Raw genomic sequence first — 144,179 nt, 5'->3', positions numbered from 1 at the left:
TACTGTAAAATGTTCATACAATGAAAATTACTATCCCATGTACCAAAAAGTTACCAATATCCTTCAGATACTGTAATAATCTCTATCTGTTCTAGACATATTTTTAGAATTTCTGGTATTAGTATTTGAGGCTATTCCAGTTAGGCTGCTGAATTATCTATTATACTCAACCATTACACTTCTGAGTTCTAATTAAATTCCTTGTAAATACCATTATTCTGGTGACAATTTTTCTGGTACTTTTTTGCAAATTGTCTATGTTGTATGTCACGGTACAGAAAACCTTTGACATTCATGAGGACTATACCCTAGATCCTTGTGAAATTCCACAACTGCAAATAATATGGCACAGAATTCCTACTCCTTTAGATGCTGCAATATATCCAACTTAACATCTCACTCGTTTTAGTTCTGGTGCAATAGGACTTCATCAATTTTTGTGGCAACCCTGAATCTTTTGAACATCTTTCCTGAGCTTGAAAAGTCTATAAATTTTTTTTTGTTACATTCCCACAAAGCAGAAGACAGAAACTCACTTTCCCAATGAAAGCAGATATCTATATCACTACCACTATCAGTAAGAAACACTCACACACAACTTGGATTATAAGAGAACATTGTGGATTTGTAAGCAAGAACTATCTAAAATTCATCCTCTGGTGAGTATAGTGGCATAGGTACCCAGCATTTTAGAGCAGTAGTGGTAGAAATTCTGACATCCATTGACCAGAATCAGCAGTGGGAGTTATGGTGTCTGTGTCCAGGGATGGTGGCACTGGGGCTTTTGCTGGAGCAATCAGTAGTGTCCTACAAGCACTGTCCCTGAATGCATAGCCTCTAAGCCTGATTCCTTGGCTCTCCCAGAGACTCTATGAACCATGCAATGTCCTATAATGGATTCCTTTTCTGTTTAAATGAACTAAAAAGGGATCTATTATTTGCAGCTTAGGATACTGACCAATATATCTGACTATGAATTATTATTCTCTGTGTTTTTAAACTTATTCTGAAATATTTAAGACATGCACAAAGGCCATTTCTTTCTTAGTCCTAGAACTTTCCCATAAACACCCATCACTAGAAGAGGCAGCTGGCATTCTTTTTTTGCAAAGATGTTCTCTTCACAAGCACAGAGATGGAGGGCAATGGATCGGTGTCGGTACTCACTCACTTCCTATGAAATCTGCTCCCACATCCCAGCTTCATGTTTGTAATACACATTAGACAAACTGCATATAACCACACACCATATGTATCAGGGATCACTAATCAATAATCTAGAATGTTATATTAAATAATCTCAATGGTCTAGACCACTTATAGGAAGCCTACAGTTACATGTATTAGTTTCTTGAAATCTGCATTTGTGTATGAGGATGAGAAGTTTGGGCTTTGCACGGCCCAGTTTCCTGTCTACACTGTTCAATCACTATTCAATCAAAAATCAACATGATTGCCAATGCTGCTCTTCAATTAAGCTATCTAGATTGTAATATTCAATAGATGTTATTCTATTTTTCAAAATAAAATTAATTATAAGTTCAGTCATTTTAAAACATAATTATAACTCAGAAGATTTCCCTTCTAAGAGAAGATACTTGTATGAAGCATTTAAACAAATCATTGGCTTCAATGGCCCCTGGATCCTGTCAGAGCAGAGAGAACACAAAAATTGGGACACGACGTGGAGGACACACACTGCTGTAGGGATAAGCAGATGCATCCCTGAGCTGAAGCAGGCTCAATCTGGCCCAAGAGAGCTGACTGTCAGAGTTTCAGGGATTTTTCAAATCACTTGTTAAACATTGCCAATTTAAAAAAATTAAACTAAAGAAACTTCCAACTAAATTCATTATATTAAAAATATAGGTCTAAATCCTCAAAAATGTATTAAAATAAAGATCATAAATACTCAAAATTCATCATTTCCTAATTATTTTACTACATTTACTGTTATCTATGCTCTTTTAAAAATGTTTCTTTTTTTCTTTTTTTATTGAAGTACAGACAATTTACAATATCTATGCTCTTGAGGTGACCTAACATGTACTGTATCTGAACTGGAGAAAATACTGTGTCATGGTATGTCACTGCCCATTACTTGCCAAGTGCATGTTCAGTTGACCCCATGCTGGAAGTATTTACACCATGGGAATTGGCAAAAGCTACCAATTGGGGCTTGATTTATTGTTTTGTTAATTGTCTAGGTTTAAGAAAGTGATGAAAATGTTAATAACAAATAATGCAAGTGAGAAAATGTTAATAATGTGGGTTAAACTTAAAAATGTGTCCTATTTGTAGTTATCACTTTGTAAATAACTAAAACAAAAACAAAAACTAAAACAAAACTAAAACCATTTCAGGAATTACTCTTCTAGTATTCAAAAATTATTAGCTAGCTCAGCAAAGAAGTCATCATACCACTGACAAACAAGTGAAGTTCTGACAGTTGTCATCACTGATTTTTGTTTTACTTGTTAACTTAAATGAAAAAGCAACTGACGTTCATGTCAGAGCTATGGTCTTTCATCAACTGCAAACACAAGTTGGCTAATATACTAGTTCAGCAAAATCAATAAAAGCAGTCTGTGAGAATCAATCAGCTATATGAAATATACAGTAAAGAGTATCTATATTTTGCTACTCGTAAATTGTGTGCTATACATCCTTCACATCGAAAAGTTTATAATAAATGTATGTACAAACATAGGCATTTTTTTTTCCTTTACCAGCACAGCACACCACTAGGTAGATAGGAAGTTATTCAGCAGGGAAAAAAGGAAGAAATTATATACCCTAATAGTACTTTAAAAAAGAAAAAAGGAAGGGAGGGAGACAGAAAGAGAGGGCAGACTTGAGACACAAATGAAAATAACAAATACAATTCATTTTTACATTATGTAACATTTTAAAGTTCTTAGCACATTTCCATATAGACTTTCTTGGTTTAAAAGCTGTCTTTAGTCCATGTCTATCCCTCTCCACCCATATATCCTCCCCAGTAAAGGGTGCTCAGCCCAGCTGTGGCTCAGGTTTCTGCTCTAACCTCCTTCTCCATTCCATTTGTCTTCTCTTATCTCCAACTTGAAGACACTATCTCTTTTGCAAATGGGAAAAAAGACCAAGGAATTTGCTGAACTGTCAGACTCTACCACTGATTTTTCCTTTCCTATCCCCATTTACCTGACCCCGCTCACCTTCTCCTCAGCCACTTGTAATCTCCTCAAAAGCAAAGTATTTATAAATATAACCATAAATAACAGCATCTGCAATTCAGAACCATGTATACATCTCTTCCCAGAATTCCCATTCCTTATGTTCCACCCCACCACCAAAGCTGCCCACCAATTCTCCCTCCCCTTCCCTCAGCCTGCCTCATGCCAGGTCCTGGACCATTCCAGAATTCCCTTTATTGGCCACTAAGATTCCTAGTACTTCTGCCTAATTCACAGACTCAGTGCAAGAAGAGAAAGCAAAAAGGAAGATCTTAGATTGAGGCTTATAGTACTTATTCACATTCTCAGCCATCTCAAAGTGTAACTGTAACCGGGTAAAGTTACTTTTTTTTTTCCCAGTTTATTCTCTCTGCACACCGTCTCACCTTCTGGTTGATCATGCTCTTCACTAAAACGACTTCCGGAGTGTTGGAGGGCAGAGACCACATCTGCCTCGTTCTCTTCCATATCCCCATCGGCCAGCACGAACTGGGGATGCAGTAATGATTTACAGATGAATTGTCACCAATTAGCCCACCATCTTCCTGATCTGACTTTGCAATGCCTCCTCCAGCAAATCTTGTCCTCATGGGTTCTATTGTTTCAGATTCTGCTAGATGATGGGCTAGCCAGACCAATTATCCAGACTGGAGTCAAAATAAGGCTCTACCCAGAATACAGCTTCATTTTAACCCAAAGGAAAAGTGGACTTCAGCTCTTTCCCTTTTATGTCACTTGACACTTTCTATTTTAATATTTATAGGTAACTATGTCTCATTTTCGACACATCAGTCAGCAAAGGACTCACTGGTACTTATTTTTCTATCTCCTACATGTTTCCTACATAAGTATACTCAAAACATTTTATCAACTGAGTAAATTATATATATGTGTGTGTGTGTGTGTGCGCGCGCGCACACATATATATGCATATCATTTATAGATATATAGATTAAAAGGCTAAAAAGGACAAAATTAATGGGGGGGGGAATAGCATTTCTAATAGAGCAACCTACTGTCCTCACATTTAAGGCTAGTCCTACCCACACTGGGCCTCCCAGGCAGGGAGGGTAGAAGGCATGGAAGAAAGGGTGCTGACTCAGTCTCCCAAATACCCAGAAAAATGGAAGCATGGTCTGCATCCTCTCTCCTTATTTCGCCCAGAACATGCTGTGGGGCTTTCACTAGCATTAAAAAAATACATATGACAGTAGAGTACGTTGCCCACAACAGAGTATCATGATTTAAACTTTTTCTTTTTAAATCTAAGGAAAAGGCTACATCAGTCTTCAGCTGGCTTCTAGACTGTTGCCTTTCTCCCCAATTTGAGCACACCTGGGGAGCAAAATAGCTGGCTTGAACAAAAGAGCTCACGAAATGCAAAAGTATTAGTGCTACTGGATCAATCTAATCATTTAGATCATTTAATCAGGGAATTAACCTAACTTTTAACATACAGACTTAGGCATAAAATAAAAGCAACTGGCATTTATTCTACATTCTTCTCACTAAGGGCAGCATTATCTGCTTAAAGTAGTGCTGACAATCATTTTCATGTAATACAGATTTGCCCACTTTTCATGGGAAACTTCCCCTGTGTTTAACCACAGCATCTACATCTGCTGACAATTAGATGCCAAAGCTGACTGCACATTCACATTTTCTATATGGCAAATATAGAGCATCTTTTACACAAAATGTAAAGTGTATTATCATCAGCGTTACCATAACAATAATCCCATGAAAAAGAGGGATGCTCTGGCAGAACTATAATTTATGGTCCTTGCCTGGGACAGAAATATAAGAGTCTTGATTTTTCATTTCCTGTATAATTACTGCCCACCCCCCAATCATATTATAGCAGATCCTTAAATATAATGTGTGTAAAGATCTCTGGTCCTGAAAGCAAATGAAATGATGGTGAGGGTGGCAGAGAGATGCAGTTATTAAAAACTGGTTAAACAAGGATCCTCCTAGCATTTCAGATTGGCTAAAGAAGCAAACAAAGGCTACTGCTGACAGACACAGATTGTATGATAAAAAACAGTAAGAGGCACTGGAATAAAATTTGCTGTAAGTCTTCCCAGGATCAGTCTGTGCTTACAAATTAAAAATCCATGACTGATTCTTTTCATGCTCTCTCCTCTCTTCACTTAGTCATAAGTCTTTCCAGGATACAGACTGGCTATGGGTGGCTGCCTAGGTGTGGTAGGATCTTATTTAAGTTTTGGTTTGCGTTGTTAGGCCAGTTTTTGTCTTGAAGTTCTGTTTGCTTTTTTTGTTTGTTTGTTTTATTTTTTAACTAGTATTATATTTCAAGAGCTGTGGTTTGTTTCTTTTGTGCAATTTTTGCCCTGGGAAAACCAACAGAGTGAAGATTATATATAGAACCAATGGGAGACTTCCTTGATCAAAATCTGTTTTTCAGATGAGTGTTTACTATTACTGTCATGTCCTATATCACCTGCTTGAGTAAAGAAAAACATATGAAATAATTAGCTTAAGGTACGTTTACGGGATGTGACACTTTGACTTGTATTTTTTATGCATCTATTTCTCTAAACACCACAGCTCACAAAGGATCAGAAAATAAAATAAGGATTTTTAACATAATGCAACCAAGAAAAATGTGAGGAGGCCAATTGCTTGCATAATGAGCTAAAAAGTATTGACCTCAGCTCTCTCGGCTGAAGTTCTCTTTATGAATAATGCTGTTGCTGACAGTTTCATGATTTGCATGTGCAGCTAGCCTCCTGCTGCTGTGATGCTGTGGGTGTGGCCTTCCACAGTGGCACCCCACCCCCCAACCTACTGTCTGAGTCGTGCCACAGAAAGATGGTTTAGGACACCAAGCCTCTAAAGCTTTTGTCTTTGGGGAGTTTTCTAAAAGAGATTTTTCTAAATTCGTAACATCCATGGTCAAATTAGGACAGCCTCCTCAAACTCAGAGTACATCTTTCTGGAAGATTTGCCAAATCAAATCATCCAAATTATAATGCTGGAGGGATGTTAGAAATCATCTAGTCTAAGCCTTTCCTTTACAGATGAGATAAGTAGGGCTCATGGAAGTTAAGTGGTTCGCTACTGATCACACAAATAGGGCAAAACTGGACAAGACTCCAGCTCTTCCTGGTTCAAAAAACCAGTTAAGCAAAAGGTTCTGTTGTAACTAGAGAATAATTTTTTAACAATCAGAGAGAGGGGAAAAAAGCATAAACCAATGAAAATGTAAATCACAATTATTTAAAAAGCAATTCAAGATACAATAGAAGATTTTCACAAGGCAGTACATAAGACATTTCCAAACTATGTAAACAGTTTTATAACATAATGTATTATTCTGGTAGTAAATGTATAAAATGTATTATAAGACCTAAGCAGTTGAATAATTTTTATGGATAGACGAGTCTGACAAAAAAGTTGAGAGGCCTTTGCTGTAGGCAATTAAATCCAGTGACATGCAGTTTAAAGACATCACAAAAACCAGGCGAGGACTGTGCCCCCCAGGGGGGGCCTTTGAAAAGAAGGTCTCTGAGAAACCTCTAGTCAATTCATCAAGCAGCATAACCAGATGGTGAATAATAAACTTATTTAGCTAGTCCATCATTATGTTTAATTTTTGGACTTTGAAAAAGAGACAGGACCAAGATCAGAGAATGGTTTGAAATATTTTATTTCTTCAATGCCAACATGCTTAATTATTTCTCCCTAATTGGAGTTCAAATTCAGGGAGTTATTTGAAGATTATTCATCATCTAAATTACATATAACTTTTTTTCCTCAGAAGTTTGTACCATTTTCAAGACATCCACATTATTCCTCTAAATTAGATGGCAGAGATGGGATCACTAAAGAGATGCATGTAATTGTAGGCAGTGACATCATAGGCTGGCAAGGGATCAAGTGAAATCAATAGAAGAGAAATTTCCTGACCTGGGCTCCTTTGAAGACTCAAACAGGAAAAACCTCACCACAGATACATTCCTGATAGCCCATTTCAAATGATTCTGGTGCTGCCTAGGGCTCCTACTATCTTGTGAGTTAGCCCTAAGACCATATGACACTGGCCACTGGGCTTTAGGGTTGAGTTTGGACCTTAACATATCAATATTAGGTCACAGGGTTGCCCCAATTAAATGGATGCCTTCCCAGACACAGGCTAGAAAGTCACCCCTAAGAGTGGGTAAGGACTATTAGTAATCAGTAAATGGAGGATAGGGCTTAATTCTGGAAATCTCCTATGACCAATATGATATAAAATACATTTAGTAATATTTACTTTCCTTGCATGTCAAAATGTCAAAAGACTCCTCTTCTGGTTGGTAAATTGCAGCTGCTCTCAGTCATTTTCATGTCCCCTCATGCATCCTTCAGTAAGTCCCCTCCCACTGGACCCTCTGTACCTAAAGGCATAGTGCCTGGTACAAGGAGACCCAGCTGCAGCTCCAGGGCATGGATGCTCAGATACTTTCAGTATTTCCTCTGGTAGAAGCAAGTTTCAGAAGCCATATAGAGACCACAAAGGAGCGAGAATTGAACAATAAAAATTTTAAGAGGGTCACACCCAGTTGAAAAGGGGAATGGGTGAAAAGAGTTGAGGAGAAAGAGGACTGAGATGGACTGTGTGGTACAGAGAGCTGCCCGGGGGCAGGTATGGGGCATCTCAGAGGGAGGTGCGAATGGAGGAGGGTAGAGTGTGTCCCCCGGTGACTACATGCTGAGGGCAAGAATCACATACGTTTCCTTCTACACACACCTCTCCTAGTCCTGAATAACCCCAATTCAAGAGCACCTATGAAATGTGTGTTTAAAAAGGTCTGACAAATGCAGAAAAGGGAAAAATTGTCTTTTTTTTTTTTTAAACTTTCACTCTTAACTTGGTCATCACCGTCTTTCCCAGAATTTCCCTTCAGGATGAATTTGCTATCAAGGTATGGAAACCACCAAATATAGAAACGAACAGTCAAGCCAGGTGTGATGGGCGGGGACCGTCCACAGCTCTCAGAAACTGGCCATCATGATCCCTTCCTACTAGTCCCTTTTGTTCTGTCTTCCTATAAGAAACTACCAACTCAGTCTCTTTTGTCACCAGAGGACATTGTAAGATTTTTTAAATTTAGATATAATGCTGGTTCTGGTCCATAATCCTTTATCTACAATACCAAAATTTTAAAAGAAAAAAAAAAGATTTCTTAACCCATGTGGCAGCAAAATCTGATTTATGGGAAAAGGGAGACCAATCTCCTATGCAGACGAATTCCAAACAAGTTACAGATACTCCACCCTCTAGGAGGGGAGCATAATTCCTCTCTTTAAGTACAGGTTGTACAGAGTGACTTCCTTCCAACAAGTGCAAAATGAAAAGGGGAGAAAAAAAGAGTAACTTTACAGTGGGGAAACCTTACAAGTACTACCACAGCCAGGTAATCAAGTCTTTGATCAATGATCAACATCAACAGAAAGAAGTCACATAGATGGTATGTACCCGTCAGATGTGATGAGAATGGCACTGCTGTGAACTTCCTCTCCAAAATCTATAACCTCAGTCTAATCATGAGAAAACCATCAGACAAATCCCAACTGAAAGGTGTTCTACAAAATATCCGACCAGTACTTAAACTGTCAAGGTAATCAAAAACAAGTCTGAGAAACTGTCACAGCCAACAAGAGCTTATGCAGTCCTGACAACTAAATGTAAAGGAGTGTCCTGGATGGAACAGAAAAGGAAATTAGGTAAAAATTAAGGAAATTTGAATAAAGTACAGATTTTAGCTCATAATAATGTTGGTTCAATATTGGTTCATTAATTGTGACAAACGTACCCTACTAAGGTAAGACGCTAACCATATAAAAAACTGGGTACCAGACATATGGGAACTCTGTACTATCTTTGCAATCTGTCTATAAATATGAACCTGTTCTAAAATTTTTAAAGCTATTTTTTTAAATGACCTGAACTGACATAAGGCTATGTATAGTCTTATCACCTGTACTCATTCAATAGGTTTTGCTATAAAAATATTAATGTATTTGATAACATGGCCCTGCCTCAAATATTCCAGGTGCAATGCAATATATGGTTTATGACCATATTTCTAAAATCCAAAATATGCTGAATTCTGAAAACATCTGGCCCCAAAGGTTTTAGATAAAAGACCATATACCTAAAATACTATCAGTGCTAATAATATAACTAGTGTGCATTTCAGGTGTATGGTGGCTTTAGCAGACATTTTCAGTTTAGCCTGAAATTCTAGCCATGATTGGTAGCTGTGATAAGAATTTATCATTTACTATGTCCCATACAGTTATGTTTATATAATAATCCAATTGGATCCTTAAGATCTGTAAGCTAGGAATTCTTATACACATTTTCGGAAAAAGAAAGTGAGCTTCAGAAAGGTCAAGTCACTTGCAAGCAGGGTGACCCAGAGTCAGATGTGAGCGACCCATCTCTGACACTTTCAGGACCCAATATGAAAGGACAAATGGAAGTTCCCCAGCCACTGCCCTGTCCTCCTTTTCTCCCACCCCACACCCACCACCCCATCCTGCAAAGGGTGGACGGCCCAGCCAGAATGCCCCAGTAGTCCCTAAGTGTGTTCACAGTTGCCTGGGCAGGAAATTCGAGACCTGAGAGTACAGGGTCTGAAGGCTCAGATGGGCACATGTTTTTGGTCCCTCAGACTTCTCTCTCCTTTAGGAGGGCTGCAGTTGTCACAGGGTCAGGGAAGACCCTCCAAAGTAGGAATCCAGAGCAGAGTCCTAGATGCCAGATCTACAGGTTTGTAAGGCTGGTGTTTAAACGCACATTTGCTTGACTCAAATGCTCAGGCTCTTTCTACCATGGCATGTTGCCAAGGACAGAATACACCTGAGGACCACAACGTCAATTTGAAAACTGACTTTTGAAACACATTGTATTCATAAATTAAAGAGTATCAGAGAGCATGCCTTAGGGTCTGATACTCACATACAATACTGGCAAGACAGACTAGTTACAAAGCACTGTAATTCAATTTTAAGAAGTTGAAATTCTTATAGATCCCTAAATTCCTCAACTTCGATTTTTAAATACATTTATTGAGAATTTTCTGTGTACTAGGCAGCCTGTTTGGAGACTAGCTCCTTTCTAAGGGGTACAGGTTCTAATGGGACAAATTTCTTCTCTCCACCAAAGGGAAAAGAGGAAAAACAAAGCACAAACTCTTTCCTCCTTACAAAATAGTATTTAAAAATGAACGTAACTGATTCCTTACACTGTCTACACTTGCTAGTTTCTCTGTAGACCATGTGTTATCGGGAAAGCAAAGAGACAAAGTTAAAAGCTCGAGACAGAAAACTGGTACCTTAGATTATGCTGTCTTTTCTCGTTATTCACGGGAAGCGTATTTCACCTCTTATTTCAGCTCCTTGAGTTGGCTCTGCACATGTACCCGCCAAATGTGTGGGCAAAGGCGGTTCTATCTCCCAACCAGAGGGCTCCTTGAAAGCAGGGGCTGTCCGCCCTTCCTCCCAAGAGCCCCCACGGGCCATGGTGCCTCGCTCCCTGCCCTGAGATGCTCCATCTCCCTGTGGAGACTGAGTGCCAGCTGGAACCCCAGAGAGGCTGGGGAAGTGCCACCTGCACAGGCACTCACTGAGGTCACTGTCTGCCTGGGATCTGAGCTTAAAATGGATGAGTCTACATTCCTGCAGAGACTTTCCCCTGGCCTTGGCAAGACCACCATTTCATCTTTGCTCTTTTTATTTCCTGAGTGAACAAACTTATGCCAGTGGAGGCAAGCCATTTTTCCAATCATCGTGTCGGTGTGAGCAGTTCTATCTGCCCCAACCAACAGAGCTGTTGACATCTTACCTCTGTTATTTCGGATGGCACACTTACAGCAAGTAGTCTTTCCGAAGACTTAGACATTAACAGAGCCCTAGAACAAGTTCAGAGGTTTTCCGTCCCTCCTGAGACTGTCAGGGAGCTCTGTGCTTCTTTCCCCAGCTGCCCTGACACTCCATAAAAGGTTGTGAGCATGCCAGGCAAGGCTGCTGGTCATGGCAATTCTCAGAAAAGGAGAAGGTTATCTGGGGCCATCAGGAGCCTGAGGGCAGAGGGCAGGAGCTTCTTCGCTCTTTACAGCCTTTAGGTTTTACCTTTGATCAAATTAGGTTTTTGGGGTGTTGCTGTTGTTTCAATGTTGATCAATTAAGCCTCAAACTTCAGTGAAGGAGGCATCTATGTTCTTTACAGTCCTGGCATTTAACCCAGTGCCCTGCACAAAGAATGGAAATACCCTTGGTTGCCGATCAAAGGGCTCCACAAAAACTTTACAAATGTTCCCTCTGCGTGGACCCTGCAGGCACCTCCTCCCCTCAACTTTCACCAAATGGCACAGCTGGCTTCTTCTCATTCATTCCTTACCGTTTTCTGAGAGGTCATCCTCAATGAGCTCCCTAAAAAGGCTCCCCACTACTACCACCCCTCCCCACTATCCTTTAAGAACACAGTTTTGTAATTCTGCATTTTATTCCTCCACTAACAAAATCCGGTTATTAAAGGAACCAGGATCAGAATGGGGCAAACTGAAAGTGATCTATCCTCTCCTACTTCTGCTCCTTCAAATCTGCTCCTTTCATATGTCCTTCCCTGTCAGTAGATGAAAATTTCTCACTGGCCCCATAGCTATCCCAGTCACAAATAGTCCCTTTTCTCAAGTGATTTTAATATCAAAACTCCAAACCTAAGTTAACCTGCAATTTCCCCTCTCTGCCAGCTCACATCTGCCTCAGGCTTGGAAGACTGTACAAGGGGGCAAACGTGACAGCTTTTTCCTCACTCCACCTCCTCCCATCTTGCCAGCTGTGGATTCAGGCCCACTGAGGTTGGGGCAGGGGATGGAGAAGAACAGGAATAGAGATCTAACTTGTCAGATATGGCTGTAATCTGGGGTTGGTGCCTCTGCACTTGGCAGACAACCGAGCTTCCCAAGCCAGTTCTTTATGGGGTTTCAGAGAGCCCCATCAGGGTAGATGTCTTACCCACAGCTGATTTACTGGACAAGGCCCTTTCTGGTTGATCCCTTAAGAATTTCTCCCTCATTCCCACTCGGCGACCCCGTTCCAGAGGTCTACCTTTTTTTTCCAGAGTCACCTTGTAACCCAGCAAGACCCTGTGGGGACTTCCAGGGCCAGACCCCTCCCCCATATCCTCTGCTGTAGCTCCTCTCCCAGGTACCCAGATAATAGTATCTCATGTATATTTTCTGAGTTTTTCAGATGCTAAAAATCACCACCAAAGGGAAGAAAATAATGACTTGATGAGAGCAATCTTCTAGTGCCTAGGGGTTGACAGTGTTGACCATCCTGTTACCCCAACATCAACCAGAGAACTGTGCACAAGCTGGACACCCTTCCTTCACCTGGCCTTTAAATATGCTTTGTTGAAACCCTTCGGGGAGTTTAGGGTTTTCTTTGGCATGAGCCATCCCATCCTCCACCTCACTTAGCCCTGCAATAAACCTTTCTCTGCTCCAAACTCCAGCATTCCAGTTTGTTTGGCCTCATGGTGCATCCGGCACACGAAACTGCATTCAGCAACAACCTCATCCCTCCATACAATTCTCCTTGTCAAGTTGCCTTCAAGATGACCCAGTCTGTTCTTTCTTTGGAGGCAATTCTTGCCCAGTCCATTCCAAAAGTGCTGGCATTCCCAGTGCAGCCACCTCTTTTCTATGGCAACCCTCGCCACCATGTCCCACCCTCTCCAACTTTGGCCTCTGCCTTGAGATGCCACAGATGTTACTCTCCAGGTTCCCAAACCCCAGGCAACACAGGACAGTGCTGTCTCTGAGTGGCTCCCTAGAAGCCTCCCAGCAATGAGGTTTGAGTGTGGGGACACGCAGCCCCTCCATACCCTGGGGTAAGGAGAACCATCCAACACAGTGACAACTCTCCTCAGAGGAACTCTATGCACCAGCACATGAACCTCCAAGAACACTAAGTCTTCCCACCAATGCCCTGGAGGTGGATGATGGGTCAGGCTGGCAGAACCAGTTCCAAGGTACCCTCTCTGCAAATCCTGCAGAGGTAGTCTAGTACCTCAATTTAGAACACCAAGGAACCTGACACCTCCTGCTTTGTTCTTTGGTGCCTCAGCCGAAACTAAAACAGAAATATCCTGTTACTCTTGTTTGTGGTCAGTCTCCCCATTAGGCTATAAACTTCAGGGGCAGGAAGGGACTTTAGTTGTTTTATTCACCCATACTTCAGCAGAGCCTAGCAGAAGGCCCTGCATAGATTTCGAGAAGTTGCTTAATAAATATTTCTTAAAATAATGAATGTATACCACAATGAAGATGATGACACAGCCACTGTTTTACTGGAGAAGGGGAAAAAATGAGGAGGAGACTTTTGTATTAATCAATAAAATGGCTGATCTTGAAATAAGGTAACTTATGATTCCTTCCCTTAAAAGGACCTCCTGAAAGACCGAAGTCTAAATCTTAGAGCTACAGTTTTCATTTTAAGCCAAAAAATGCCTGAGGCACAGACAGCAAATGCTTACACAAGAGTTAACAGATTGGATGCTGGCTGATGATGCTAATATCAATTCTTTGTCTAGACATGCAATGCCAGTTCTGCTGACACATTCTCTCAGAGCTTTTTTGCAGGATGTGAAACTGGCCTCTCTGGTTCAGTGATATTCAGAAATAAGCCTGGACCTCTGCAGTGAATACTCTTCAAAGGGACTCCAACTGTAATAGGGAAGAACAAATCTGACTCCATATTATAGATGTTCCTTTAGCTCTAACCCCATGCTCTGTTTCCTGTGTTTAGTCTTGCTGGTTCTGTCCCTTTTGTAAAAGGCTTTTGCCTAGAGCCTGAAATATACAGGATAGCCCATTCTCAAGCTCTGATCTTTAAGGATATAACACTTTCCATATTCATATAGAGATAAAAAGTTGCGTAACAGAGGATAGCATTTGTCTTGTTGGAGGTTTACAAGAACATCATGACCTGACCTACATGGACAGCTGCAAGAACAAAGTATGAGGACACCAAGAAGTCTGCAACAACCAACAAACTCCCTCCCCTTTTTATTATAAAAGGAGCCTGAATTCTGACTTGGGAAAGATGGTTCTCTAGGACATTAGTCTGCCATCACCTTAGTCTGCTGACTTTCTGAAAAAAGTCGTTATTCCTTGCCCCAACACCTTGTTTCCCAATTTATTGGCCTGTTACGTGGCAAGCAGAATGAGTCTGGACTTGGTAACACAACCCCCATGCTTTGCCCTTGATGAGTCCATCAAGCTCCCTTCCACAGGGGCAGATGGAGAAATAGGGAGGCACCACTGTATTTCAAGAAGTCTGATGCCACATTCTGTCTTTTCACTTAGCACAAGGGTGGGAGAGGAGAAAAGCTGAAAATGAAAATTCTCCCAGATTCATTCCATGGCAAACCAACCAAATGCATGGGGGTAAGGCTGGATACAAGAGCTGCTCTCAAAACAACCTAGCAAATGCTCGCCCCATGCAAAGATTTCTTATATTCTTCAGAAAGGTGCTGTGAGGAGGAGGAGAAGGTTTAGAGTTCAGCCTCAACTGTGGGAAAAATGGAAAGCGGGGCTGTGGATAGAGCCTGGCCTCACAAGTTGGTGCTTGCTCTGCACACTCAGCCTCCTTCCCCAGTTCCCTTCTGTGCAGAACTAATGACAGAGAGAGGATTCCAGAGGCCAAGGCACAGCCAAGGAAACTGTCTCTCTTAGCAATTGCCCTTAAAAATAAATCTTTAAAAGAATGAGAATTTCAGATTTGGATTGAGATTCACCTAAGGAGGAGACTTCTAACACAAATATAAGTTTCAAAAATCTGCAATCAAAATAGACCTTAGGAAACATCAACCCTGAGGGCTCCCTTTTACAAATGAAGACACTAAGGTTCTTGGGAAGTTAAGTGACATGATCAAGGTCACAGGTCTCCCTGGAACATGTATCGACCAACTGTAGTGTTTTGCTCTTTCTACATCAGACAGCCTTCTGTGTATATTCAAGCCTTTCTCTACCCATCCAGGTAGATGAATACAGCCACGCTTCTGAGATGGATCACATAACTTGATTTAGACAGTCTTCAGTTTTTACAACTGCTCAGCATCCTGCTGTTCCCGTAAATATTAAAAGACAGTGCTCCTGCCTCCAGAAATTTAACTTCAGAGTTACACAAGGTGTTTCGGCCTGAGCATATAAACTAAAGTTTAATCCTTAATCTGCCCCTGAGTCAACAGGATGCTTTGGGCTAGTCATGAAATTGTCTCAGTTTCTTCATCATTTATGCTGATCTGTCACTTATTAATTTAAAGAAGCTGTCTGTCTGGTAGCTACTAAATAATTGTGGGGAAAAAATCCTATAAAGATTCTAAGTATAAACTGAGAGCTTATAACTAAGGCATCAAAGCACATAACTTGGATGCTTTCTAATAATCATGACATACAGTATTTTAGTTTACCAAACAAAGACAGGTGACTGCTAGCAGTCAATCACGTTTCTACAGAAAACATCTCATCATCATACTGTTTGAACATTTCAGAGGCATTAATCAAGCCTGCAGAATTTAAGAGACAAAACTGAAAAGGAAATTTGCCTCAAAGCCACTGAGACTGGGTGTGTCACATGTTTCTAAGGTTTTACCTGGCAGATAAAGTCTTCCCATCAGCAGAGGAAAAACAGGACAGCTTTCCCATGACCAAAAAGTCCCTATGTGGCTGGAGTCCCGCTCACCAGTACCAATTTACGTGGAGGCACCAAAAGAAAATATTTCCAGACAAAGGTAGGCAACAACAGTAAGAAGGAAGCTGATTAAGAAATTAAACCAAACTGTGCTTTGTTTCTCACTGACAATATTGTGTGCCATATTATCTATCACTTGGCTAACAGCGGTATTTGTATAGATGGGATAAAAATCAATTCTACTTCTTTGTTTTCAAAAATGCCCACAAGATGGTTTGAAAGTCCTGATAATGCTCTGTTACCAATGCTCCAGCAGCATAAGTAATCACTTCAACAATTAACCTACAGAATTATGTGCTTGGCAAAATCAGCCAAGAAACCCAAGAAAAAGATGGTGCTCATCAGTCTTTAATAGAACAACTAAAATGGCCTGATAACAGGGATTTACCAAGTTATCTGTAATGGGGAAAAAGACTTTTTACAACAGATTTTTCTTTTGTTAATTTTTCTTTCTTTGGGGGGGGAGGGAGGAGGTAATTAGTTTTATTTATTTATTTATTTTTAGAGGAGGTACTTGGGACTGAACCCAGGATCTCGTGCATGTGTTCTAGTGCTTGAGCTACACCCTACCCTTGCTCCAACTTTTCTTTTGAGATAGTTATCTCATTAAGCACTCTGTTTAATACCATACAGGAGACTAGGAATAAAATCATAAATTACTCAGAGAAGAGAATAAATATTTTATAGGAGTAACAATAATGTCTGAATAATTCTAAGTGGAAGTATACATATGGTTTTGAGGGCTCGTGGATTCCTTCCACTTCCAGCTCTGCCTAATCACAGAATATGGGACATTAATAAAGTTAGTTGGGTTCTGTAGCAGAGAGAGTTAGGGTGTGCTAAGTATCCATGTGCTCCCTAACAACTCCTGGATTCTTATGCATTTAGGTTGAGGTCATGTGACTAGTTCTGACCAATGGACTCTAAGAGAAGGTAACCTGTGTCACTTCCAGGCTGAGGCAGTTAAGAGCCAAAGTGCACAAATTGACTTATTTACAAAAAGAAACAAACTCAGACATAGAAAACAAACTTTTGGTTAGCAGTGGGGAGAGGGGTGGTGGGTTGGAGGGATAAACGGATTTGGGGGATTTGCTGATACTGTTATATACAAAATAGATACACAACAAGGTTCTACTGTATAGCACAGGGAACTATAGTCAATATCTTGTAATAACCAATAATGAAAAAGAATATGAAAAGAAATATAGGTATATGTGTAACTGAAACACAATGCTGTATACCAGAAATTAACACAACAGTGTAAACTGACTATACTTCAGTATAAAAATTCTTTTAAATTAAAAAAGAGCCAGTGTTCCTTGTTCATCTCTCTTCCCTCTTCCTCTGCCTTAGCAACACTGAGGGCTACATGTTTCAGATGCTATAGTGCCATACAGAGGAAAGCTACTGACTCACTTTGGACTTTACATAAGTAAGAATAAGCCTTTGTCATGTTAAGCTAATGAGATTTCAGGGGTCGATGCTGCAGTACTAGGATTAATTACCATGCCGAACATAAAGGCCCTATGGTTGTTTATGGCAGCCTGAAACTTAAATTTATACTACTGGTTTTTTAAAATACCAGGAAGAATAAAGAACATATTTTCTTCTTTCTAATTTTTTAAAAAATTTTCTCAATTTTTCTGGTCCTGCAGTCTGAGATAGTGGTTCTCAAAGTGTGGTTCCTAAGACCAGGAGCATCAGCATTATCTGGGAGTTTGATAGAAATGCATATTCCCAGACCTCACCCCAGGCTGCTTAATCAGAAACTTTGGTGGTGGGGTCCAGCAATCTGTGTTTTAACATGCCCTCGTAGAAATTCTAAACACTCAAGTTTGAGAACGAATGGTCTAAGGTAACTTTTCTTTAACCCAACTGAATGTGATTATGAGCAGCTAATTTCCATTTACATTACATGCATTCAGGAGATACCTAACGCTGAAATTCCTTGTCTTTTTTATGCCCCTCTGTTTTTTCCAAACATTGGTTGTTACACATAGACTAACTATAGTCGATTAAAGTTAACTGCAATGTCTTTGTCACTTCCCCTACTGAGAAGTGAAGTCGATTTGTTCACCCCCTTGAATGTAAGTTGGGCTTATGACTGCTTTGACCAATAGAATATAGGGGACATGAAGCTATGCCAATTTCAGGTCTAGCCTTTAAGAGGACTGGCACCCTCCATGTCCTGCTTCTTGAAATCCACCTACTATGCTACACACAAGCCTAAGCAAGGAGAAGCTCAGGAGGTCTCAGGGAGAATCAAGGCCCCCATTGACAGTCCGAGCTGAGCTGGTAGCCAGCATCACGACTATCTAAGTATGCCATCTTGGGGGCTCTGGCCCAGTTGAGATCCAAAGTAGCTGCAGCCCCAGATGACTTCATGTGAAGTAGAAGCACTCAGCTGAACCCAGTCAGCCCAGAGAATCAGGAGATACAATAAAAGGGTTGTGTTAAGCCACCAAGTTTAGGGGAAGAGAAAAGTTAGGAAGCAAAAAAGAATCAAAACATTCTCTGAAATAATGCCATTTGCAGCAACATGGATGGACCTAGAGATTATCATACTGAGTGAAGTAAGTCTGAAAGAGAAAGACAAACATCATAAGCTATCACTTACATGTGCAATCTAAAAAATAAAAAAAAAATGATACAAATTCTATTTACAAACCAAAAACAGACTCATGACATAGAAAATAAACTATGATTACCAAAGGGGAAAGGGTGTGGAGGGATAAATTAGGGGCTGGGGATTAACAGACACATGTTACTATATATAACATAGATAAACAACAAGGACTTACTGTATAGCACAGGGAACTACATTCAATTTCTTGCAATAACATATAATGGAAAAGAATCTGAAAAGAAAGAAAAAAATGTATGTATGTGTATGTGTAACTGAATCACTTTGCTGTACACCTGAAACCAACAATGTAAATCAACTACACTTCAATAAAAGCTTTTTAAATAATTTTTTTTAAAAAAAGAATCAAAACATTCTCTTTTATTGTCTTTGGCTCAAACAGATTCCTATGGTTCCTAATAACACCCTTTTCCTAATATTTCCCTCTCCTCTCCTTCAGCTTCCCTACAATAATAATCTTAAGTAGCTTTTCCATCCTCAACTCTGAAAGCTTGCAGTAATTCCTCTACTGACTATCCCATAGGTTTCAAGCTGAGATCTAAGTCTTTTATCTCCTATATCTGTAACTGTTAAGGAGAAAGAAAAAAAACTGGAAGCAGGAAATTTAGTCTCATCAGAGGATTTCAATAAAGTTTAAGTAAGGAGTCAGACTTTGTAACCTAAATACAAATTTTCTTTCCACATTCACCCTCAAATGTAGTAGCCAAACAAGAATAGAACCTGGTTATCAAAAACCTTAAAGCTGCAAAAGTATTATCCTAGTTTTGTATTTCTTATTGAAAAAGAGACATTTGCAAAATGAAAGAAAACTAAAATTAAGTGGTCATATCTATTAACTGATGGCTAAAGACAGCTTCGGCTGACTGACTTTCATGGATACTTAACAGAATTTAGAAATCAATTATTTAAACCTGAGAATCAAAAGCTAAACATTCAAAGTATAAGTACACGCCCAGTAGTTATAAATAGCAAAGGACTCATCTTGCAAACATTTAACACCCCCAAAATGATACTGGGCAATAAGCTGTTAGATGGTGAGGAGTATATCTTTAACACTCTATCCTCAGGATCCAACAAAGTGTTTGGTATATAGGAAGTGTTCAGTATGACACTGGACACATGAATGAATGGAAAGTCATGGTGAAGGAAGAAAAAGAGACTAAAATGAACATGAAGGAGTAGTAAGCAAGATTTCAAATAAAAATCCCTCCTGGAACAGGCCACTGAATTTTTCAAAGGTACCTTCTCGACTAGAGTTCTAATACATAAGCATCTGGGATATAAACCTTGGTCAGCACACGTACAGAGCAGCAGCTGAACAGGCCCTGCAGCTTTGAGCTCCCCAAGGCAAGTCAGGCCTGGGCAGAGAAGAAACAAGACTTTCAACACCTTAAAAGGACTTGAAGAAACGGAAGATCTCACACGCCTTCCAGGCTAGTCCTTCACATTTTTAAGAAAAGGTAATCGGTAGTCATGTCATGATTTATAAGAGGGGTCACCTGGATTTAAGAGAGAGTCAATTCCATATGTACAGAAACCTCTCTCTACCCAGAACTTTTAATATACAAAAACTCTTGATGATAAAACTTTCAAACATTAAGATTTCCACTAAAAGGGACAAATTTTTACTTAGGACAAAAGTTATATGCTAACAGTCACAGATAATGTTTGCTGGCCATTAAGACACCTAATTATGTTTTATTGTTTTAATTTCTTTTCACTATTTTCTGTAAGTATAACATTTAAGTCATTGTTCTTTTTTTTTTTTTACTATAATCTTTCAGAGGCCATTCTTTTAGGTACATGTATATAAATAAGCAGCTCCCTAAATGGTTGATCACCTAATTATTTTGTAATACTTTCTGAAATACAAATGAGTATAATAAATCTACCAATAGGTAAAAATTAAACAATAATACTTCAACAAGTTAACATCAGAATCTGTTTCCCCACATCATTCATATCAGGGCCCTACAAACACTTTTGGTTTTATGTATTTGCCTAGTTTTACAATACATAAAATCATAGAGTCAAATTTTGAAGCTGTAAGGAAACTTGTTTTTCTAGCCAGTTCAAATTTTCATTTCACATATAGAAAAGTCTGAGGTTTATTGAGTTGAAGTAACTTAACCTTGTTAGAGTAAGTGGTTACCAAAGCAGTACTGTGGATGGATAGATTCATCCCTTCAATAATCATGCATTGAGTAGGCAGCTGGGGACCAGGCATTCTCCCCTACACAAGGGGATACAAGGATGAAGAAGTCGTGTCCCACACTCAAGGCACTCTCTTTAGGAACAGGCCTTCAGTGAAACTGAAAGATGTAATTCTCGTCACCACTTCTGTGAAAAAGTTAAGTGGTATCACCAACAAGAGAGCAAATTCAACTGGGTCAAGGATTAGATTGGGGAGATTGCTTAGAGGTTTCTCATAGAAGATTTTAGCCAGATATTAAAAGTACATACCCGTGAGACAATATCTCCAACACAGCGGAGCTTAAGTTAACCCATCTAGCCCATTTCATAGGTCAGACAAGAAGTAAAGAGTGTTTGTGCAGAGTTACTGCTTATATAAGAAAGATCATGCATATGGTTGAGTCATGTGGGGATGAAAATTGAGTCACTCTGTTATTACGTCCTCTCATACATATTGTCTATGTACCCATCCTATTATTTCTTATCATATTCATTGAATTATATTATTTGCTTTTACAGTAATTTATCTTTAAGTCATCATCATATCTTTATGTTGGAGGTGGGGAAAGAAAATCATCACGTTCCTTATTGAAACTCAGATATTGTCATGTTGACCCATATTCCCAAGATTCTCACAAGGAAGTCAGCAGCATCAGAGTATTAACTTCAGGGTTTGTACTTAATCCACTGAATCATACAGTCACCTGTAAACGAGTCTCCTTTTGGATACCTGAATGGATAAGATTAGGTAATAACACAATAACTAGCAAGCAGCAAGAGCCAATTAGTACGTGCCTCAGGAAGGTGTTCTGGACGTGCTTCATTTTGAAAGAGGAATGAGAGGTTGCCAAATCTCACACAAGTCATGTTTGTTCCTGTACTTGAGCTGAATAATACAAAATTTTCTTGATTAAATTTTTAAATATTTTCCCAGATGCAACTCTACCACATCTCTTTCCACATCGATGTATTGAAGAACATACACTTGAAAGCCTGCTTTGGGCTTCAGAAGAAAATAAATTCAATGACAAGTAAGAGCTGGAAGTGCCAACCTAGTATAATTCAGCAGTCAGAGGTTTCAAAGTCTGATAAGAACCTCAAATTCCCACGCTCTGCTCAGACAAAAATACTATCTCTGCTTAATCTGGCCTTTATGTTATATCTGTAAAACCTAGAGTAAAGTGATCTGGCAATTTTATGCTCAATTTAGTCAGTGTAAACAAAAAAAGTGTGCAATTCAAGTTTCAAAACAGAATAAGATATAGCCAATTGGGGTGCTCTCACTGACCAAATTAACTAGATTATTGCAAAATCAATCCCTTTGTTCATTGTGGGTATTCCCCTAAGCATGGGAATTTATGAGATGTACTTGTAGCCACAAGAGATTGCAAACATTTAATTTAATTGCTCAAATGGTCAAAATTTGAATGTATACCCCCAAAAAAATTCAGCTTGCAAACTGGCCTGATGTCCATGTCAAACACTCTTTGTACTCAGCCTCCTAGCACGAGTGCACATGGACCTCTGGACCCTGTCACCATATGGCCAACACCACCTGCCTTTGTCATAGGGCTTTAGGAGAACAGGGCTCATCTAACACAAGCCACCATCTCCATAAATAACTCAAACTCATCTTCACAAACTGTAGGGCTTCTCAGAAGCATACAGAACAAAATCAATGATTGCAATTTTGCATAGGATTTTCAATAGCAAAACTATACTTAGCAATAGAAATACAGGCTTTACCAAGATCAAACATTTTAAAGAATATCTGGTTAGGTGAACTGGAATGTGATATGGGTAGTTCCTGCTGCTTCTTCAGGTAAAAATCAATTATGCCTTACTGACATGGGAATGAGTAAAGAGCACTACTCTTCCCTATTCTGCATTGATCAAATCACCTTTCTGGAGGAAATCTGAGCTTTCTGCTGGTGGCCACACAAAGACTCCCTATTGTAAGAATGTCTATGCTGCTTATCATTTGTGTGGAGAGCGGATCTAACTAGAGAATCCCAACCATTTTTATGCAGTAATGGAGGTTCAGTTGCTAGATCTCCAACATTCTCAAGAGTAGCCAGAAATTCAAACTTTAGTTTCCAATTTCTCTTATTTGTTTTAACATCAAGAGACCAAATAAAACAGGCCTATATACTTAGTTTGGCCCATTGACCACTGGTTTAAGATGCCTTATATACACAGAGATTTTCATTCACTTTATCATGAATGCACTGAATATACATTTATCTGACCAATTCTTATATATTTATGATTACCCCTATATTAGCTTAATTCTACACAATTCTCTTGAGTAAACTGGCTACAGTCTTGTGTTAACTAACTAGGTTCCAACTATGAATAGGTTAACATTTCTGACACCAAAGAAACACTGTCTAATGGTAGAGAAAAATCAGGATATAATTGGGGTGTGTGTAATAGGGAAGTGTACTCAGCATAAACAAGGGGTGAATGTTGGGGGTCAATGATGGCAGATGAGGTTGGGAAGACCAACTAGAAAAGGCCTTATACATCACGATGTGAATTCCAGTAGCTACCACTTACTGAACACATCAAGAGCACCAAACCCTGTGCTTGCCTTGTGCGTACATCACCACCAATTTAATTCTCACACCAATCATGAGAAAAAGATTATTATTATCTCTATTTTATAGATGAGGAAACTGAAGCTTAGAAATGTTAAGTAAACTATCCAAGAGCATGACTGTGTATGGCAGTCAGAATCTGGGCTCACAACATCTGTCTGACTCCAAAACCTGTGTTTTCATCCACTATGATATTGCTAAGGAATTTGGATTTCAGCCTATAAGTAATGGAAAACAAATGAAGAATCTTATTTCTGTCCTGTTCTTATAACATTCTGTGAGCTAAATAATGGAAAGTATGATTATTGTTTTAATATCTGGAGAAATCAAGCAAGGTTAAGAAATTTAAAGCAAGGGAAATAATGGGCTCCTAACACCCAAACAGCTCAATTTCTAGCCCAGGACTCATGCTGGTTTTACATGGTTGGCAAATGTTACTTTCCAAACACTTGGTATGCTTTCAACAATCATACTTCTTCAAATTCAGAAATTCCACGAGCACGTCCCAGTTAAATCCTCTTCCCAGCAGAACCTTAGCTATTTCTAGCCAAGTCATTCCTTATTTGTGATGAAATTTGTGAGGAATACAAAATAAGTACTATGACACTGAAAGACAGAAGTCACCAACTTCCTCTCCTTCCACCCCCACCGTCCACCCAACTGTGTATGCAGGTACTACAAATTCCATTTGAATGTCAGCAATGAAATACTAGTATACTAAGGGGTTTTTTTTGTATATTAGTAACTCATTAATAACATTCTTTGCATTGACTTAAAATTGCTGTAAAGCATGTAAGCAATCAACTTCCCAGGTTATAGCCACATTTTCTGCATGTCTGTTTGTTTATACACGTCTGAAGATTTGTCTCCATCAAGTTGCTCTTCAAAAATTTAACACCACTTCTATTGTCCAAGTGAAGGCTAATAATTAGAAGATCACTTATTTATAACAGTGATAAAACATAGCTGAACCTACAATTTGACCAAAAAATTTCTCTGCTCACAGAAAACAGTTGCACAGATGAAACACTCTGGTCACTTTTGTTCCATAGAAATGTCTCACAGGTGGATAATATAATCTTAATGTTTTCCAGAATGAAAAACATGTTAACTTTCTCCATAAAAGATAAAGAGAACAGCAATCACTTACTGAGCACTTACAAATATAACAAAGATCCTTGAGAAAGGATAATACACCAACTTTTTTGGAGGAGGAATTAAGGCTTGGAGAGGTAAAAGAATTTTTCAAAGATCAAACAACTGGTTAGAGAAAATCTAGGAATTGAACCCAGAAAAAAAAATCTGATTCCTAAGCCCAAACAACTTGTAAGTGGAAATCTAGCAGTTGAACCCAGAAAAATCTGATTCCTAAGCAGACATGCCTAAACACTAAGAAGTTTTAGACAATAGAGGAAGAAATAAAGAAAGAATGGAAGTGATACAAAGAAGCCCAAAGTTTATCTGAGAGCTTATATATCACAATCTCAGGAAACAAGTGTAAAATGTATATATGACAAAAGACAGAGCAAAATATAAAGACAAATTATAGAATGGAGATAATATATGCAAAATCTGTAGCAAACAGCAAACTAGGGATAGAAAGGAACTTCCTCAAATTAATAAAGAACATCTATAAAAGACCTACAACCATTATACTTACTGAGAAGAAGCTGGTTGATTTCTCCCTTAGATCCACAGCAAGGATGCCTCCTCTCACTACTCCTAGTGCAGTAAGAAAAAAAAAGAGACCATCAAAAACAAACAAACAAGTTTAGAAATAAAAACTGTGTGTATTTGCACATACACGAGAGAAAACCAGAAATTCTGTTAGAAGTAATAATACCAAGTGGTTACAGTAGTTGTAAAATTGAAGAATTATGGGCAGTTTTGTTTGCTTTGTTTTCTACCTCAGCTTTAATAAAGTTATTTTTTCATAATTAAAGATAAAAATTACAACATTATGTTGAAATATAGACAATGCTTTTGATGTGATCTTAACTAAAATATGCATGTTTTATACAATTTTAAGGTTGTAAAAATACAAAAAATAAATAAAAGATATTGTAAATAACTTAAAACTCTGAAAGCAAGGATAATTTAATTCACTTTAATCTTGTTTGAAGTCATCTATTAAAACAGAAATTACCATTGATGAACACATAATTTTCAGACTTTAAGATTTTGTCATAAATAAAAATTTAATAACAATTAAAAAAAAGCTGTGTATTTGCAGGTAACATGATTTGACTATGTAGAAAGTCCAAAGAAATCAACAGCAGCAACAACAAAAAGCTCCTGGAACTAATCAGCAAGCATGGCAAGGTCACAGGATTATCAGGTTAATACACAAAAAATCCATTTCTTTCCTATGAAGCAGTAGTGGATAGGTGGAATTTGAGATTTAAAAAACAATATATTTTATAATAGCACCAAGATATAAAATAAAAGACTTATGTAAATGTAAAAAATCTATACATGGAAAACTACAAAACTCTGATGAAGGAAATTTTTTTAAATCTAAGTAAATGGAGAAATACTCTGTTCATATATTGAAACACTCAGTATTGTTAAGATGTCAATTCTTCCCAACTTGTCTATGACTTTAATGCAATCCCTAACACCAAGCAAGCTATTTCACAGATACTGAAAAACTGATTCCGATGGACTTAGAGATTATCATACTAAGTGAAGTAAGTCAGAGAAAGACAAATATATAATATCACTTATATGTAGAATCTAAAAAAAAACGATACAAATGAACTTATTTACAAAACAGAAGTAATCTCACAGACAGAAAATTTACAGTTACCGAAGGGGAAGGAGGAGGAGAGAGAAATTAGGAGTTTGGGATTAATATCTATAAAGTAGATAACCAACAAAGGCCTACTGTATAGAACAGAGAATTATATTCAATATCTTGTAATAACCTATAATCGAAAATAATCTAAAAAAAAAGAACAGATTTATGTATACATAAATAACTGATAAAAAAGTACACAAGAAAAAGCAAAAGACCTAGAATTGCCAACACAATACTAAATAAAAAGAACAAAGTTATTTGGGACCCAAACTACCCAATCTCGAGCTTTAATACAAAGCTACAGTAATCAAGATAGTGTGGTACTGGCAAAATAATAGACAATGGACAGAATAGAGGGTGAAGAAATACACCCACACAAATAACAAATATAATCATCAAATCTCTGATGAAGGAGCAAAGACAATTTAATTTTAAAAGGATATTCTTTCCGACAAATGATGCAGTATCAGGTTCATACGTTAAAAAAAAAAAAAATTAAAAACACCTGAGTTGCCGGCCTTACGGCTTTCACAATAGTTAACTTAAAATAGCTCACAGACCTAAATGTAAATTTCAAAACTATAAAACTTCTAGAAGAAGACATAGGAAAATATCTGTGTTTAATGATGAATTTTATTACTGACACTAAAACTACAACTCATAAAGGAAGAAATGGATAAAATTTAAAACTCTGCTCTGCAAAGATAGTTAAGAGAATGAAAAGACAAGCTACAGACTGGGAGAAAATATTTGCAAAATACACAACTAATAAAGGACTTATATCCCAAATATACAAAGAACCCTTAAAAACCAACAATAGGGAAACAAACAGCCCAACTAAAATATGGGCAAAAGATGTGACCAGACGTCTTACCAAAGATAGCAAACAAATAAATGAAAAGACGCTCAACATAATTTGTCATTAGGGAATTGCAAATTAAAACAGAAATGAGATACTTCCACATACCTACTAGAACGGTTAAAATGCCAAACAAACAAACAAACAAACAAACAACAACCGCGCTAAGCAATCCGCGGCAGCTCGAAAAATGGCGGAATCAGGACCCGGAGCCCTGCTGCCTTCACCACACTTCCCAGAAGAAGCCAGATCTCGCAGGATCTCAGGCTTTCCTACCTCGGCTCCGAGAGTTCCGCGATGAGAAACACCTGCGTGCTGCCCACTCTCCACCTTAACGCTTGGCAACCCACTGATCCTTTTACTGTTTCCATAATTTTGTCTTCTCTAGAATGTATCGTTGGAATAATATAGTGTGCAACATTTTCAGATAGCTTTTTTCAGTTACTAATAAGCATTTACGTTTCCCTGCTTGTCTCCTCACAGCTCTGTAGCTCATTTCTTTTTTCGCTGAATAACATTCCATTGCCTGGATGTACCCTACATAGGATCTTTTTACATACTGACATCTCAGGTGCTTCCCATGTTTGGACAGTTATAAATAAATCTGCTGTATACATTAAAAAAAAAAAAATCCCCCGACTGGAAATATGAATTGCTGATTAGGATACAAAGGAACAGGAACTCTCATTCTTGCTGGTGATTACAGCTACTCTAGAAAACACTTTGGCAACTTCTTATAAGGCTAAACCTAGTTTTATCATATGATCCAATAATTGCTCTCCTAGGTATTTTTTAAAAAATATTTTTACTGAAGTATAGTCAGTTTACAATGTTGTGTCAATTTCTGGTGTACAGAGCAACTCTCCTAGCTATTTACCTAAGTGAAAACCTACATCCACACAAAAACCTGCACATGAATGTTTGTAACAGTTGTATCCATAATTGCCAAAAACTGGAAGCAACCAAGAATTTCCCAATAAGTGAATGGATCAGTAAAATATGATATATTGGAAATGTATTCAGTGATTTTAAAAGATATAATCTAGACAACTATGAAAAGACATGTGTTAATCTTAAATATATATTGCTAAGTAAAAAATCAGTATGAAAAGGCTACATACTCTGTGATTCCAATTGTAACACATTCCAGAAAATGCAAAACCAGTGAAATGGTAAAAAGATCAGTGGTTATGGAGGGAGAGAAAGAGTTGAATAAGTGAGGCACCAGGGACATTTAGGGGCATTGAAACTATTCTGCATGTCATTGTAATGTGGATAAATGACACTACAAATTTGCCAAAATCCATAGCCTTGCATATCACAAAGAGTGAACTTTAATGCATACAAATTTTAAAAACATGATTTAGGAGGTCAGGTAATCTCAGGAAGGAATGCAGAATGTGATAAAACCTCCTAACTATATTACAAATGTCTGAAACAGCCTCACAAAAGGAACAGAGGCAGAAGGTGCTGACCTAAAAAATGGAAATGAGTAGAATCTATAAGACTAAAGACAAAAAAAAAAAAAAATCTGAACTCTTGCTTATAAAAGTTGTCTCCCCACCGGGTGTAAGTATAGGTTAACAATTCTGATCCCATTATACACAATGGTACCATTAAGAAAATGAATGGTCATTGCAAGGAGCCAGGTTTCTCACTGCTGGAGTTGGAGGTTACAAATAAAATCCAGAAGGAGACTAGAATGATCCCTGTGGTAATGGATTAGAGTTGGAGACGTCATTATGAACTTATGTTAATGTAATATAGATACAGATAGTTACATAAAGAGAATGTATTCATTTATACAGAGATAAACACATACATTTCCTTGTCCTGTCAGCTGAATCCATAGCAACAGCTTACATGGGCCAGATGTGATTTTTCTAATATCGTTGTCTAGTAAAAGGTACCAAGGTCCCTTGAAAAAGTGGCTGATTCTAGGATGGGGACAGGAAATATACAAGATGAGCCTGGAGCATCTTGTAGAACCAGTAAGGAAGTGCTCTTGCTAAAAACACAAACAAAAAACGATGGAGTGTGAATAAATAAATAAGTGGGGGAAATATATCTTGCAAAAGAATTATAAATACCTTACATACTGCACCCTCAGAAGACATGCAGCATGACTCCCCACTCCTTACGTGTTTGGGCTGCATGTAGTTACTTCTTTCTGGGGTGCAGTTAGTACAGAAAGGGAGGTGGCCAGAGAAGAGTAACTTGATGATGAAGAAACACAACAAACACAACCTCAGCCAGGTGATTAAGATGATCACCTCCGATGATAACTCATGTTGGTGGAATGTACCCTGGATGTGATGCAACATCAGTGTCACTCTACCTCTGTGCTCCTCCTCCCAACTATCCACAACCCGAGTCTATTCATGAGAAAAACAGTCAAATCCCAACTGAGGGGCAGGCTACACACACCTGAACAGCACTTCTTAAAAGTGACAAGATTATCAAAAGCTAGGAAATTCTGACAAGCTTTCACAGTAAAGAGGAGTCTAAAGACACCTGGTGATTAAATGTCATGGATATCCTGGAAGATATCCTAGAACAGAAAAAGGACATTAGGGAAAATGACTAAAGATACTTGAATAAAGTATGAGCTTTAGTTAATAACAATGTATTATATGTGTTTATTAATTACACCAAACGTGCCAAACTAATGTTAAGATGTTAATAATAGGGGAAACTAGGGGCAGGGAGGGTGAGGGTAATACAGCAACTCTCTGGACTATCTTCATAATTGTTCTGAAATCTGAAACAGTTCTAAAATTAAAAGTTTATTTTTAAAAAGTTACAAATACAAGATTACTAGTTCTAAAATATAAAGAACTACAAATTGAAAAGAAGAAAACAAATAACTCAAAATAAGAATGGGCAAAGGCTATGCACAGGATACTCACAGAAGAGGAAATCCAAATGGCCATAAAACTTAAACAAACAAACCAAAAAAAGACATTGACCTTATCAGTGGACAAAGCGAAATAGGAAATAAAACATGATACTGTTTTTTAACCATCAATTTTTGGCCTATGTTTAAAAGAGTAAAAATATCTGGTGTTCAGAAAAATGGACACTCTTCTACGTTGCTGATGGAAGCATGAAATGCTACAACATTTTGCAAAGTAATGTGGCAATGTCTATTGCAATAAGAAACACATATACGACTTGATTTACCAATTGTACTTTGGGGAATCTATCCCACAGCAATAAAAGCACCAAAACGAAAAGATACATGCATAACAGTTATCATTGTTACACTGTAATGCTGTTACACGGTATTTTTAGTGGTGAAAAATTAGAAACAACCTTAATGTCCATTAATAGGGTAATGGTTATAAATTATAGTATACCCACATTGTAGGATATTATGCAGCTATAAAAAGAATATAATGCATATCTATTAACCTGAGAGATGCTAATTATTTAATGTAATTTTAAGTGGTAAAAGAAAACTACAGATAGTATGTATGATGTGAAAGTATTTTAAAAACCTTCTGAATGTTCCTTTATATTTAAATATTTTTGGAAGACTACACAGCTGGCTGTTAACATCAGTTACCACAAAAAAGTGGATGGAGCTTTAGATTTAATCTGTTACTCCTCATATACAAATAGTCTAAATTAAATTAAAGTAAATTAACATAAAATAAAACTTCAGGTATGATTGTCATATGTTAAATTTCACTGAGGAACGTTCAGGAAAAAATGAATGCCAGAACTATACCAACAACTCACATGATCACTGTCTGGAAGCAACACTGTAACACAGTAATATGAGAAGATATTCTCCATGGGCCCACAGTAACCTACTTTCTGCAACAAGAGAAAAAGCACCAAGTTGTTTATTTTTATCAGTGACCTACATGAGAGAAATGAGCCCAGTAAGTCTATATTTGCCTCCATGGGGAACACAATTGTTAACTTCCTAGAAATTGGAAAAGGGTTCAAATTAGCTGTGACAATTCAGAGAAACAGCATTTCTGAAAATAAAATGAAGTCCAGTGTATGTAAGTACAAAATCATATACAAGAAAATCAAAAATAACAAATTCAACTCAGGTGACATCAACAATCATGAGTGATATCTGAAATCTGAAGTCCAGTCAGTAGGAGTCACAGGGTATAAAAATAAACACAAACCCAACTGGGTAAATCTAGAAAAATCCAGAAAAGAGAAAAGCTAGCAGAATATTTGAAAATGGCTCCATCTCTTCTATACACAACACAGTTAAAACGTCATTCAGCAACACAGATGAAAGGTGACATCTGAAGCAACTCAATCTAACTATTAAGCATTTGGCTGTAGTTATAATGGTACACTGTTTGACACAAAGTAGTGTTAATGAATGTATTTTGAAGGAAGGGGGAGAGGAAAGGAGAGAAGAATAGAGGAAGGCAATTAATTAGAAATAAAGTAAATAAAGAGACTAATGAAAGTCTCCAATAGAAAAATAACTAAGCTTAAATTTGAAGATTATGAACATAAAAAGAACTTACAGAGTTTTGTAGACTAAAAGAACAAACAGAAGTAAAACTACAGTTTTATAGCCAACCTGGTTAGCAACCAATCTTGCAAATAGAAGAAAAAGATGTCCCAGTCATAGTAAACCTCCAAAATGTGAATTTTATGAGCAAGCTTGAAGCACCCACTGGATTTATATTAAGTTTTCTAGACAAATGGACCAAAGACAACAGCCACAAGGAATAGGGTAAAGAGGAGTCTACATACCAAATAAAAACATCAGTGCACTTCAGATTAGAGCATCCAAAATATTAAGAAGTTGGCAGGTAAGAGTCAGGCCCCAGAGGCAGCAAAATTATAGTGCTTCCTTTCGTAACCATGCCTGTACATCTTAACCCCAAAGGATCTCACAAATTAACAAAATTTTTAAAAAGCCTTACTTACACTCAAGGCATTTACTGCAGCAAAAAGAAGAGAGGGTAGAAAAGAACAAACTATGACCATTAAAAGAGAAATTAAGAGATTTATAAATATGTCCTCTCTGGTTCAAAGGACACTTTTGATTTCGTGCCTTAAAACACTCGAGAAAAAACATATATTCCCCTAGAGGGGGGAAGGTATAGCTCAGTGGTAGAGTATATGCCTAGCATGCACAAGGTCCTGGATTAAATCCCCAGTACCTCTATCAAAAAAATTTAAAAATAAGTAAACCTAAATTACCTCCCTCTGCCAAAAAAAAAATTATATATATATAATTTTATATATATATATATACAAAATATTTTTAAAATTTTGTCCTACAAATTTTAAGTGAGATAATTTTGAGAGAAAATGATGTGAGGAAGAGGCAGAATAATGCAAAAAGTGCTAGAACAGGAGTCAGGAACCTTGGGTCTTGGCTCTGCCTCTGATTCACTGAGGGGCCCTAGAGTTTTCTATGAGAATCTCTGTAACATGAGAGACAAGACGTACTCCACTCCAATGCTTCATGTAACTGAAACGTCTTCTGTTTTGCTTTAAGGGGAAACTTACTCGTGCTTATAGTTCTGAGGTTAAGACAGTTCCCCATATTTTGCTTCTGAAAATAAGGCTATAGTCAAATTTTAGCCAATAATGTTTTTATTACAAATTCTTATAATATTTTAAATTCTCACCTGGAACTCCAATGGTCCAGACCAGCAGTTTAAAAAACTTGTTTTGGAATAATGAAACCATTGGTCAACAGGCTTGTTTCAAAGACTGATATACAAAATAGAAAATGAAAGCTGCTTTGTTGAAGAGGGCTCAAGGGATGTAGGAGGGGCAGGGTAGAGTTCTGCTTACTCTACATCATCACTGTGCCTTTCCAGGGGCCCCTGAGGACTGCCACTGAAACCTAAGAAAGTCAGTGTAATGTGACAGCTTATCACAAAGGAGCAGTGTGTGCATACGTATTTGGAAACAAAGGTTGGAGGACACAACTCTGTTTAAACTGTTGCAAAACCTCTGTTTCTACAGTGAGGGGACTAATATCATTTGGCCTTCAGTTGGTGTGAATTAATCACAAACATGAATGCAAACTTCAGCACTGAAAGGTCCCTACAGTTCACTGTTATAAAATAGGTTTCCAGGTGATCCAAAATATCCTAATATAAATTATTTTTAGAATACTATCAAAATGAAAATACAAACATAAAATCCAAAACTGTATTAGAGAGATGCTAACTAGTAAAAGGAAAACATGGAAGTATAAAACTCACTGGTAAAGGTAAATATACAGTTAAATTTAAAATATTCTAATATTGTAATGGTTGTGGTAATATAATTTTGGTATAAAGATGAAAAGACAAAAGTATTAAAAATAGCTATAACTACAATACATTGTTAGTGGATATCCTAACAAAGATGTAAATTATGACATCAAAAACATAAAATGAGGGGGTAAAATGTTGAGTTTTGGAGTGCACTTGAAATTAAGTTGTTGTTAGCTCAAAATAGACTGCTATTAATATAAGTTTTTTTATGTAAGCCTCATGGTAACCACAAAGCAAAAACCTATAGTAGATACATAAAAGATAAAGAAAAAGGAATCAAAGTATACCACTACAAAAATCATCAAATCACAAAGGAAGAGAACAAGAGAGAAAGAAAGAGATGAAGGAATTACAAAACAAACAGAAAACAATGATCAAAGTGGGAATAGTAAGTAGTAAATTCATACCTATAAATAGTTACTTTAAATGTAAATGGACTAAATTATCCAATTAAAAAAAATATAATGGCTGAATGGATAAAAACACAAGGCTTGCTGTCTCAAAGAGACTCAATTCAGCTTCCCACTTTAAAGTGGAAGAATTGAAAAGAATATATTTTATGCAAATGGAAGGCAAAAGAAAGCAGGGTAGCTATACTTATATCAACAAAATACACTTTAAGCCAAAAACAGTAATGAGAGACAAAAAAGGCCATTATGTAATGATAAAGGAATCAATTCATCAAAAGAAAAAAATTTGTGTACATTTATGCACCCAACATATGGGCACCTAAATATATAAAACAAATATTAACAGATCAGAAAGGAGAAACAGACAGCAATACAATAAGAGTAGGGTACTTCCATACCCCACTTCAACATTGGAGAGTTCATCCAGACAGAAAATCAATAAGGAAACATTAGATTTAAACTATGTATTAGACCAGATAGTTCTAACATACATCTACAGAACATTCCATCCAACAATAGCAGAAAACATATTCTTCTCAAGTACACATGAAACTCTACTAGGATAGATCATATGTTAGGCCTTAATAAATTTAATTTATTTTTTAAATTAATTTAGTTAAGCCTTAATAAACAAGTTTTAATAAATTTAAATGATTGAAATCATATGAAGCATCTTTTCTGACCACGTTGGTATGAAACTAGGAATCAGTCACAAGAAGAAAACTAGAAAATTCACCATTATGTGGAGATTAAACAACATGCTACTGAATAATCAGTGAGTCAAGGAGGAAATCAAAGGAGAGATTTTTTTAAATCTTGGAAAAAATGAAAATGCAAACCCAACATAACAAAAGTCATGTGATACTTAAGTTTTGTTTTTGTTTTTGTTTTTTAAGATGAACAAAATAGGCACTCTTTAGCTAGACTTACTGAGGGGAAGAAAAGAAGATGCAATAAGTAAAATCAGAAATAGAAAGAGGAACTATTAAAAGTGGTACCACAGAAATACAAAAGGCTCGTAAGAGACCATTATGAACAATTATATGTCAACAAGTTGGACAACCTAGAAGAAATGCATAAATTCCTAGAAACATACAACTTAACAAGACTGAATTATGAAGAAATAGAACATCTGAACAAAGCAATTACTATTCAAGAGACTGAATCAATAATGGAAAACCTCCCAACAAAGAAAAGTCCAGGACCAAGTGGCTTCACTAATGAATTTTACCAGACATTTAAAGAACTACCAATCCTTCTCAAACTCTTCTGAAAAAGAGAAGAGAAACATATTTTACAAGGCTAGCATTACCCAGATACAAGGCAGACAAGGACAATACAAGAAAGAAGATTACAGACCAATATCCCTGATGAACACAGATGCAAAACTCCTCAACAAAATATTAGCAAACCTAATTCAATGATACATTAAAAGGATCATACTCCATGATCAATTAGTATTTATTGCAGGGATGCAAGGATAGTTCAACATCCAAATTCAATCAATGTGATACACCGCATTAAGAAAATGAAGGCTGAAAATCACATGATCATATCAATAGATGCAGAAAAAGCATCTAATAAAATTAAACAACCTTTCACGATAAAATCTCTCAACAAACTGGGTATAGAAGAAATGTACCTCAACATAACAAAGCCCATATATGACAAGCCGACAACTAACATCATACTCTGTAGTGAAAAGCTAAAAGCTTTTCCTCTAAGATCAGGAAAAAAACAAGAATGCCTACATTCACTACTTTTATTCAAAATAGTACTGAAAGTCCTAACCAGAGGAATTGGCAATAAAAATATCTAAAAAGCATCCAAATCAGAAGGAAAGACATAAAATTGTCTCTATTTGCACATAGCATGATATTATATATGGAAAACCCTAAAGACTCCACCCTAAAATGTTTAAAACTAATAAATAAATTCAGTGTAAGTGTAAAATACAAAATCAACATACAAAAATCAGTTGCATTTCTATATATTAACAAACTATCCAAAAGAGAAATTAAGAACATCTCATTTGCAATTGCATCAAAAGAATACCTAGAAATAAATTTAATAAAGGAAGGAGGTGAAAAACCTGTGCACTGAAAACTGTAAGACATTGATGAAAGAAATTGAAGAATACACAAATAAATGAAAAGATATTCTGTGCTCAGGAAAGAATTAATATTGTTAAAATGTTCATAATACCCAAGAAGGAAATTCTGCTATTTGTGACAACATGAGTAACATGGTGGGTATTATGCTACTTGAAATAAAATAAACAGAGAAAGACAAACACTGCATGTAGCACTAACATGTGGAATCTTAAAAAAAAAAAAAAAAAAGTCAAACTGATAGGAACAGAGAGTAAAAGTGGTTGCCAGGGCTAGGAAGTGGAGGAAAATAGGGAGAGATTGGTAAAAAGGTATAAACTGTCAGTCAGAAGATGAATAAAGTCTGAGTATCTAATGTATAACATGGTGATTATAGTAGATAACACTGTATTGTGTAATTTAAGAAAGTAGAACTTCACCAAAAAAAAAAAAAGTCAATATGTGAAGTGACAGATGTGTTCATTAACTTGATGGGGGGAATCCTTTCACAATGTACACATGTATCAAATCATCACAACGTACACTTCAGATATCTTACAATTTTATATTTCAACTATAACTCAATTTTTAAAAGGTAAAAAAAAACTACTATAATTTCAGATCCACAAGAATATGCCTTTACCCCCCTAGATGTCTTCTGACTCCTCTCTGATTAAAACTGACTTCAGGAAGGGCAATATAGTTTGAGTTTTCCTTCTCAGAAATCTCTAAGTTATATATCACATCTTTGAAAAAATCACTTTACTTTGGAGGCAAAGAATGATAACTGGCACAGACTTTAATGATAAATATGTACATCAAGAGTCCCAGTTTTAGCCAATCTGTGCCCCTACTGGGACTCAGCCATGGCTGGGTCCTTGTGACGACCAGAGGGATTGCTCCCCATCCCACCGGAGGCCTATTTGTGTCAGTCGATTTGTAGGTTTGGTGTGGGGAGCAGAAAAGACCTATATGAAAGCCGAAATATGAGATAGCGAGGCCTATGGATTCTCTGAATCATAGGACAGAGAACATCTGAATAAAGAAGTCTTTCACTCAACTAATATTTGTGGACTGCTTACTATACGATAGCAACAGGAATACAGTGAAAAAGCCAATGGTTCCTGCCTCTGGTAGAAAGAGAAATAGAACATAAACAAATCATAATCTTAACAAGTGCAGTGAGACAAATAAAGCAGTGTGGTAAATGGGGACATTTGCAGTAGGTAGAAAGAGAAGATCTCCCCAAGGAGGAATATGTGAACCAAGATGGAAGGATGAGAAAAGAAGGGGGATGAGAGGGAGAAAGATGTGTCCCGGAGGCAGCAAGAACCAGAGCCCTAACGCAGGAGAAAGATTCACACCCAAAACACAGGCAGGCAGTGCGGCTGGAGCCTGCTGGGTAGTGGGTGGTACAGGGTGAAGGGCCAGCCTCCCCCCAGCAACACAGAGGTTTGCAATCGATCCTCAAGGTTAAAGGGTACCCACTGGTGGATTTTTAACAAAGAAGTACCTAGATTTTATTTTGTTTCCATATATCTCTCTGCTGTGGAAGGAAGGAGCAATAGACAGCAAGAGTGAGAAAAGGTGGTTAGAATGGAGATTAGAATTCTCTTGCAGCTGTCCAGGAAGGAAATGATGGTGTCCTAGGACCCAGAGTGGCAGTGGAATAGGAGACAAGTAAATAGTTTCAAAGTTTATTTTGGAGCTAGAACCTCAGAATTGCTGATGGGTTGGTTGTGGGAGGTAAGGAAAAAGCAGAGTCAAGAATGAGTCCTGGAGGGGAGGGTATAGCTCAGTGGTAGAGTGTGTGACTAGCATGCACGAGGTCCTGGGTTCAACTCCCAGTACCTCCTTTAAAATAAATAAACCTGGTTACTACCCTAACCCTCCCACCAAAGGTTTTGGTATAAGTGATGGGATGTTTGGTCGGAGCTTAGATGGGGAGTCAGGGAGAAGTCGGGGCAATATTGGGAGAACAACTCAAGATGCTGACTAATGTTACCCAGACTTCAGCGGAGGACCTCTAATTCTTGAGATCTAGATATGACGTCCTTGAACCCTCAGCTCTCTGGCCTGGGAAGAATTAAATCTCCCTAAAATTTCTTTTTTTTTTTTTTTTCTCAAGGTCTTAGGATTTCATCACTATCCTGTGTTTCTGCCTCCTGTGTCCTCACCTCCTACCTCCACTCACCCTGTCAATCCTTCAATCATTTTCTTTTTCCTCCTTGCATTTTTAAAATAGATGCTTGTTTCTTTATTTGGTACATTTATTTATTGCAAAACTAATGGTGCTATATGTAACATCACAGAATTGGCATACTGATTTCAACAGAGCACAATTAATTGTAGGGGATGCCTTACAATGCCACACTCCAGGGGAAAAACAATGGCAATCAAGACAATCTATAACAATTAATACTTTTTAGAAACAGCTTCATCATTTTTGAAATTGCACACATGTTTATACTTGTAAAAGGCTTATTACATTTTCTAAATGATTTCTTGTTCTCACTAGAGTCCCTGTCACTGAAGTCACATTGTTCTTAGTACATATAATGTAGAGAAATATCTCTGATGTTATTCTAAACCTAATTATTTTCAAATGGCTCTAGAAGTGGCCCCGAGTTCTTTATTTCACGTATTCCTGTGCCAGGGATGGTCACTTGTGTATCAAGGTTTTCATATTACTGTGAATAATTTCTTCCTAGTAAAAGCCATGATTCATGACAGTTCCTGATGGAGAGCATGTCCTGTTATAATCTCTCCTTCATCTCATCTGGTGCAGCGTTGGCCAGAGGGCAGGGAACCAGGACATCCCAGCTTCTCAAAACAGAATTCTGGTGAAAAACACGTGTGCATATTGATAGCTGCCTCTCTCACCCACAAGTTCACAAAACAAATCCACTCACACGTGGCATTCTCGGAATCTTTACTACTTTCATGAGGATCTGAGGGCTCAGTAAGACCATAACCAGACAGACTCATAACCTGTTTAAAACATCTGCAAATTTTAAATAAAAGCATGGAAAACTATCTTGGAGGAGATTAAGAACAAATATGTGCTGTATAACTGGTCAAGATTACATTTTTTTTACTTTTATCAAAAAAAGATTTATTGTACATCTGTAAGAGACCCGAAACTCTAGGCACTAATGACAGAGAAGAGTGTAAACGGACACAATCCCCTACTGTCAGGAGGCTCAAGGGTCTCAGGGTTTTTGTTTTATCTTTTCAGCTGCAAGCGGAAGCAAATGTATCCAACTTACCCTGGGTCTCTGGTAAGCCTTTAAAAAAACGGTAAGGGAAAGTCTAATAGAAGCACTATCAGTGGTTCTAATTATTTCACAACTTTCAAGCCAACTCTAATATTAAATGAGATAAAACATTAAAGGTCCCCAGGCATTACCCAGGGCAATGTAGGCACTGGGGGATTATCAGTCAGTCTGCCCTTTCCTTTGTTTGGTGTACATTTAAATAAAGTTGTACTATCCTTCTAAACTGGGGTTCTGCAAGGGAATTAAGCCCTAATGCCCAAAGGCATCCATTGGATGTAATGATTTCTCTCCCACGCACCCAGAAGGGTACTTACCTAAGTACCACTCTTAGGAGACTTGAAAAAGAATGACCACTCAAATCATTTTCAGTAGAATTTAGTTCTCTCATACAAACCTCAGCTAAAGTTAAGGAAGTTTGGAGGACAGTATCACTTTCACCTTCTGTTTTAAAAAGCAAGGTCAAATCGGGGGAAAGATCTAATTTGGTAAAGGCACAAACCCTAGAACAACAATAAAAAATAAACCAGAAGCCAAAAAGTCTCTCAATAACTAAGGATTCAAAGAGAAAAGTTAGTGAATGCGAATGCTCTAAAGAAAACAGAACTGTGCAGAGGCCAGGGGGTAGGAAACACCAGTTAGACTAAAATCAAATACAGTGCAGCTGAAACCCAAACAAATGCCCCCATTCAAAAAAAAAAGAGACAGACCAGAAAAGCTTAGAAAATATTACACTTCTCTGTACTCCTTAGGGCCCCAACACATTTGAAATAAACTGCTTCATGCTCACATACCTTTCAAACAACCTTCTAATCACATAAAGATAACAAGGCATGCTACAAAAACTCTCAAGGCTGAGAAGTTACCCAGATGAGAAAGGTTTATGTCAGAAGTTAATTTGTAATTCTAAAAAGGGCTTAAAATCATTTATTCTAATTGCTCAGTGTCTCTTTCCCAGAACGGAAATGATCTAACTCAAGGACGTAAAAATTCATCATGGCCTTTTGCAAAGCTGACAAAGACATGACAAAAATTAAGTTGTACAGATGCATTAAAACTTCTAAATAACGATGTAATTGCTTACCTCCCTATAGCTTAAGTGCGTGGACTAAACATGCAATAATTCATAATTCACATCTACCATTACCAGCAAAGGTATATCTATCACAAATCAACTTTAAGCAAGTGATGTAAAAATGAGATTTGTATTTAATGCACTATTGTAAATTGCACCAATTGCCAGTGTTAACACTGGCAGCATCAGATGCCAAAAAAGCTTTTAAATGCCTGGAAGGAGCATGCTTTCCAAAACTGTTAGGGCAAAGGAAATAAATAAATAAATAAATAAAAGGAACTGAGAATTGGAAAAAAAAATCACCTTCTTCTTGTCACTTAATATTAATAGCAAGAGCATAAAGGGTACTTAGAGAAAACAGATCTCTGGACTTCTTAATCAAGGGCAGAAGAAAGCAGGCTGTTCTTTCTTTCTTTCCTTTGAAATTTATCAGTACAGCCAGGAGGTGTGGCTGAGATAAATCACTCCAGCTTTCAGGCCCAGCAAGTGGCAACACTCAAGTATACTAGCTCATTTTCGGATGAATTTACAGTTCACTTTTAAAACCAACAACAATAAAAGTTGATCCCTAAGAGTATCTATCTACACACGAGCAATTATTGAATTTCACAATTTCACAAAAATCCTAATTTGCAGTAATACATCTAGTGCTCTCCTCTGACCATTCTCTACAAATTTCAAATCAGCTCAGGTAAAATTTTCTTTGAGATGGTTTCAACTAAAAATGTCTATTATGCCCTCTTTAATCTATAATTTGACATTTGATAATGATGCTAAATTATTTCAACATATTTTAAAGGCCCAGGACATGGAATTGTTCCAATGCCATTGCATGAAGATTTGGATAGCCAACATATTTATTCTCCTAGTATACACAAAGTATAAATAAATAAGCCTTCAAAATATGGAAGACCAACTCACCTTTTTCAATTAAAAATGGTAGAGACTAGGGTTCAAGCTTGGGTCCAACTGAGTTCAAAACCTGTCTTCCTAATTTACTACTTTTATGGCCCTAACCTCTCTACACTTTAGTTTCCTCACCTGTAAAAAGGAAACAAACAAACAAACAAATCTTCTGCCTAATGCTGTTGTGGAGATTAAAAGAGATGATTTACAAAGCTTTTTGCAGAGTTTGTGGCACATAGAGATGAATAAATGATAACTGCAATTACTGTGAGGAAACAAAGGATGTTTAGAATACCATAATTTGAAAACCTACAAACATGACAGGTTATGTATGCTACCTTTGTTTCAGAAAATCTTAAAGGTAGCTTACAAAGATACTTAAAATACAGACTCACTAAATCAAAATGTAAACCCCAAAAAAGAGAATAACAAAAGATGAGGTTCATTTTAAAAAGGCAAAGTCAGAAAGGATGAGCTCCATCAGTTATATACAGTATGATTTCTAGGGTAGAACAATTACTTAGGAAAATAAATCAATAATTAGTTGACACTAAAGCAGGACAGGATTTTTTTCCCAAGAGTCTTTCAAAAGAGGACAACAAATAGAAAAAACTTCTATAGTATCATTACAAAAGATAAATTTCACAGACTTTCTCAATACAGACACCACACCAAATTGCAGTGACACTTTTTTTTTATAAAATCAGAAATCCCATACTAAGCAACCAAAAGCACTTTTTGAATTTAAGAAGTTAATAATACAATAGACTTTGTGCTGGGTTTACAAAGAGATTCCCCCTAGGACTATTTCTGCACGAAGCAGAAATCTATGATAGATGGATATCACCTCATTAAAGAAGCCCACCATCCTATGTACTGATCTTTCCGAAAGGGTTTTCATGGAGAAAGGAGAAAGCAGGTACTTTTTGCCATTAAATAGTTTGAATGAATGGAGAACATCTCTGTAGTAAGAGGGGTTAAGAATCATACCAGAAATTATAGCTGTTAAGAACTCTGTAGAATTTAAGCTTTATCACTTCCCCATGCTTGTTAAACTCTGTTTTTTCTTAGGAAGTAATGTCAAAACTCTGAAAATGAAATAGGCAACAAATTAGGAAGACTGCATTCCATATCACTGCCAGTCTGAAAGGGAGGAAAGAGGAGAAGGGGAAGAGAAGGGGAAAGCCTCAGGAGTAGACTTTGAAATAGTTAGTCCTCGGGGTCTGGTAATTCCTGGCCAAAGTCACGTTGATGACAAAAAAAAATAGAGGTATCTCATAGAAAGAGAATAAAAATAATATATGACCTCTACTGAGTGCTAACTGAGCACTTTAAGTATCCCATTTCAAGCTCATAACAACTTTACAAGGGAAGTACTAAGTACTATTATTATTACTACTACCTTTGTGCCAATAAGGAAACAGATTCAAAAGTCAAATCATTTGCTAGCACTTCCACACAGCTTGCAAATGGCAGAGCCAGGATTCAAAGGTAGACAGTCTAACCCCAAAGCTCTCTTACAAAGCCCCACATCAGATGAAAATTCCACTCACACCACTGATCCAGTTTCTCACCATCTAGGTTAGGTCTGAACTTTAAAGAGCTAACTTTAGGCACCCACCTCATCACTGAGGGAAATCATTGAGTTCACTGTAAATAAGAAACTTTAATTATTCATATCTATCCATTCAATTTGACATTTATAGAGTTCTTATTCACTGGGCTAGCAACCCAGAAGTTCACTCTTTAAATATAAGGGCACTTTAGATACCATGTAAACTGTTAAGCAAAAACCTATCATCAACTTTGGAGAATACATCTGATGATTGCTTTGCTCCTAAACGCTGCAAAATCCTTCTAGTTAAATAACAGGCTCAGAATAATCTGCATAGAATCAGAGTTGTTATACACTACATCAACAAAAGAAAGGACAAAAATCACATGATCATCTCAATAGATGCAGAAAAAGTATTTGATAAAATTCAACACCCATTTATGATAAAAATTCTTACCAAAGTGGGTATAGAGGGAACATATCTCAAGCTATTTACGGCAAACCCCCAGCCAGCATAATACTCAATGGTGAACAGCTGAAAGCCTTCCCATGAAAATCTGGAACAAGACAAGGATGTCCACTCTCACCACTTCTATTCAACATAGTATTGGAAGTCCTAGCCACAGCAATCAAGCAAGAAAAATAAAAAGGATCCAAATCGTAAGAGAAGAGGTAAAATTGTCAATATATGCAGATTACATGATACTATATATAGAAAACCCTAAAAGCTCCACATAAAAACTACCAGAGCTGAGAAAAGAATTCAGCAAGGTAGCAGGATGCAAGATTAACATACAGAAATAAGTTGCATTTCTTTATACTAACAAATATCAGAAAAAGAGAGTAAAGAAACATTCCCTTTTAAAATCACATCCAAAACAATAAAATACTTAGGAATAAATCTGACCAAGAAGGTGAAAGACTTATACATGTAGGACTACAAAGCATTGATTAAGGAAATTAAAGATGACTTAAAGAAATGGAAAGATATCCCATGCTCTTGGATTGGAAGAATCAATATTGTTAAAATGGCCATCCTGCCAAGGCAATCTACAGATTTAATGTGATCCCTATCAAATTACCCAGAACATTTTTCACAGAACTAGAACAAAGAATCCTAAAATTTATACGGAATCACAAGAGACCCAGAATTGCCAAAGTTATACTGAATAAAAAGAACAAAGCTGGAGGAATAATACTCCCAGACTTCAGACAACACTACAGAGCTACAGTAATCAAAACAACATGGTGTTGGCACAAAAACAGACATATGGATCAATGGAACAGAAGAGAGAGCCCAGAAATAAACCCATAGACCTACAGTCAATTAATCTTCAACAAAGGAGGCAAGAATATACAATGAAGAAAAGATAGTGTCTTCAGCAAGTGGTATTGGGAAAACTGGAGAGCAGCATGTAAATCAATGAAATTAGAACATTTCCTCACACCATACACAAAAATAAACTCAAAATGGCTTAAAGACTTAAATATAAGACAAACACAATAAACCTCCTAGAATAAAACATAGGCAAAACATTCACTGACAGAAATCTTAGCAATATTCTCCTAGTGCAGTCTACCCAGGCAATAGAAATAAAAGCAAAAATAAACAGATTGGGACCTTATTAAATTTACAAGCTTTTGCAAAGCAAAGGAAACCATAAGCAAAACAAAACAACAACCTACAGAATGGGAAAAAATATTTACAAATGATGCAACTGATGAAGGTTTAATTTCCAGAATATATAAACAGCTCATTCAACTTAATAACAAAAAATCAAACAACCCAATCCAAAAATGGGCAGAAGACCTAAACAAGCAATTCTCCAATGAAGACATACAAATGGCCAATAGGCACATGAAAAAATGCTTGATGTCGCTAATTATCAGGGAAATGCAAATCAAAACTATAATGGGTATCACCTCACACCAGTCAGAAAGGCCATCATTCAAAAGTCCACAAATGGGGGGAGGGTATAGCTCAAGTGGTAGAGCATATGCATGAGGTCCTGAGTTCAATCCCCAGTACCTCCTCTAAAAATAAAGAAATAAACCTAAGTATCTAACCCCTACCAAAAAAAAAAAAAAAAATTCCAAAAGTCCACAAATGATAAATGCTGGAGAGGATGTGGAGAAAAGGGAACCCTCCTATGCTGCTGGTGGGAATGTAGTTTGGTGCAGCCATTATGGAAAACAGTATGGAGATGCCTCAAAAAACTGAAAACAGACTTACCATATAATCCAGCAATCCGACTCCTGGGCAAATATCCAGAGGGAACTAATTCCAAAAGCTACATACACCCCAATGTTCATAGCAGCACTATATACAATAGCCAAGACATGGAAACAATCCAAATGTCCATCAACAGATAACTGGATAAAGAAGCTATAGTATATTTAAACAATGGAATACTATTCAGCCATAAAAAAGAATAAAATAATGCCACTTGCAGCAACATGTATGGACCTGGAGATTTTCATCCTAAGTGAAGTGGGCCAGAAAGAGAAAGAAAAATGTCATGTGATGTCACTTATATGTGGAATCTGAAGGAAAAAAATAAACGACCCAAATGAACTACTTATTATTTATAACTTAGATGATTGATTTCTTAAGTATGTTTAAGCACATTTGAATGGATTACTGCATTCTGTTCTTATTTTGTGGTTGGCTTTATTCTTTTGATAACTACATAAATTTAAAAAGCTAAAGCTCTAAACTATTCTTAGAAACAATGATCAGTACATATATGTAAACAAAAAAAAATGTTCAGTATACTGTATATATGTATTTACATGCAATACATTGTATATGTGCAGTCAAATTGTAACAATTCCACCTAATAAAACTGAAAAATAAAAAAATTAAAGGATATTAAAAAGGAAAAAGAATAAAAAATGTTTAAAGATTTGGAATTAGATTATTTAGAGCAAAACAAAAAACTATGGTCCCCTTTAAATGCCCTAATAATAAGTTTTCAGTAGCATTAATTAGCTCTATCTTTACAAAAAAATTGTAGGAAATGGGGAAAGTTTCGTCTGAGTACACATATGGACAACTTTGATGATCAGAATGATTACATTTTGTGAGAAACTTAATACTTTTCCAGATCTAAAATTCTGAAAAATCAATCAAGCAACAAAATAAATATTGACTGTCTTATTGAAAGAACCAACTGGAAAAAATTAGTAATGGAAAGAAGAGGCAACTGAATAGAACCACAAGCCTTGGTACTCTGAAGAGAATAAAAAAGACTATGAAATAGGCAAAACAGTGGGGGGAGGGAAATTAGCAAACAATTTTAAGGAAAGACAGGGCATTTTTTAATGTTTGCAAACCTTAAATAAGATTTTTAATGTACAAGGATTCACAAAATCATCTCTCAATTTTCCCCATTGGGAAGCTAAATAAGTGCATTAGTCTAATAATTCATACAACATTTCCATTAAGTTGGATTTGTTATTAAAATTATTTTGTAATCTGTGAGTACATATCAACCTTCAGGAATCCCCAGTGAGAATCCAAACTTAGAATAAACCAACTGTCCTACTAATCCACCAAAGAAGCCACCCTCAAGCAGATAACACAGAGATGATTTTTCCCGTCATGCTGAACTTCAGTTCAGAAAATAGCTACTTAAAATAAAACCTTAAACTCATGCCAACAATGTAAAGGTGTCAGAAGCTTGATTTCTGAATTCCCCATCATTACTTCAACAGTGTCAACCCACAAGCCTTTAGGGGGGAAATTTTTTATTAGAAGTTACTAATGGATTCATGGTGTCCACCATACAGTTAGTAAAAATAAGAGAGAGACCTGGCCTAGGGGTCAGAACAAAGACTGATGAACCATCTCTTAACCTCCAGGCTTCTCTGCCTCCTGGCTTCATAGAACTGTGGTAATAATGAATATGAGTGTTTTTTATGAAATTATTCAAATTTAAGGATCTATGGTTATAATCCTAATATACGTAACCTAAAAACTTTTAAATGGTATAAGGAGAATAGGATATATCAAAGAGATAACAGATCCCACTTATATAGGTCAAAAAGTTAGATTACAGTAACAAACCATACCGTTCAGTTAATTCACATTAAGCAGGTAGAGAGCACCTACATTGTGCTAGGCTCTGAGGGTGGAAAACTTAACAAGAATGGCCACTGCATCTGAAACTTACAATAGCTCCACTGACTACAATGCAATATTTTATAAATAATGAAAATGATAGTATTGTCTGGATAGCTACTTTATTTGACCTCACAGGTACAAGAACAATTTATTGACATAAACACAAAATAAAACAAAAATGGAAAATTGATGCTGCCATCTGAATATCCATTAAAAACCCACATAACAAATTCCACTTTCATACAAAGTGTATAAACTTGACTAAAACAAAAATAAACAACACCCCCACCTCAAAAAAAAAGTAAACTCTTGCTTGGAGGTTTGGATAATGATTTTACTTCCTCAATTGATATGTGCAGACGAAGTCTGAGAGTCAACTCTATCCACATTAAGGGGGCTCCATACTAGCTTCCTTGCATAAATGTGTACAACAGAACTACCCCTGGCCCCAGGTGTTTTTAATCTGAACAGTGGCTCTCAAACAAGGTGGACTTAACCTTAACTAGATTTGCCTAATTCAAATATTGCCAAATGCCATTTGTTATTTTTATTAAAAAAAAAATTCAAAATGCTCTTGAGGTTTGGGAATTCACAATCCAAGGAAGAACTCTGGGTTCCAGAGTTGAGTTATAAAGGAAAAATGAAAGTATCTCAGCATTTCAAAATTGCTGAAACTCAGGAAGGAAAAATCCTCATCATGTTATAGGAAGTTACTAAGTAGTCTCCCAAGTTTGCAGCAAAACCTTTCCTCTACTTCTGACAAGAAAAACACAGGATAGTGTTTGTCTGAAGCTAAAAAGGGTAGTTGCTCAAAACTTACATTTTTGCCTTTGTGATTTTTTTCCCAATTAAACTGAAACTGACCAATGAGATTTTAAAAGGACCCATTATTCAACAGTATGCTATAATCATGGAAGTTCTCTTCAATCACTGAAATAGCTTAAATACTTAGAAATTATGATTAATACCATTTGAAGCCCTGCCAACCTAAAAAGACACAATTTTGCAGTAGGAAAAGAAAATTAGAATGCTTAATTGCAAAAGGAATAAAAGAAGTATTCTGACTAAATTTAGATTAGAATTATGTTTATCTTTTTGTCACAATATGAAAACCATTTGGTTTAATTGGTGTGTGCTGGGGTTGGGGGCAGGGAGGAGAGGATGGAATGATCAGACATCTTGCTTAGAAATAGTCTCTTCTTACGTCCTTTCTTTTCCTCCAAGGGCCCTGGGAGCACTGCGTTGACAGCCCGTGTCTGCCTGACCAGGCAAGCACACACACATTTTCCTATCCTGGAAATCTGTGCCTCTAAGAGAACTAATAACATGATCCCATTCCACTTACACTTCAATTGAACTTGCAAATGAAATTTGCAGACTAGGATGATCAATTGTATTTCTTGGCTTGATTCAACCTCAGAGCTTCACCTCCAAAATGCTGACTTATGTAAACTTGCTGAAACTAATCTGAGCCTTTCTTTAAGCAAGTTCTGTCCTGACCAGGTTGCCATTTTTTGTTTTGTTTTGTTTCTCATCAAAACGGATATAAGCTCCAATACTGGGTGGAGTTAGTCCCTACGATTGTTACAAACCACTTACCAACAAGAGTGAAACTGTAAAAAGATTCTATCCTGATGACTCTGTCCTCTTTAACAATTAAAGCAGCTAGGCTCAACAACAAAAACAAGTATTTACTATGTGCCTATTCTGTGCCATGCACTGTGCTACATTTAACGATACAAGTCAAATAAAACAGAATTGCTCCCCCAAGGGGCACATCATTTGTTTAACAAATTAATGTGCTAAGGACTATTCTATATGGTGGGAATACAGAAGAGAACATTAACACACCCTTTTGAAGCTTATATTCCAGGGGTCATCAATGAGCTATTTTTTAAAAAATCACACAGCATTTCAGATGGTGAGAAAGTTCTATAAAGTAAAATATTAAAATAAGCTGGGAAGTGGGTAGGAAATGCCAATGGTGGGAGAGTCTTGATAACTTAAATGAGGTGGTCAAGGAAGGTCTCACAAATTATGTGAAATGTGAACAAAAATCCAAATGAGCCAAGGGAGCTATCTGGAGAAAAGGTAATCAAGGCAGAAAGAGGAGCAAGTGAGAAATGCTCATGGATGGAGTATGCCTGGCATTAAAGGACCAGGAAGGAGGCCAGGGTTGGGGAGGCCATGGGTAGTAGGAGATGAGGTCACAAAGGCAATAGGAGGTCAGATCATGGTGGGCCCTCCTAGGCATTGTGAAGATTTTTGCCTTAACTCAGAGTGAACTGGGGGGCCACTGGAAGGTTTGGAGCAGAGGAATGACTTGATTTGACTTATAAATGTTTTAGCAGACATATATATTTATCTGCTTTGACTGGTGAGGAGGCTATTTCAGTATTCCCGGCAAGGGATGGTAAGGATGGACTAGGGCAGTAGCGGAGGAAATGGTGAGACAGGAGGTATCAGAGCTCTCTGATTATATGCAAAAGAAAACCACTCTACCAAAAAAAGAAAGAAAAGAAAAGAAAAGATTGGGGAAAGCTCATGAAATTGACAGGGAGCCTGGAGAACAAGACTTGGAAACAAAATAGAAACAAGGCCAGGAACTACCTGACCATCACAGCAACATCACTGGAATACATGAGCTTCAACTGTTTCTTTTGACTTTGCACCACTCACTCAAGATTAAAAAACCCTGGCAGCTTCAGCTTTCCAAGCTTTAGTCACATGCCCATTTCTTGGTGCATACCCAGCAATAGAGAGTAAGAACCAAGGGCCCCTCTAGTGGGGATCCAAGGAGACTTGATTTACCATCATCAGATCCTAGACTCCCAGGATGGCATTACATGGGAGAGACATAACAGTTCAAAAGGAAATCAAGATGCTATTAGGAAGGAAGAATGAACACCAGGAAGCCTAGTACAGGAAGCAATTTATGTCTGGTGGATAAAGGCAGAATTAATAAACAAAAGATGTCTCAGAATTAAAGTGATCTCATAAACTGACACATATTTTTCAGTGAAAAGGTATTGATGATATCCAACTGTCACTTTACCTCTCTCTAGATATAAATACAATTCTGGTACTCAACAGAGTGAAGACTAGTTTATTTAGCTGTCAAGTGGCCACACAAAGTTTTTGGTTTTTTACACTGTAAATGTCTAGATAAACAATTTTGGAAAATATTTAATTTTTAAGCCAAATAATACATAACACATGTATACCTTCCTGTCAGAAGAGTCGAAGGTAGTATATTTGAAACAGTATATTTGAATTTGAATTCTTCAGATAACCTTATGAACTGTTGAACATAAACAGCTGAATAAAAGTCAAAATACATCATTTTTTTTTCATTTTAAATCATTCTTTTCATTCTCTCTAGGTAATTCCTGCTCTTTGAACAGGAAATAGACATGGAAAAACATGATAAAGAGGCATTCCTTCTCTTATCATACTTTCTCATGTCTATTTCCCACTCAAAGGAAAGGAACTATGTAGAGAGAATGAAAAGAATGATTTAAAATAATATGTTTTGGGGGGAGGGTATAGCTCAGTGGTAGAGTACATGCCTAGCATGCACAAGGTCCTGGGTTCAATTCCCAGTACCTCCATCAATAAAATAAATAAATAAGTAAACCTAACTACCTCTCCCTGCAAATTAATTAATTATATATATATATATATGATGTTTATTCTGAGTATGTAAACCCCTACAGATCATATCTCCAGGGAACAAGCTGGTGATAGTGAGACTTTAGACCTCCCAAAAGAGCATGTGATGCTCCAATCTAGTCAATGTTGCCACATCAGAATGCAGATCCAGAGATCCCAGATTTTCTGATTTTTCAAAAGAAGCTGAGATTCCAGATTTTTATATGAAACCTCCAGATTTTAAATGCTGGAAACTTTAGTTTGGGTTTTTGGGGTTTGAGTTTTTATTTAATTTTAATTTTTTTTTTCAGTTTTTGAACACTACATAGGTCAAATAAAACACCTAAATGTGAGCTCTGTTCTCCATTCCTTCAAGGTGCAGTCAGACCTCAATAGAGATGACCAGGTACCCGAATCCCTTTTTCCTGTTTCCAATAATAACAACACAATCCTTTTTTTCCCTTTATGGGAACTAGATGACATCTATGGCAGACATGGATTCCCTAAGAATTCCCTTCATAATCCAGCTGCAACCAAAATGATCAATGCTTTTAGAACAATTTCAAAACGACATGTTTTGTGAAGCTATGGAAGTACCCTGACTTACTGCTCCACATATAATGTCCAGAACCACAAAGGGAGAATTGCAGAACTGCTTTAGGGTGAGACAGCCACGTTGACTGGGGCAGTTGCTGAGGAACACAGGTCATCTGGAAGAGGAACTCAGCAATGAAGCAACTGAATCTAAAAAAATATGCTGAAATGGGACTTCAGTGGGGGAAAAAAAAGCCACAATAAAAAGGAGGCCTTTCCTGGGGGGTAGGTGTAGTTCAATGGTAGAGTGTGGGCTTAGCATGCACGATGTCCTGGGTTCAATCCTCAGTACCTCCATTAAAAATAAAAAGAAAGAAAGATAGAAGGAAAGAAAGAAAAGGAGGCCCTTCCACATTCCTCATCTCCAATTTTCTTCCTTAACCCATTTCCCAGTTCTTTTAGCCCCATGGATTGGCTTCTTTAAGTCAACTGAGCACCGTGAACACCAGTCCTTGTACAAGACACCAGGAACTATGCATGTGTATATATACACTCAGACACAAATTTCCAAAAGAAATCAGTTGAGAAGAGATTTTTATAGAATGTGCTCAGAGAATTGGTTAGTCAATGGAGATTTATGTAAATATTTTTAAAGGTATTCATAAGTGACCTAATCCACACAAGCAGGCTTCCTTTTGCATTTTTTCCTCAGAACAGTGGAAGCTTTATTCACAAACTCCACATGAAAGAAATACATTCTTTCATCCAATGGTTAAGGATCTGTAGAATCATTTCCTTTCTACAATGCAAATTTGGTCCATGATTTACCCACTGACTTCAGGTGGATGATGAACCACAACCATGAGAGGGGACAATAGGGCACTGCTCTGAGAGAGTGCTTTTCATCCCCTCAAAACATTCACAAACATTAACCAATTAATTTGAGTGAAGTCAGCCTTTTTTCAAAAAACAAATGAGAAAACTGATGATATTTAAAAGCTTTCCCTACAAAGGGATTCAGTGTCTGAATCCGAATTAGAACTTGGACTTTCCTAACATTAGCAGTTCAGAGATTCAGCTCATATAAACATTTGAAAGGTCAGCTGTTCACCAAATACTTTTCCAACTACAGCAAACGTATCCTTATTAAGTTTCTTTTGCAATAGTTCCAAGGTGCTGAACACTCATCCAATGCCACCAATAATTAACAATCCAAAACAACCTAAACACAGGGAATTTTTTGTTGGCATTTTGAAACTTCAGTCTATCTTAGGAACAGAGCATGTGGGAGTGGTTATGGGCAAAAGGCAGGCTAGGAAAAAAGACTTCAGGCTGAAAAGTTTTCCTGAGATTGGTCCTTCCCTGTTTCAAACAGGTTTGCAGCAAGAAGAAAAGTGTTTGTTCTCTTCAAATGAGAACATCGTGCTTCCTGGGAACAGGCAGAAAAGGAAAAACCAAGCAACACAATATCCCTTGGCCTAATATTCAGAAAAGTCAACAAAACATGGAGTCATAAATACAGTCCTTTTTATTCTATCTACTCAACTTTAATTGAAAACTATCTGTCCACCCAAAGCTTAAAGATTTCAAAAAGTTACTTGAAATTCCCATCTACCATGAGATAGTACCCTCTCATTCTTTCTGCACACCCTACAAAAAATCACAAGCCCAATTTAAACAATCTCATTTATTGTGGGACTTGAGAATTGAACAGTTACCAGTTTGAAAAGGTTTCCCAGAGTCTCACACCCACACACTACCTTCTACTAGTTTCTACATGGTCATCTTAACCTGCCACTGTTACATAATGAGCTAGTTATGTAGCACATCAGCAAGAAAAGAGGATTCTAGGGAAAGCATTGAAAACATTTTAATCTCTATGTCAGACTCAAGATTAACTTGAAATGATGGTAAACCTAAATGTAAAAAACTATTAGACTTCTAGAGGGAAATTCTTGTGACATTGAGTTAGGAAAAGATTTTTTAAACAAGACACAAAAAGTGTAAAATAGAATGGATAAAATGAACTTAGTCAAAATTTTAAATGTTTGCTCTTCAAAAGACACAATTATGAAATGAAAATGCAAGCTGCAGATTGTGAGAAAATATTTGTAAACTATGTGTTTGACAAAAGGGTTCTATTAAGAGTATTTTTTAAAAAAATACATATACAAGTCAATAAGAAAAAGACAACCCAATTTTTAAAAAATGAACAAAAGATTTGAACAATCACAGAAGAAGATATGGAAATAGCCAATAGGCCCAGAAAAGATGCTCAGCATCACTAGTCATTAAGAAAATGCAAATTAAAACCACAGTGAGCTACCACTAAACAGCCACTAGAATAGCTCAAGTTAATAGGACTGACAATATCAAGTGTTGTCAAGGATAGAAGCAACCAGAACTCTAGTACATTGCTGGGGGAATACAAAAGTATGGCCACTTGGAAAACAGTAAGGCAGTATCTTATAAAGTCAAACATAGATTTACCATATGACCCAGCACACCCACTCCTAGGTATTGACCCAAGAGAAATAGAAGTATATTTCCATACGAAGACTTAATGCATGAATGTTGACAGCAGCATTATTCATAATAACCCCAAATTGGAAACCACCCAAATGTTCACCAACTAGTGAATGGATCAATAAATCATGGTATATCTATGACATGAAACACTACTTAACAATAAGAAAAAAAATACTGATAAAAACAACAGCACAGGATAGATGAAAGATTGTCAAAAGATTGTTAATTGTAGCTAAGTGAGTAGTTTGTGAGTTTCATTATATCACTATTTTTTCTACTTTCTTTCCTATGTTTGAAATTTTCTATAATAAAATGTTTTAAAAAAATTTTTTTTAAGTACAGATAAATCTCAAAAGCTTTATGCTAAGCAAAACTATCCAGACACAACAGACTACCAGATTGTATGATTCCATTTACATGACATTCCGGAAGCGGTAAAATATAGTGACAGAAAACAGACCAATAGTTGCCTGGACCCAGAGGTTGGAGGAGAAGATTAACTACAAAGGGACATAAGGGTACTTTCTAGAGTGATGGAATTTTTCTATATTTTGATTGTGGTGGAGGTTTTGCAGCTTTACATAATTACTGAAAGTCATCCAACTGTACACTTAAGTGAGCAAGTTTATTTTATGTAAGTTATATTTCAATAAAGCTATAAAAAGAAAACTCAACGTCAGGAAGTCTTTACTTACTATTGCTATTCTATGAAATCTTGCTCTGTGAAATAATCTGAATATTTACCATCACATTCATAATAGATTTGAGGTTTCCTTTCAGAAGGAACCCACTAACCATTTTATATCTATGATTTGTTTTACTATTGTTTCAAGTTAAGAAGCTAGGTCAGAAAACTGAGCAATGATTTGACTTGCTCCTTTGTCATCTTCCTAACACCATTTCCTGAAGAGGAAAGACCTCACCTTAAGTCAAAGTATTCACAGTGTGATGCAATTCAATAAGCGTTCACTGAGGGTCAGTTTTGAATTCTGGAACTTATCACCTTGGACAAGTTATTTAACCTCCTCGTGTTTCAATTTCTCATCTATAAAACATAGATAAGAGCAGTATCTACCTCATAGGTTTGTTCTGAGGATTAAATGAGTTAATACATTAAAAGTGCTTAGAACAATGTGTAGCAATAGACAAACACTTTGTCTTAACTATTATTATGTGCAAGGTACTAAAAGTACAAGACATAAGACAGTTTGTTATGTTGTTGTCTTGATAAGCTCACAGTTCGGTGAAAAGACAGAGAATGAACTACTAACATAATGTCAAAAAGGAACACAAAGAGAGAATGTTTAAGTACTATGAGAAGGCAGATGCGTGAGCAATTCATGTTGGAAGTAAGGGGAGTTTGTGAAGGAATGCTAAGAAGAGCAAGTTTTAGAAGAAAAAAGGTAATTCTCCAGACCAAAAGGGGGGGCAAAAAGTACAAATAGGAGTTGTGATCAAGTACTGAAGTCTGCTAAATGCTATGCACTGTGCTGTAAATTTTACACAGGCCATTTCTCTTATAAATGTTGCAATAACTCCATAAGACAGGTACTACAGTACCCATTTAACACATGAGGAAACCAAGTGGCAGAGATTATGATCACTTGCCCAAGGACACCAAACCAGTGCATGCCCTAAGCTAGAATCCAAACACAGCATTTTAGCCTATGAAACCTGCACAAAGAGCAAAGACTAAGGTGTTGAAGAACATAGTGTGTTTTGGGAAAAAGCACAGAGCTCAGTGTAACTAGAACATAGATAAAGCTAGGAAGCTGAGTGCTTGGGGGTCCTGCAACCAGTTATCGTGTCTCAGACGAGGAACTCCATTACTGTTCCCAGACAGGAAGCTCTCAATGGCCTACTGCTTCAGTAGACTTTATTTAGTAACCATAGTCTTCCTTGATACCGGTGGCAGAGATTTCTTAAAATGTGTGCCAGAACCCCTGGGAAATGTGTTAGAAAAACAGATTTTCCAGACATCACACACAAGCCTACGGAATCAGAATCTGTTTGATCTGGACCCTGAACTTACCTTTTTAACAATTTCCCCAGGTATTTCTCATGCATACCAAAGTTACAGAGCCCTAGCAACTGTAGATTTACTACTCAGAACTCAGCCTCTTAGGACTCAGCTCTCAAACTTCAATGTTCAGATGAGTCACCAGGGAATCCTTTGGACAAGGAGATACTGATTTAGTTGACTGGGGGACAAAGGACCCTGAAATTCTGCCAGTGGTTGCAGATGTCATTGGTCTGCAGACCATGGTGGAGTCCCAGGGTTGTAGAACCACCACCCAGATTTCTCTTCCCTTTCTACCATCCCTCCTGCTGGAGATGAATACAAACTCATCTCCAGACTAATTTTCCTTGCCCAGCTTTACTGCACCTTAAAACAACCGTCTGTTTATTTACCGTCTAAAAATGTTGTACCTTTGCCAAGAGGAGATGGTCAAACTGTTTTTATTTTCATATGCTAGTTACTGAAAAATAGTACTTTTATAAAAAATGTTTCTTGGATGTCAGGAATTGTTCAACGAAATTCCAGGAGGACCTAAGATGTCCAGCTGGTAGTATATAAAATAGAGAGGCTGATGATGACAAAAGGTGTGGAAAATTGACATTATCCTGTGTAATAATGCATATAGTCAGTCATGGGGTCCTATTAGCATTTTCAATATGTTCTTTTAAATAATACAATGAAACCAACAGGGCTACTGTCTCTGGAGTCATCAACAAATGACTAAGGAAGAATTTTCGTCAGAATGAATCTCCTTATTTAGAACTTAAGGAACCTGAGCTTTCTGGTCTCCTGTGCAGACATGCTCTGGAAGCCTCTCCTTGCTGGCACTGCTGCAGGGAAGGAGCTGTGTGAAGCTGCCTGCCAAGGCTGCAGCTCCCTGGCACTAGGCAATGGCAAAAGCCACTCCAGCTGAAAGGCGTCTTTTGCACTCTGGGTGAGAATGGCTGCTTCAGAAAAAGGCTTTTTCAGTTCCTAATGCTATTCTTCTATGTGCTATCATATTTTCAAAGCACAAATCCTTAATCCTTATGGAGAAGATCCTTTGTAATTTTGCAGTGCCTCTTCTAATGGGCTCTCCTAAGCCTTTCTTAATGTGTGTCCATTAACTTGGACTCATTCTTGGCTTTGCAATTCACACAGTTACTTTATCTCTGTGGTTAAAACTCTTCTGTTTGTTGTTCCCACTTAATTCAGATGAATTAAATAGGCACTTTCATAAAGGGGCTACATTACCCACTCTCTTTAAAATGGATAGGCCTGCGTGCTGAAAATTCCCAAGAGACTGTAGTCTTATTCAATTTGGTGTATTTTAGGTGATAGAAAATGTATTTTGATCTGACATCTCACATCTTTGTCCTGAATTCTTAGTTCTAAGACTGCAAAGAAGCTACCAATCAAATTACTTACACTGTTGTTAAGAAACATGCTGTCAATAGAAAGACAAATCAATACTTCGAGAACTAAAATTAAGACTCTCTTTAGTATTTAATAAGCCCCTCTAGATGGAGTCAATCATCCAGGCTCATGGGAAAAGCCAAAGAGGATTCTAGGCAAATTCAAGAAATAAATACAATTCATGACACTTCCTACTTCTCAAAAGAATTTGATATGACTTGCACAGTCCTCCTATCTCCCTTTTTCTGCTTTTCTCCTCACCCTTCACCCCAGTGTCTCACTATTCAATAACTTTTCTCAAATATCAACTGTATATCATATACTGTTAGGCTCTAGAGAAGCAAATTTAAGTAAGTCAAATACAGTCTCTGCTCTTACAAAATTTATCACCCAATGGGAAATATAGGACTAAGTAATAATGATATAGTATGTGCCATTAAAGTGGTTGCTAATCAACTCCTGCCATGATTTGATGTTTACTGTCACTCAGTAGGTTTGGATTTGCAAGGCTGGATAATTCTTCCAGGGCAGGTTTACTATACCTGCAATTTGTGTTGTTGCCAATAGGGGACAAAGTGGAGTCCAGATAATGTCATGTATTCCAGCTGGCTTTCCCCAGACAAGTTGATCAGAATATTCAGTCAATTCTTCTTTTTGTATAAAAGAAGCTTTTACTAAACCAACAATCTAAATAGAAAACTACTCATTAACATTGCTAATTGTAAACAATATAAAATATTCTTAAAACTACATAAAACAAGATTTTAAAAATGCAAATTCATACAAATAGGTTGGTGCCTTCCACCACATGACTCTTTGACTCCTGTCACTACTTGTTTAATTTAATGTGGTGTTGCTTCTCAAGCCCAAACAAAATTTCTCCCTGACTTGATTTTTAGAATTGGGAACATTTAGGCTATACTCATCTAATTGTGCTTTGAGCTACTAATCAAAATGTTACCTTCTCAATCTGCTCCCTGGGATCAGACATGGGATCCAACTGTTTAAATATCTCCTTCCTCATTACGTAGGCAGACCCCATTTTTCCCCTCCTCTAATCCCCTAGAACTATAAATTCACCAGCCCTCTCCCCTGGAGAATCCTCCTTCTTCACAGTTGCTCTCTCTCTTCTCAATCCTGGCCAGATTCATTGTGCCTCAGCTAGAGTAAAAAGAACATGAGACTGATGTTACAGGAATGCAAGAAAATTACCCAGTGGGGATCTCTTTGATCAGGAAAAACCATGACCTTGGACAAGTCCTCCAGCTAATTCACTCTGAGACTTTTTCTGAACAGCCTGTTTGTTTGAGGGGATGTTTTATATATAATGGCTTAAGATGAATATGACTTATGTATTCAAATTTTACTTTATCAGAGGATTATCTTTATTGATTGACTATTAAATGACTTTTCCTACTTCTCAAAATAATTTGAGATGACTTGCACAAAAGCCATACATATGATTAAACCAAAAGATTAAAAAACAAAAAAGAGTAAAAAGAGACAGAAAACCTGATAATATAACTCCCAGAACCAGCCCATTCTCCACCCCACTGTAATTTGAGGAAATCTAGCCTGATAGACCACTTACAACATTGAAAAGTATTTATTTGGTATTGTGTGTATCACTCTCTCTACTGTATTGTGAGTTCTTTGAGAATTAGAGATGTGTCTTAGGCAACTTTTGTATTCACAAGGTCTTGGCAAAATGCTGGATACAGGCTGGATTTTCAATAACAGTTTGTTGAATTTGCTCTAAGTTTCTACCCTATTTCTTTTAAGAGCTGTACTATTTTTAAAAATATTTTAACATGTAATTTAAGTACACTAAAATATCAGAACCATTTTAAAATGCAGTTTTATATGGTTTTCTTCCCCATGATATTAAGATGTTAGCTTAAAAAGAATTAAGATATGACTCTTCCCCAAGTGATTTGTACTTTTAAGCACTGGAAGAAACTATCCTCTCTTTTCTGTATCCTCTGTCAGTTTTGCTGCCTCCAGAATTTCCTAAAATAACCCCTACATCCACCAGACAACCTTCCAACATAGATGTGCAAAGACCATGATCTTTAAGCCATGAGCATACCTGCCCTCCCACTACTCTTGCTTCCATCACCCTTTATGCTGCTTAAACAGGGACACCACATTTGCTACTACTCAGATATCATAATAAATGAAGATCTGATTTTTTTGAGCCCAAGATTGCCAATCCCTCTTAGAGGATGACTGATCACTGTCAACAGTATTTGTGAATTTTACTACACACAATTTACAATGTCTCATAGCCTCATCAACACTTTCTAGAAGATTCTAGGTTACCAGGATACAATTATATACCTTTCATTATTCATTTTAACTTTTGAAAATGTAAAAAATATCAAGGTAAATTCTGATCCTGCTTATTATTTATTATATTTATTGTTTACTAGTTCAAATACCACTAACATCTGGATTTTGCCAAGCATGTTATAAAATGCCATAATTCCTAATTCTTGATTTTCTATTTAAACCTCAACACGTCCTAAAATATTTCTACCCTCCAAATTTTAACAAAAATATTTTGATTAAAAAACAACTACTGACTTTGTGTCCACTGTTGATGGAGAATTTCCATGACATGGATCTATATCTGTTTTATTCATTGATATCCTCCTAAGCACCTAGACCAATGCCTAGCATAAAATGGTACTAATTTAATATTTACTGAATAAATAGCAATACTCTTTCATATCTCATCATTATTTCCTTATCATCACCACTGCATAAAAATAAGGGCCGCCTACTACCAAGCCTCCCATAAAATGTTGGTAGTTTCTTGAGAAGAGCTAATTTATTTTTGTAAAATAATGCAACAAAGCACAGAAAATTCCTGGTTATGAGCAAGAGCATATAGCATCTGCATTCTGAGGTCCATCATGTTAGTGTGCTCCTGAATGGAAAATCAGGGAAAGCAGGCAGAAACCCCAAGACAATCTTTCCACTACCCTCAGCCTAGTTTGTAGCCTTTTACACTGCATTTGGTTTAAACAAGTAAATGGGAAAAGAATTTGGAAAAGGTTTAAAGTAGGGCAGAATGATGATTGAGTGATTGGAAATTAAAGCCTCTGAAATTGAAGGAACTTGGTCAACTTAGTCAGAAAAAAAGCAAAAGAACTGAAGACAATGAATTGTTATAAATGAGGCCAGTTGGGCAAGATATTTGTAGGGTCCCCGGAAACCCAGCTGACATTGCTGGGGGATGGGGAAGGATAAGCAGCCTGGAATTTATGTGCTGGGCCTCCTAATGGACAATGTCCCAAGGATGTGGTGAACTCAACTCCATATAAGCAGATAAAATTTATAATCCAGCAGGCAATGGTTTCATGACTGTAAGTCGGTAATAACATAATCTGAACACTGAAGTATTTTTTAAGTGTTTCACATGTGCTGTCTCATTTAATCCTTACAATTCCATGAGAGAGAAACTATTATTTCTCCATTTTACAGATGAAGGAACTAAGGTAAGAAAGATGAAGAAAGGGAGATGAAGAAACTAAATGGTTATGTCACTTGCCCAACCTCACACAGCTAGAAGGTGCTCAGCTAGCTTCCAACGAAGGCAGTTTAAGCCTAGAGATACACTGCTAGCCTCACATGACACTCCACTCCATGCACTGTGGGATCAGTCAGTAGGGAATCCACAGAGCAAGCCATGGGAGACAAGAGGCGAGAGCCAGGCAGCAAGTTAGGGGGCTGGGCCAAGTGGGCTAAGACTCCAGGTAGGCTGTAGACCCAGGGAAGATCTAGAAAGTAAAGTGAGGCAGAGGCCAGCATGGTTAAGGGTCACATAACTCCACTAGGACTCCACTAGAGAGGTCACACAGCACTCACATCTGGCACACCAACTACAACCTGCATGTGGTAGACCTCATGCCAGGCCCACAAGAACAAAGACTAAGGCCATTCATCTGCTTCCAGGCCTGGACAAGACTGGGCAAAGAAGAGGCTGATCCTGCAGTAGGGGGGGCCTGGGAAGATGGGCTGACCAGACACTGCTACCCCTCATGCCATCCACCAGCCCACTTCTCAGAAACTGAAGGTGACTTAAGAAGAGCCTGTGCTACCAAAATCCCAATGAAAACCTTGGTGTTGCCAAGGACTTTGTAGGAGGTCCAGCTAATTCAATCAGGGCTAATAATAGAATTAAACCAGAGCCCTCCAAAACCCTGTAAAATATTACATTTGTAGATAGGTGAGCAAATTGTTAAAGCTCAAAGAGCTTCCCCATTCACACAGGATAAATTATTTCTTTGGAAAAGCTCAGTTCCTTAGATTGAAGGCTCCTAGAATCATCTTCAAAGCTTTTTAAAACTTTTCCTGGGTCCTGTCTCAAACTTACAGGATCAGAATATCAGGTGGTAGGCCACAGGAAACTGTGGTTTTTTTAAGTGTCCTGGATAATTTTGGTGATCTGTGTGACTCATCTGCATGAATGCATGCAAAACTCTATCAACAGGAGTCCACTGATGGGAATATTTCCCAAGAGCTGCATCCTGTTGCCAGCTCTGATGAGGGTCCATGCCCCTCACCCACACAGAGCACTGGAGTGGGGTTATCACCTCGTGTATCTGATCAGGTCCTTTTGGGAACTGCTGGACCCAACCAGGAACAGCCCTTTACTCAGGTGACAGAGGCCATCTGGAGTCAGATACTTCTGCTGCAGAAGGTAATGGAGTAGGGCCTTAAACCCAGAGCCTCCAAACAAGAGGATTTGAGAATAACAAGGTCACCTGTGGGTAAGCAGGAAACAGACTACTAAGTGGTTAAGTGAAATAGAAGCAACACTGCAGTATTGCACAGAGGTGTGTTTGGTGTGTTAGCAACTGAGAATGCCTCTTCCCCACAGTTATGAGAGTTGTTCAGAGGAAATCATTAGGCCAATGGCTTGGTTCTGCTCCCATCACCTTGGACTTGTTCTATCACCTTCCTTTGTCCTCTGTGTGGAGGGCTCATTTCAAGCTCTGGTTTATTTAAATAAGAAATAATAGCTGATTTTGACTGTTGGGCTTCGTCCTAAATTGTTTACAACCAATGTCATTTAATGAACAACTCTAGGTCCCTAGGGTGACTTGAGCAGCAAAGAGATCTTTGATGATTTATTCTAAGAATCCAAAGTTAGTTTATCTTATCTTTCAGTGTATATGGAGGTTTCCTACACAGTAGATGGCAAGAAGCTATTTCCACCTCCAATTAGGGCAACTTCTGAGGACGTTTACTTGAATTATACCCTCAGAAACTGAGATAAGGTAAAGGATGAATTTACTAATAACATGGTTAGGTCTTTCCTTGTGACCTGAGTGCCACATAATCCAGTCTTCTTCCATATGAATAGCTAGAGTTTGTATAATCAATTCCACTGGCTACGTAGGGGCCAAAACAAACAGGAAGATGTCTACAGAGCTGGTCAGCTTTGTCATCATCTCCTTCTTTCTGTTATTTAAACAGTCTAAATGCTGGACAGTATAATTAATGAAAAAAGAAGTTGGACTCTCTTTAGGGGTTTCATTAAATCTGATTCTTTTCCTGAGGATATTTTTAATGGATCCATGTCAAGAAGATAGGGGCAAGGTGGGAACGATAATCTGGCCTTCTCAAGGTCTCCTCCAGTCAAGGAATGCAATGATCAAATCACAGATGGAAGAAATGCCAGCTCATTTTTCCTTGGTGCCCATATGCCTTCTCGGAATTTAAAAGAAGTGATGTTGATGATTTGCTACACGATCAAGCAGAGAACATGCCACCTTTCATGGCACTCTACTGTAGAGTAACACGTGGCCAAAAGACTAGCTGAGCCAGAAAGCCTCATGGGGGGGAAATGAGTAAAATCATAGAAAGCCACATCAAGTGTGTTTGCAAACCAGCATTTCCTTCAGCCATATGGTGACATTTTTCTCAGAATGCTGCCCCTGTCAAAATGCCTAACACAAGACACAGCCTGAACCGGCCAATTCACCCTTCCCTTGCCCAACCACCTTGGCTTTGAGCCAAAGTCCCAAAGAGCAGGTAGGCGTTACCATTCCAGGCAGCTAAATATAGTGAGAGAGATGGAACACCCATTTTTTTCCCCCAAGTCAAGCAGGACCTTGTAAGAAGCAAAACAAGAATTGGGATTTGCTGGATAATTTAAATAGCTGTAAAGATGACTTTTGTAGCATTATGAGCTCACAGGAGCTAAGAGCCAGTGGAAGGAAATATACAACCCTCTGAACTACTTGTTGTAACAGAGAAGCCCAAACAATCCATAAAGAACCAGTATCACATAACTGAAAAACAAAACACATAAACAAGTTGGCAGCTTTGGTGAGCTCGCCCATGCTCTCAACAGTAAGGGAGAAAAATCCAGGATTTAAAGTCAGATGGCTGGTTTAACACTCATCTCATTTCACCTCTCTCAGTCTTTCTCAGTCTCATTATCTGTAAAATGAGTATGATAATTATATCTACAAGTAATCACAAGATTACTGTGAGGATTAAATATTACTAATAATAAATATTTGTACTACATCATGTTTTGCTGGCATTAGGAAAACCTGCAGCACGGCCCTCTTTTAATGTATCTTCTTTTCAGTCTCTCTCAGGACGAAGGAGAAATGGCAGCAATAGAATGAGATATCTCTCGGACCAGGAAGAAAAAAAAAGCCACTCTGTTATTTAAGATCTACAGGCCTCTAGGCCCTAGATTTTTTTTTTAAGTTCATCACTCTCTTGATGAGTATAACCAAAGTCCCTCAACTGACTCCTTTAGCTATATATGTAAATTAAACCATTTCTAATGCTCCCCACAATACACAAACCTTTGAGAACTCATTGAACATAGGTGCATCAATGTGACTAAATTATTAGTCAGAGAACAAACATTCCAGGTAAGTAATGTTGTTTTCTCCCATAGATTAAACACATTCTCACCTGCAGAGACTAATGGGCTCCAGGGATCATTCCTCTATGTATTTAACCATGAGATAACGAAGTGGCAAAGTCAACAGTAATCAGAAGGCAGGTGCAAGGAACCAAGAACCTTTCTACAAATATTGTTTCTCCTTAAGGGAAATGAGACACGCCTTCAATACGACAGCTCTGTAACCTGAAACAAGAAGAAAAAGAGATGTGGAGAAAGAAAGCTTGCCAAATAGGAATAGGTTCTTTTAGTGCAATCAGCTCTATTCTAGCTTTGGCAGGAAAAGAAGTTCAGGGACACAGACAAACTTCTTTGAGATTGGTCACCCAGGTTAAAACTCTTGGACCCAACTTTTGAACAATTTCTTCTCTCCACCTACCAAATCTAACCAGTTACCCCAGCTATTATTTCTCTGGAAGTCTATATATTTTCCTCTTCTTTTCCATCCCCACTTGTCTCTGCCATCTTACCACATACTCAAGTGCCTGGTAACTAGGCATCCAGATTCTTCAAACCAAAATGCCCGAGTGACCATCTCAAACAGGTCTCTAGAGAGTTATACTTTAGCTCAAAATGCAAGGTGTGCTCTCTGTGGTCTACAAGTCTGAACTCTTCTGCCTGACTTTCTGTCCTTCATAATGTGACTCCACCCTACCAACCTGTGCTTATTTTCCAGTCAGATTGGCTTCCTCACCAGTCTCCCGTGAACACACAACACACACACCCATATGGCTTCCCTGTCCTTTCTGTGACTACACACATGCTGCTCTCTCTAGTGTAAAATGCCCTGCTTCTCCAACTGCATATCCTCACTCTACTCATTCTTCAGAGCCTGGATTTAGTTTGACATCCTCCATGAAGCCTTCTCACTCCTGTACTCCTCAATTAACATTTTCTGTGTACCTTGTAATCCAAAACATCTGTCTATTGCTTACCACTGATTTCACGTGCACTAGACTCATCTCCATTATTAGACAATAAATTAAGTCACAGAATGCTGGTCCTCATATCAAATATGGCCCCAAACACATTTTGTTTGAGCCCTCATTTTTGCTTTCTCTCATTTTAATAATTTGGTGCACCCTCATCACTGCCTATGGAATTTCCTCAGTGAAATCAGTCTTCTACCATTAACCTTCAAATTATTTAAACGAAGAATAACAATATCAGAATGTTAATCACTAAAGCCTCTAAATCTTGAATGTAGGAGAAAAGGCATTGGATAAATTAGAAAAATCACTGAACAATGATTTAAGAGATCCTATTTCTAGGCACCACCCTGCCACTAACTAGCTCTGTGATCCTGGCTAAGCCACACTGCATCTCTGCAAATGAAGGGGTTGGACTGGGTGACCTCTATGGTCTCTCCCAGCTCTTTCTTTCTATGATTCTAAAGCTGCCAACAAGGCATCAGAGCCCAGCTTGGTCAAGTCTGAAAAACAGAAGTAAAGAGTTTTCTTTCCAGGAAACAGAAAAAAATCCAGTGCCTATTCTTTATAATCACAATATTAATATTTTGGGGGAAAGTTGGTATCAAATTCTTCCCATTTACTAGGTAGTATAAATGGGAATAATTTTAGGTCAAATGTAAAAGAGACAATTGTTTGGGTTTCACTTTTTGAAAATCATAATGTATAGTTTAAACAAATTCAGTAGTAGCCTATCTTGAGTTGGGTGTCATGAGGCTATATCACGAAGCTACACGAAAACTTAAAAGAAGCCCAACTCAGGTCTGGAGAGGAAAGAGTCCTAGGATACATACTGAATGCCACAGAGTAGTAGATCTAAGAGAATTTTATACATAAAATCCTAAAAAGCAAATACTTCTCCCACTTTCCAGCCAAATGTATATTTTAAGTAACAAGAAATACTAATAAAATCAGCTATAAATCTCTGAGATCTTTTTTCTTTCCTTTTCTTTTCGTTTGGTCTTAAGAATGAGAGTTTCTTTAAGGCCAAAAAGGAGAAATAAGCTATAAGAAGCTGTAAGAAGGCACCTGTGAAAAGTAATTTAGAGAACAATACATAGAAGCAGGAGAGTTTTCCAAGGGGAGTGGAGTAGTCAAGAAGGAAATGATGTTAAAATGGGTTCTTCCAAGGATGTCAGTTAAATAAGAATGGTAAATGGTCACAAAATCAGTCCCATTGTGATTCTGCTTTGGGGATCTCATTCATTCATTCATTTGTTTGTCATTCATTTATTTATCAAGTGCTTAGGTAATGTGCTGGGCACCTGGAATATAATAAAGGGAAAGGCATAATGTCTGCCCTGTAAGAATTCATTACCAAGTGGAGAGACAACCAGGGTCTGAGTTAGCACTGCACCTGACTAAGGGCCGGCTGCATGCCAGGCACTGTGCTAAGCCCACGAGCCCTCACTCCTTCCTCTGCCATATGATGTTACAAACAGGAAGGACCAACCTTCGAGGTAGTGGGCACTCATCAGACAGTGAATCTGCCAATGCCTTGATCTTGGACTTCTCAGCCTTCAGAACTGTAAGAAATAAATTTCTGTTGTTTATAAACCACCCAGTGAATGGCATGCTGTTAGAGCAGCTGAAACAAACTAAGACACCAAGGCCACCCAGCTGGAAAGTATCAAGTCTGGCTTTCAACCCAGGTCTGTTTCCAGAGACAGCAACCTCCAGCCCAGCCCTGCACTACACACAAATGCAATGTGGTGAGCAGGAACAGAGGCAGGTACAAAGTACCGTGGTCTCTGCTACTCACAGACACACCCAGCCTCACCAAGATGTACCTGTGAACCTGCAAAGAGAACAAATTCCAAAAGCTGGAAAGGACATATGAGTGTTGGGCCTCTCACCAGAGCTCCAAAGAATGAGGTCCTCCTCTGTGGATTCAAGCACGGCCTCCAGCTTCAGCAGCATCTGGAGTTGGTGTGTGTAAAACTACTCAGGATGTGGTATACTGCAACTAGACCAAGGCCACAGGGGACCAAAGCAAAGCACACACACAGACACAGACACAGACACACACACACACATACACACACTCCATTGCCACAGCAGTTCCCCCAGAGAGTAGTTTACTCAAAAAGTACCTTCTCCTTCCCATCAAAATAGAAATGATACTTCATACATGCTTGAAAACTAAACATAAAAAAGATGAGGGGAAAAAAAAAAAAAAAACTTCTTCCTGAAAGTTAAGGCCCCAGGAGACTGGGGAAAAAAGACTCTGGGTAGCTCGGTGGCTGTTAGGTCCTCCTGGGCTGATTGAGCAGCTGGCAAATGAAGAGGACCCCAGAGGGGCCCAAGGGTCACAGCCACAAAGGACTGTAAAGCTCCTAGGGCTCTGGGGAGGATGAAGCCAGCTCAGAGGAACTGCGGCCCCACCTGCTCCAACACCAGCCTGAGGCCCTCATGGGAGACCTGTTTTGAATCCTAACACCAGTGGAGAAGATGTTTTGTTTATTTGCTTTAAGGTATCTTCTTATCTTTTTTTGGTTGTTGTTGGTTTTAACCTAGCAACACATAAAACCTCCAGTGTCCTATGAAGAGAAGAGGTGCCTTCAAAGAAGGGCAAAGGAAAGATTTTTGGGTACAGAAATGTGCTAGGAATACCTATCATCCCTTATTGATTGATTCCACCAGCATCACCTCCTTTATTCGAGGCCTTATTAAGGATGGTGTCCCAGGCATTATGCAAAGGACCTTGTCTTATTTAAGCCTCACGAGTCTGGAGGTATTACTCATCTTCTTTGGAGGAGAAAAAAAGAGGTGAGGTTCTGGACAACACTAAATAATTTACTGAGTGTCACACTAGTCAGTGGGGGCCAGAACTGATGGTCTATCTGACCCCAAGTCCTAGGGAGAGGAGCCTTTCTGTGGAAAGCAAGCAGTAAGAAGAAATCCTAAGGAGAAGATGAAAAATTAACACCTTTATTTTTTGTTCATTTAATTACCTATTTATCTGAATAGGAATTACATGTACAAGGAAAACATTTTAAGCTTTATAAAAAAGCATGCAGTGAAAAGTAAGACTCTTTCCCTTCCAGCTCTCTCTCAGCTCCCCAGTTCCTTCATCACAGTAAACTGCTGATAGTAAGTCAAGATAGGTTACACATACACAAACATACACATGTGTACAGAAGCCCCCCTTCTTTTTTTACATAAATGGCCGCATTGTCTGTCTCTTCTTAGATACCTATTATAGCTTGGAAAATTTTCCACATTGGTTCACAGAGACTTGCCTCATTCTTTCAACAACTGTTAAAAGAATCTATTGTAGGGATGTGCAATAATTTAACTAGTCCCCTATTGAATGGACATTTAGATTGCTTCCAATCTTTTGCTACTGTGAACAATGCTGGATAAATGTTCATTCACCCTTGAACACATGTGCTAGTATACTTTGGGAATGCATAGTAAGAAGCAAAATTCCTCAGTCCAGAGTATCTGCATTTTAGATCTTGGCAGACAGAATCAAATTGCCTCCAGAAAAGTGTACGCCAATTTACAGTCCTTAAAATATATACTCATGCCTGCTTCCCCCACTGTCTCCAAAACAGTGTTCCAATCTGTGTTGAAAAGACAAACACCCATATGTTCACCTGCTCCTTTAAAAGTCACATAATTCCTTCAGAGTGAATAGGGGAAACCTATTTGTTCAAGTCTGGACATTAGATTCTTGGAGTAAAGGAAGATTTTGGAGCTCCCTGAACCACAGAAAGAAGATGCTGACTAAAAACATCTGGTCCTCAATTAGATGATGTTGGCCAAGTCGGAAAATGGAATATATCCCTGAAAATAAGCAATTGGTGTGATCAATCAGCTCAATCCAGCAGGGTATTGTCAGATACACACAAGTCATCACTGGGTATCCTGGTAACTCTACCAGCCTTCCACATAACAACATCAGGGCAGGCTGTAAGCCAGGAAGAGGATGCTGGCCACAGGCAGGAATATTTAAAATCTACCCTCTGCTGCTGCTTCTTGGGGAAAAAGAACGTTGGGGAGGGACAATAGACCAGAAACAGAAGACTAAAGAGAGAGAGCCAATTATTGAATAATGTTTGCTAACTACTGAAACGAGGAAGAAATGGGATATAGTAGAAAATGAAACAGCCTATAGTTTATTTTCTAATATAAAAATTTTCTAGAATGAATAAACCCCTAACGGATTGCAACACTAATATTTCCATCCAGTGGCGCAGTCCAATCAAAACTGTAGGATCCGGGCAGGAATCCTGGGCTTCAAAGGCCAAGAGAATGTGAGCCACACACTTTCTCTTTGTCCAAACTTTGCTTACTTGAATCTGCTAAAAGTCTGGGTTTGACGTCCTTGCAGGATGCATTACAAAATGTCCCTCTTCTACTTGGCAATCACTTTGCTGAGGTGCTGACTGTCAACACCTCAGGAAAAGATCCTGCTGGCACCATGGCCTGGAGAGGACAGAGAGGAAGGGCACTGGCTTAGATAGGCATTGAGGGTGAATTGACATGAGAGGAACATGATCATTTTGTAGCTTGGCTTGGTTTTTGAGCTTTTGCAGTTATTACATGACTAAAATAACAAGTAAATGTGCACTGCTAATACCACCTGTCAAAGATACTTATTTTTTATTTTTATAGGAGGTACTGGGAATTGAACCCAGGACCTTGTGTATTAGCTAAGCCTGTACTCTACTACTTAAGCTATACCCTCCCCCCTTACCACCTGTCAAAGATTTTTAAACCAGGTGGTTGCCCAGTAGAGCTGAATATTTTAACCATTTAGGGAAGGGAAGGAGTCCTCCCAGAAAGCAACAGAATGCCTTCTAATTATGACTTTCCATTTTTCCCAATTAGCAACCAACAGCAGCATATAGTCATGGAGGCATTGTTGGGAGTTGTTTGCCTCTGTGCAGATGTATTCAGATACTTAAATGTAGGTTTCTAGGCTTGATACATATTATAAAAATTATAAGGCTGAAAAAAAATGACTTCAGATGGACTTTCTTCAATCCATCAGATCTGAAGTCGTCTCCGGGTCAACTTCACAGGCAGTTGGAGGCTGTTGGATAGAATTTCTGTTGCCCAGCCCACATCCTGTCAGCAGTACACACAAGTTAACCTGATTTGCCATTGTTAGAGCTACTCCTCTGAAATCTCTCCAAATCAGTCACTAATTCACTTTCAAGTATCATCTATCACCACTCAGATGAGTTTCACTCTGTTCTCATTGATTGAGTTTGACTGACTGATTGATTGATTCCCTTATTAGTCTGTCATCTAGACAGAGAAAAAATAATTTGGAACATTCATCTTCAAATGGCATTCCAGAGATCACTTAGCTCAATGTGGGTTTCTGTGATTATCTCTCTTCCTCCATTCCACTGAGCCCTTTCTCTATTGTGCACTTCCGGTATAAAGAAAGTTTACATGAGCAAGAATGAACAAGAATGCTGGTGAAAATTTAGAATCCTAAAAAAAATGGAAATAATTAAGTTGAAATTTAAATTTGGCCTAAGAAGACTGGTCTTCCAAGTCTTAGGTGAAATACATTAAAAAAAAAAAAAAAAGTACACACACTTTTAGCTCTTTTATGTTATATACCTTACAATGACTCTGGGAAAACGTGAGTGAAACTTCTGACAATAAAACAATCCAGTACCTAAACTGAATCTATCAAAATGTTATGCTTTAAGGCTTTCTGCCCGCCAACACTTAGAGAATACTATTAATTATAGTAGTTACATGAAAGCTAAGCATGTAACTACTGAGCCAGTTGTTCTAAGTTCCTATAATGGGAAATTCATAGGTTACCTAGAATCTGTCTGTGCCCATCAATGGCCTTTAGAGAGGCTATTTTTCCCTACATGTCCTTTAAATTAAAATTTGTGTCAAAGAGATTTTTACCAAAACAGATAATAGGAATATTTACTGAAATAAAAAGTAGACCTCAATCAAATACGTCTGCACTAAAGCTCACAAATTATATGGTTTTGGTTGATTTATTTCAAGTAGTGGTAACACTTGAGGTAAACTGAGAAATGACTTGAAGGGACCTCAAATGGGTAGGGCTAACCATCTCATAGAAAATTCCTCAGAGATCAGGGTCCTCCTAGTATTTCACCTAGACTCACACAGGTAGGTAGGAGCAGAGCCAAGACAAAACTCAGGTCTTCTAAATCCTAGTTTATCTGTGGCAAAATAATGGGGCCAAAGGAATCATTTTATAGGACTCTGGACAGTTTCCATTAACTCAAATTAGATAATTAATGTAACTTTTAATACACCTTATTTTTTAGAGCTTATTCATTCATTCATTCATTCATTTGCTCTTTGTTTTCCCATTTTGGTCTAAAAAGTGACCTGAGGTAGTTTATAGAGACACATGCCATACAACAAGGTAAAGTATTTAACCCAAGAGAAAAAAATATTTTCCAACACCTTAGGAATATTCATTTGGCACAGGAAAACACATTCCCATTATAAAAAATCCTGACAATAGTTTTACTAATTAAAAATAATCTGCTAATCAGTGAGGCTTATTTTGTGATGAGATTCTTCTTAGCCTTGCAAATTCTGAGTTCTTTCTTACCACTATATTCCTGACTCTAATTTCAGTTTCTACAGAAGATTGAAATCCAGACACATTGCTAACCCAAAGACATACTACAGATGAGTTCTAGCCAAGATACAAATGTTAAATGCATAAGTAGCCCCTATACTAAAAAGTCAGTAGCTGACCCAACACCCCTACCTGATCCAGGAGAAGCTCTGACCTTCAAGCTGCCCAGTCAATGAGTGACAGCTGCTAAAGGGGTTCCAGAAGTCTTGGAAGGACCTGGCACATTTTATATTTAGTAAAGTTCATGAAACTACAATTTTTTAAGCTTTTCTTTGGAGGGGGGTGGAAATTAGGTTTATTTATTTATTTTCAATGGTGGTACTGGGGATTGAACCCAGGACCTCGTACATATTAAGCATGTACTCTACCACTGAGCTATACGCTCCCCTGACCCATGAAACTACAATTTGTAGGAACGGTACTTTATTTATAAATTGTTATAGTTTAGGAATGTTATAGTTTATTTGTTCCTCAGTCTTTGACTTTATTTTGATGAGTTCACTTCTTAACCTTAGAAACCCAAAGAACAGAATTTATGCTGCCAAGAGATGAAACTGGTGCCATTGACAGCAATGTGAATAATATTTATAGTTTGGAGTCAGTTTTGTTTTTATTCTGAATGCATCAATTTAAAATTATAAATGCTCATTCAGTTGTCAAAGCCAAGTTCAAGTGCCACCTCTACTGAAACCCCTAGGCAGATGTATCTGAGTCTTTTTTTTTTATTCTCTATTATACTGTTCTCCACACTACATTGTATTTATGTAATTTATTTGTCTGCCTTGCTTCCCTGACTATAAATTCCTGAAAGGCAGGAGACAGAGCTATTTGTTTTTTATTGATAGATAGTAAACACCCAGTAAGTATCTAATGGAAGAACAACCACCACCATTTTAATAAAAATTCATAAAGTGTTTTAAGCTGTTTTCTTTAAATCAGATTATGGTAGGATCAGGAGATAATTCTACAAGAATCTGAGGATTTCTTCTGGTGTGAGCCTAAGCTTTGCAGTCTAGATGCAAATTCAGAGAAGAAGGCAATTGAAATAGAAGAGAAAGATTAAAAATCATATTGTCCAAGGTCTCCTCACTTCCTTATGCCCTTTGTCTTCTGCATCAGCTGCTTGAAGCAATATAGGATAGTGCATAGACATTTGTTGTTTTTGTCCACTCTGCTTTCTTTCTTCTTCCTTCTGGTACTATCATCCTTCTTTTGCTTTGGAGGAACTGCTCCAACAGATACAGTCAAGTGTGACTGCCAATTTAGATGCCCTGCCCTCTAGCCAAGGGTGGCTACCTGGCACAAGCAAGGCTGATTAGATTGCTGTCTCTGGAATATGAACAACGGACAAGTGGCTGATTGACCCTGAAGTGACCAGCCAGCAGTCCCTGCTTTCCAGACCCTCAGTGGCCATAATTCCTGGCCCTTCTAAATCTCTTGCCTTGCCTTTCCTCTTGTTTGAGATGCCCTCGCTTCCAATAAATTACTTCTCTGATTCAGTTAGCCAGAAGTGGCATATGTGATAGCAGCCAACAAATGCGAACTGACAGAAACAGTGAACTGAAGATTAAAATTCTATCTGATTTATCTAAAAGCCTAGCAAGGAATAACCTTGGATACCTTCAATCTATTTCCAGATTCAGTTGACCGCACCCACAGTCCAGGTAAGTAATCTGAGAAATCACAATTTCCCTTTCAAATATGCATTCGGTTCCTAAAGTAACCCAGTTTTCTCATTCATTTCCCAGGCCAGCCCCAACAGATCATGTCTAGTGAAGCAACCCAGTCGGCCTGAAGACTCTTGTGGTACTTCTTACCTATTTCTTGCCTAACCACCCACCCACTCTGCCACAAAAACACTGGCACTTTTTTTGTCATTACGAGATTTCAAAGTCAGCCATGTCATTAGCCCACTCCCAGTCAGTGGTTTTACCTCTGGTCACCAGTAGTCACAAATGGGGAGCCTAATTATATTACTTTTTTTCCTAACATTGTTTTTAATTGAGTTATAGTCATTTTACAATGTTGTGTCAAATTCCAGTGTAGAGCAGAATTTTTCAGTTATACATGAACATATATATATTCATTGTCACATTTTTTTCACTGCGAGCAACTATAAGAACTTGTATATATTTCCCTGTGCTATACAGTATAATCTTGTTTATCTATTCTACATTTTGAAATCCCAGTCTGTCCCTTCCCACCCCCAGCCCTATATTACTTTCTATTTAATACTTTTATAGTTCTTACTCTGTACCAGGCATTATTCAAAGTGCTTTACACATTTTATCTCATTTAATCCTTATGAAACTCCTCCTGAGATAAGAACAATAGGAAAATGAAGCATAAAGATCTTGAGTAGATTGTCCCAACTCTCAAAGCCCATAAAGAGCAAAATTAGGATTCAAATGCAGGCAGTCTGGTTCCAAGTCTGTGCTCTGAACCACCAAGCCATGGTTTGGGGATGATGGGTTTATCACGTGGCCAATTAAAGGGAAGGGCTAATCATATTTTAATCTGCAGCAGCTGACAGGGTACATTGACATGGAAATAAGATTAGCCCCACATGTCAAAAACCTAAAAACATCAAGTCAATTTAGAGTGCCCTCCAGGCCTCCTTCTTTCTTAAACACCATGGAAACAAGCCAAAACAACTCTACAGCAGTTTCCATTCACACTGAGAAAATTCTAATGCTTTGAATGGAAGGTACCTTTCTTCTTTAATTGGCCTGAAACAGACATGTTAATTCTCTAGAAAGTTTGAAATGTAAATCTAATGCTAAACTTTTACTCATTGTCCTTGTCCTTGTTGTAGTCTAGTGTTTCACTGCCTCTGGAGTGGGAGAGAAATGTTGCTACACTTGTTCAATCATTCTTGTGCCCCATGACTGACTTGCTAACCTGTGTCTCTGGTTCAGGAAAACAGATGAAATGACAAATCTACCCATGGTCATGGATGGTACACTGAGGTCAAGTGGTCAAATCACTCCCAGACATGAGGCCGCTCCTCTCTCCAGTAAGATTCTTAAGCCATTTATAAATCATGCTGTAGGTGATTTTCATCCTCTTCCCATATTTCAAATTGCAGTTAAAGTTTATTATAGTCATGATAGTCTTACTGGATGAAATGTACATTATTCCTTTCCTTGAAATTTTAAAAGTTTTCTGGAAGTGTATCTAAAGCAAGAATTTGCATATTAGGTATCTCAGTTTACCTGTGAAATCCTAACTCCAAAAACTTCTCCCATTGAGCACTACAATCTAGATTCGCTTCCATGACCATTAAACACTCTGCACTATGGAGAACATTCTTGATATAATAACACATAAACAAAGTGTTTGTATCAATTTTCTAACTTTCTTAAATCAGGGTGAAATACAAGTGAAAGTTAATAGTGGGTATCTGTAGGAAGTGGAATTATAAGTGAATTTTAACTTCTTGTACTTTTCTAATTTTACATATCATCTACAAAGAACATATATTTCTTCTATAAATAAACAGGGCAGTGTTAGCAAGAATATTAAAGTTTCTCTGTACCTTTATCGTGCTTGTAGTATCATGGTCATACGGCAATAGGTACTCTTTTCTGATGTGTAATCAATAAGAAAAATAAAATGAGCAAAACACTCTGCTTTATTTTAAAAGTAATAAAGCAAGAAAGTGTAAAAATTTACTACAATAAGTGAAAAACTAATTTTCATCAGCATTCCATAGTTAATCAGACAGTAAGGGAAAAGAATCATTTTTACCTAGGAAAGCAGTCTGGTGTCAGAGGACCTCGAGTGTGAATGACAGTCTGCCTCCGACTGCCCATGAATGGGTTATATCACTTCCCTGTGCCTCACTTAGTGTTCTCAACTGCAAAATGGAGATGACAACGCCTAGTTCATGGGCTGTGAAGGCACCTAGGATAGGCGGAGGCAGAGAACAGCCATGCAGTAAATGTTCATTTACTCATCCAGAAAGCTTGCTACAGTCCTCCTCTGGGTCAGCACTTGAAAAGCACAGGAACAAATAAAATAGAAAATACAGATGTAGTGCCTTCCCTCAAAGAGCCTATGATCCAGAGAAGCAGGTAATGAATCAAATATTTATGATGCAATAGAAAAGTATTAGAGGTCCTAGGAATCATTAATAAAATTTTTTTAAATTGAATAAACTTAAGTTCTCCCTTGGAATACCTATTTCTCTAGGTTATGGAAACTGAATCTCAGTCAAATTGGGATCCCCCTATTTCTCTGGGTCAAGTTGGGAGTGGGTGAACATCACATCCAGGTATTTACTGAAACGTCTTCCATCTGATCTTCAGGCATTGGTCCGTATCGGTCACTGCTGATTCTGTTCATGTCCCCTAACTGAAGTACTTTGGGGCCTCTCTTTAACTCTCTTGCCCCTTTACAGTACATGGGACCATTCTGTGGCTCCCATACCACACTGGGCTCCAGGAAACTCAAGAGGACCACCCTCAGCCCTTCACCACCCCCATGCCCCCCTCGGAGCACAGATGTCACCCTCTGCTCTCATGACATGCTGCTCTCTGTGGAACCTCTGCAAGCTCCCTCAGGCCTATGCACCTGGGTACCCTGTGCTGCTCTGGGTTCTTCCCACCTCGCTGGGCTCCATCCGAGAAAGGAAACATGGTACTGTTTCTTGTGCTCAGATTCTGCATAAACCTGGGGGATTTCTGTCACTCTCCTTATTTCTGTGCTGGGCTCGGGGGAAGGACCAGGCAGAGAACATCACAGGTCCTCTGTCACAGGCCCACAGCATCTACTCATCCCTTGCTCCTTCCTGTCCAGAGCACTTTCTCTCTTCTGGAACATAGGAACTTTACATGCTCAGCATGTCTTCTCCTGGTTCATCTGTGTAAATGCACCTTCTTATTCCCTGAAGGGCCCAGACTTTTGAAACTTAAAAACCAAGAAAAGACTGTGTCATCTCATCCTCCTTGATGCATCAAAGATGCCCCACCAAAGCTGGGTGTGGGGTGACAAATAAAAACTCTCGGGTAATAACTGAAAACTCTCCTTCTATCACATGACACAGAGGCTCAGACTGCTCCAAGGGAGAGAGGGCCCAACTGAACTGGGGCTCCCAGCGGAGGCTTCACAGCGAAGGCCCAGCCAGAGCTAAGTCTATGTGGGTAAGTCAGGGTTTGGCTACACACACACAGTCAGACAAGGGGGAAGGCCATTCCTCACAGAAGGAACAACATGTGCAAAGTGACACCATTACATGAGTCAAGATTTTAATTTATGTCTCACAATTGTCTAAGCCATATAAATCACATCTCATTTTGAGAATGGAACAAGCATAGACATAACTGTTTGAGCTGGAAGTTACTTTAGGAATCATCTAATCTAATCCCTGTATATAACTGACAAGGACATTGAGGCCTCAAATGATGACTTTTAATCCAATGTTCAAAAACAAATGAGACTAAAGTCAGACTTCCACTTCTACCTACAGCCGAAACTCCTACTCTCAATTTACCCTCTCAAACGTCTTTTTGGAGCCAAAAGGAAAAAAAAAAAATTATTCTCCAGTAACAGCACTGATGCTTCTAAAAGATAAGGTCCTGGCTTCTAGGAAATTACCCAATAAGGTAATTTATGGAGAACATATTATATGCTGATGAATGCTGTACTTGTATTAGCTCCCTTAATGTTCATATCTTCAAAGTATGTACTATTATTATACTAATATTTATACCAATTTTATAGATGGGGAAACTGACAAACAGAAAGGTAAGTAACGTGTCCCTAGGCAGGTGGTGGACAGTAAAACTCTAATATCCATGCTTTTAACCACTATAATACCACATTTCTCTTTATGCTGTTTTTCAGCATGCAAGTATATTAATAAATATACTTGCACAAATGCACAAATACATACATATAAGCCTTTTCATTGCAGTAGGGTTTCCTTTTTTAAAGACTAGAAATAATCTAAATACCTATTAATAAAAAGCTAATTTAATAAATGACAGCATATCCTTACCATACAGCCAGTAAAACGAATGGGAGGAAGTTATATGCGCTGATATGGACCAATCTCCAAGAAACAAGATATCATTAAGCTAAAGGTAAAAAAAAATTAGAGGAAAACCAAGGTGCGCATAGTTATTTCCTATTTGGGTTTTTAAAGGCAGGCTATATAAATAATATTTAAGTTTGATTGTAGACTGAGTGTTTCCATAGGGCGTTAGTAAGAAATTAGTAGTGATTATCTATGAGGAGAAGAAGAGAGACAAAGGAACTGGGATTGCAGGATGGGAAGAAAATTTGTTTTTCACTGCACACCTTTTTGTAATGCTTGCATTTTTACCATGTGCAAATAAGATTTATTCAAATTCTACGAACTAATTGCATTTTTTAAGTTATCAATAATGGGATTTTTTTAACCCTAAAATAACTCTTCAAGCTTAAGTTTTTAAACACTTAAATTATTATGTTTGTATTTACCTACAAAACAGCTCTTTGAAAAGACCAGCCTTCTTAACTCCTTGCCAGGATATTGATTCATTTCTGACTCACAAAAGAAAATAAAGAAATAACCAGATGTGTAACTAGCCCGATGCCAGTTGGTATGTGGGCGCTTAGGGCAAGGGACGTGGGTACAGAATGACATGAAGGGAAGGGAGAGAAGGGGAGGGGAGAAGAGACGGCACCAAGGAGGTAATTCCTAGCGCTGCTAAAATCCCTGTATTATGAAGTTCCATCTCTATCATTCATGACAGAGACTCAAGTTTCAGAATGCTTGAGTTACAAGACATGAAAATATTCTTCCAAAAGATCTCTTAAAACCACATGCCACCATCAATACCCACAAGACAAATCATGCTTAGAGGCTGGCCCTGACATAAAATGCTTCAACTACTATCTTTCCATGCTTTTCTTTTGTTTGTTTCATTTTGTTCCATATCTACTGCTTAGATTTTTTAAAGCCCGATCAAGTGTTCATGAAATGTAACTTCTGTCTTTAACACTCATCAAGTCCCCCTTAATTATGAGGATGTGTACTTTGGTAGAGGTGTTGGAGTGACCTGAGGGAGAAGAGGAGTGTCATGGACTGAATGCGTGTGTCTTCCCAAAACTCACGTGTTAAAGTTGGAACCTCCAATGCAGTCATATTTGGAAATGGAGCCTTTGGGAGGTACATAGGGTTAGATGAGGTTGTAAGAGTGGAGCTCTCTGGTAAGAGTAATGCCTGTATAAGAAGGTCTACCAGAGAGGACTCTCTCTCTCTGAGGACACAGTGATAAAGTGGAATAGTTTCCTCATGGTACAAATAGTTATTTCGGCTAAAATGTAGTGCAATGGTTTCAGACCAGTCTCACCTAAGAAAAAACTGTTCTAATGCTCCTGGCCTGAAGATCACTTTAGAACAGACAATCAAGTGTCCAGAGATCAACGTGTACTGCTCCTCAGGGAAATTATTAAACAGGAAGAAATAAGCTGTTGAACTATCATAGACAATGCATACCCAGATAAATACAACTAGCAAAAACAATAAAACAAAATCCACAAAGGAAAATGTTCATTCCACTAATAATCAAAGAAATGCAAATTAAAACAAATGATAATATCCAATATACATAACAGGCTAGAGGATGTCATATGGTCATACTGTATGAAAACTTTAGAAAGCAACATGTCATGTTGATGTACAGCAAAAACCATAAAGATGTTCATAATCTTTAACCTTGATACCATTTGGGGGAATTTAATTATGAGAAAATAATTCAATACTAATAAAATACATATCTATAAACATGAAGATCCTCAATGCAATGTTATCTATAGTATATACATCTTTATTTCTAAAATGTAATTTAATAAGTTAAAAGCTATCTAGTGGCCAATAGTAGAGATTAGCAAATTAAGATAGATAATATTAAATATTATACAATCATTTAAAACAGTAATCATTAATATGATATAAAAATTGGAAATGTTAATGTTGAGATGCAGAATGCTATGTGTAAAAAGCGTAATATAAAATAGTGTGGTTGTAAATATTATAAAATGCACAGGCCTATGGAAAGAACAATAGAAACTATTATACAAAAATATGTTTCATTGAATGGGCAAATGTGATTATGAATTAATTTTAAATATTTGTTTATATTGTTGTTGACCTTTATGAAAAATCACATAGATTTATGATTTGAGGGTTTATTATAATCTAAGTATAAGGGGGGAAATAGCCAATTTTACAAAATACAAGCTTCAATGATTGAACTTGATATTTATCACTTTCCTTTTTCTTTGTTTTAAAGAAGTCACTGAATATTCTTATGGTACAGCAAATTCTCATGACACAGCATATGCTTACAACTATAGAGACTGACTTTCTAAAACCCTGCTCTAAATTCTGTAGCTACTCATTACTCAACTTCAGCAATCCATTATGGTAAGGATGGCTCTGAAGTTGTTTTCCTCACCAAAATGTTTACTTTGATCACTGTCTTTTATTTACACACTGAGGGACTTGGGAGCCCAGGCCCAGAACCCAAGCCCTTAGTGTTATCAATACCTCTTTATCCAGAGCAAAGATTATAAATTTCAACTGTTCTACTCCTTTTTAATATTTGCCTTTGTTGCCTAGAGGAAAGGAGAGAGATGTGTGTTTTCACTTAATATTTATGACTTTTCATCATACGTTCTTTAGAGCAACATGTTTATAGCAGGGATACTGAAAAACACTTGAAATAGACTCAGTTTCAAGTAGAAAGGCAACAATCTGAAAGTTCTTTGACATTTTTCTTTACATTTTTATTCTCAGCCTTTTGCCTTGGGGTCCAAATTAGTGGTTTCCAACCCTGAAAAAGTAATCCTGGAACAGCTGGCTCTATACTGAAAACAAACCATCCTGACCTAGGGTGTGGTTGCCCAGACAGGGACAAGCTACCAAACGGACAGTAGACTTTTAGTCTAGAGCTAGGGAAGGAGCAGGGTGCCCAGACAACGTTACTTCTTGCAAGACAGGAAGGCAAGAAGCCAAATGGAGAAATAAGATGAGGTCCCAGTCCCCTTTCGCCTGTTTTCAACATAGATGCTCAAACCAAGTGGATTTAATGTGACAAACTCCCAAGGGGGAAAAATTCTTTTTAAAATTTTTGTTCACAAGGAAATGAGACAGTGTTTTATTGACCTTGAAGGGATCATTTAACCCGTGAAATAAACATGCAGGGACATACCCAGAGAATAAAGCAATCTGGCAGTAGGCTTAAAAGCAATCCTTCCATAAAACACTACTACCTCTCTGCCTCTTTTCTCCACATGGCTCAAAATCTTCCCTTTTTGCTCAGTGAAACTCAATACTTTGAAAATTCTATTTCTTCTTCTTTTCCATATTTTTTCTTTAGTTTGGGTTAAATGGGAATTACCTTTATTCTCTTGACTTGGTCAATTAGTTGGCAGCTTGTAGAAGGAGAATGCATAAAGAATTGGAAATCTGAAGAACTGTGTTCAAATTCCTATTCAGTCACCAACTATATAATTATTGACAAGCTAGATACTTCTCTAGGCCTCTATTTCCTCTTCCGTAAGGTAAGAAGGGTGAACTAAATGATTGCTAGGATACCATCAAACTCAAATTGTGCTGTTAACTAAGAGGAAAAATATAGATGGTGCCAAGAAATCCTGGAAGGAAGGTATACATCTTTAAAAGCAGATATTTTTTTTTAAGTACAGTAGAGGTAGGAAAACCTTACAGTTCATCTTCACCTGACTTGATTTCTCAGAACTCAGTTACCTCATGGAATGCACTACTCAGGGCTAAAAGACATATAGATCAAAACAAAGCTCTAAAAATAAAAGATGAACCTGTGTGAGGAAGAGGGGACTGGGAACCAGTGAAGAAATTCCTGCAGTCAGAATTTCTTACATTCTTTAATACCAAAGCAAACAAGTAAGAAGGAAAATTTTAGGCGCCCGTTTCAGTACAGCTTTTCTTTCTGGCAGACCACTTTTTAGGGATTAATCCTCATTTCTCCGGTTCTGCAGCCTGAAGGAAAAGTTATCCTAGACAAATTCATTTTCTAATTTTGCATTGGTTTATCACCATGTAGCGCCAAATTGTGATCAAGTTAGAATTAAGGGGTGTGCACACAAGCTACAATGAAAGTAAGAATAGGTGTAACCCATAAATAATTCCCAAATCCCACACTATAAATAGTTTCTCTCCCTCCTTATTCACAAAACTTTTCCTCCTATAAATGAAAGTAAGTCACTAAATTTGCTGGTGTAACCTCTGTCCTTTCTCCCCTATTTCAGAAACACGGTGCTAAAAGCTAAACTATGCCTTCTCACTAGCCATTCTGTACAGTAGTTAATTTGGTAGCAAGCAACAGAAAATATCCATATGAGTCTGCTTGGGCTGCCATAACAAAATACCACAGACTGGGTGGCTTAAACAATAGGAATTTATTTCTCACAGTCTAGGAAGTCCAAGATCAAAGTGCTGGCCAATTCAGTTCCCAGGTGAGGACCCTCTTCCTGGCCTGCAGACAGTAACCTTTTCACTGTGTCCTCATATGACATAAAGAGAGAGGAAGCGAACTCTCTGGCGTCTCTTCTTACAAAGATACTAATCTTACCATGAGTCTCACCTTTATAACTTCATTGAAACCTAATTATCTCCCAAAGGCCCCATCTCCAAACACCATCACATTGAAGGTCAGGGCATCAACATACAAAGAGAGGGGACACAATTCAGCCCATAGCACTACATAACCTACAAAAGAAATCAGTTTATTAGAGGATACTGAATGGCCCAGAGAACCAAAAAGAAACCTAGAGAACCAACAGGGTAACTTGGGGTTGCAGGGACAGTTAGGTAGCAAGAGTCAACAGTTAGTTCATTTATGGTGTTAATACTAGAAAGAATTAGTTCCAACAAAGCTTTCAATCTTTGAGTGTCTCCATGTAAGATTCAAACAACTCAAAGAAAATATGATTATCCTAGCTTGTGTCAAGAGGCAGGGTAACTTGATTAATAGTTTTAAGGGCACATAATAGAATAGAGTTTGGGGGCAGTGGGGTGGGGAACAGAGGGACTAACTCTCCAGAAAAGAGAGAAATGAATGCAAGGTAGCCAAAAAGCAACAACTATCCAGTGTTCTCTGTTAAGCAAAGACTTAGAAGAAACCAGGGTTTCAATGCTGGCTCAGCCACTCATTAACTGTCATTTAGGCAAATGTATTAGACTTTCTGAACCTCAGTTTTTACATCATTCAAATAGTAAAAGTAATATCTGTCTAATGGCAATACTGTGTTGACTAAACAAGTTACACACAGAGAACCTGATATATCCTAAGTCCTCAGTAAATGTTAGATCCCTCCCTTCTCTCTTTTCAGTATGGCAGGACAACTACTGATGCCCTATAGAAGTCTGTGCACACACAGATTACTTTTAAAATACAAAACAAAGTACAACTTGTACTATGTGGACATTTATACTGTTACAAGTGTTTTCTATATTAACTAGTTATATGATATCAAAGGGATAACAGACTTTGAGTCAGAATAACTTTTGGTAAATTCTTGGTCTAAGGTAAGAAGGTGAAGTTTTGACATTTGAGGCCTGGAGAAGAAACAGTCTCAGTGACAATACTGCTCATCAATTCTAAGAGGCAAAAATGAGCCTTCTGTTGGCTAAACACAAATGGACATCTTCCCCATTAAGATCTCTTGCCATGTGACTCACTAGGATTTTATCTGGGATCTCTGGTCTTTGAATCCTTGAAATTATATGCAAAATTGAACGTGTGCATGTGTGTGTGCATGCATGTAGGTTGAAAACCACTGCCTTAACCAAACAGAGGGCAGATAAACCCCGATGAGCCACTCCAAATAGCAACAGCTACTTTCAAAATTCTCCCTTTGAGATGGACTCACTATCCATCATTTTACATTGTGTTCCACTAACATCTACAACAAAACAAGTGCATAAAATACCAGAAAGAAAACAGCTATGCCAGAGATACTGCTTCTTTAGTCCAACATTTTACCAGTGAAACTTTTTCAATAAGTATTTTCCCTGAAACCCCTAATGTGAAGCAGATCTTCTAGACATATAGGTTCTACAGGCAGTTTACATCATCACTGATTTATAGAAAAGACTTCTCTTGTTTTGCAGAAAACCTGAAGCACTCATGAGGGTCCCCCAAGTCCCCTAGAAGACTCTTCGGACTGCTCAGATGTGGGTGAGCAGCCCTACCACAGACTCGAGTTCTCCAACCTCCGCTGCAGCTTTTCTCTAGCTGGCTCCCTTCCCCTTCCCCACAATGGCTGTCTCAAAATTCTTCACCCAAGTCCTGCCTGCTCCCTACCCCCTCACACCCTGGAGAGCATATGGATTCCTTCACCAAGAGGGTCAAGTCCAGATGATGGAATTGCTGAGACTTCTTTCCTCGAATGCTCTGATGCTCGATACCCCCACTCATTCTGAGCTCCTTCTCTATTATCTTAGTGTCTTCCCCACTTTAGGCATTCCAATTTCACCTTCATGGTTTTTGCCATATCATATTTTGGCCATATCTGGACTAGTATTACTTAATAGTTTTATTTATTAGCAATTCATTTTATTTACTTACATACATTTAAACTTTTTTCATTAGAACACTTTCATGGGAAATTTTAAATGTAAACAAAATAGAGAATAATATAAGAAGCCTGTATGTACTCATCAGCTTCAACAATTATCAATTTATAGAGGGTCACTTCTCTATTTATATCTACCCTTGCTAGCCCCCATCCCAAATATTTTGAATCAAATTCTAGTAATCGTATCACTGCATCAATAAATACTTCACTATTTGCCTCTGAAAGATAAGGAATTTCTTTAGACATCCTTTTTTTTTTTTTTCAATTAGCAGATAAGGAAAAAGTACATAGTTCAGAGAGGAAACATAGCATCCAAAGTGAGAGAAGGGACTCGAAATGAGAAAGACAGGCAAAGCAGGGGAGAGGCAGGCCAGCAAAATCTCCAAGGACTGAGGCCAGCCCTAGTGCCAGGAAAATGGTAGGTGCAGGTGAGGGCTCTGGTACAGGAAGTACTGGCATCAGCTCCACTGAAGAATGGGAAGTAATCTAGGAAAAGGAAATTGAGAAAACAGTCTGGGCCTAGGGACTGATACAGGGTGCTAGATTAGTGACCCTGCAATTGAAGAAACACCAAAGAGAACAGAGAAAGGATAAGACCAGAAAAGGAGAAGAATGTGGCAGTGGACAGAACACTGAAGCTGGGAAAGGCATAGCTGGGGACTGAGATTAAAATGAGGCACAGATTTGGGGCAGGGTTTGTTATTAGGAAGTGTATGGTAACCTAGTCTTGAAAGGGGACACTGGGAGGGTTAAGAGAAAGGAAGTTGAGGACTGGGTAGGGACAAAGGGATGAAAGCTGTTTATTGGGTAGAGGCTAAGAAGTGTAGGGTATGTTACTATTCACCCTAAATGGGTCATGATCTTGGCCTAAGTCAAAAGAACTTCTGTACACCACCAATGAATTCCTAACTGTGAGACCAAGTCACCCTCAGCCTTCACTCAACTCATTTTTATGCAGCATTTCACTGTCTTGACCACCATCTTCCTCCTTTGCAGCTTTGAGTTCCATGACACTAGTTTTCTCAGTCTTTAGATTCCCATTCTATCTCTTGAAATCCTTGAGTAGGTCTTACTCCTCTTCTTTCCACCTTCAGAGGCCATGTTCATCAGAGTTACATACTCCCTGATCAGCCTTATCTATTCCCATATCTGTATATGGGTTCCCAAATATACATCTCTATCCCTATCTGCCATCTTGAACATGGGACCCAAATTTCTAACTGCCTGTTGTATAACTATCACCACATCAATGTGCTGCAGGTATCTTAAATTTAATGTATTTTAAAATAAACTAAAAATTTTAGACCCACAAATACATTCCTCCTTCCAGCTTCCTGATCTTAGCCCCAGTATCTCTAGTCACCTATTTGCTAAATGAGAAACCATAATATCAGTTTTGAGTCCTCCCTCTTCTTCTCCACCTTGAGTAGGCATGTTTGTGGCCACAAACACCTTGCGATCATCCATTCCACATCTGAGGAATTCCTCAACCCTCAAAAGGTGAAAGGTAGAATGTCCCTTTTGCTGCCTCCCTTGAAGCCAGGGTACAAGCTTTTGACCCACTGAAAGCCAGAACTGTACAGTACCTACTTTCATGAGGTTGGAGGTGGAGGGATGCAGTTTAAAGCAAGCAGTGGTAGAGGTTCTAGCATCCAGCACCCAGCACCAATGGTCAGTCACCTATGATGTGATACACAGTGCCCAGGGGTGCCAACAGTGGACTCATCACTGCAGGAACCCCATGGTGTGATGTGAGTATGGTTTCTGGCTTCATTGTCCCTCAGCCTGGTTCTCTGGATCTCCTAGAAAACCTGTGACCTAGGAAATAGCCTCCCATGATCTTTCCCTACTTCAATTAGATACAAGTGTTCTTTTGCATGCAACTAAGGGTCCTGATATCTAAGTTGTTCTACTTTCCCAAAATTGGTTACTAAGTTTTGTCTTCTAGACTTACAGAATGTTAATCTAATGTTAAGTCCCTCCTTTCCATCCCCATTACCTTTATCTTGGTTCTGGCTTCATCAGCTGCCTAGACTCCAGGCACTCTTGCTTCAGCACACCTTGCAGTATATATACCTTTGCTCACATTCTATGGAACTCATCACTCCATCATCTGTACCTTAAAGATACCTCCATTATAGCACTAACCCCACTCCTTTGGAGTCATTTGTTTAAATCATTGTTGTAGCCCGTCAGGCTGCTATTTTTCAAAAAATACCACAGATTGGGCAGTTTATAAATAACAGAAATTTATTTCTCATAATTCTGAAAGCTAAAAGTCTGAGATCAAGGTGCCAGCATGGTTAGGTGAGGGCCCTCTTCCAGCTGCAGATGTCTCGCTATATCCTCCCACGGTCTCAGGGCGGAAAGAACTTTGTAGAGTCTGTTTAAAAGAGCACTAATTCCATTCAAAGGGCTCCATACTCACGACCTGATCACCTCCCATAAGTCCCATCTCCTAATACTATCACATTGGGCATTAGGATTTCATCATATGAATTTCCAGGCGGGGGCCATATTCAGATCACAGCAATTACTGTTTTTCCCATTTGCCCGGGAGTTAGGGCATTATGGCTTAAGGGAAAGAGCAAAAATTTTGATGTCAGGCAGCCAGTGGTTGAACCTCAACTTACTGGCAGTGGAATTCTGAGAAATTCACTTAACCTCTCAAATGCTCAGTTTTCTTGGGATAATGAGAGTGATGACTTTAGTGGAAGCAAACTTAGCAAAGAATTGAAGATAGGACTATTTCAGATTCCATTCCCCTGGATACTGTCACACAGCTTCCATTTATACCAGAACACCTGCAGAATCACCTGGGTTGCGAGCTAAGGCTGGGTTCGCGTCCTGCCTGCTCCAGGACCAGCCTAGCAATGAAAAACCTATGCCCTTCAGTCCAAGCCTCTGAGCCCAACAACTACTTGTCCTTCCTACACCCAGGAGTAGGCTCAGTAGAGCCCTCACAGTCCACTGACAGATACCATACTGTACTGGCCGAGCTTCCCCACAGAGAACCATTCCTACATGGCGGTCGGACAGTAATTGAGATAATGGGTACAGACACTTGGCATAGTACCTCATACATGGCAGACAGCACTCAAGAAATAGTAACCATTATCATTGTTCATTCTGAGAGAGATGCGTCCTCTTTGAACACCATCAGCACCTAGAACAATAAAGAGGCAAAGAAATCGTGCTTGATAAAATTTTAGAGAATATATGAACTCATGAACAATTCTGTTTTTACCAGATCTAGACTGTTTCCCCTCCCCCAGTCCTCACCTTTTTTCATTTAGCAAAATCCTACTTAGCTCTCAACACCCACCACAAAATGCATCCCTTTTACAAAGCCTTTCTTACTACCCCCCATCAGAATTGATCATTCTTTCCTCTGGGTTCCTAAAGTTCCTTGTTGACAACTGATACAGAACTCATCACAAGGCTCATGACTGGATTTACAGTCATTTACTTATTTATGTGATCATCTCTCTAATTAAACATGTATTCATTGAGGCTAAGGGCCTAGAGTACTTTCCTTTGTAGGAGTCATAGTACTCTTGGTTAATTTTATGTGTCAGCTTGGCTAAGCCATGATACCCAGATATCTGGTCAAACAATCATCTAGATGTTGCTGTGAAAGTATTTGTTAGATGAGATTAACATTTAAATCAGTATATTTTGAGAAAAGCAAATGACTTTTGATAATTTGGATGGGTCTCATCCAATCAGCTGAAGACCTTAAACAGAAAAAAGACTGACTTCCCCCAAGGAAGGGGGAAGTCAGCCTCTAGACTGTCTTCAGACCCTAGCTGCAATATCAGCTCTTCTCTGGGTCTCCAGCCCATTAGCCTACCCTGCGCATTTTGAACTTACCATTCTCCACAATCCAGTTCCTTAAAATAAATCTAGATAGATGATGGCCAGATAGATAGACAGATGGAGAGATAGACTGATCAGTTCTATGGGTGTGTGTGTGTGTGTGTGTGTGTGCAACCTTGAACAACACATGTTTGAACTGTGCAGATCCACTTATACATGGAGTTTCTCCAATAAATTCATACTACAATACTCCACTGTCTGTAGTTGGTTGGATGCAGAACCTTGGATAACTGTAAGTTATACACAGATTTTTGATTGTGCAGGGGTCTGTACCCCTACCTGTCATGTTGTTCACAGGTCAATTAGATAGACATATAGATAGATACAGATACATATCTATATATGTCTATATTATATATAGGTATCTATATATTTACCTATATATATGCTATATCATATATAGGAGAGATATATATCCTATTAATTCTGTTTCTCTAAGAACCCTGGCTAATGCAGTATCTCTCAGTATGTGTCTTCCCATGGTAGATGCTCAGTAACTGCTCCATGAATGGATGGAGCTGGAAGTGAATAGACAAACTGAATAAGAAAAGAAGAAAACTGCTGAAGAATATAAGGCAGTTGAGTAGGGGGACAAGGAGTGTGGGCAAAGTTCTCATGGGGTAGAACACCATCCTGAAGGTGAGGTCTCAGGAATCCCACCTCTAATCCAGTTTTCCTACACGAGGCCCAGGGCAGACACTGCCTGTTCAGTAATAAAAGCAGGATGTGAGGCCAGAGATTCTTTTGGCTGAATCTCTGAGAGACCAGGGTTCAGACAGGGTAACAGTGAAGAAACTCCCAAGCAGTGAGTCAGTACCCAGTAAATGCTGCTGCCTGACTAAAACAATGACACAATTCTTATCTAGGTGTACACCTCGATTCAGCAGCAGAGGCCAGCCGTGACCCTCTGTCCTTCCCAGACTGTGCTCCCCCTCTGGCTCGTCAGACCTGCTGTGATGCCTACGTCTTCCTCACATTCTCCCTGACAGCTTTATTCCCAGAGCCCCTTATCTCTCATCATCTTGCACCAGTTAGGGTGGCCTGTCAGCTGCTTTGAGTTTCCCAGCACTGCTCAGCCAAGGGCTGCATTTAAAAGCCATCTCACTCTCCAGTCTCTGCAAATACAGGAACTGTGTAAGCAGGTTTTTTAAAGGGAAAACTATAAAATGTGGACAGTAAATTACATCGCAGTTTTCCCCTCCCATTGAAAAATGGCAGGCTGCTAAGTGGTTTGGAGCTCAGTCAGTGTTTCAGATTAAAGGGAGTCGAATCTAAACCTCACATTACTTCGAGAGCATGAAAAAGAAAGAACCTGAAATAGTCCCATAACTGACAGGGGGAAAGGGGGTGACTGTCAGTCATTATTGCTATTTTTGTATTTGTAGATAGATGGAAGGTCTCTGGAGCTTTTTTTAAGCACAAGTATGCCCATTTTTAAAGCAATCCAATTTAAGAAAATCTAAACTAGCAAAACAGATGAATTAGAAAGTGGTTCTTCATATTAGAAAAGAATTCTCACTTCAAGGGCAATTAAGACAATATCTATGATTATTAATGGCTTAAAAGTTTACCACAAATGTGTTTCTAATGATTCATCAGAAAAATATTTCCCTTATTGAAGGGTCCCGGTAATTACTTAGAGACTATAAAGAGCCATATCCATATTGCATTATTTAAAACCTGTATTTACTGGAAGCCTAAATTGGGCAAAGGATTTCCTACACATACGCAAATGGCCCCTCTTGTCAGATTGAATTGCAAAAGGAAAATTAAAAGTAAATAAAGAATGTAATCTTAAGAATGAGATTACTTGAGATTCAAAATAATATCCTTATGCACCCAAAAGAATGGGAACCTGATTGTATATAGAAGCCTTGAATACATTATTTGTTCATTCCACAGATATATTTTGATTACCTAATACCTCTAAAGCAATGTGCTATCCCCTGAAGTGACCTAAAGTGAATACAAAATGAAGGTGATGTTTTCTTTCCAAGAAATTTGAAGAAATAAGCCATTCATATGAACCACTTAAGAACTAGGATCAGAAATTATAGAGTGCCACATTGGAAGTCACAGGTAGTAACTAAAAGAAGAAAGAGGAGATCACTACGGGCTGAAGGGATGAGAGATGTGAAACTTGAGCTTGCTGTCAAAGAAGAGATGAGAGGAGGAAAGGCAAGACTTTGTACCCAAGCTGGCTGAAAACAAGTCCAGGAAAGGATTTGAAAGTGGGAGGGGAAAGGGGAAAGGTGCAGAGGTATAAAAAAGAAACAGAAGTAGTTAGAGAAGCTATGATCAAACAGTAAGCTATGGGAATGAATGGAACAGTAGAGAGTCAGAGAGTTTGGAAAACAGTCCGAAATCATAAGAGGTCAAACTCCACAACAGCAAAAGGCAACCAGGCTGGCTCTTGGGCCCTGCTGTTAGGCTCACTTTCTCCACGAGACTCATACTGAAAAGGTCTGCTATAACCTGACAGTGTCCAAGTGACATTCAAACCTGTTTTAATGACAGACCTAGTCTGGGACTCATAAACAGTTTTTCTTCTTCCTTCTTCGTTCATCTGCCAGCACTAGCAGTTTTCTGTCACAAATGCTTAGCAACGTGTTATCAGGAATATGTGTTCCAGTCTGTCCTGTCCTCATTGCACTCTTCTGACGTGTTCTCTCTGCCTCTATAATACATTTTCTTAATACCACCCCTGACTCCACTGAATTTCTCTCCAATTGTTGCGAAATTTGTCCACGATCATCCCAGGGACAATATGTGCTATTTCATTACGTTGTAGTAAGGTGACAGACTTTGAAAAAGATCTGCAGGTTAACTGCCCTAGAATTACACCTTTAAGCCTCACAGCAGGGGCAGAGGTAAGAATCACCAGACACAAAGAGAACTCCCTCTCTGGTCCCAGGTCAAGGGAATGCAGCAAAGCTGAAAAGATCCAGGGCTAGAGGGTGGAGGACAATCCACTTCGTATACCAAATACGCTAGTTATATTTCTAGATCATGCTATCTTTTAGTTCCATAGTGTTTTACGTGTTAAACATTTCTTTCCCTGACTTTGTCTCATGTTCTAAATGCTTTAAAATAAAAGACATTTCAAGACTAGAAAATACTCATTTGCTTTATTGTGGTAGAACATAAATATAATTTGGAGCCCAAGTCTTATGCATACGGCTTAATGAATGTAACCAACCCTCCGGATGAAGACAGAAAGCATTTCCAGCCCCAAAAGCTCTCCTGTGCTGTTCCTCTCAACATTTTTTTTTTCCTTCATAGCATTGAAGCTTTTTTTTTTTTAATACAAGTTAAGATTAGGAACAATAACTCTCAGCTATGTTTTATCCACTGACGTTTGGGGAAGCTGATTTGATTCACTGATGTGCTTCCAAAGTTCCAAGAAATTGTGATGGAAAAGAGCAAAAAAATTATCTGTGTTCCTGGTTTACCCCAAGAAAAAGTGTACTACCCCTCTCATCAAACCCCAGCCTTTTGAAAGCACTCATTAGGGATTTTTTAAAAAATATTTTTTGAAAATATCATAACCAAGAAATACTGATAATAGGAATAAGTACCAGAAAACAATTATTAGCCTTTAAAACATTTAAGCCAAAAATATACCCCAAAACATAGCTGTTCCCAGTGTGTCAGGTCAGTGCAAAGAAGATAAAGGGAGTTAAGCAAAGGGACATCTGGCCTATTTTTTTGTGAAGTCTTTTGTAAATTTTTATGCTTTAACTTTATCTTGCTTAGCATGGAAATAAGACACCAGCATAGCTGTCACTGAGGGCAAGAATCAGAAGCGAAAAACAATTCCCAGAAAAGGGAATTTTACACCTTTCTGAGAAAGTTAGACTGGGTTATTTCAGGAAACTATTGACTTATGAGTATTTAAATAGTTAAGCAGGTGGTTTTTTCCCCCGTAGGCCACATAACACAAACCACAGACAAGAAATACCACTGGTAAAAATCAGGCAAAATGAAGAGAAGTTTCACAGATGCAATAAACTACAGACAGGTAGCAACAACTACCCCTATGGTCAGGGATCAAAACACATTCTATAATTAGTAAAGGCTGAAGTTTTTCAATGTAATCATCATCAATTTACTGAAAGTACCAAAATGAAATCCTTATGAGAGCTGCCAATCACTCAACAGCTGTTGGTAGTACTCTAATGTCAACTTTCTTGGCAACATGATATAAGCAAAGTTAGCTTTGAGCAAAGCAACTTAGATACAGGCTTGAGACCCTGGGTTTATGAGGGTCTCTAACTTTCTCCACTCCTTGACATGATCTCCATTCAGCATTCACTGTTGTCCATGGCAACAAGAGGCAAGAGAATCAAACCTGGCTTCCAACTACCACCTGGTTAATAGCATCAAGAAATACTGGAGTCAAAGCTAAAAAAACTATTGCCCTGTGCTACCATTTTCTTTCTCATTCTCATAGCCAATAGGACACACAAATCTAAGTCACTCAAAATCCTTTAACAGCTAAATCCATCCTGTTACCAAGTTAAATTACCCCCTACTCTCCATCAGAGGATAAACCACAGTGACCATTAGACTAGCTTTCCTACAGGTAAACTTATAAATGAATCATGTCCTGCTTGGAAGGCCCTTGCCCACAGTCTCACATTCTCAGTTCAGACTAAGGGTAGATTAGGAACCTCCAGCAAATATATACCATCTTCTGTTCCAAACGCCTTTATAACAGCACAGTCCAGTAGGAGTCAGAATGATGAACTTCAAATCCCAACTTTGGTGCTAACTACTTGTGTGACTTCAGCAATACAACTCACTTCTCTGTGCTTCAGTTTCTCACCTGTAACTTGGGAATGACAGGTAGCTAGCTACCTCTGAGGGTTGTTAAAAGGGTTAAATAAAATAAGGCATGTAAAGTGCCTAGTACAGCCCCCAACTAAGGAAGACCACACATCAGGATTTTATATTGCAGTATAGTTGCATGTACCATTGCATGTACTTCATATGGAGTCTCTGATCTTTGCTGACCCACTGAAATGAAAAATGGTATGACTTCAGTTGTGTTCCCTGGGAAATGGAGTCTGAGATGGATGCTTCTATGCAGGAAAGTTCTCAAGAAATGCCCTCAGAATCAAAAATTGTGTAGGACTTGGGGGAGGGTGTAGCTCAGTGGTAGACTGTGTGCTTAGCAGGCACGGGGTGCTGGGTGCAATCCCCAGTATCTCCATTAAAAAAGTGAATAAGTAATAAATCTAATTACCTCCCCCCTCCAAAAAAAAAAAAAAAACCAATTATGGAGGACTACAGGAAGTAGGAATGGGCACAGGGAGGAGGTAAACTGTACTGTGATTGCAACAAAGGACTCAGCTACCCCCACAGGGTTCTCTGGAGCTGGGATGGTCCCTCTGAGTCGTACCATTTGAGTCAAGGAACTAAGCTTAATAACTCCACACTGACCAGCCATCTAATGCAGGCTATTTCCCAGAGAGAGGCAGAACTTTGGGTGGGGTGGCTCCCTTCAGCTGAAAGTAAATTCCAGAGAGGGATTCAGCAGAGAACTATCAACATCAACAGTTCAGCAACTGAGTGCCTCGGTCCTGAAGGGAGGGATCTCAGCAATGCACGATTTCCACCACCGCCCCACACTTGTGCCACTTGTATGCACTGGCTTCACATGATATGTTCTAGGGGAAAGTCCTCCAAGATTCTGATTGGCTTCTTTTTCTGAGGAAGCTGAAAGAGGTTAGTAGGACAAACTCATTGCAGCTGGTCTCAAGGCTGTCATTGTCTCCCTCCTCGTTACCCATTCTAGAGTCTTCTTATCCTCAACTAGTACCTTCTCTGGTGTACGTAGTTTAATTTGTGGGGTGACCCAGACCTCATCCCTGAGGGGACTGAGTCCCTAGTCATCATACCTTTCTCAGGCCATGACTGATATATTTTTCCATTTACTCTTCAAATTGGGCAAAGAAATACCAAAAAAATCCCCCAGTGGATCACCTAAGTGCCAAACAGATTTTTCTATACCCTATGATGTAGCAGCAGCCTTGCTGCTTTCTCTTCAGGACTGATTACCCCTCTCAGGATGGTGACTCCTTGCCTTGACTACTGGGCCCTTGGCCTGAAGAACCTGAAGTGATTGGGTGTAAACATAGTTTAAAGTTTAACAGGACATAATACTGTCATTTGATGGAAGTGCTTCTCTTCTGGGAAACAGGATCTGTAAACCCATAGAAGCACAAATTCCCCACTGAGTGGGTCACTGAGAGAGTTAGTAAATGAGGTTGTCCCTACCTCCAACCCTAGGTCCCTGGATACATGTATCCGGCCTCTTAGACACAAGGAACTATATAATGATGGTTGATTGAGGGGCATGCTGCACTTACACTCCATCCTTAAAGGTTATCATCTCCAAGCTGGCACTTCATTTGTGCTTTCACAAGGCATTCTATCACTCTACTAGGCAGGCAGCTTCTAGGAGTGTGGTATTTGATAAGGCCAATGGATCTTATGACCATGTATCCACTTTAGCACCTTTGTTGTAGAAAGGACTCTTTGATTTGATACAATGTTATACAAATCCTGTGCCGGTGGACCAAATACTCTCTAGCTGTGGGATAGTGGTGCCAATTGATGCCCTGCAGGAAGATAAGGCAAACCCACACCTAAAACATTAATTGATTCCAGGGTGAGAAGGGTAAAGTGTAATCAAGCTATCACCAATTGCTTGCTAGTTGGTATCGTGAGGGATGACTCCATACAGGGGACTCAGCATTGGTCTCTGTTATAAATGGATTGCTTTTGTCCCCCCTGTATTCTTATGTTGGAGCCCTACCTCCCCCCACCTCCCCCACAATGTGATGATACTAGGAGGTTAGGCCTTTGGCAGGTATTAGGATTAGATGAGGTCATGAGAGTGGGGCCCTCATGAATGGGATTGGTGCCCATGTAAGATTCACAAAAGAACTTGCTTCCCTTTTCTGCTCCCTACCATGTAAGGATACAATAAGCTGGCATTCTACAACCTGAAAGAAGGCCTTCACCTGAACTTGACTATGTTGAAACCTGATCTCAGACTTCCAACCACCAACAGAAATAAATTTCTGTTGTTTATAAGTCACCCAGTCCATGGCACTTTGCAATAGCCTCCTGAACTAAGACAGTGTCTACTGCTGGAATTTGGCCATTCAGCAGCTGCAGTAGCTAGATGAATGTTGTAAAGGAGAGCTCATGCTGATGGGCCCATGCATAGCCTCTTCACTGCCACCATGGCTATCTGACTTATGTTCCCATTATGTCAGCAATGAGATGACAATGACAGACTGACTGACATGAGCTAAGTCATTTGGTCTGCTTGGTTATTTAGTGCCTCTTCCATGATAATTGCTCTCTGGTGGAGATCAGCGTGTGACATAAGGTCCTCACACTACGTGTCCACTCCCATGTGTCCACCTATATGCTTCTCTTCGGAACCATTTATCCTGTTTCTAAGCCTTCTTCCCATCCCCTGACCAACCAGATAAACCATTTTCCACAGCCTATGAGTTTATAATATTCTTACCTCAGGCTACTTTTCTTTCCACGCACAATAAATAACAAACACACCACCCAAAACTCTGCTCATTAGGGGGACTTCCTCTCCCCACTGTCTTTCAGGGCCACCTCTAAGGGGTGGTGATATAGCAGACTATTTTTGGCTTATACCCACTCATCTGTGAATGAAGCTCAGACTTTTTCTTTTCTCCTCTGCAAGCTAGTCATAAGGACCCCTTGTCCCTGCAGCCCTCTGTGTTAGCTGAAAAAGATGTACCAGTGCAACAATGGCAAATAGCATGGGCTTCATTAATGTGCAACTTTTATTTATAATTGGTGGCTGCTGAGCTCACAGACTTTAGACTTGGTGTTGTGACCCGAGTTCATGGTAGATAATTCTGGCTGCATGGACATTTAGTCTCGCATGGTCGAGGGTCCAGTAGTACCCAGGAGTTGTTTATTAAATGGTGTATAATTCTCTACATGGCATGTGCAAGGGGTTCTCAGTGTTTCCTGCTCTCAGCCTGTAGGAGATGAGTCTCATTATTTGCTGCTAAGAAGGCTCCCTGACTTTTACACTTCCTCTTTGATTGGTAATTAATCATTGCCTTTCTCTAATGCATTAATGACACTCAGCGGGAGCCATCCTATCCCATTGTCCTTATAATTAGTATGTTCACCTCTCAAAAGTCTGAAATGTTGCACCAGCCACTTCATTTCTTCCAGGATTATTCCATCCCAGTTCATCATCAGTGAAAGTGTAAACAACTGCATGGCCACTTCATGATAGGGATTATCCACCATTGCCAGCCATTTGCACTAACCTAGCTCCAAAATCCTACTTTAGAGCAGCTTCCTCAGAGCACTTCTGGTACCAAATTTCTTAAGTCTTGTTCTCTGGGAAACAGATTCTGAAGGAGATTTGAGTGCAAAATGTTTATTGAGGAAGATCCTTGGGATCCACACCTTTGAGGGAATCAAGGAGGTAGGTGTGGACAGAGAGAAAAGTTGAACTTCAGTGCAGTCACAAAAAGGGATTCTGCTGTGCTGCTGGGTATCTCTGAAACTGGGATGGCCCTTCCTCAAAGCGATGAGATTGAGTCTTAATTCCCCAGAGTGGGCAGGCTTTGTCTGTAGGCTGATCCTGGGAAAGTGGTATAATTTGTGTGAGATAAATCTTTGGCTGAGGGTAATTCCCAGAGAGGGTCTTAGCTTCTGGTCCTTAGCCTCCAACTTATCCAGTTACTAGGGGAGTTAGTGACTTGGTTCTGAAGGGGAGATCTGAGTAGTACACCATAGAGTCCTCTATGTACTATAAACTCACACTACACACTAACATTTTCTTTTAATGAGACCTAGGATAAGGTCAAGAAAAAAATCCTCCTTTTCCTAGATATCTCTAAGCAAAATGAGGTACCCCACCCTTCAAAATGCTGAAGACTATTCTTTTACTACAAAGAAAGTACACAAATGATTTCAGTCAAGGACAAGGTCAAGAATTAAGATCTCTCACCACAATGAAACCAAAATATAACATCTAACATAGATAAATGTCAGTTCAAAATATTTAATTGCACAAACATAGACCAGAGGAGACCTGATATGATAACATTTCATGTAGAGGATATCCAGGGGGCTTAGTTGTTTCCAAGCTTAATATGTGTCAAGAGTATAAAGGCAACTATCAAGAAAGCAAATGTATTTAGTCTCTATTAATAGAAATATAGTTGCTAGCAGATGTTATGGTTCTGCCATATATTCCATAATGGATAACCACATCTGGAGAGGTACTCAGTTCTCAACCTCACATTTTAAAAGACACAATTCAAAACCAGACTGAGTCCTAAGAATAGCAATCAGAGATCTGAAAATAATGCACTATGGAGAAAAGCTGAAGGGTCTGGGAGTAGTTATTCCAGAAAGAAGAGACCTCCATGAAGAGGAAGGAAGTTGACTGAATATATTGGGTCTGGGTTTTTCCAGAAAGAAGGTCTAGGATTTGTGGGTAGAAATTACAAGGAACAGATCTCAACTCAATATAATGAAAACCTTTCAAACAATTAGAGCTGTCTGACACCAGAGCCGGCACTGATGGCTCTGCCCTGGAAGTGTCCAAGCCAAGGCTCCCCTCAGGGAAGCTGAGGTCTCCCCCAAAAACATTCTTCAAAATCTTATTTTTCTAAGATCAGGGGTTAAGAGCTAAGACTATCTCAGGACAGAAAAAAGGTAAATTTCCCCAAAAGTGGCTAATTTTCCCTTTTCTCCTATGTTTGAATATATATATGTATGTAAAACTCTCCCAAGCTCAGCAATAGGGCAGGAATCCTGCTTCTTTTATTGCCGTTGCCAAGAACAGATGCATGGATAAATAATACCTGAAAGAAGAAATGGCCAACAGCTCATTAACAAACTGATACAACTCATATGTTTTTATCTCTTATCTAGATATGCCTACCCATACTGTTTCTTAAGAACTCCTCAATAAAGTGAGCCATCCGCATGAATTCAAGCAAACTGTCACCTCCTTGGGACCCAGTCCTCCCATCTGGAAATAAATACAAGAGTTGGGGATAAATAATTCTTTAATCTCTTTCAGCCCAAGTAGTCTCATAGCCCAAGGGAAGGAGGCATTGTTTTTATTAAGAATGCCTTGAAAGTCATTAGTTTTCCAGAAGCAACTTTTTCTTTTTCTTTTTTTTTTTTTCTTTTTGACTATACAAAGTAGTTGCAGAAGATCTCCTTGTTATTGAAATTTATGACATAGTAAAACACCTGGAATAAAGCAAAAGATAAAGAACTCCCAAGAAGAAAAATCTCTAAAATAATCAGAGATGTTTGTTTGGGTTTTGGTTTTTCAGTCATTTTAATCTTTTTCCTGTGAGTTCATAGAAAATTTCAAAAATCAACTGCTCTACACTAGGTATACATGACTAGGGGAAGTCAGCTGATTTTAAGAACTCTGTGCTAAAAAGAATGTCCACCTTAAAGTGATGCTTTTTTAAAAAAGAGGACATTGAGGATTTTTTTTTTTTTTTTTTTTTGGTAGAAAACATGGTAGAATACTATTAAGATTGGAACAGGACTGGGTTTTTTTTTTAAGGACAGGGATGTCATGTTACACATGTGTTTCAAAGGATTTGCATAATATTTTAAAAGTTTATCATCTTATATTTGAATCACAGCTCAATAAAAGAATTAAAATATATATTACCATAGCTGTTATTAAAATTATTTAAAATATAATCAAAATATCATTAATAACTTTTCATCTGAATCCAAAAAAGAGAAAAAATGTGCTTCCTTTCCATCTAGGAGCAGTAACATAGTTTAGCAGACTGAGGAGCTGTCTAGAAGGTGAATTTTGGATGGTAACAAAAGGCACATCCCTCCTTAAACATTCACCTTGAATCTAACACAGATCTGAAATGCTTATATTTGTCATTACTGTGGGTGCTGGTACTCTGGTCACTGCTAAAATATAGTATACTCTCTGAAAGAACAACACAATTTAGTAACATTTATTTTCAGATAATCAACAGATTAACTAGTCATCTAAAATGCTACCCACAAGCAGCTGTTAATCAGCTGCTAAAAAGTAAATGTAATCTTAATCTATATTAATAGAAGTGTAATTTCATAATGAAGAAAATAAAACCCAGGCAAGGAAAATGTCAAAATAATCTGGGAGAGGGGTGGGAGTAAAGAAGGTGAAAGAAGAAAAGGTCAGAAGGAGAGAGGGGTCCAGATGGGAGGACCTAGTGAAGAAGCAGCAAAATGAGAGAGAGTGGGAATTTGGGAGGCAGCGTGAAGATTCTGGGCCTTGGAGCTGAAAAAGAAGATGCCTGACTTGAAGGACAAATCTTAATGACTTCAAGGATGGGTCCTGTACCCCAGTTTAAATGAGGAGTTAGCTAATGTTTGTGAGGTGCTTTGCTCTTTACAAAGTACGTTCACATTGATGATAATACTTCATCCATCCATCCTACGAGATGGTACCTAGCTATTAGCCTCATTTTAAAGATGGAGAAACTAAGGCTAAGATGAAATGATTTGCCCAGATTCACAACAGGTCTTTCAACTCCAATCTCACACAGTCATCACACGCCAGATAGCAGCTTCTAGATGGTTTTTGTTTTATTTTACCGACTTTGAAGAAAAGGGACTAGTTAGAAATAAACAGTATTGAACTACACCACACTTTATACATTTCAAAATGCTTTCACATACAGTCTATTGTTTGCTTCTCAGGAAATGTTATCCCCATTTTATAGATTAAGAAAACTATGACACCGAATAACTCCAAATTCTAGGGGAAATCACTGATGTGGAACTAAAAGTCAAGTTCACCAAGTCTTGCTCTTCCTACACCACCATGCTGGGTCCCTGTCCCGGTCTTTGCAAAGCTGATCTCAGGACTGGGCCATGATTAGTGAGATTTACAGAAAAGAAGACTGGAAGGAAAAGCAAAAAAACCGCAGGACACACAGAAATCGAATAGGATCCCATAGTCAGAGTTACATTAAACTGGTTTGAAAAAAGGCCTATAAATTAAAATATTCATACAAGAACAATAATAAGTGCTTTGGAAAGGGAAAAAATAAAGTCTCTGCTAAAATCACTGTATGGTTTTCCTATAACTGTTGGCCACACCACCAAGAAATGCAATATCAATTATCAACACATGTTAAGAATAAACCATATCTTTAAAAAATGATACAGATGAACTTACTTACAAAACAGAAATAAACTTACAGACATAGAAAACAAACTTTGGTTACAAAAGAGGAAAGAGGGGAGGGATAAATTTGGACTTTGAGATTAACATATACACGCTACTATATATAAAATAGATAAACAAGGACCTCCTGTATGGCACAGGGAGCTATATTCACTACCTTATAATAACCTGTAATGGAGAAGAATCTGAAAAAGATATATATACATATACACACACACATATATATATATAACTGAATCACTTTGCTGTACACCTGAAACATTGTGTATCTGTTATACTTCAATAAAAAAGTTAAAATTAAAAAAGCAAAGAAAGAAACAAAATGAACAAAAAAAGAATAAACCCCAACAACTGCACAGATAAGAGGCATGATGATCTCCATTTGAGCTTCCAAAATAATTATTTCTACAGCTGTACTGCAGGTGGGGGAAGCCATCTTGATATCACAGACTGGAGAAATCTTTTTACTGACTATGCTCATCATACATGTGGCAGACAATTTGTAGGTATTTTACTTTTATAGGGCCCTGAGTAAATATTTCCAGAAAAACTGAATAACATTTGAATAAGATTTCATTTATTACAGCTGACATATTTCCCTTTTTGAGCTCCCTGTTTTGTGCTATTATATCTTCCGTAACAGATGAAAATGTATTTGTGAAAAGTCATAAGTGATACTAATATTTTGCTGTTACCTTTCTTTAAGACGAAGACTGCTTATGTCATGCTGCAGTTGGTTTACTGATTTTTAAAACTGCAAAATAAAGACCTGGGAAAAAATTAGCTCAGCAACTCTTGACCTCAGTTTAGTAATGCAGTCTTTGTACATCTCACATCAAGATATCTGCAATTATTCCAAACTCTATTATGGAATTTTTCCAAAAGCCTCAAAATAAAGCAAAAACAAAACCCAAAAAAGTTGCAAAACTCTTAGGAGATAAAGTGGCAAAAGACTGTCACAAAATTGAATTACTGGTAATGAATGGAAGTCTAAAAAGAAATCTGGAGGTCACTGATTTAGACCAGTGGCTCTCATCCTTGGCTGAACAGTAAATCCACTGGGAGTTTTTTTTTCCAATCGTAACATGAAGGCTACACCTCAGATGAATCTCTGGGTATAGGATCCAGGTGTATTTTTTTCAGGGTCCCCAGGAGATCTCAATATACAACCAAGGTTGGAAACAACTAGAATAGAACCATTCAAAGACTAGATCCTTAAAATGGTGCTATCTTCTATTAGGTTTGGGGGAAGGAGGAGGATGAGAAATGAAGTAAGAGCTAGCTGAATCACTTCCTCACAATATGACTAAGCCAAGTCTTCGATTCTGAATCTCGAGACTTCCTCAGGAGGCTGTCATGAAGAAAAAATTAAATGAGAGAACACGTGAAAGCATCTCGCCCACTACTTGTCACATGAAAAGCACTGAATACGTCTTCCTTTCCTCCTCTTCTATCTCCCCAAGTGTTTTAGGTAAGCACTACTTCTGACCAAATGGATTAGGGAGAAATAGATCTAAACACAGGCACAACTGTTTCCAGAGAACTTTTAGGCAAATACAACTACAATTGCTTTTTTTGCCAATAACAGAAGTATGCACAGTCTTCAGTTCACTAATGACTCCCATGCCAAAAGCTCATCTAAAAATTGGTTGTTTGAAGCAAAAATGAGATGCCATATTTTGCCAGTTGGCTAAACCAAAAGATTGATAATCATCGATAATCATCAATGTTGGCAAGAACGCGGGAAAAGAAGGCTGTGAAAATGTAAATGAGTACAACCTTTTTTTGGAGAACAATTTGGCAGTATCTGTCAAAAATTTAAACATACATACTCTCCCATCCAACTAATTTGTTTCTGGGCACCTATCCTAGAGACCTACCTGCACAAACCTACAGAAAGAGATTTTGTTTGGGGGGTTGTTTTTCTTTCACAGCACGTATGACTTTCTGAAATTATTTGTTTGCAGTCCATCTTCACACCAGAAGGTAAACTCTTGTGCGAAGAGGTTCTACAGTCTTGCTCACCAGGGGCCACGTTATTGTCATATTAGCTGCCCACAATGTCATGCTGTTGGAAACATATATCTCTTTGGTTTCTGATGCACTATCTCCATCAATCCATTCCTGGCTCTCTTTATTTTATTCATTTTAATTTAAATAATATAGAAACACTCATGAACATACCTCTAACCCAAAAAATGATATGAACAATAACTAATACCTACTTAAATGTTCTCCCCATGGCATCCTCAGTGTGCTCCTCACCCTCACCACCTCAAGGGTAACCACCATTCTGAACTTGGTGTTTATTGTTCCTTGGCTTATTTTTAAGTGTTACAAAAATGGTATTGTACTATATATAGTTTTCTGGGATTTTCTTTTTTCACTAATATTTTGTGACAGATTCATCTGGGGTGTTGTGTATATTTATACTCATTCATTGCAAGCAAATATTTCCTTGTGAGAATTACCTATACACACTTATCTATTCTCCTAGAGTTGGCATTTTTGTGTTTCCATTTTGGGGCTATTAAGAACAGTGGTACTAGGCACACTCTTCCTGACATTTTTATAGCACCAGGTTGACTTCTGGCAGGAAATCTGGCTGCCATCACTGTAACCCTTAACCCCATCACCCACAAGAATCATTGATGGGCTCCCCTCAAAGGTCAAATTTCCCTCCCCACTCCCTCCCTCAACCAGACCAGTTCAAGGGAGGGAACTCATAAAAGGGGCATGCACTCCCTTTAAAAGGCAGCTCTTGGCAGCCAACATTTAGTGGCAAAACTGGCTCCTTTCAGAATTATCCTGCTACCTCCAACCCCTGACTGGCTGATGACTTTGCCCACCTGCCAGAATTTTAAAGATATTTTTAATTGAAAAACAAATTTCTGGACACTTCGATTTCAACACTTTATTACTATCATTTCAAAAACTTAACTGCTAAGAGAATATTAGCTACTGATATTAACTCCCACAGACATTCTTGTTTAGCACTTACACTTGACATCTAATGCCACAAAATGCACAGAGGGACTCCTTAATTGGTAAACACACATGTAAACACGTGTGCACGTGCGCACACACACACACACACACAATAGCCTAAATAAAAATTCCAGTATCAATAGCTACTTACAACCTATTTTATTTCCTTACTAAGTTCTGACATAAAAGATTTAGAGCAATTTAGAAAAAGAAGAAAGAATAACCCATGTCTTGTCTTCAATTGTTTTTTGGAGGGGTTTTTTTGGTTTTTTTACTTACTTTAGAATAGTGCCCAAGTCATTTGTAATGCCTTTGTAAATACTACTTTGGTCTTATCAGTATTTTATGATCTTTTCTGTTGTTCCCATTGTACAAAGACCTCAAATTACAGAAATCATGTCTTTTTAGGTTTTTTTAAACTTTCTGCCTCTTCCCAGGAAAGAGAAAACAAGAGAGACTGTCAATTATGGACCATCTAACTAAAAATACCCTTGTAGATAACCACCAGCCCCACCTTGCACCTTTCTGTTCAGAATACAGGTGTTAAGTGCTAAGGTATGTGTTTTGCTAAAACCATGGCCTCAAATTCTTAAATACACAGTCACCAGTCCTGCTCTCCACCACAGCCTAAATCCTCTACATCCAGGAGCATTCTTTTATCTTTGCCTCCTAGTCAGCTCCTCCACACATTTAGCCCCTGCCCTTCCATCCTACCTCAGCTCCTTCTCTTTCAGTAGCCCCTTCCTCAGTTCTGCACGGTTACAACAGGGAACAATGGTGGAAGACACCTAGCCAGCCAACTACCTTAAACCCCAGGAGGACTGGAGTGCTACTCAAGGATCCCTTCTGGAGCCCACATGTGATCAACTCACTGTTCCTGGGGCCTCAGACAACTCAGTAAAATTAAGTCTACTCTCTTGCCCCATGGCCACTGCCAGTCTCTTTACAAAGACTATTGAGATCAACAGCGTGAACTTCCTCTACCTCTCACACCTCCCCTGCCCACACTTTCATCTATTTTTATCTGTACCCATCCGTGCCAGCTTTCTTCTCATTCCAGAGGAAATGACCTTCCTTTTCTAGTTTCTAACTAATTCCTTCACCTGTGCTGGCAAATTCCATGCCTCCCACACAGTTCAGAATCACCCTTATTCTTTCTCTCTCTAGCTTGGTTACTTCCATGAACACCTAAGAATTCATTTGTAAACCAACAAACAAAATTCCATCATCTCTATTTTTCTCCTTCCCCTCACTAAAAGGACAGAGGGCAGTTCCACCCCATGTTGACTTACCTCCTGTCCACTCTTCCACAGACTGCAGTGTGGATTCCAGACCTTACATTCCACTCAAGGGTCTCTCGTAAGACTGTAACACCACCCTCACACCCCATCCCCAGTTGCTAAATCCAATGCATTTTTTTCTCCATGTAAACTTTAGCCGACCTCTTTGTGACAGGTAACACTATTAAGCACTTCCTTCCTCTTGAAATTTTCTTCTCTTGACTTACAATTCCTGCTTCTCCTCTTAACATGTATAACCATTTTCCTTTTCTCACCCCCCCTTTTTTGCCTCTTGTTCTGTTGCTGTACTCTTAAAATGCTCATGCTCCTATGGTGCTAACCTTGGCCTTCTAACTCATTACTCGGAGTGTATTTTCCTTAGAAAGTTCCACCTCCTCATCTTGGAGCCCCAACTCCCAATTCTTCCATAGAGCTACAGACCCATACAGCCAGCTGTCTTCTGGGCATCCAAAGGGTAACAAGTCCCACACTGAGTTCATAATTCCCTTCATTCCCAACCTACCCACCCCAAACCACTAATTTGACCCTCTTGATTTCTCTTTCTAATGAAAAGGAATCACCATCTGCTTAATCCCACCCATGTGATCCCTGGGAATATGACAGCTCTCCCACATTCATTCAATCTGTCCCTGAGTCTTATACAATCAACCACCTTAACATCATTGCCATCTATTCCCTCCCTCTCCATTCCCATTGCTTCTGCCTAAATTCAGACTCTTTTCATCATTAAAAATGAATAAGAACTATGTTTGCTGAGAGCACTATATGCTGGGAACTTAACATACACAATAATCACAAAGAAGAATAATGTACAAAGGTACTATTACCCATACTTTTACAGATGAAAAAACTGAGACCCAGAGAAGAAAAACAGCCTCCCAAGCTCACACGGTCCAGAAGTGGCAGAGCCAGAGTCTATCCAAATTTAAGTCTTCCTAGCTCCAAAGTTCACAACTTCTCTTCCATTTTATCAACCTCCTGTGGCAATAGCTTTCTAACTGGTTTCCCTACATCTTGTCTCACATTCCAAGTCCAATCCAATCTACAATGCAGACAAAACCAGTGTTCCTTTTTTAAAAATTAGTTTTATTGTGAAAATAACACATATTCAGAAAATGTTTACAAAATAAGGGCAGCTTAAATTATTATAAAGTCATCTTTCTAAAATGCAAATCTAATTTTATTTCTGACATTTTCCTAACCTTTTCAATGTCTCTCTGCTGCCCTTCGGGTAAAATGAAACCTTAGCAAAGTGCAGAGGGTCCTCCAGGATGTCACTTCAGCCTCATCTCCTGCCAGGCCAGATATCCCACCCTCCACTCCAGCCTCACAGGCTGCATCTCCACGCTCTGGACTTTGATCTTACCTGGATCCCAACAGAGAATCTGAGGTGTGTTCCTCTCTACTCCTTGCTTTACCCCCTACATTAGATACCTCTTTTGCTTTTCAGAAATTATGTCTGACTGCTCTTTTCAGAAGATGCTGTATCTAAAGAGAAAAGGACTCTTGGCAACATTGCAGGGCCAAAGCAATGCAACTCATAAAAGGCTTCACTGTTCACATGGACCATCAGAACCAGTGAAGTTCTGACATATGTAAGACATGTCTACTCTGCCCAAAAAAAAAAGGAAGATTTGAGGCAATCATCACTTATAGTGGGTAGGAGGAAGGACTCTATTTTGACTAAAGACTACAATTCAGTAATTTCTACCCACAGCCCCTTACCACCCCAAAATTACAGTCAAACCAGTTGGTAATGTTGATTTATTATTATTGCCATTATTTTATGTGACCCATCTAGCTGCGCCAGCTAGAACCCTCAGACACATCCTTGACATTTCCCTCCCTGCCCCCTCAACCTATCACAATGTCCTATTTTGCTTCCTAAACTATCATTTGAAGCTACCCACATTGCTAGCCATCTCCAGCATTACTTTCCTCAGGCAAGCTATCCTTGTCTCTCAGCTAAAGTACTGAGATAGCCTCCTAGCTAGTTCACAGAATACAGTTTGACTTCTTCTCAGCCAGTCTTTATTTTGGAGCTAGTTAACTGCAAAACACAGATATGATCATATCACCACCCCACCTCCATCCCTGCATGATTAAGTTTTTAATGTCTTTACTTTGATAACAAAGTCAACGTTCTTCAATATTCCCATCACCTAGAACAAGATTTGGCACACAGTAGGCACTCAAAACACTTTCCTTAAATGAATGAATGAATATAGCCTTCATCTATAATCTTTTTTTCTTTAATCAAGAATTCCCATCCTCTTGACTTCTTTCTGTTCTATGTTCCCACTGATCACTTGGTTTTTCCCTCTGTTTTTCATCCTCTTCCTTTCCCCCTTCACCAAGTTAATTCCTACCTCTTACTTCAGTTCAGAATGTAACCGTCATGTCTCCAGAGCAGCCTTCCCTTACCAACCCAACTAGTCCAAAGTCCTTCTTACAGGCTTTCATTGCCTCATGAGCCTCTTTTCCACAGTGCTTGTCACATTTCCAGTTCTATATGTGGTTGAGTAATTATTTTACTGATGTCCCCTGCCCTGCTAGCCTGTAGCACTATGAAGGCAGGACTGTGTCTGTTTTCCCTAATCAACATATCCCAGGCACTTAGCACAGCGTTTGACACTCAGGAGACATTCAATAAGTAGTGAATAGATTAATAAATGCATTATAAATTAATGTACAGAGTGCACATCCCTTTTACAATTTCAATATTGAGCTGAAACCTAGAAGCTCATTTGAGAGTCAAATAGCAGAAGATAGTTCTCTTTCCACTTTTTTTTTCTTTGAAAGTCCTAATGAAGTTCAAAGTACAACTGCTGAATTGCCAGGACACAATGCTTTTAAATATTATTTCATCTGAATTGTTACAGGACAACTGTACTTTTTAAAAAGATACCTTTTCTGGGTTTTGAGAACCAAAAAATAAACATGGAGGCAAGTTTTGCAATAATTAGCCTGAATAAAATAAAATCTCTCTAACCTAAAGTAAGACCTCTCATGTTACCAATAAAGTGTAAACTTTTTTTCTAGACAAAAAATAACCTGTGCAATTTTAAATACAAAAAATAAGGTTTGATGCTTCTTGGAGTTTACTGGTGTGTATGCAGGATGACTGTTTTGAAGAAATCACTGTTATAAGCAACAATTCATGTAGTCAATATGCCTGACATTCCTAGGAAAATTAAATCATGAAGTCATACAGTTTTTAAATGATTGATGTTAATATATCTTTTTAAGGAACTAGGTTTTATTACACTTTTAGTAAGATGCTTTGTCGAAAGGAAAAGAGATCTCTTGCCACATTGCAGGCCAAAGGCAGTACCATCCATTGTAAATACTACCACCTGCTTGGAAATCAATCATCAGAAATGGAGAAGTCCTAACAGACTTAGGGCATAACTTTCTTCTCTGAAGTGGAGATGTGATGCCATCATTTTAACTTCTGGATAATTTATGGTGGTGTGGAGATGGAGTATAGAGTTGTCTTTGGTTAAAGACCATGCCAGAGTTGTTCCCACCTCTACCCGACAACTCAGGTGTAGAACTGAGTTAATACTTATGATACTCTAGCCTTATAGGTTGGTGCTAGGTCCCTCCCTTGTATTTATTTCTTTTATTCAAGATCCCCTCAACCATTTCCCTCCTATGGTAAGCACTCACTCTAATATACTTACTACATATATCATGGGGTATGTGCATGTCCTTATAAAGCACAAACACTGGCCTACAGGCCATCTATGATCTGGTGCCAACTAACCCTGACTTCATCTCCCCCGACTCTCACAATCTCACCCCACTTAGGCCACCCCAACCTCCTAGCTATTTCTTGAACTTACTATGCACACCTCAGGGCCTTTGTACCTGCTATTTCTTCTACCCAATACACTCATTGCTAACATAGCCACGTGGCTCACTCACTTCCTTCATGTCTCTGTTCAAACATTGCTTTATTTTTTAAAGGGGGGAGGGAGAAAACTTTCCCTAATCATTCTATTGAAAAGCGTAATCCCCTTTGTCACTTTCTGTCTCTGTATTTTGGATTTTCTTAGTTGCAGTTGTTGCCACCTGAGATACTTTTTGTACCTATCTTTGTTTTTTGTCTTTCTCCTTCACTGGAATGAGAGGCGATAGGGCATCCTGGTTAAAAGCCAGACCCTAGAGTTAGAGTTACTAGGCTTGCATTCTCACCCTACCACTTACTATGTGATCTTCAGCAGGTAGCCTGGTGCCTCCATTTCCTTCATTCAAAATGCGGACGATGATAGTGTCCACTGCATATGGTTACAATCTGATCTGGCACACAATCTACGCTATTTAGTATTACCTGCTGTTACTATTATTACATTTATTTTTGTTACTAGAATTAAGCTCCATGGAGACAGGGACTGAATTTTCTTCGTATTCTCATTAATTAATTAATTAATTAAATAAATAAATGCTATTTTGTATGTGTATGATTTTTTAAAGAAAAAATTTTAAGTATAAGACGCATATAGAAAACTGAACATCATAATTGTACAGCTCTGTGAATTTTCACCAATAAACCCATGAAACTATCACCCATGTTAAGAAATAAAACATTACCAGCCCACCAGAAATCCATTCCAATAACTATGACCCTCTCCCCAAAAGTAACCAATATCTTGACTCCTATCATTACAGATTAATTCTGCCTATTTTTGAAATTTGCATAAATAGAATCATATAGTTGGCACTTCTTAGTAACTGCTTTCATTAGTTGTAGTACATAGCAGTCATTCATTCATTCTCATCACTGTATAATATTCCAGTGAACACTGTATGATAGTCCATTACTGTCTTCTAATGTAGAACTATACCATCACTTACTTACTCATTCTCTGGCTGATGGACACTTGAGTGTCTGGTTTCCAGCTTATTATGAATGGTGTTGGTCTAAATATTCTCAGATATGTGTGGTGCACATAGGTATGCATATGTATCTGCCTAGGAGACTAATTTACTGGGAAGTAGGGCATGCTTCTGTTTGGCTTTAGAAGATTCTGCCCAACAGTTTTCCCAAATGGTCGTACCAAATGTAATAGCAGTAGGTGAATGTTCCAGTGTTCACGTACTTTTAAGCAACATAAATATTGTACAATAGATTTTGTCCTCTTTCCCTCTGTTTTCACTGAAGACTATGCTTTTAAGATCTACATATGTTGCTCTACACTTATTTCCTCTAACTACTTCATAATATTTAACATTATGCTTTCATCAATTAAATTGTCTTTCTGACTTTTTTGGAATGGTGCTTGTCAGTGTACTAGGTGTTTGTTTGCCTGCCCACCACCCATTCCCCTCTTCTTCCACTCTGATAACCACCTGTGTTCATTGACATGGACAAATGCTCCAGTCCCAGCCCCCAGAGTGACTCTTAGGTCATCCAAACCAATCACAGTACTTTTATTTCCCTTATGACCTTGTTCTGGTCAATGAGACCTGTAGAGAAGTTTGTGTAGGATGGAAAACTGGGAAAGTTGCTTCTTCTGAAAAGGTTTCTTAGCTCTTCTACAGAAACACAAGGAAGAAGTCCTCTTTTCTTACCTGGGCTTTGGTGTGAGATTATGAGAGCTGGATCTGCTGCAGCCATCTTGTGACCAGGGAGGGAGCTGGATAAAAGATGGAAAAACTGAGTCCATCATGACAGTACTAAACCAGGAGCACCCTACCTCCAGACTTGTTAGATGAGTAAATCATATTAATTGGATTCTTTTTACTTGGCAACCAAAATGGTCCCATTACAACAATTAAAACATTAGCATTTGCTTATTCTTTAAAAGCAATTATATATTTGAAATGTATTCATATAACACTGTTTCTCAGACCCTTTACTTTGTTTTAACTAATTTCAATTTGATGACATTTATTGACTATAAGTTTAATTTTATGACACTGATCATCTAACAAACCAGTATCTATTTCAACTTACTGTTCAGCATTGTGCAACATGTTCATTTATAATTTTAGAACACAGTTGACATTGAACAAATATGGTCTGCTAATTAAAGGATATCATAATACATTTGAAATAGTGTTTTAACCTTGTACCTTAGAAAAAGTACGTTAGCCTCAAATTTTCAAAATAATGTCATGTCTTCTATAATAAATATAGTTCATAAATTTTAGAGCAACTTTTATTCATTTTAATTTTTAGATAGGTAATACATACATTGATATAATACACATGTCACTTACCTGGATTCTTGATTTATTTGGCAAGTTTTTTATAGGCTAATTATAATTTCAGTCTTTTATCTTCACACAATATAAAATAATATAATGACACTTGCTGGAATGCATATTCTGCATTAGCCACTGAAACTGGGCCTTTGTAAATATGATTTAATTTTACTTCTAAGAGGTATTTTTATTCTAATTTTTAGCAGAATGAAATAAGGCTCAGAGAGGCAAACACAGCAAGTAAGGAGCATGGCTGGAATTTGAACCAAAATCTGTTGGATTATAAAATATACTTTTAGCTACTTTGCTATATGATTCTTCTAATTTTTTACTGTGATAACTATATGTATATTTAATGCCATAACAAAGTTTTAGCCCTTTAAAATAAGCTAAAATAACAATTATAAGTAATATCTAACATTTATTGGGCACTTCCTGTGTCCTATGCAGTTGTTCTAGGTGTTTTAAACATATTAACCCATTTACACTTTGCCAAATTTATCTTCAGATAAATAGTGATTTGGGAATAAACAGAGCAGCCTTTAAAAAAGCAGGAATCTTAAAATTAGTTAATATTCTCATCATATTTAACATAGAGATAAACTGGAGGACAATAATTGTTTTATATCATTTGGGAACTTCTTCTATTGTAATGGACCAAAAAGTCCCAAATCAAACTGACTTATGCAAAAAGATAATATTGACTTCTGTAGTTGAGAAATCTCCAGAGGCAGAGCTCTTCCAAGTAGGGATAGATTCTGGCCTCCGTAATGCTCCACAGCTCATTTTTTTCCCATCTTTTCACTCTATCTTTATCAGCTACCCCCATTTTGTTGGCTTCTTTCTCAGACTCTAGTTGGTGGTTCCTAGCACCACCAAGTTCTCCCCTTCTGATGACAAGATAAGAGGCAGCAGCTCCCATCTCACATATACCCAAATTCAAGGCCAGAGGGACTTTTCTAACAGTCTTAGAATTACTCTGATTGCCCCGGCTTAAGTTACTCCCCACTGAAATTATCCCGTGGCAAAGGAGATGCAGTTCCCTTAGTTTTGGTTGTAAGTAAGGAGATTCTGGTGAGGGATATGAAACTCACTGATTGCCTTAGGCCAGAGTCACTGACTCTATCTCTAGATCCAAAGGTAGAAAGGTGAGTCCTTGGAAGAAAATCAATGGAACAAATGCTATTGTAGATGGTCCCCCAATGATCCACACTTTCTGTTTTTCACATCTTTTGTAGTCCCTTTCCCTCAAATCTGGGTCCTATACCTAACTTTTTTTTAATAGATCTTATTTTTAAGAAAAGTTTTAGATCTATAGGAAAAATGAGGCCATAGTACACACGGTTCTTACATCCCCCCTCACCCAATTTCTCCTATTATTAACATCTTATATTTGCATGGTACATTTGCTACAATTCATGAAAACCTATTACTACATTAATACATTATTATTAACTGAAGTCCATAGTAATCTATTCAGATTTCCTTGGTTTCTGCCTAATACCTTTTTCTGCTCTGGATACCATCCAGGGTACCATATTACATTGATTTGTCATTGTCTCCTTTGGTTCCTCTTAGCTGTGACAGTTTTTCAGAATTTCTTATTTTTTGATGATCTTGACAGTTTTGTCTTTTTTTGAAGGGGGGTGGTAATTAGGTTTGTTTGTTTTTTTTTTAATGGAGGTACTGGGGATTAAACCCAGGACCTCACGCGTGCTAAGCACACACTCTACCATTGAACTAGACTCTCCCCTTTGATGACCTTGACAGTTTTGAGGGATGGATCAAGTATTTTGTAGGATGTCCTTCTATTGGAACTTGTCTGGTGCTTTACCCACAGTTAGACTGGGGTTATGGATTTTTGGAATGAAGAGCACAGAAGTGCCATTTTCATCACAAAATATCAAGAATATATACTGTCAACACGATTTATCGCTGTTGTTACTAACATTGAACATATTTCTGAGATCCTCTTTCTTTCCCACCTTCCATTCTGCACTCTGAAAGGAAGTCATTATGAGCAGCACACACTTAAAGAATAAGGATTCATGCTTCCCCTTCTTGAGGGTGGAATACCTACATACTATTTGGAATTCCATTTCAAGGGAGATTTTTCTTTTCTCCCACATATATTTATTTATTCATTTATTTATATCAGGATGAACTCAACAGATCCCTGTCCTATACTTCGTGTTATAATCCAATACTATGTTATTTACTTTATTGGTCAAATTGTCCCTGCTTTGGCTGTTGGAAGCTCTACTAGTTGGCATCTGTGTATGACTAGCCTTTTACCAACTGAATGAAACAAAAGTGATGCTGCATGGCTTCCAAAGCTAGGCTGTAAAAAAAAACCTTGCAGCTTCTACAAGAGTCTCTTGAACCTTTACCCTAGGAGAAACAGCCACCATAAGAATTCTAACTACCCTGAGATTGTAATGCTGTGTGGAATCCCAATATAGCCATGTGAAGAGGCCTGTAGAAAGAGAGAGAGAGAGAGAGACCACTTTCTAGCTCTTCCAGCCATTCTAGCTGAGGAGCCAAATATGTGAGTCAAGAAGTCATCTGAGATGTCCAACTCCCTCAAGCCTTCAAATTACTCAAACCTCAGACAACATCTGACTGCAACCATTTGAGAGGCTCCAAGCAAGAATTCCAAGCTCAGTTGAGCCCAGCCAACCTACAGAACAATTAATTAGGGATAGCAGTGAATTGCTGTTTTAAGTCATTAAATTGGGCAGGGGGAGGGGGCAGTTATAATGTAGTAAAATATACCTGAACCAGATGCAAAATTCTGCTAGATGGGTATTAAATCTCAAACTGGATCAAGTTTTATTGAACAGCATATAGAGAAGACTTTCTTGTTTTATCACCCCGAAGAAATCATTTATCGAGACATATGTGACAAACTGTTAATGAGCCTCTTTCCTATCAAATAAAGTTATTTAACCTCTGAGGCTCTTGAGGTAACATTCTGGTCAGAAACATTGCTCCATACGAGTAGTTAGGCTTCCTCAAAATATTAGTGTCAATTCAAAACCAATAATATTAGTCTTGAATAACTCTGCTGCCTGACTAACAATTAGTCAAAGAAAAGTAAGCTTCAGAATAGAATTTTCAGGAAGCAGAATCTTTAAGACTCCAGAAACCTGAAATATTTCCCAGTGTCATGGTGGGAAATATATTTCTACATCTGAGACAATCTAAATTTCCACTGGCACTTTTACAGGGGCATATGGGGAACACAGTTCTCCATTCTATCTCCATTCTACTATAGGGCAGAACATGTTGCTTTTCTACATAAACTATACACTTCCAGGTGTCAAATGTGGGCCAGGGTCAGAGGGCTGGAGGAAATGGGGGCATGGTGAGGAAAGAAGCCAAAATATATTTTTAGAAGAGATAAGTGTCCATATTAGCTTACCAGATTAAAGGAGGCTGTCACATCATTTTTTTTTCTTCAAGGGGAGATATATTGGATTTCTATTTTATTCCTGGTTCCCCTCCTCTCTTTATTCATATTTCCTATCTCTCATTGAGAACAGTTAGATCTCATTTTATTTGCAAATATATTTCAGCTTCATTAATATGGATTCATTTTATTTAGATTTGAAGTAATTGACTTGGTTTGGGTTTAAGTTTATCCTTAGTAATATATAAAGTATTTGCCTAATAAATCAATAGAACAAACAAGGCTAAAAAGGGTTTATTTCAAAATAGTTAAGATCAAAATATTTTTTGGTCTTAAACATTACTGTGTGTCTATAAATAAATTTTGCTAATCCACAAGCAAGTCTTACCTATGCACTGGAAATTCAACTTGGAAACACATATTAATTAGTTTAAGTTGCCAAAATAATAAAAAGATATTTCTTTTTAAATATTCACCAAGAAGGGCCACTAGAATCGAGAGAAAAAGGTTCTTTGAGACCAGAGACCAAGTCCTGCACATGAAGCCTGGGCCTTAGGAGGCATTCAATAAATGAACTGAATGAATGAATCAAAGATTCAAATTTCAATAATTGAAGTTTAGGAATCTGTTTAACAGAGAGGTCTCAAATGGCAGTTCATGGACCAAATTCAGTCCAGATTCTTGTCTGGTTCAGACTGCATATTGTTATATTTAATTTTTTTAAAAAACGATATTAAATTCATTTGGTTAAAAAAGGTATACAGTGAAAAGTCTCGCCCACCTTTATGTCTTACCTACCCATCTGCCCCCAGCTTCTCTCAAGGTAATCTTTTATTAGTTTCATGTATATTCTTCTAGTTTCTTTAGGCAAATGATAAGAAAATATGCATAGATAATTTTAAGTTCCCCTTTTTTACACAAAGGTAGAATATTAAACATACTGCTTTTTATCTTATTTTTTCCACCAAATTTACACTTGGAGATCTTTTTTCTACCACCCTAAACCAGTCAAAATTTTATTCATTGCATTTCATGCCCAGCCATGGAAGGCATCTGAATTACAGCCAGAGTAATACTTTCAAAGGCAGAGTAGGAGAGACTTGTTTTGCCCAGTTCATCACACCAAAGTAGCTGAGCAGGGGTGGGGAGGCCACTATACAGTCAGATGTTTTAAACATAGTGAGCACATCTTACATATGAGTTACAGTGAATGAACTGCAATATAACATTCACAGAACATAACAGCCCCACTCCCCACTTTACAGACACACAGACAGACAGACAGACAGACAGACACACACACACACACACACACACACACACACACACTGACCTAGAAAAGCTAAATCAGTGACAATGCCAGAATTTGTGAGAAAAATATCAACACTTCCCTCCCTTTACTCTCATTGCCCAATCCCTCCAGGCCAACTCCCTACATTACACTTTCCGAAGGTAAATTCATCAGATGTAGTGTTTCCCAGACTTGTCTAATCTCCAGAATTTTAGGAGTCTTTGTTAAAACTTTGGGTTCCCAGACTCATCCCTTGGATATTCTTATCTAGGTCTGAATCTTTGCTTTTAGGATCAGAAAACTTGGGAAAAGTGTTTTAAGGTATTGCTAAATATATTCTCATGCCTGTGCTGAAACAGTGCTCTTAGGGGCAAGTTGCTATAATTAGATCCTGAGTACCTTATTAGATGTCTTTTCAAATGGCTATTTTAAAGCAATCTTCTTTTAGGGAAGAGCTGCCCCAAGTTTTTCACTATGATAAACATGTAAAAAGTTAATACTTATTTGGCACATTGGAAGAGGTCACTGTCAGCCAGAAGCAACAGATTCAGAAGGATGGCAAGAAAAGAAATGGTATTTCACAGTACAATACTTGGGAAATTTTGTTTGAGTATCTTGAGGGGAAGGAGAAAGGTAAATGGCATTTGTTTAGCTCTGGTATGCCTGGCACTATACTTAAAATGACAAAGGTTTTTGTCTTGCATACAATCTACTGAGCACAGACAGATGTGTATTACTTCCTCCATTTTAAAGAAAAACAAACGAGATAGTCAGATTTAGATCAAACCTCTCTCAAAAGCAGAGTCAAGAGCAACAATATGAACTGATATCTCTGGCTCCCATGTCCAAATTTTTTTTTTTTTTTTTTTTTTTACTGTTGCCTCAAATGGTAACCAATACATATCTCAAAGATTAAGAGATGTTCAAGAAAAGCTCAGACGACACAACTTCTCTTAGATATATTTTGGCTTCAACACTAGTCACTGAGTGCTCTGAACACAATCCTGTCTGTGGTGGCCAGTCTCCAAGATAGCCCCCTGCAACCCTGCCTCTTGGTGTTCACAGTCTGATATTCCTCCTCCCACATAATATCAGGATTGGTCTGTATGATCAATAAAATACAGCAGACACAATGACATGTGACTTCAAGGCTAGGTCACTCCCTCTGGGGGAATCTAGCTCCCATGAGGTGAGGGGATTCGAGCAGCACCATGGAGAGGACCTCATGGCGGGGAATTTCCAGCAGTCATAGGAATAAGCCGTCTTGGAAGTAGTTCCTTCAGCACCAGTCAAGCCTTCAGGTGACTGCAGTCTCTACTGATATTTTGATTGCAACTTCATGAGACATCTCGAGTCAGAGCCCCCCACCTAATCTGCTCCCAGATTTCTGATTCACAGAAACTATGAGATAATAACATGTTTGTTGTTTTAAGCCACTAACTGTTGTAGTTAGCTGTTACATATCAATATATAACTAGTAGAGATTTCTATTACATGGATAGGAAAAAACAAAACAGTAGATTACGTGCCTCTGTTACACTGATAGATTCCATAGTCTGTCTACGGCCATACCACACTGAACATACCCCATCTCATCCAATATAGTCCATAGTCATTTGAGGGAAGAGAAAAAAAAATAGCAAGATTTCTGTCTCCAGATAGATAGATAGATAGATAGATAGATAGATAGATAGATAGATAGATAGATAGATAGATATTTTTTAAAGATCTTTTTGTTACACTTTCCAAACACTATTAACTTTTTATTTTGCTTTATCAAGGACTTGTAGTGAAAACAGAACAAAAATGGCAGGGCAAGGTCACTTCAACTAAAGAGTGAGGGTAAATATCTATGTGAATTTGATGTTTTAACCAGTATGATTGAAAAATAAAATAACCTACTGAGTGGGTGGGAGAAATGGTTGTGTAAAACCAGCTAAGTGCTGTGCCAGACTCTGACATACAGCCTCTGATGACAAACTCTGTCTGCAGGCTAAAGATGAAGCACATGTTTGCTCATTGGTTTATCAACTAGAAAACAAGGACCATCTGTTAATTACCACCAGAAGACTTGGTGAGAGAAAAATAAATGGAACCAAATTTTCCTCTGTCCAAGGTAGATTTTTTTTTTTTTTTTGTCTTCATGCTCTGGGGAAAGAAGCCTATAATTAGGTCTAAAGAAAGTTCATTTAAATCTCTGATAACTTCTTGATTATATATAATATAAATACAAAAACATTCCCAGGGGAGGAATTAACACTCAAGTGGAAATACAGCATATAAGTCACAATGTCGTGATAAATTTTCACTGTATTATAGGGATAGCAAATATTACCATGGCACACATATTTGGGCTTTACTTTTGCCAAGTATTTTATCATTATTTTTACCTACTATCCATTAAAGCAATATGGTGTAATAGGTTAATACTCTTAACTCACAATTTCTAAATGAGGGATCTCGGACAGGCTAGATACGTGCCTGAGTAGTTTCTGTAAGCATTAGGGCTAAACCTGGGTAGTATCGTCTAACTCTTGGGTACTTGTCTTTAGTGTGGCAAGTCCCAGAATGGGGGTTGGGGATGAAGGGGAGAAGAGATGGTGAAGAGAACCACTTAAGAGTAACCTCTTTCCTCTTACCCTCATCCCCGGGCATCTGGTATTCTTAATAAGCCCTTTCCATCCTGCTCTAAATCTTTCAAGGGATCGCAAATAGTGTAGCTTGTATATCCTTACAGTCTAATCCAAGCTGTTCACAATCCTGTCCTACCAATCATTAACCTAAATGAGCTGACCAAGCATGGGCCTCCTGGCTACTGTCTAACAGGCAGGTCCACTGCCCTCTGTCTAGTACATTTCAGGCCCATGAGAGAAGCAGTTCACCCAGGTCTATACCTAACATTTGTAGGACTAGAGCAAGAACACAAATGGAGGCCCATATTTAAAAGTTATAAATCAGGCTAACAAAATTATTAGCTAAAATATGTCTTATCTTTCTATCTTGACAATCTATAGGTTTTATATGACTGAAAATCAGCAAAACAACAAAGACTACTACTAAATGTAATTACTGCACCTGTCTAAATGATATTTGGATGAGTAATAAAGACATCCATAATTCATAAAATATTATATACTATTCTGTAAAATATATTTTTCTTGCCTTTGGTTCACCAAAATTATTATGTTGTTAAATCAAGATTTTTCACATAATCTGAATTCTGACAGGAAATGCCCAATTAGATGATCTTTCTTGGGTTGAAATTATTACATAGTTTTTAATTCTCTTTGGAGAAGCTTAGCTCTGCTGAGATAGTGGCAAATGGAATTGTCAATAAAATTTTTAAAGCAGTAGTTCAGAAGTGAACATTCATTTCACATATCATGCTCACATATTGTAATGGGTTTGCACATGATAAATTATCATCTCAAAAAATATTACAAAGTATTTTAATTTCATCATAGAGGTTGCTATTACATTGTGGTTTTTCAGGATCTCAAGACACTATGTAGATTCATATAATAATTCTTAATTTTTCTGCTTTTACATTTTTCAGTTTTAGGATATTATAAAAATTTAAAAACAGCAGTCTTGCTCAATTTTTCCAATCTTTCTTTGGTTTCTAATAGCCAGAAAATAGCCTTTATAGATATTAATAGAAATTAGTTTGGGTTCTTTTTTTTTTTTATGTGAATCTTCTGCTTTGTAGTCATATGAACATCTTTATTTCTTCATTTTAATTTTTTATTTTTTTGGATTGTCAGTTTTACTGTATATTGCACATGTAGTTTCTATTTATAAAAACCACTTTCAGTTTTAAGAGTTTTCAACCCTGTTAAAAGTTATATAGCCAAATTTAGATTTTTTTCCTAAGCTTTTGCTAACATTATTAACAGCAAGTAAATACGTGGATAGACATACTCAAAATTAATTGAATTTTCTGGCAAAAATCACAATTCACTATTTGAGAAATTGTCTGTTTTTTCACTTAACTGCTCTAGTACATTTTGAATCTTGTTTAAATCTAACTGCTTTAGCAGTATTTGATCAGCACTCCCATTGTTTATCCACGAATATCTATTAGGTCAAATTTTCTGTTTTCCTCAAAATGTTCCACCTTTGGACGGATCTTGAAAATACTATATAATGTTTAAACTCTTCCAAAGAATGTCAACAATATCAGCAGTATTGACACCATGACTTTAAATAACAAATTCAAACCATGTATTGTAAATAGCATAAAGAATCATTCTGGATTTTTCACCAAAATGACATTTGTTGTTAGCACCAGTATCACAGTTTTGCTCCCAACAATCTTTTAAATCAGAGCCTAAAATGGAAGTTGTTTTTTCAATTCTTCCCTCAAGTCAAAAGCTCTACTTTTCCCAACAGGTTTGAAACCAATGAAATATTTATTAATTTAACCTTCTCCTGGTTATTCAACATATATGTAAATATATGTTATTTATGTAGCAATACTTGGATCCTGGTGCAATCAAGGAAATAGTTCTTGCTTTTCAAAATTTGGAGGATGATTTTTTAATCTCACTTTATTATCTCTTAAATAAATAATTTCATTTTTAATTCTCCTTATTAGAGAATTATTATTTGTTTCATTACTTTTATCCATCTTATGTTTTTGATCATTCTTTCATCAAATTACAAAATAATTTCTATAAATCCTAGACATCTGCCACTACATTTTATAAATATTTTGCTGTTCTGTCTTGAAAGGCACGGCTGAATACTGGACACACAATATTATTCTTTAAAGAACATATGCCTATGTACTATTTTGACATTTCTATTTGTGGAATATTATCAGTTGATTCTTTTCCATTCTCATTGTTTTAATTAGTAACTAAATATTCATTTAATAAATAATACAAAGTTTCAAGAGTTTTTTAACTGACCCATCTAAGTTGTAGATTTAATGAGAATAATGTTCTTGTTCATTTGCATTGTTCTGATCAGTAGTTAAATCTTCACTAAATAAGAACTTGTAATCTCTTGTTTACAATTTCTATTGTCATGCTCAACAAGACTGCTCACTCTCATCATTCCTATAGTTTTATTTCTAGCTTAACTAGAACTTGTCTTTGAAATTTTTTCTGTTTCTTTTTTCTTTCCAGCTTTTTTCTTTTCTAATCTCTATTCTTGAATTCTGTATTTCAACCCCAATTCTGTATCTTCACTGGCCCTTCATTCTCAATGATCTAAAAGATTTAAAAGTAAAATGTTATTGTAGAAAGTGTATAAAATTTGAATTTATTTTAATCAAAAATGTAAATTAAAAATGCAGAAAAATAAAAATTTTCATGTGTTAAAATTATTTTTCTTCTAAAGTATATAAAATTATTAAAATTAAAAGGCAAAATATAAGCTATAATGAATATCAAATTATAAAGTAAAATTAAATAATGCTGAATTTTATTTTAATATTTGAAATTTTAATTAATCTGATTAAACATTTGTATAAAAATGAAACTATTTGCATTTCTAGCATTCGATGTTCACCTAGTTGCCAATGTTAAGAACTAGTATCACACATTAAGTATATTACACCTAGACATAGATGCATACAAATTTAAGAGCAATATGAATTGTTTAATACTGCAAAATATTCCTAAGCCATCATATGCAATAACTGCAAATTCTGAGCACATCTGGAGTAAATCCAGAACCATGAACTGCTTTATATGAAGAGAAGCAAGAAAATGGATACTCAGCACCACTGGGAAATGAAACTTCATACTGCAAGTATCCACTGTATTCATGCTATGAGAAGGATTTGACAAGTTAATTAATTTATCTTTTCTCTTAGTGAAGTGCTTCTACTGTTCAACTCCTCCCTGGATGGTTGAAGCCTTCTCCTTTTCATATGTTGCGGGTAGCATAACCCATAATACTTCATAGCATTCAGATACAATTCCTTTTTTTTTTTTTTTTTTTTTCTTTTTTAGTGGAGGTACTGGGGTTTGAACCCAGGACCTCATGCATGCTAAGCATGTGCTTTACACTGAGTTATATTCATCACCCCTCTACAACTCCTTTCTATTTCCAGGAGGTAGGTTAAAAGATGTGGAAAAGAATTTCCCTTTAGCCTGACGAGTGTTAATCACAAGCATGAATGTTTAGCAACAGAAGTGCCAATATTTTTTTAATAATTTACTGTTTATGTGTGATATATATTTGTGATGTGAGGGTCCTCTGAAGCAGAAGCACAGGGTCCACAGCTTCTTTTCCCCAATTCTAAGTATGCTACTGAACTCATCTTTCCATATTTCCTCTCCTCCCTTCTTAGTCCACTGCCTCAGGGCACATCAAAATCACTATCCCCTCACCCCGCCAGCCCAGTTTAAAGCCCTGACTAACTAATTTACTCTTTCAGGCACTCCATGATTTATTTTAGAATTTGAGCTGAAAAAGTTCTTCAGACTCTCACAATTTGTACAACATTCTTTGTGAGAAGAGCAGAAGTCCCTCCGGTGAGGATGGGCCATCCAATTTTCATACATGCTGTTCCCTCACCTGAAACACGTGCTCTCCTCACTTCAGATATTTGACTCATCTAGATCTCAGCTCAGTTGTAACTTTCACAGAAAAGCCTCCCTTGTCAGCCCCAATGAGTTCAAATCCCTTTTGGTTATATTCCCCCATCATCTTGTTCTCTTTAACAGAGTGATGATTTTATATTTATTTCTGTAATTGGGTTAGTGTTTGTCTCCCTCCATAGAGAGGAAATGACACAAGGATCATGCCTGACTGTGTTTTGGAACACCATTATATCCCCAGAGCTTAGCCCACAATGTACACATAGGAGACACTCGAGATTTAATTAATTGGGAGTCATTCAGCTGCATCTTACACTCTGTTTTCTTGCTTTTAGACCTTGGTCCATCGTGTGGCTAAAAAACCTATCTGTCTTTTAGCTCTCAGCTTAATAGTATCTTCCTGGGAAAGCTTTCCCAGGCCTCTTTGACTAATTCAAATCTCTTTGTTTTTTTAATGTGAGAAAAAAGTGTAAACTCCAGTTGGCCTCCTGACACGATTTCACATCATGTGTTTACACCTGAGCACCTGTGCTCCAGTGAACGCTCTCCCAAGTTGTGAAAAATACTGTGTTAAAAAAACTGGCTTTGTGGTGGGCAAAGGCAGTCTGGCAATCTTAGGAATATTTTCACTGGCTTAGCAAAACCTTCAGTTTGGCTACAGAGTATGGCCAATTTTAGCAATAGATATATCTTCCCCAAATCAAGTATCTGGAACACTGACTGATGTGGGAACTAGGAAATACTTTATCTAATATGATCACATATTTTGAAGTAGCTCAGGATTTATCTACAGCATTCAATTCTACCTGGACACCAAGCAGCCAGAGAAACACAAACAGCTATTTCTGGAAAGTTTCTTGACTCCTTTTTTGCAAGTTTTAACTTCATTACTATGAAATCATTTGTTTGTTATAGAATGACTTTCATCCTGGTTCTGCTGAAAACTTGAAAAACTAGACAAACCAATGAATGATGGTAAAGCGTCTCTCTCCATTTTCTCACTACTCCCAATATTTGCTGGAGACAGACCAAACTCTAATTTAGCTTCCTGCCTCTTGAGCTTTCCTATAAACATTTGCAGGATATTTGGCCCGCTTCTTTACAGAATTCTCCTTGTACTTTAAAAAGAAAAGACAGCAAAATTGGACTATAATAGTTGGACACTGACATCACCACCCCCAAAATAACTGTTGTAAGTTGAATCAGCAATGAAAGTTTTTCAGCAGATAGATCTTTTTTATCTTCTCATCTGAGTCTTCATCTATTCTAAGTAATGGAAACATTAATTGGAAATGGCAAGTCAAGATGGACAGATTCAAATGGGGTACCTCATTCTCATGAGTTACTGAGTGTCCGTGTGGCCTAGGGGGGCTGGCAAGCTTTGTCTCAAACAACTGAACTTTCTATCCAAAGTGTCTGAAGGGCAGAGAAGGATTTTATTAAACTCAGTTAGTTCAGAGAAATGTGGGAAAGCATTAGACTAATTACACTCAAACTCAAATGATCAAGCACTAGTTCACTGGCTCAATTAGAAGCTCCACTAAAAGAGACTCAGAAGCAAAGAAATTTGTTAATGTGTTAAGAAATAAATTAGCAAAAATATGAATATGACATTTAATCATGCCAGAAGGCCTGACCTCCATTTGGAAACAATGAGATTATCCTGGCAAAAAAAGTGTACCATCAAGTTCAGAGAAAGTGTGCACTGTAAACCTTTTCTGTGTGGCCTGAGAAACAGGGAAGGGAAACATCTACATTTTGTTCTATTCATATGAAAACAAGGTTAAAATTGCTTTGAGGTCTTTACTTCACACAAAATAGCATTCGTCTTTTTTTTTATTAAGGTAATATGTTAGAAGTAGAGAGCCTAATTCATTTGTTTTTATCAGGTAATACAATGGAAGTAGAGGTCCTAATAACTGTCTCTTATCTTGCTTCTAGCTATAAAAGACATACCTCAGTAGTTTTATCTGCTGTAAAACAGCAGATGTTTCTCCCGAGATTCTGTCTAAGTTCTCTTTAGAGCAAACAAAGCACTTTCCTTTGCGGTTGAGAGAAGCCAAGGAAAGAGTCCTACTGAAGCCTTGTCCAATTCCTAGGAATTCCAAATAGCACTGCCATATTGCTTCCCACCTGGTCTCAACTGGGAAGTGAAAGATTATTAAAAAGTTTCAATCATTTTTCAAATGCAGAAATGTTTTAACTTTTTGCCTTTACAAAAGCATCATGTAAGTATGCTTTTCTTTCCTCCTCCCCGCTTTGGATTATTTGTTTTTTGGTTATTTTTTTAACCATAGGTAAATAAACTGAAGTTGTTAAGTGTTGGTCCTGATACAATATGAGTAGTAAATTGAAATCCTTTCCTTTAAAAATAATAAAATAAACTTTGATAGTATTCTAAAGGTAGAGATGGCTAAAAAGTCACTTGGGGCAAATGCTGAACAATCTTTCTGCAGTGTTTTCAGTTAGTGTTAACTTTAGGGACTATGGTTTTAGTAAACACTTTGCCTCTATTGGATAATAATAACTCTGGCTTTCATTAGCTATTTCATTTCTTGGCTGAAATTACTCTGAAATAAATGAAAGTCTGTGTTTATTTTGTAACTATTTCATTAGTGGGTTATATGTTACATTTTGTCATTGGTCAAGTTTTATTAAGCGGAGACAAAAAAATAACTTCATGGGATTTTATTAAATATCCATGTTTTAAAGGTGAAGTTGGAAACAAAATTTCTTCCCTTTATCATGTTGCTTAAGTCTTATTTTTCATCCCTACCCATCATTATTTAACTGGCTTGTTACACAAAATATGCCTGTAAGATTGTCTCATAACATTGCTATGTCCTTAAAAATTTCCATGACCCATATTTTGGATTCTACCTTCAAGACTTTTAAATAGTGAATAATTTTACGCTTACCCAGGATCCAATCTTTCCATTACTGTTTCTGTTTTCTGTGTCCCAGTTCACAGGTTTTTAGTGTAAAGCAGCCATAAGAAGAAAACATATTTCAGAGGTTCTGAAAGCAACAGAGATTTGGAAACCCTAAATCCCCCATGAGTCTTGAGCCTAGCTACTAGTCTAATAGTATTATTTTATTATTGGGAAAAAGTGAGAGGAGGCCCAGACAGCTTTCACAAGTGGCATTTCAGTGTAAAATCTTTTTTAGATTCTCATCAGCAAAGTGAAACCAAGGACATTATTGTGCTAAAAAATGATGCCCTTCACCCTCACCCCACAAGAGCCATCATAAAATCATCTAGATCCTGACCCTTTACAACTAGGTTTCCCCAAAATGATTGAACTATCATTTCCTAGCTTCTCTAGAGAACATCTTCCCCTCTGTTCACCACCATGGCTGCACAATCTCTAGGGAGGTAGTATGGGGGGTGCCTGGGGGGCAAGAAAGGGTAAGAGGTACACCTGTTCTGCCTCCGTTCCCCAGCCACCCTTGAGCAGGTTGTGCTACACCTACAAAATTTCCAGAGACTTCCTTCCACCATCACAAGTGTCACACAGAGACTTGGTGATGGTTAGTCTGTGTGTCAACTGCTCTAATCCTCCAGTTCCAAATTACCTAATCAAACAATAATCTAGGTGGTGCTGTGAAAGTTTTTTTGTAGATGTGTACACACACACACACACACACACACACACATATATATACAAACACATACTGTGGGCAGCTGTGGGTGCTGAGCCTGGGCCTCTAGCATGGGACAGTCCAGAAGCCAGAATGGCAGAGGCGCTCACTTCTGCAGGCCCATCACAGGGCGCCATCCATATTCTCCGGGGCTCCCTTGGATAGTGGTGGGTTTTGTAAATTATCTTTTGATGACATTTTCAGTTTAAGATTTTTAACCAGCAGTCTCTTACATGTATATTTGTAAATAATATCATGTTTCTGTGAAAATGTATTATCAAATAAAATGGGAGGAAAATGCCTTCTCTAGCTAATAAAAAAAATACTGATCAACAGGAATCTCGTAAGTAATACTAACTTGAAACAATGGAAAAACAGGACTTTTCAAGCACAAAGCTGGTTTATTATGGCATGCTTCTAGAACCCTAAATACTGGGAAGCAGCTATAATTTTTAATTATTCTTTTGTGTTAAAAAAAAAAAAAAAAGGTCTGTCATGTCAGCTAATTTTCCATCATAAAATGTTTAGGAACTTCAGAGAGTATGCAGTGACACTGATAAAATTCTCTCCATTCACTCCATGATACTAGAGTTATTAGTGATTCTGCGTTGAACAATATCACTTGCTTTCCTGGTCTATATTGCATTATGCACATTCTAGATTTGCAATCATTTATAAAGAAACAGGAAAAAAATACCAGATCCTAACAAAACAGGAAATGAAATCTTAAGTCAATTAAAATTTAAATAAATTTTAAGTAGAAACTTCTGACTAATCTTAGAATCATCCAAGGTAACTACATTAAGTATCTCTCTTTCAAAAATAAAATGGGATACAAATATAGTAACAGTACAAGACTAGAGGACTGATCTATTTATAACCATTTTATCTTTTGAGATGTGCTACAAATCTGCTGCTTATTTTTATTAGCATTTATTCTTTTTTGCTTTCAGAGCCCTATCTAAAAAGAGAGAGAGAGAATATATCTAATTTCTGAGCAAGTATCAGCTTTTATTTGAGTCCAAAAAATCACATTATTTCTAACATGGGAGGCAATATGTCATGGTGGTTAAAGCAACCAGACCTGGGTATAAATCCTAGTTTCAGTTGTCTGACTCCGCCAAATTAAACACTCTAGGCTTCAGCTTCTTCATATGTAAAATGGGGATAGTAATATCTTGCCCCCTGAGTCATTGTAATGGCAAATAAAGTTTTATACATATACATTTAAACACAAGTAACTATACAACACACCCACATAGCCATGTATACATAAAGTATTTCACATGTTCAAAAAATAGTAGATATCCTCCTAATTTAGAAATTGTCTTTACTCAAATTCATTACAGTTCTGTTCTAAGAAAATGTTTCTTGTTCAATATATTTTAAAACTAACATTTAAAAATGTCTATTTATGCTAATTATCACTGTGAAACATAAAACACAAAACTTTATTGTGTAGAAATTCTTGGGTTATAAGCAAAAGAAATGGACTAAAGTAGAAAATGAATTTCTGGAAAGGTGTGAGATACCCCTCAGAAGCCATGTGAAAGATCCAGAATCTGGCAGGTCTGGAGGTCTAGACAGCAGAAGCTAATGACTTTTCTTTTCTTCTTCAGGGCTGCTACAAAAATTTGGGCCAATAGTTTCAGTCATTTTGTCACTCAAGATTCAAATTCCAAGTGATAACATCTAAGAGGTCTAGATTGACTGAAGGAAAGTAGAACTCCCACAGTCCCACCTTTGCTTTGCCACCACAAAGCAGAGTCCAAGGGCTGTTACAGAGGAAGGACAAAGGGGTGACAATGAGAACAAATCATAATAAAATTTATATGGGAGCATCAAAGACCTAGAATTGCCAAAGCATTACTGAAGAGAAAGAAAGAGTCTGGAGGAATAACTCTCCAAGACTTCAGACAATACTATAGAGCTACAGTCATCAAGACAGCATGGTATTGGTATAAAAACAGACATATGGACCAATGGAACAGAATAGAGAGCCCAGAAATGAACCCACAAACTTTTGGTCAACTAATCTTCAACAAAGGAGGCAAGAATATACAATGGAATAAAGACAGTCTCTTCAGCAAATGGTGTTGGGAAAACTGGACAGCAGCATGTAAAGCAATGAAGCTAGAACACTCCCTTACATCATACACAAAAATAAACTCAAAATGGATCAAAGACTTAAACATAAGACAAGATACAATAAACCTCCTAGAAGAAAATATAGGCAAAACATTATCTGACATACATCTCAAAAATGTTCTCCTAAAACAGTCTACTCAAGCAATAGAAATAAAAGCAAGAATAAACAAATGGGACCTAATGAAACTTACAAGCTTCTGCACAGCAAAGGAAACCATAAGTAAAACAGAAAGACAACCTACGGAATGGGAGAAAATTTTTGCAAATGAAACCTACAAAGGCTTGATCTCCAGAATATATAAGCAGCTCAGACGACTTAATAAGAAACAACCAAACAACCCAATCCAAAAATGGGCAAAAGACCTAAACAAGCAATTCTCCAAGGAAGACATACAAATGATCAATAGGCACATGAAAAAATGCTCCATATCGCTAATTATCAGAGAAATGCAAATCAAAACTACAATGAGGTATCACCTCACACTAGTCAGAATGGCCATCATTCAAAAATCCACAAATGACAAATGCTGGAGAGGCTGTGGAGAAAGGGGAACCCTCCTACACTGCTGGTGGGAATGCAGTTTGGTGCAGTCACTGTGGAAAACAGTATGGCGATTCCTCAAACGACTAGGAATAGACTTACCGTATGACCCAGGAAACCCACTCCTGGGCATATATCCAAAAGGAGCCCTACTTCAGGATGACACCTGCATCCCAATGTTCATAGCAGCACTATTTACAATAGCCAAGACATGGAGACAGCCTAAATGTCCATCAATGGATGACTGGATAAAGAAGAGGTGGTATATTTATACAATGGAATACTACTCAGCCATAAAAACCGACAACATAACGCCATTTGCAGCAACATGGATGCTCCTGGAGAATGTCATTCTAAGTGAAGAAAGCCAGAAAGAGAAAGAAAAATACCATATGAGATTGCTCATATGTGGAATCTAAAAAAACAAAAACAAAAACAAACAAAGCATAAAAAACAGAAACAGACTCATAGACATAGAATACAAACTTGTGGTTGCCAAGGGGGCGGAGGGTGGGAAGGGATAGACGGGATTTCCAAATTGTAGAATAGATAAACAAGATTATATATACCGTATGGTACAGGGAAATATACACAGATCTTATGGTAGCTCACAGAGAAAAAAATGTGACAATGAATATATATATGTTCATGTATAACTGAAAAATTGTGCTCTACACTGGAATTTGACATAACATTGTAAAATGATTATAAATCAATAAAAAATGTTAAAGAAAAAAAGGAAGAAAGGGGTGACAATGAGAAAACACATGCCCTATGTATACACAAGTATTGACTTACATTGTTTTTCAGAACTCATAAGCCCTTATAATTCACCATAATCACATGTATTGAACAGATAATAAGAGTCAGAAATTATGTTATTTCTTTAATGCCCAATGTACACAACACACTAACAATAATAGTGGAGAACCTGGGATTCTGAGTAACTGGGCCATATTCCCAAATAAGCTGATATCACCTGGAAGGGGTAATGATAAATTTCCATGTCCACGAGAACAACAGGAAAGCACTGGGAAAATCTACTGTCTGTCCCCACCCTCTTTTCTCCCCTTAACTGGTGCTTGCCACCTTGGTTTCTGAAAGTGGCAGGAGTGGTGGCAATATTTTCCAGTTCCAACTTTCAGTTTGGATGGGCTTGCAAGGCAGGGAATAATGGTAGGTCCCTGAAACTCCACAAGCACCCAGCCTCATTTGTTTACACTGGAAGTGTTCTAGTGATGCTGATCTCATACTTCTGATGGATGGCAAAACTGATGGAATATGAACACTATCCAATTTAGACTCTATTTAGCTTCTCAACTATAATAAAGCTGAAATGTTTCGTGACAGAGGGTAAGATAGGTTTCTTTCTTTAAAAAAAAATATCAGTAAGCTACTCAAGAAATACAGTAGCATACCTAACAAGTAGTCACTTACTTCAGGCTAATTTCTTTTAAGTTATCCTTAATTCTAACAAAACTGATTAGTACTTTCCAAAATTTGCAGCAGATTGAAAGCCATATATTAAGAGGTCAATGGGATTAGAAAGAAAATGTTGTCAAAAGCTCATTGATAATAGTAAATAGGTGACAGAGAAGAAAAATTGCCATAATTTTATGTAAAAATACACACACACAAAAACAAAAACATTACAGCAGATGCCCTACACACCTCAAAGTGTCCTGAACCACATCACATCACAGTATAATAATTGACATTTATAGTGATGGCTCTAGTCCTTGGGAAGTCTATAGCACACTACAGTATAATAATTTGCATTCATAATGATAGACCTAAGTCCCTAAGAACTCTATTTAAGGTAGAAAAGAATGTGATACTTTTTAGAAAGATAAGTCAGAAAAGTAATTCTTAAAAAGAGGCTGCATTTAAAGGGGATAAACTTTGAAGATTTTTAAATGTATAGTATCTTAGCCCTGAAGATTCTGGATAAAGATAATGAAAGTAAAAATAGCAGCCAACACTGATTGAGGATTTATCACTTGCCAGACACCGTGCTAAGTGTTTTAACTAGATAATTTCATTTAGTCCTCACGCTAACCACAAGGTGGGAACTATTACTATTCCTATCTTACAGATGAGAAAACTATCAGAGGTTAAGCGCTTACTCAAAGTCACTTTGTTAATAAGGATAGGTAGATGAGATTTGCAGCAGCAAAGATGTCCCTAGAGATTGTCATAATAAGTGAAGTAAGTCAGACAGAGAAAGACAAATATCACATGATAGCACTTATATGTGGAATCTAAAAAACAAACAAACAAAAATGACACAAATGAACATATTTACAAAACGTAGAGACACAGACATAGAAAACAAACTTATGGTTACCAAAAAGGAAAGGAGCAGAGAGGAGGGATAAATTAGGAGTTCAAGATTTGCAGATACTAACTACTATATGCAGAATAGATAAACAAGGCTTTGCTGGGTAACTGTAAGATTGCTTACTATGTCTGTAAGTCTGTTGCTGTTTTGTAGATGTGTTCATAGTGTCCTTTTTTTTCCCTTTTTTTTTTAGAATCGACATATGAGTCATACCATATGGTATTTTTCTTTCTCTTTCTGGCTTACTTCACTTAGAATGACAATCTCTAGGTCCAACCATGTTGCTGAACATGGCATTATTTTCTTCTATTTATGGTTGAGTAGTATTCCATTGTATAAATATACCATCCAGTCATCTGTCAATGGACATTTAGGTTTCTTCTGTGTCTTGGCTATTGGATATAGTGCTGCTATGAACATTGGGGTGCATATATCTTTTCGAATTAGAGTTCTCTCTGGATGTATACCCAGAAGTGGGATTGCTGGATCATTTGGCAGATTTATTTTTAGTTTCTGAGGAATCTCCATACTGTTTTCCCTAACAGCTGCACCAAACTACATTCCCACCAGCAATGTAGAAGGGTTCCCTTTTCTCTACACCCTCTCCAGCATTTATCACTCATGGACTTTTGAATGATGGCCATTCTGACTGGTGTAAGGTGATACTTCACTGTAGTTTTTGATTTGCATTTATCTGATAATTCATCATATTTCTCTGATAATTAGTGATACTATTTTTCATTCATGCTACCTATCCACGCAGGCTGGCGAGGCCTCTGCTCTTTGTAGTATGATGGAGCATCTGCTGTCTTAAATAAAGTTGGCTGCTATGCAGGGAGAAGAGAAAGATGGTGACTTACACCCTGACTCCTCCCTACAAGTCATGTGGTCATGACCTATTTCAAAGAGAAGTAGAAACCTACCATATGCCCAAAGGAGGAGACCAGAATATTAGTGAACAGAACTAATGACTGACAGGCACAAACACATAACTAGAAAGTACGGGAGCAGTATCCAAATTCTGACAGCCTAAAGAAATGAGTTTAGAGCAAGTACTAGAGAAGTCCCTTAAGTTTTGTGTACCTGCTGAGGAGAGTGATTAGGGAACACAGGAGTGGGCCATATCCTTTAGAGGGTTCCATTCTCTCCACAAAAGTTTTCTTTAACAGGTCTTGTTTAAATGCGATTATGTTGGGGGAATTACAGTTTCAAGGCAACCTTGCCCTTTGTACAAGTCATGAGGTTAGCAGTTATATCTAATACCATTGGGAGCAATGCAGAATAATCATTTTTATTTACTTTCTGGGGAGGAAATGTTCCTTTTACATTGTCTAGTGATAACACAAATGGAACCTCTTTAAGAAAAGAAATTGATTTTAGTGTTAATGAAGCATTCTATATTCCCGTATGCTTCGTATGCTTAACAGTAATTATCATTGACATCCCTGGCACATGTCTCTGCTTACTTAATCCAACCAAGTCTCTTTATCAAGCAATTTATGCTTGGAGGTAAACAAATGAGGTTTGATTTCTTTGTTCTTTTGCAGTCTGCATTGGATCGTACTGGTTCAGATCACAAAATAGTTTTTCTGTATACTTGCCTTGGTAGCCTATATAGAGAAAAGCTAAACATGCTCAATGTTATACTTTACAGATTTGCAAACGTGTGTTGGATGTTTACATATCGTCTGCATGACTCCAATGTAAGAAAATATTCCTTACAAAATTCTTGCAGAAGAAAAGAAAGATTAGCAATGGGATTAAGTACACAGATACCTACTTTTTCCACAGAGCAAAGTAAGGAATGCAACACAGTACAAGCAACAAAATTACCTGGAGCAAACTTAAATAAGCATCTCACCTTTTATACTGCCTGCAAGATTCTTCAAAACAAGATGTATGTGGTTTTGCTTTCTATATAAAATAAATATACCCAAATAAAATTTAATACAAATTTCTGTAAACTTAGGACAGTGAGACACATTCCACATTTTGTGGCTCATCTCACATCATCTATGATCCAACTAAGCAAATAAAATTAATGTTGTAATGTCTAATCAGAGTCAGGATTTTAAGCTCTAGTTGTTTGGTTTTTTTTTAGTCTTAATTCTATTATTATGATTGAAGTAAATGCTAAGAGGGCATCTACTATTTTTATATCTTGTTTTCTTAGTCTACGCAATAGCGACAGACATACAGATCTTTTTCTGGTACCCTGAAGCAAAGATTTATTGACTCATGATAATAACATCAAGTGCTATATAACCATCAATTGTTATTATTTTTAATATCAATCATATCTTTAAGAACTCTAAAAGAAATGTGACCATAGTACATAGACGTTAAACTGGAATTTACCACTGGAAATGGGCTGGCTAAGTTATAAGAAAGTCTGAGGGGAACCTCTTATTCTCTTAGCAAAGGATTTACTTCAAGCCTAATTGACAGGAGATGAGAAAATATTAAAGAAAGATCTTACTTAAGAAATAAAGTAGAAGTAGAAAAGAAGAAAAATAGAAAAGTGTTGTCTTTTAGGACCCATCACTTAATCAGCTCTTAGGATCTGCTCTTTGATAACATTTTGACCTTGAAATTAGGACTCATCTATAGTAACGATCATGTTCCTCCCATTCCAACAGTATTCATTAGTGAACTGAAAACTTTTGAATTTTGCTTATCAATTTTTGTGAGAAGTCCAGCCCTGGAAGAACTGGAGCACAGGTTAAAACAGCTCAATCGAATCACCACCCAAAGCTCAGAGAATATCACCTCTTTCTCCCATTAAAGTTTTCCGTTACCTAGGGCAAACCCTAATAATTGATAAGACAGGGCACAGCTATATTCACTAAAGTTCTAAACTCCTTAAAGCTTGTAAGGTAATAATTAAAACAGAAAACTAAAGAAAAGCTAGAATAGGAACAATAACAACAGCCCCTAAATTTGAGAGTACAAAACTAAGAAGGCAAACGACATGGCTGTGTGCAGGCGTGACAGAAACCATTTTGACAACAGAGCTGTGCGTCTTGTGTGCATGATTTGCATATAGGAAGAAGAAGATAAGCAAAACCTTTATTCTACCTTCAAAATGCGTATCAAGCTAGAAGGTACAAATTTAAAAGCTAACAGTATGAGGTAGGGCATGACAAGTGTAATGAATGATTCAGATGCACAGCAGCACAAGCTCTGGACATGGGTTCAAATTCCTAATTCACTGTATACAAAGAATGAGCATAACATTCTGGTTAGTGCTTGAGCTTTGGATTTAGACAAACAAATCAGTCACAGTTCAACCAGAGAAAAAGAACCAGTAGGAAGTTTATATGAAGAGGTTTATTGCAAAGAATTGGGGCCTGGCTAGGGAAGTCTGAAATTCGTCAGGCAAGCCATCAGGAATGGTAGGTTGGAACCCTTAGGCAGATGAAGCTGCAGTCTGCAGGCAGAATTTCTTCTTCAGGAAAGCTTCAGCTCTGCTCTTAAGACCTTTCCATTGATTGAATCAGATCCACACAGATTATCTAGGCTCATTCTTACCCAAAGTCGCATGATTATGAACTTTAATCACATCGACAAAATGCCTTCATAGCAACGCCTAGACTAGTGTTTGAATGAATATCACTGTGGGTATTGTAGCCTAGCTAAATTGAAACACTAAACTGACCATGATAATAAACCTGGATTCCCAGCTAGAGGGCTTCGAGAAAGTTTCTAAATTTCTTTATAACCTTATTACCTGTAAAATGAGAAGAGTAAGAGTAACTATTGATAGAATTGTTATGAAGATTAAATAGGTCCTTATAAAGTCGGCCTAGCAATGCGCTTGGCATAGAGTAAATAAATATTCTGTAAATATTACCCGTCACCATAATCATCCTCACTACCTGAGCAAATCAACTCCTATCTCTGAACTTCAATTTTCTCATCTGTAAAATCAGAATATGAATGCCTTACCATTCACATAAGTGATGTGAATATTAAATGAATATATATTGGAGGTGATTTGTTTTCAACTGTGCCAAAGTTAAGTTAGCTATCTAGGAAACTATAGAAACTCACCTATACATTTTCCAAAACACATTTTAGAAAACTTATTTTCTAAAACTTCAACCAACAATTACAATCACAGAATTTTAAAAGTGAGTCCAGTTCATAGCAGTTTCTAATATACCTCAACATATCTTCAGTTTTATAAGTGGAAATCCCCCCAGAGTCCTATAGATATTGTAAAACAGCACCCAAACACACACACACACACACACATACACACACACACAAGCACACGCACATGACTTATGGATTACTTTTTCAAAGGTATTGCCAAAACAGGATATGTGAGAAAAAATATTTTAGGGTATTATAGTAATACTGGTTATTTATACCTTTATTTAGCTTAATCTAGAGTAAGTCTACGTAAGTTAGAAACCTAGCTCTACTGCTTTCTATCTGAGTGAACCCAAGCAAGTCACTCAGCTTTCTTACACAGAAATCTCCTTATCTTTAAGATGAGAGTAGTAACATTACCTCCTTCATAGGATATTGTGAGGATTTAAAGGGCTGATACCTGTAAAGTGCTGAGAACTTTCTGGTGTATAGGTGTCAGCTCTCTGAAAAGATCAATTCATGGCCTCCTAAAAGCTCAGAGGGATGCCTTCCTGGGTGAAATATTATACTCTTTCTTCAAGTTAAAGAAATAGGCTGTTAGATATTCACAATATCTCTTCCAAATTAAAATTCATTTGTTCTATAAAGGACAATTGGCAGTAACTATCAAAATTCCATATGCATACATCTTCTTTTTCCTGAGAATTTATCATACAGATACACTTGCATTGCAGTAAAAGAAAACAAACCAAGTGGCTGTCAAAAGAGGACTGCATTCTCTTTTATTACGGTATACAGTTATACCTTTTTAAATTGTGGTTCACAGGTAATGCCGTTTTTACAAATTGTAAGCCTGTGGCAACCCTGCTTAGAGCAAGTCTATCAGCATCATTTTTCCAACAGCCTTTGCTCACTTCATATCTCAGTGTCAACGTTTTGATAATTCTTGAAATATTTCAAACTTTTTCATTACTATTTTACTAGTTATGGTGATCAGTGACCAGTGAACTTTGATATTACTACTGTAATTGTTTTGGGGTGCCACAAGTCACACCCATGCAAGACAGTAAACTTAATAGAGAAATGTGTGTGTTCTGACTGCTCCACCGATAAGCCGGTCCCCCATCTTTCTCCCTCTCCTCTGGCCTCCCTATCCCCTAAGACACAATAATATTGAAATTAGGCCAATTAATAACCCTGCAATGGACTCTAACTGTTCAAGTGAAAGGAAGAGTTGCACATTAAATCAAAGCTATAGATGACAGGTCAAAAGCTGAGATAAGCTGAAAGCTAGGCCTCCTGTGCCAAACAGCCAAGCTGTGGAAGCAAAGGGAAATTTCTTAAAGGAAATGACAAGTGCTACTCCAATACATACACAAACGATAAGAGAACCAAACAGCCTTACTGCCGATATGGAGACAGTTTTAGTGGTCCGGATACAAGATCAAACCAACCACAACAGTCTCTTAGGCAAACCCTAATCCAGAGCAAGCTCCTAACTCTCAACTCTGTGAAAGCCAAGAGAGGTGAGGAAGCTGCTGGAGAAAAATTTCAAGCTAGCAGAGGTTGGTTCATGAGGTTTTAAAAAAGAAGCCATCTCCATAACAAGTGCAAGGTGAAGCAGCAAGTGCTGATGTAGAAGCTGCAGCAAATTGTCCAGAAAATCTAGTTAGGATCACTAGCTACACTAAACAATAGATTTTTCATGTGAACAAAATATCCTTCTATTGGAAGAAGATGCTATGCAGGACTTTGATAGCTAGAAAGAAGTCAATGCCTGGCTTCAAAGCTTCAAAGGACAGGCTGACTGTCTTGTTAGGGCTAATTCAGCTGGTGACCTGAAGATAAAAATGGTGCTCACTGACCATTCCAAAAATCCTAAGGCTCTTAAGAATTATGCTAAATCTACTCTACCTGTGCTCCATAAAATGGAAACAGCAAAGCCTGGATGAAAGCACATGTGCTGACAACATGGTTTACTGTATATTTAATGCCCAGTGTTGAGACCTACTACTCAGAAAAAAAAAGAAAAAAAAAAACAATTCCTTTCAAAGTATTACTGCTCATTGATATCTGGCCACCCCAGAGCTCTGATGTAGACAGATAAGGAGATTCATGTGGCTTTCAATATGTATTCTGCAGCCCAAGGATCAAGGAATAATTTTGACTTCCAAGTCTTATTGCTTAAGAAATACATCTCATAAGGCTATAGCTGGCATAGATACTGGTTCCTCTGATGGATCTGGGCAAAGTAAATTGAAAACCTTCAGAAAGGATTCACTATTCTAGATGCCATTAAGAACATTTGTAATTAATGGGAAAAGGTCAAAATATCAGCATTAATAGGAGTTTGGAAGAAGTTGACTCCAGGCCTCATGGATGACTGTGAGGGGTTTAAAATGTCACTGGAGGAAGTAACTGCAGATGTGATGAAAACTAGTAAGAAAACTAAAATCAGAAATGGAGCCTGAAAATGTGACAGAATTGCTGCAATCTCATTAAAAAACAAACAAACAAACAAAAAACACTTTAATGAGGAGTTGCTATGGATGAGCAAAGAAAGTGGCTTCTTGAGATGGATTCTACTCGTGGTAGAAGTAGATTCTGTGGTAAAAGTAGATCCTGGTAGAAAGATGCTGTGAAAATTGTTGAAATGACAACAAAGGATTTTGAATATGACATAAACTTAGTTGATAAAGCAGAGGCAGGGTTTGAGAGGACTGACTCCAATTTTGAAAAAAAATTCTACTCTAGGTAAAATGCTGTCACACAGGAATGCATTCTACAGAGAAATTTCTTATGAAATGGAGAGTCAATTGATGTGGCAAACTTCATTGTTGTCTTATTTTAAGAAACTGCCACAGCGACTCCCACCTTCAGCAAACACCACCGTGAAAGTCAGCAGTCATCAATATCTAGGTAAGACCTTCCACCAGCAAAAAGATTGTAAGTCGCTGAAGGCTCAGATGATGGTTAGTATTTTTTAGCAATAAAGTATTTTTAATTAAGGTATGCATGTTGTTTCTTAGACACGATGCTATTGCACACTTAACAAACTGAGTATAGTGTTAGCATAACTTTTACATGCACTGAAAAACCAAAAAATTTGTTATTTGCTTTATTGCAATAGTTGCTTTATTATAGTTGTCTGAAACCAAACTTACCGTATGTCTAAGGTATGCCTGTACAATGCAGTTGTAAAAAGGAATAAGGAAGCTTTCTATATACTGATGTGTAAATATACCCAAGATATATTAAATGAAAAAAGCAAAGCATAAAACAGTGTAAAAGGTGAGGATAGGGAACAAGATTATAAATTCATGTCTGTGTGTATTTACATAAACAAACTCCAGAAGGATGCAAAAGAAACAGATAAAATGTGCCTCGTGTGGTGGTAGGACATTGATGGGACCCAGGTGAATGTTTGCCCCAGGGTCTGGGGCAAACATTGCACTGTTCACCTTCCTATATTTTTACTTTTCAACCATATAAATATGTTTCATATACTAAAAGTACATTTTGATAGAAGTCAAGTAAATGGTCAATGGTGCCTGTTGTATGAGTTAGGAATCACAAAAATGCTGTGTCATAGACCATGCCAAGACCTAATAATTATTTATTCTTGAAGATCTACAGGTATCTGGGACTCAGCTGATCCAGACTAGGCTCAACTGAGAGGCTCTGTTTCAGGCTTCAGTGCCTGGGATAGCCTTGCTTCTTACTCATATCAGTAGGTCTGCCCCCCATGTCTCTCACCCTCCTTGAACCAGCAGAAATGGAAGCACCAGATGACTATCAAAATTATGCAAGGCCCTTAAATCCTAGGTTGAAAAGTGACACAGCTCCTGCCTACATGCCATTAGCCATAGCAAGTCAAGCATTGAGGAAGTATACTCTGCCCACAATGAAGCCATGGCAAGAGGGTGGATGCAGGGAAGGGCAAATGATTCAACATATCACCCTTGCTGGTAACTGCAGGCATCCTGAACATTCTAGAACTAGAACTGTGAATCACAGGTCTAAGGAGTAGCAAAGAGTGGCATAACTTTTCTGAAGCTTGAATTCTCTATGAAAGTCACATTATGTCTTGAAGATTGTCTCTTCACTGTCTATCTGGATCATAAATGAAATGGAATCAAATGGAAGGTAAACTTATGAACTCACAGGACTAGAAGGGACTTTGGACCATATTTTACCCAATACCTTTTACAGATAAGGTAATTGAGGCCAGGATACATTAAGTAAAACTAGGATCCACAAGAAACTGTAAGAAAAGTTAAGCAAAAACAGGACGCACTAAAAGACAGCTATAAGCCCTAAAGCATAAGTATTTATTTGGAGCCAAGAGCAGTATGAAAAGCTCAGGCGGTACAGCAAAGATGCATAATATAGGAGATTGATTAATTAAAATTTCCTTAAAGTCCACATGATTGGGTGACTGAAAGAAATAAAGAGGACAAACTGCCATGACATGAACTATAAACAGCGCTGACAGTCATAAATCAGGACAGATTTCATGCATACGAAGGAATTCTGATTTAGAGATAGATCTCAAAATCCATGAATAATAATGTATATTACATTTTTATTATGAAAAATTGTATTAGTTTTTTAAATTTAAAGGAGTTGAAGGGTATACAAAAAAGTAAGTTTCTCTTCTTTAGCGGACATCCACTCCACCCTCCCCCAACTCTAGCAGAGCAAAACACAGTAGCTTATGTATTACTCCATAAATGTCTATGCATTATAGGTTTATAGACATAAATACATAGGGCATTTGCATCTTATCCTAAGGATATATTTCTAAAGACCAGGCATAATGCAATACTCATTTTCCTAGGACTGTCAAAAAATAACAAATAATTTTTTTAATCAGCTACAGTGGCAACTGCATTGAAAACAATTTATAATTCACTAGGCCCACCAGCTTGAAAACCTATATAATTTTTACATAATTCATTTTAATTTGAGGAAGCTCACAATATTTCATTTATACTGAAATACAAAGGATATAGAATAGCCAACGATTTAGAAGAACAGAGTTGGCAGAGTTACACTGCCTGATTCTTGAGACGTACAATACAGCTGTGGTAACCAAGACAGAATGGTGCAGTGCGTTATGGGCACAAGGATCGGTGAACAGATAAATGGAACAGGATGCAACATATTCTTGGCAGTTTCATCATGTTAATTATTGTGATTGACCTGACTGTTTATTTCCCAAAGGCCCCACCTCCAAATACTATCACATTGGGTGGGGGTAAGGCTTCAACATATAAATTTTGAGGAACACACATTCAGAGTATAACAGCCAACAAAAGAGCCGTAACCAAGTTCAAAATTCAAAGGGATGACCAAGAGAATGAAGTTTATTTAGCCATATTCACAATAAAAACAGAATCAAAGATGGTCAATCCAGTCTTGCACCCAGAAATAGCATTACTCTTAAGGAAGCTTAATCTGCACATACAGTGAGAAAAATATTCTCTGTTCCACCTCTAAGATTTCCCACTTAGACCAGGAACAAGTATTAAAGTCAACAAATCAAGGGACAAGGCCTCAAAGGGTACTACTGAACTAAACTATATACCAAGCAACAAGAGATTACAGTTAATGGAAGCAAACTGGCCAATTAATTGAAGAATATGACATCAAAACCACCTTTTACAATCCACAGAATATCTGATAATTATGTAATTGAGAGAAACTGGAAGTACAAGATATAAAATGGGTGATGCCAAAAAAGAGAAGAAAATAACAGGCTATTATGCCAATTAGGGCTTTTAAAATGTTTTTAAAGCTTAGATATTTAGTTATTGCAGGACTGTCATTTTCAACTACTGGACCTACAGAGAGAAAACAAGGTATGAGAGGAGTTTCCTGCAATGTCTAGTTCTCAAAATATAAAAACGGATTTTAAAAGTATAGAAAGTAATAAGAAAATAAGTAAACCTGCCTTAACATTTGCTAGAGAGCCCAATCCAAGCACTGTATGTTCACCATGTTTTGCTTCAAAGTCAATCTCACCGTCCCGGAGTTTATGCTTTCAAGTTTAGTGACTGCTCTGATGACAGTAGCAATAAACACCACATAGCTTTGGTGCCCCAAGAAGTTATACTCCTGCTCCTGACATCAGAAGGCTTGACTTCTAAGCCCTAGTCTACCACTAGATCAGCAGATAAATCATTTAATTCCTATGAAACTGGTCTACCATTTAGCCAAACAGATGGAGAGGAACAGGGGAACAAAATGCTCAACAATATGTGATAGTGCCACATTATGCTCACTGACCACACACTATGCCATTCTATTACCTGTTTTACATGGCCTGGTCGTTCAGTGTTTTCTCTTTAAACCTAGGTGCTGAATTTTATGAAGACTTGTTTTATGAGGGTCTCTTTTCATTCACTGTGTAGGCCCTCAGTGGGCCTTTTCAAACTGAAAACTCATGTTGTAGCATCTTACTCTGTTTTCTAACTTCTAAAATGGTGTTGAAATCTCTCACCTATTAATGACTCTATTTGCACATTTTATCAGAAGTCCTTTGAGGTAATATTTTAAATGTACAGTCAACTCAATTATTAACTCTAATGGCATGTATACTGACTTTGGAATATGGTCTAAAAATTTGTAATGTATAGCATTTCAAGGCAAATAATAAAACTACTTGAAGAAAAGCCTGAGTTGAAGTTTTCTCATCTGCTTCCACATGTAATTACCTACATAGGAGTGATAAAAATAAATTATGAAACATTTATATAACAGAACATCATGTTATTACTATTGTTGTTGTTGTAAGCCATTTGAGAACAAGTTGGAGACATCATGCCCTTTTCCACTAAATATTTCAGTATATATTTCCTAGGAACAAGTCACTCTATCATATAATGCTTCTAACTTTAAGACCAATAGATTGAAGGAAGAAGATATACTAACACTAAAATTAACCATATGCTTAGGAATTGTGCATATAATGTATCTACACTGGAAATAGTCCAAAGAGATTTAGTGATAACAATAAAAGCAGGGCCCTTTTGTAATGATTTCACTTCTTCTTTCTTCCTATGATGGAGGGCCCATGCCAAGCTCTAGAGTCTGGCAGCACAGCATGACCAGCCAACATCCAACATGTTTTCTAAAGCCAACATCAACTTACATTTTATTACTTGTTTTTGATATGCAAAGAATTCTAATGTGCTATATTTAAATGTTGGTTTCTTCTGTATGTATGCCACCCTTTCTTCTTACTCTATTTTAAAAGCTGGAGCTGTCCTAATTTATGAGTATGAAAAAAAAAAAAAGATTACTGTATTTGGACTTGCTATTTAAAATGCCTGAATATAATTCTTTCCTTCATATGTTTTTTGGAATTTTCCCCTATCAGAAAGTTTATCAGGGTCAAGATCTAAGAATTGAAAATGTCCTACACAAGGAAAATGGAGTTCACCTGAAGCTTGTAACTGTGGTCACTTAAAAACTATTTCCTAGTCTTTAGCAAAAATTTGAGACAAATTCTAGTCCAAAAAAATTTTTTTTAATTCTAGGTAAACAAACACCATCAACACATTTAAATGATCAACACGGAACTACTTTTTAAACGATCTCTCCCAACTGTACACTTGTGAAATAAACATAGGCTGTGCAAGCAATCACAATGAGAATATTTACAAAAACTTGATAAAATTCAAAAATTGATATTAAGAATTGACACTGAATGTTAATTCAGTGACAAGGTATTATATTACCATAAGGAAGATTAAGAGAGAATGAGTTTAAATAGATCTCTAGGATATTTGAGATGGTTTCAAAAAAAAATGTAGCAATATTATTAATAGCAGCTTTGCATTTTTGTGGCAAATGAAAGCCAGTGTTCCTTTCACTTACAAGTGCTTAATTAACACCTTAACAAATGTAGTGGACATCTGTTGTTTATGTCTGCCCGCCATCCACTAGGCACTTGCTCCTCTTTCACCCCATGTGGATCTGGAAAATTTGTCAGGCGGAAGGCCTTACTCAGCTCTGGCTTCATGAGCTGGGACAGTTCCTGGGCTAGTCAATCTTTATATCTTCTTCTACTGTTCACAGAGACTGGGGCAATGGGTGAGCATATGACTCAAGCAGGACCAATCAGAGTCCCCTGATGAGATCCAGTATATGGACCTCAAAGAGGCTCTCTCTCACTGATCTTGACTTACAAAGACCAGATCAGTCTGAGGTGCCGGTAGTCATCTTTAACTACCACACACATAGAATCTGAGAACAATGCCAATACCTGGAATAATGCTGAACTGAGTGACAGGGAGAGAGAGCCAGGAATTCTGCTGGGTCCCCGATACAGCTGTGTGTAAGTCAGCAGCACACCTGGACTTTTGGGTTAAAAGAGCCAATAAATTCTCTTTTTAAGAATTTGAGCTGAGCTTGCGTTAATTGGAGCTGGATTTCTGTCACTTGTAACAAAGCATCCTGACTACTAGACCAAGGCAAGGTGTTTCCAAAACACAATGTATAATTAAGGCATATATAAGTACACTTGAACAATGGTTGCTCCTAAATGGTACAAAAGCCGAATAAAGATTACAAAGTTAAATGAATGTAATGGCAGCTTAATTTTCTTATAACTTTGCAAATAGTTCCAACTATTCACATATAAGCAGCCCTAGACTGTCAGTTGTCAAGAAGAGAGAAGGAAGTGTGCGGACGTAAAGAGGAGCGATTCAGAGGGATCTCTGAGGGAACTCAAGACAAAGGAGCACAGACACCCTTGGTCTGAAAAGCTTTCGAAAGTCATAGCCTCAATGTCTGTACATTACATGAAAGAATATTAGGTTATTTAGGTTCAAGTCTGAAGGTGCTGTAGTTATAAAAGGAAATTCAGAAAATGTATTAGAGAATGTGACTCAGAATCTGAAAGACAGGTCTTGGGAATGGGGTCATGAAGTTGATTTCTACCAGATTCATATTCCTGCAATATATTAAAAACATACTTCTTAACCAAATGTTTCATCGTATAGGTTTGCTCTTTGGGAAAACTTAAAATATAAGATAATAGCCGTTATAAATTTCAGCAAAATAAAGAGAATTGGATAACCAGTATCTGCCAAGTTCTTTATATAGTCCCAAGTGTTGCATATCTTTCCCTTTTCGCTCTTGGGGAAATAAATATATCTTTTTCCCACAATATGAAAAAAAATCATTGTCCAAAGTTTGGTCACAGCTGTGTAGGCTGGAATTCCTGTCACACATCTCATGTGTGAATTCTCTCCTACAGGGCATGTTCTGTAAGCTGATCCTTGGGGTCATTTTCCTTTTTGCTTCACCCTCCCCAATTAACTCCTCAGTCAGAAGAGAGATGCATTTCTAGACCCAGGGAATCAAAGAACGACGCCAAATGTACAACATTATCTTTTAATGATTTGTATTCACATTCCTTCTAGAAAAGTATCTGGCAGCTTTGTCTTACCTTTGTTTGACAGTGCT

The 144,179-nt window shown here is 37.7% G+C and overlaps 1 non-coding gene across 1 annotated transcript; it reads right to left on the bottom strand.

The window, feature by feature from the left end:
- Nucleotides 1-71,736: 71,736 nt before the first annotated feature.
- TRNAI-AAU (transfer RNA isoleucine (anticodon AAU)) lies at nucleotides 71,737-71,811 on the bottom strand. The gene has a single exon. It is a non-coding gene; the product is annotated as a tRNA-Ile (tRNA).
- Between the last annotated feature and the right edge of the window lie 72,368 nt (nucleotides 71,812-144,179).

The sequence above is a fragment of the Camelus bactrianus genome, chromosome 3 (assembly GCF_048773025.1).
Source record: "Camelus bactrianus isolate YW-2024 breed Bactrian camel chromosome 3, ASM4877302v1, whole genome shotgun sequence".
Taxonomy (NCBI): domain Eukaryota; kingdom Metazoa; phylum Chordata; class Mammalia; order Artiodactyla; family Camelidae; genus Camelus; species Camelus bactrianus.
Note: the sequence above shows the minus strand (reverse complement) of the source record. Positions and strands in the feature narration are given on the sequence as shown.